This window comes from Agelaius phoeniceus, chromosome 4 (assembly GCF_051311805.1).
Source record: "Agelaius phoeniceus isolate bAgePho1 chromosome 4, bAgePho1.hap1, whole genome shotgun sequence".
NCBI classification, from domain to species: domain Eukaryota; kingdom Metazoa; phylum Chordata; class Aves; order Passeriformes; family Icteridae; genus Agelaius; species Agelaius phoeniceus.
This window is the reverse complement of record NC_135268.1, coordinates 73,024,798-73,163,269: the sequence shown is the minus strand read 5'-3', so window position 1 is coordinate 73,163,269 and position 138,472 is coordinate 73,024,798. Positions and strand designations below refer to the sequence as shown.

Here is a 138,472-nt window from a genome sequence, read left to right as displayed (position 1 = left end):
CAAAAGCCCTCCACCACTGGCACAGCTCCCAAATCCAAGAGCCCCCTGACACTGGCACAACTCCCAAATCCAATAATCCCCCGGGACTGGCACAGCTCCCAAACCCGATATCCCACAGCTCCCAAATCCATGGATCCCCCAGGCCTGGCACAGCCCCACACTGGCAGCCCCCGGTGGGGTCTGGTGCTGTTTCCCGGGGGGTGGCACAGCCAGGGGGGCACCGTGGGCCGTGGGGGCACCGGGGGCCGTGGGCACGTCCCTGCTGACTCAGCACCCGCTGGCACAGCCGGGAGGGGCCGAGGGCACTTTCCCACACTGCTGGGGCACAAGGTCGGGCATTGACCCCGAGTGGTCACCAGGGGCCAGCCCCGCCCTGTGCCACCAGTGCCACCAGTGCCACCAGGCCGGGTGTCTTTACTGCAGGGGGCAGAGGTTGGATCTGGATCGGCCTCTACATCCCCAGAGCCGTGGTGCCCAGCCGAGAATTCCTTTGGGAATTTTCTCTGGCAGAGCCCTCTCCTGCCTTTGGGGGCGTCTCCCACCATCGCAGCTGGATCCAGCCCCGATGTCCAACCTGGCCTTGGGCACTGCCAGGGATCCAGGGGCAGCCCCAGCAAATCTGGGAATTCCAGCCCAGGCAGGAATTCCTTGCCAAGATCCCAGCCCAATCTCCCCTTTCCCAGTGGGAGCCATTCCCTGGCTCCTGTCCCTGCAGGCCTTGTCCCCAGCCCCTCTCCAGCTCTCCTGGAGCCCCTTTAGAGGCACTCTGAGGATTCCCTGGATTTTCCCTTCTCCAGAGGAGCATTCCCAGCTCTCCCAGAGCTCAGGTGCTCCCAGCCCTTGGAGCATTCAGCATTCCGAGGACAGCCAGGATCCCTTTTGGTGGCCCAGGAGGACAAAGCCCATCACTCCCAACATCCCCCTTTCCTTTTCCAGTTTATCCTGGAGCCACATGGTCCGGGATATTCCTGGATCAGTTGGGATCAGTTTTCCTGGCCGTGTCCCCCCAGTTCCTGTTGCAATCCCAACCCCTTCCCAGCAGGGTGAGGGCAGAGCTGCCCTTGCTTCCCTCCAAGACACAACAAAAACATTCCCGAGCTACCAGCACAAATCCCAAACCGTTCCCACAGGGAACAACACCAGCCCTGCCCCAGTCCCACCAGCAGGACCCTAAACCCAGAGGCCTCAGAGCGCTCCAAACCCACCCTGGCCCCAAAAACACGGAATTAGGGAAAAGCTGCCGCAGCGGTCGCCACTTCCCAAAATCAGAGCAGGGACTCTGAAGAGGGAAGTTCTGCGGTCTGGGGCTCCTCGCCCTCCTCCCACAGCCGATAAAGGGACGTCCCTGAGCGCAGGGACAGGCGGTTTCCCGATGCCACCGCTCCGGAGGTGGCACTGCCAGAGCCACCACCGCTTCCAGGTAACGCCGCGGTTCTCCAGGGATGGGGAAGGATGGGAATTCTGGAGACAGGGATGAGGGGTGGGGGTGGCTCCAGGAGGATCCCTTTGGGATGAGCCTGTTCCGTCTCCTGCCAGGAGCCAGGGAGGTGGTCAGAACTCCAGGAATCAGATCCAGGCTTGGAGGGGGTCACATCCATCCCTTATCCCAAGGAATGGTGTCCCACCACCCTGTGGTCCCTGTTTCTCTGGTTTTTTGGGATGTGATGGAGCTGAAGGGTCCCACACTGGGAATGTCCCCTCCCCGTGCTCATTCCTTTGCCAAAAAGTGACTTTTGAACTGCAGGGATAGATGGGAGACTGGGAAAAAATTCCTCCCTCTGAGGGTGGGAAGGTTCTGGAATGGAATTCCCAGATTTGCTGTGGCTGCCCCATTCCTGGAAGTGTCCAAGGCCAGGTTGGACAGGGTTTGGAGCCACCTGGGACAGCAGGAAATGTCCCTGCCCATGGAAATGAAACAAGATTTCATTTCCATCCCAACCCATTCCTTAAATCCCGTTTAGGGACACCAGGGACACCTTCCCCACCCCAGGTCTCCCCTAAAGCGTTTTCCTAGAAATCTTTCCAACCCTTGGAATTCCAAGCAGCAGAGCCCCACCAGGGGCCACTGACCTCCCTGGGTGCCCCATCCCGAGGGATCCCCCAGGGGCCCTCAGGAATCGAAACCGGGAGAAACCCAGCAGAAGAAACGAAACTTGGCACCAGCACCAGTTGGGGGCTGGATCCCGGCTCTTCCTTCCTCTTCCGGGATGAATCCCGTGACAATTTGTGGCCTCACATCGTCCCCCCCCCTCCAAGCATCGACACCCAGGGGCCATCCCAGCCATTCTCTGTGCTCATAGTCTGGAAAAAAATCCCATGCAAAGCTCTCCAGAGCAGGAAATCCAGCCCGAAATCCAAGGAGCGGCGAGGAAATTGGATACAGATGTGGGAAAAGGAGGTATCGGAGAAGGAGGCAATGGTGGAGAGGGAAAGGCCGGAGAGGGGGGCTGGGAGAGGCCTCGTTCCTCAGGGAGAGACCCAGGAGAGCTCAGAGGAGGATCGGAGCTCGCAGCAATCCGACCGCTGATTTCCGGGATATTGGGAAAAAGTTCAGGGTGAAATTATTCTGGTTTGTCACAGAACGATGAGGGGCGAAGCGGAAAGGAATGTCAGGAGTTCGTCTGGAGCTGCAAAAATGTTTTAAATAATTCTCTGTTTATTTTTTGTATTCATCTTCTTTTTCTTGGTTTCTTTTTCTCCTTCTTTTTCTTTGTTTCTTTTTCTTCTTCTTCTTCTTCTCTTTCTTCTTCTTTTTCTTCTTCATTTTCTTCTCCTTCTTCTTTTTCTTTGTTTCTTTTTCTTCTTCTTCTTTTTCTTCTTCTTTTCCTTCTTCTTTTTCTTCTTCTTCTTCTTCTTTTTCTTCTTCTTCTTCTTCTTCTTCTTCTTCTTCTTCTTCTTCTTCTTTTTGTTCCTCTTTTCCTCTTTTCTTTTTTATTCCATTATTCATTTTTTCTTTATTTTTCTTTTTCTTTCCCTTTTTCCTTTTTCTTTAGTCTTCCTTCCTTCCTTCCTTCCTTCCTTCCTTCCTTCCTTCCTTCCTTCCTTCCTTCCTTCCTTCCTTCCTTCCTTCCTTCCTTCCTTCCTTCCTTCCTTCCTTCCTTCCTTCCTTCCTTCCTTCCTTCCTTCCTTCCTTCCTTCCTTCCTTCCTTCCTTCCTTCCTTCCTTCCTTTCCTTCCCTCCCTTCCCTCCCTTCCCCTTTTCCCTTCCCTCCTGTTAAGGACTGTCCTGATTCCAGCGGGATTTATCCCACAGGGATCCATCCCCATCATTCCAAGGTCCTCAGCCACCTCCTGTTGTCCCCAGGGTCCCCTGTGCTGGTGTGACACCGTGTCCCCCATGTCCCCTGGCAGTGCCACCATGCGCCTGCCCCGCTGCCTCGTGCTCCTGGCCAGCCTCGTCCCGCCAGGTATGGGGACGGTGACACCCTTGGGATTGTCCCCTGCGGGACTGGAGGCCGGCATTGGCCCCAGTGGGTGGGAGCAGGAGCCAGGCAGGAATCTGGGGGATCCCAAGGCTGTTCCTGGGGGGATTGGCCATGATCCCACACCCCTGATGGGCGGGGATGGGGTGACAAGGGGACAGCCAGGCCATGGGAGCAAGGACAAGGCGCCAGGGTGAGGAAATAAATTTGGGACCCCAGGATGTCTCTTTCCCCTTTTTCTTCATCATTTAGACCCAAAAGATCCAGCTTTTCCTGCATATCTCCCCCTCCTCCACCCCAAAACCTCCTTTTGCGGGGGTTTATCCCAAATCCTGCCCCATCAAGCACAGGTGACGTGTCCCCAGCGTGTCCTGGGGGAAGTGGGGACACTTCTGGCTCCCTAATCCCGATTTTCCCTGGCACAGCCCTCGGCTCCTGGGGGGTCTCCTACCCCGAGTCCCTGCAGGCCAGCGGGGGCTCCTGCCTGGTTGTGCCCTGCACCTTCAGCTACCCCGCGGATGTGACAGCGGGGGCCGGCATCGTGGCCATCTGGTACAAGGACTACGACGGCCAGCGGACGGTTGTGTTCCACTCCGCCGCCCCCCAGGATGTGGATCCCCGTTTTGGGGGTCGTGCCCAGCTCCTGGGGGACCCCATGGCCCGGAATTGCACCCTGTTGCTGCGGGGGGTGACACCGGGGGACAGTGGCCTCTACAGGTTCCGCTTCGAGATCCTCGACGGCGACCGCTGGTCAGCGTCGCGGGATGTGACCCTGAGAGTTTCGGGTGGGTAAAACGCCGAAATTCCCCAAAAATTCCCTTCTTGCTCCATTCCATGAGGTCATCCCGCCCTCTGCTCTCCACACCAGATGACCTGGAGCTTCCCAGTGTCACCAGCAGCGGGGAGCAGACCGAGGGACAGAGGTCCACCTTGGAGTGCTCCACGCCCTACTTCTGTCCCGGGGGTGACACCGCCCTGCGCTGGGAGGGCTACGACCCCCAGGTGTCTGAGGTGTCCAGCCACATCCAGCTGGACACCAGCGGGGTCAGCCACCGGGTGACCCTGACCAGCTCCTTCACCTGGAAGGACCATTCCAAGAAGCTGCTCTGCGTGGTTTCCGACGGACCCAAGAGGGCGAGCACGGAGGTGGTACTGCGGGTCAGGCGTACGTGCGGTGGGGACAGGGGACACCTCTGTCACGGCCACCACTGCCACGTCCCCCTCCCGCCACTCCCTCCTTCCCTGCAGCCTTTTCCTCCAGCTTCTCCCTCCCTTTCCTGCTGGCTGGCCACATCTGTCCCTTAGGTGCCACCTCCCGTCACGCACCTCCCCGGGGTGGTGACAGCGCCCTGTGCCCACCGTGTCCCTCTGTGTCCCCCGCAGACGCCCCCAAGGACACGCAGGTGTCGCTGAGCCCTTCCTCGGGGAACATCGGCGTGGGTGACACGGTGACCCTGAGCTGTGAGGTTGGCAGCAGCCACCCCCCGGTCTCGGGGTACCACTGGTACAAGGACGGGGTGGCCGTGGGCACCGAGCGGGTGCTGGCCCTGCCGGGCGTGCGCCGTGAGGACCACGGGCAGTACCACTGCGAGGCCCAGAACGCCCTGGGCACCGGGGTGTCACCCCCTGTCACCCTCCGCGTGTTCTGTAAGTGCCAAGGGAGCTCTGCCGGGGTGGGAAATCCTGAGTGTCCCACACTGGGGTGGCACAGACTGGGAGGGAGGTGGCCGGTGCTGCTGGAGGTCTGGGAATTGGGGCGTCTGTGCAGGAGGAGGGTGGTGGCCCAGTTGTGCCACACCTGTGTCCCATCTCTTGGTGATCCCAGAAAACAGGGAGGGATTTCCAGCCCAGGACAGGGAGCAGAGCTGGGAAGGGGTTGGGAGCTTGTGGAGATCCAGAGCTGTGGTGGGAAGGGGCCTTAGGAATCATTCCCACCCCTGCCATGGGCTGGGGCACTTCCCGCCATCCCAGGTGGATCCAGGCCGTGTCCAGCCTGGCCTGGGGCACTTCCAGGGATCCAGGAGCAGCCACAGCTTCTCTGGGAATTCCGTCCCCACAGGAAGGGAAGAGTCTCCTCCTCCCACCAGATCCCTCATCACAGACAAATCCCATCCTTCCCTGCCTGAGCTGGAATCCCACAGGGATCATCTCCCCTCATCTCCCCCCAGATGGGTCCCTGTGCTCCTCCCAAAACCCCCCTGATCCCACCCTGAGAGGTGCAAGACCCTTCCCCACCCACCATGAGCTTGGCCCTCGGGGCTTTGCTCTAAAGCCAGGTGTCCCCAGCTGGTGGCAGGGGACAAACCCAAACGTCCCCCAGCTCTGTTGTTGGGGCTTCCATCGTCTCCCAGGCTCTGGAACAGGGGATTTGGGATGGGGGATCTGTTTTCCTGTCCCCGGGGCCATCCTGAACGTGTCCCTTCTCCCTCAGCCGCAGAGATCTCGGCCAGCCCCGCAGCCGAGGTGCTCGAGGGGACGGCCACCACCTTGTCCTGCGATGTCCCCGGGCGGGAGGGACACCCCGAGGAGCTGACCTACACCTGGTTCAAGAACAGTGCCTGGCTCAAGGAGGGCCCGGCCCACACCCTCCTCTTCCCCGCGGTGGCCGCCGGTGACGCCGGCTACTACTCCTGCCAAGTGACCAACAGCCAGGGCAGTGACACGGCCCAGGCCATCAGCCTCAGCGTCACATGTGAGTGCCACCAGCTCCTGCCACATGGGGCTGTGCGAACCCCGCAAAATCCAGGAAATCCCCCCCCGAAAAATTCATGGCAAAGCCTCTTCCAGAGCGCCCCCAAGGGTAGATAAAAGGGGTCAGCCCTGCTGGTTGAATTTTATGGGAATACAACAAATTTTGGCTGTGAGGCAGGTGTGAAGGTGACATTAAGTGGCATTTGGGACGTGTCCATGGCAGCATCCCCCACTAATCCCCTCCATTCCGTAAGATCTGGGGAGGTTTCTCGTGGAGAATCCAGCGGGATAAGAACAGCTCAGGAGGTTTTCAAGGGGAAAACAACCCAGCCGTGGGTTGGTTGTGACCATTTTGGAGGTAAATCTGACCTGGTGACACACAGGACAAGCAGATTGTGACATCCAAGTTGGGTAGGGGGACGTTTCTCACCCCAAGGCCAGGCTGGATGGAGCTTGGAGCCACCTGGGCTATGTCCCCGCCCATGGGACCGACCAGCTGGGATTTAATGTCCCCTCCAACTCAAGCCAGTTTTTGGATTTTTCCCTGCGACCACACCACCAAGGACATCCCAACCTCAGCATCCTCTCCCATCCCACAGATCCACCCCGAATTCCCACCCTCACGCTCTTCCAGGAGACCCAGGGTGGCCGGCTGGTCATCGTCCGCTGCACCGTGGACAGCCACCCTCCGGCCACCCTGGCCATCGACCACGATGGCGCCGTGCTGGCCACCAGCGGGGCACAGGTGACCCTGGGCCAGCGGCTCGGTGTCACCGCCTCCCGCAATTCCCTGCGGCTGGAAATCCGGGATGCAGGACCCCGGGACAGCGGGAAGTACGGCTGCACCGCCAGCAATGTCCATGGCAACGCCAGTGCCACCAAGGTCCTGGTGGCCCGCGGTGAGTCCCCGGGTGACGCGGCCACTCCTGGGTTTGGGGAGATGGTGAACCCCCAAAACTGGGGGGGACGTGCAGTTTACAGAGTTTGGGGGACCCCTGTGGTGGCGCTGGGGGACATCGGTGTCCTGGGGGCTGTGTGGGGTCAGAGCTGCTTTTGGAGAGGGAGAGGCTCCTGGGTTTTATTTCAGAAAATGCCAAAAATCGGTAAATTTATCCAAATTTTTCTGCCCCATCCAATCCCACCAGTCACTGTCCCCTGAACCCCGAGTCTAGATAATTTGGGGTGACAGAGGCAGCAGGAGAGAAAAGTCCCCCCAAATCCATGTCCAAGAAGAACATCATTTAGGATCCCAAAAAACCCCGAAAGAGACCTCAAGGCCCAATTCCAGAGAAACCAAACCCGGATTTGGGTGTCCCAGTGGGGAGCTGGAAGTCGGACAAGGCCCAACCAGTGGGAAAAGGGGACAGAGACTGTCCTGGGAAAAAGTCACCTGGATGAACCCGGCACTTGGAAAAAGCAGGAAAGGGTCAGGAAAGGCCCCATTGGCCTGTGCAGTGTCCCCAGGGAATGTCACCCCCCAAAGAGCCACGGTGAGGGAGGGCACTCAGGGAAGCCCAACAGGGAATTGTAGCTGGATGGATCCACGGGCTGGATTTCCCTCCTTCCCTGAAATCCCTCTCCCACCCCTCCTCCAGCTGCTGGGCTCCGGATCCAGCCCTCGGCCGAGGTGACGGAGGGGACCGCGGTCACCCTGACCTGCGTGGGGACAGGGGACACGGAGGAGGAGCCGCTCTACACCTGGTACAGGAACGGCCGGAGGCTCCAGGAGAGCTCATTCCCCACCTTGGAATTCCCATCCGTCCGCGGGGACGACGCCGGCGCCTTCCAGTGCCAGGTCCGGAGCAGGAACAGCAGCGACACGTCGGAGACCGTCCCGCTCCGAGTGCTCTGTGAGCGTCCCGTGGGAATTCCAAAGGGTCCTGGGGCTGGGCTGGGGGTGGTCCCACCCTGAGGTTTCCCCCATCCCCACCAGCCACGGCCAAGGAGCTCTCGGGGCAGGAATGTGGGGAAGATGAAAAATTCCCTTTGGCGGGTAAATCTGGGGGTTCTGGGGAGGAGGAATTTGGAGCATTCCCACCTTCCCAAGAATTTTAATGATTGAAGAACCACGAATGGTTTGGGCTTAGGGGCCCTCAAAACCCATCTCGTTCTGACCCCTCTGCCATGGGCACGGGCACCTCCCACTAGAACAGGTCCAGCCTGGATTCAAGAGTTTCCCAGGCAGCACTGGGAGCATCAATCCCTTGGATTCTGAGGGTTTTCCCAATGGATCCAGTGGTGCTTTGTCCCTGGATTGGGTTGGAAGGGACCTCAAAGCCATTCTTATTCCAACCCCTCTCCCCTTGGCAGGGACACCTCCACCGTCCCACATTATTCCAAACCCCATCCAGCCTGGATGATCAGGCGGTGCTGGAAGCATCCATCCCTTGGATTCTGGGAGTTTTCCCGACCTCACAGATCTGTTTTCCCCCACAGACCCCCCGAGGCAGCCGGTGCTGAGCTCGTTCCTGCAGAGCCAGGGCGGGCACCTGGGCATCATCCAGTGCTCTGTGGAGAGCGACCCCGAGTCCAACCTCACCCTCCGCAGAGGGGACGATGCCATCGCCTGCACCCAGGGCTGCCCCCAAGCCACCAGTCCCAGGGTCCACGTCACCAGGTCCTACAACAGCCTGAAGGTGGAAATCCGGGATGTGGTGGTGGAGGATGAGGGGATTTATGTGTGCCAGGCTGGGAATTCCCAAGGAAGAGCCAGCGCCAAGGTGGATTTCAAGGCTGACAGTGAGTGGGGACAGGGGACAGGGGACAGGGGACAGGGGACAGGGGACAGGGGACAGGATTGTGGCATCTGGGGATGTTCTGAGGGAGGGGAGCGTGGGAAGGGAATGCTGGGGAAGGAGGCAAGATCAGGAGATGGTGGCAGGAGAAGCAGAAATGTCACATGGAAATGCCACATGTCCATGAAATCCAGGCATGGAAACGCCACATGGAAACGTCCCATGGAAATGTCACATGTCCATGAAATCCAGACATGGAAATGTCGCATAGAAATGTCATGTGTCCATGAAATCCAGCCATGGAAACACCACATGGAAATGTCACATGGAAATGTCACATTTCCATGAAATCCAGGCATGGAAATGTCACATGGAAATGCCACGTGTCCACGAAATCCAGACATGGAAATGCCACATGGAAATGCCACATATCCACAAAATCCAGACATGGAAATGTCACATCTCCATGAAATACAGATACGGAAATGTCGCATGGAAATGTCACCTGTCCATGAGATCCAGACATGGAAATGTCACATGGAAATGCCATGTGTCCATAAAATCCAGACATGGAAATATCACATGGAAATGTCACATGTCCATGAAATCCAGATATGGAAACACCACATGGAAATGTCGCAAGGAAATGTCACATGTCCGTAAAATTTAGACATGGAAATGTCACATGGAAATGCCATGTGGAAATGTCACATGTCCATGAAATCCAGGCATGGAAATGTCACATGTCCATGAAATCCGGACATGGAAACACCACATGGAAATGCCACATATCCATGAAATCCAGACATGGAAATGTCACATGTCCATGAAATCCAGATATGGAAACACCACATGGAAATGTCGCATGGAAATGCCACGTGTCCACGAAATCCAGACATGGAAATGCCACATATCCACAAAATCCGGACATGGAAATGTCACCTGTCCATGAGATCCAGACATGGAAATGTCATATGGAAATGCCATGTGTCCATAAAATCCAGACATGGAAATATCACATGGAAATGTCACATGTCCATGAAATCCAGATATGGAAACACCACATGGAAATGTCGCAAGGAAATGTCACATGTCCATGAAATCCAGGCATGGAAATGCCACATGAAAATGCCACATATCCACAAAATCCAGACATGGAAACACCACATGGAAATGTCACATGTCCATGAAATCCAGACATGGTGGCTCTCCCATGACATTCCAGCCCCTGGTGGGGATTCCCTGGCTCTGTGTGACAGGAACACGGAGCAAAACACAAGGGATGTCCCTGGGCTGGTGGCACTGCCAGGCTCAGAGCTGTCCCCACCATGGCACTGTGGGATCAGTTGGAATTTGCCCTCTGGGGTAGCCACGCTGTCCCTTGGTGGCTTTGGGGGGTTGTCACCCCACTGTTGACACCAGACCCCGTTTCCTCCTGCCCACAGCTGCCAATGTCACCGTGTCCCCGTCCCCCCACGTGCTGGAGGGTGACAATGCCACCCTCACCTGCCACCTGAGCAGCGGCTCCACAGCTGTGCCCAACATCACCTGGTACCACAACGGGCAGCAGATCTCCACGGGCTCGGCCACCTCGCTGGTGCTGCAGCCGGTGCTCAGCAGGGACGCCGGGCTCTACCGGTGCCAGGCCAGCACCGCGGGCGGCAGCCGGAGCTCTCCCGACGTCCTCCTGGATGTGCTGTGTGCGTCCCTTTCCTGTTCTCTTTCCTTTCTCTTCCCCTTCTCCCCTTTTTCCTTCCTCTTTCAATTTCCCCTTTGCCCTTCCCCCTTCCCTTCCCCTTCTTCCCTTCTCCCCTTTTTCCTTTCCCTTTCTCTTTCAATTTCCCCGTTCCCCTTCCCCTTCTTCCCTTCTCCCCTTTTTCCTTTCCCTTTCTCTTTCAATTTCCCCATGGGAATGACCTCATGTCTGTGCTTCCCATTCTCTTCTCCTTTTCCTTTCAATTTCCCCTTTTTCCTTTTCCTTTCCCTTTTCTCTTCCCTCTTCCCTTTTCCTTTTTCCCTTTTCCCCTTTCCCCTCTCCCCTTCCCCCTTCCCCCTTCCCCCTTTCCCCTTTTCCCTTTCCCCTTTCCCCTTTCTCCTTTTCCCTTCCCCCTTTACCCTTTCCCTTTTCCCCTTTCCCATTTCCCCTTTTCCCTTTCCCCTTTCCCCTTTCCCCTTTCCCCTTTCCCCTTTCCCCTTTCCCTTCCCCTCCCCTCCCACCCTTTCCCAGAACCCCAGAGCAGTGACCCCTCCCCAGGACTCCTCTCCTGATGTGATTCCCAGCCTCTCATCCCATTCCCCCCGGCAGATCCCCCTCGGGACCCTCTCCTGACGGCTTTCCTGGAGGCCGAGCAGGGCTCCCTGGCCATCTTCCAGTGCTCCGTGGCCAGCAACCCCCCGGCCCAGCTGGCCCTGCTCCGTGACCAGGAGCTGGTGGCCACCAGCACCAGTGGGAGCAGCCCGCGGGTCACCGTCTCCGCTGTCCCCAACTCACTGCGGGTGGAGATCCGGGAGGTGACACCAGCAGATGATGGCAGCTACCGGTGCACGGCCACCAACGCGCACGGCTCCGTGGAGCGACGGCTCTACCTGCGCGTGCAAGGTGGGGAGCCGGGGATTTGGGGCTCGGAGTGGCTCATCCCATGGGAGTGACCATGGGTCTGTGCTCCCAGTGCCACCAGATCCCTCCCAGTGCCACCAGATCCCACCCAGGGATTGGAGCGACCCATCCCATGGGAATGACCTCCGGTCTGTGCTTCCAGTGCCACCAGATTCCTCCCAGGGATTGGAGCAGTCCATCCCGTGGGAATGACCTCATGTTTGTGCTCCCAGTGCCACCAGATCCCTCCCAGTGCCACCAAATCCCTCCCAGGGATTGGAGCAGTCCATCCCATGGGAATGACCGCATGTCTGTGCTCCCAGTGCCACCAGATCCCTCCCAGTGCCACCAGATCCCTCCCAGGGATTGGAGCAGTCCATCTCATGGGAGTGACCTCCAGTCTGCACTCCCAGTGCCACCAGATCCCACCCAGGGATCAGAGGGGTCCAACCCATGGGAATGACCTCCGGTCTGTGCTCCCAGTGCCACCAGATCCCTCCCAGTGCCACCAGATCCCTCCCAGGCATCAGAGGGGTCCATCCCATGGGAATGACTTCATGTCTGCCCTCCTAATGCCACCAGATCCCTGCCAGCGCCACCAGACCCCCCCCCCAGTGCCACCCCCTGCCCGTATTCCACCACCTCAGCCCTGGGCATCTCCAGGAGGTGTTGGGGACACCCTAAGGGGACAGCGAGCACCAATATCACATGGGAGCTGTCCAAAATCCTTGGACAGAGTGGGAATATCGCGCCCCACAGGTTATGGAAGTGATGAGGGGGACACTGGCAGTGCCGAGCTCTGCCCTGTCCCCTCTGAGCTGGCACTGTCCCCGCTCCAGCCACCCGAGTCCTGATCTCACCGTCCTCGGAGGTGCTGGAAGGTGACAACGTGTCCCTGCTGTGCCAGGTGGCCGGAGAGCCACCGGGTGACACCGTCTACTCCTGGTACAAGGACAGCAAGTGGCTGCAGGAAGGTCCTGACAGTGTCCTCGTGCTGTCCCGTGTCACCAGCGCTGCCACTGGGCTCTACCACTGCCGGGCCCAGGGCTCTGCAGGGACCAGCGTGTCCCCTGCTGTCACCCTGAGCGTCTGCTGTGAGTGGGACCCGCCAGGGGACTGAGGGGACGGGATGGGATGGGATGGGATGGGATGGGATGGGATGGGATGGATGGATGGATGGATGGATGGATGGATGATGGATGGATGGATGGATGATGGATGGATGGATGGATGGATGGATGATGGATGGATGGATGATGGATGGATGGATGGATGGATGGATGGATGGATGGATGGATGGATGGATGAGGGATGGATGGATGGATGATGGATGGATGGATGGATGATGGATGGATGATGGATGGATGGATGGATGATGGATGGATGGATGGATGGATGGATGATGGATGGATGGATGATGGATGGATGGATGGATGGATGGATGGATGGATGGATGGATGGATGGATGGATGAGGGATGGATGGATGGATGATGGAGGATGGATGGATGGATGGATGATGGATGGATGGATGGATGGATGGATGGATGGATGGATGGATGATGGATGGATGATGGATGGATGGATGGATGGATGGATGGATGGATGGATGATGGATGAGGGATGGATGGATGGATGATGGAGGATGGATGGATGGATGGATGGATGGATGGATGGATGGATGGATGGATGATGGATGGATGATGGATGGATGGATGGATGGATGGATGGATGGATGGATGGATGGATGGATGGATGATGGATGGATGATGGATGATGGATGGATGGATGGATGGAACAGAATTGGGATGGAAGGAATTGGGATGATTTGGGATGACATGGAATTGGGATGAAATGGGGTGGGATAAAATGAGATGGGGAGGAAATGCAATGGGATGGAATGGATGGAGTGGGAAGGAAGTGGGATGGGATGGATAGGATTGAACTGGTATGAGACAGGATGAGAGAAAATTGGGATGGGATGGGATGGGATGGGATGGGATGGGATGGGATGGGATGGGATGGGATGGGATGGGATGGCGCTATTGGGATGGGATGATACCACTGGAACAATGCCATTGGGATGGTGCCACCAGGATGGCATCACTGGAATGGTGCTGGGATGGGATGCTGCCAAGGGGATGGCACCAATGGGATGGCACTGATGGGACACTGGCACTGATGGGACACTGGCACTGATGACCCTGCTGGGCGCTGGCACCTCGCTGTGTCCCGGGGGTCCCTGGGTGCATCCTCAGGTCTCTCCCACCCTCCGGGCAGACCCCCCGCGGGCGCCGGTGCTCAGCACCTTCCTGGAGCCCCCGTGGGGCCGGCGCGGGATCCTGGAGTGCTCCGTGGACAGCTCCCCGCCGGCACAGCTGGCCCTCTTCAAGGACGGGGCCCTGGTGGCCTCCACAGCGCTGTCACCGCCTGTCCCCCAACCACGGCTCGGTGTCACCTCAGCCACCAACGTGCTGCGTGTCCGCGTCCACCCCGTGCTGCTGCAGGACGAGGGCGAGTACCGGTGTGTGGCCACCAACGCCCACGGCAACGCCAGCGCCAGCGGGAACTTCTCCGGAGGCGGTGAGTCACTGGGAATGGGATGGGATCCATGGGATGGGATCCATGGGATGGGATCCATGGGATGGCACAGGATCCATGGGATGGGATCCATAGAATGGGATGGGATGGGATGGGATGGGATGGGATGGGATGGGATGGGATGGGATGGGGTCAATGGGATGTGACAGGATCCATGGGATGGGATGGGATCCATGGGATGGGATGGGATCCATGGGATGGGAATGGGATGGGGTCAATGGGATGGGATGGGATCCATAGGATGGGATGGGATCCATGGGATGGGATCCATAGAATGGGATGGGATGGGATGGGATGGGATCCATGGGATGGCATCCATTGGATGGCACAGGATCCATGGGATGGGATGGGGTGGAATGGGGTGGGATCCATGGGATGGGATGGGATGGGATCCATGGAATGGGATGGAATGGGATGGGATGGGATCCATGGGACGGGATGGGATCCATGGAATGGGATGGAATGGGATGGGATGGGATCCATGGGACGGGATGGGATCCATGGAATGGGAATGGGTATGGGAATGGGAATGGGAAAGGGATGAAGAGCTGCAGGCAGCAGATGGAATGATGGGATTGGGGTTATGGTGATGAGGTGAAGGGATGGGAATGGGGGTGGGAGTGTGGAGAGCAGCTGGAATAGGATGGAGAGGATGAAAATGGAAAAAAAAAAATTGGGAAAATCCATGTTTATGGGGATGGAGGTATTCCCAGAGAGCTGCAGGTGTCCCAGGCATGTGGCAAAGGGACAGGGCTCTGCTTGGATGTGATTCCAAGGGCTGGCTTTGCTGTGTCCATCCATGGCACTGCCCCGCTGCCATCACCCCAGGAATCATGGAATCATGGAATCATGGAACCATGGAATGGTTTGGGTTGGGAGAGACCTTAAATCCCATCAATCCCACCCCTGCCATGGACAGGAACACCTTCCACTATCCCAGGCTGCTCCAAGCCCTGTCCAACCTGACCTTGCACACTTCCAGGGATGGAGCATCCCAAACAAATCCATGGGAACACCACGGGAATCGTGTCACCTGTGGGTTGTGGTGGCCATTCCCTCTCTTTACTGCCCTGCAACTCCCTAATTTTTCCCACTCTGGAAAGTGAGGGACCACCACTTTTTCCTGGGAAGTGAGGGGTCACCACTTTTTCCTGGAAAGTGAGGGATCCCCACTTTTTTCCTGCAAATTGAGGGATCACCATTTTTTCCTGGAAATTGAGGGATCCCCACTTTTTCCTGGAAGTGAGGGACCACCATTTTTTCCTGGAAATTGAGGGATCACCACTTTTTCCTGGAAAGTGAGGGATCCCCACTTTTTCCTGGAAATTGAGGATCGCCATTTTTCCTCCCCTCCCGTGCAGCCGCCCGGGTCTGGATCTGGCCGTCCCCAGACGTGCGGGAAGGGGACAGTGCCACCCTCACCTGTGCGGTGGCAGGAGGGGACCGGGACGTGCTGAGCTACACCTGGTACCGGAACCAGGTGTGGCTGGGCACCGGCTCTTCCCAAAACCTCACCTTCCCTGGAGTCACCGCCTCCGACGCCGGCTCCTACCACTGCTCCGTATGGACCCCAGCCCGGAACCACAGTGCCACCCCTGCCACCCTCAACGTCCTCTGTAAGTCCCCAAGGGCACCTTCGTGTCACTTGGTGTCACCCCTTCCCATGGCTGGAGAGATGGGGCAGTAAGGCCTGGTTTAATTCAGGGGGATTAATTAATTAGGGGGGGCTCAAAAAATGTATTCCAGAGGATAATTAAGCCAAGATTTATACCCCAGACCTGCCCAGAGACCCCAAAACCTTCTCCAAGTTTCCTTGTGCTCCGCACCAAACCCAGCAGGAAAATCTTTGGCTTTAATGCTGGATTTAGGACTTTTTTTTTATCCCTAACTGGGAAAATTAAAACCAGATTTTGCTTAAAAAAAAAAAAAATAGGGCAAGAATGTTGTTGCAAGTCAGAACGTGAGAAATTTTTTTCCCCTTTTTTTATGAGAAAAAGATGGCGTTAATTTATAAATCTTCCTGATGAGTGTGGGACGGAAGCTCTGGAGCATGGGGAATCCCTGGCATGAAGTGTTGGAGCAGCAGGAAAAGCTGAGGGAGCTGGGAAGGGGCTCAGCCTGGAGAAAAGGGGGATCAGGGGCCATGGGAAATGGATTTGTAGAAAACTTTTAAGGTTTGACAGAAGGGTTGGATAAATGGGGACCTTGTGGCTCTGCACAACTCAACAGAAGGGGACAGCCAGGGCCGGGGGGTCAGGAACAGGGACAGGACAAAGGGACACGGCCTAAAGCGGTGCCAGGCGAGGTTTTGGTCGGATATTGGGAATTTTGGTTGGATATTGGGAATTTTGGTTGGATATTGGAAATGTTGGTTGGATATTGGGAATTTTGGTTGGATATTGGGAATTTTGGTTGGGTTTTCCTCCTGGAAAGCGCAGCGGTGGAGCTCCATCCTTGGGATGCGGCACCTGGGGACGCGCCCAGCGGTGGCCTGGGACAGCGCTGGGGGGGGACACTTGGGCTCGATGAGCTCAGAGGTCTTTCCCAACCCAACCAATTCCACGATTATCCCGTTCTCCACGTTCTTCCCGCCCCGCAGACCCCCCCAGGAACCTGCGGCTGCAATCCTTCATGGAGAGCAGCCAGGGGACGGCCACCATCCTGCTGTGCGCCGTGGACAGCCACCCCCCGGCCCAGCTCACCCTGCTCAGGGGGGGACGCCCGGTGGCCTCCAGCCCCCCCAGAGGAGGTGACAGCCCCCGGCCCAGCACCCGCGTGTCCCCCTCTCCCAACGCGCTGCGCTTGGAATTCCGGGAAGCCTCCGAGGAGGATGAGGGTGAATACGAGTGCCAGGCACAGAATGCCCTCGGTGACACCCGCGCGTCCCTCACGCTCCGGGTGCAAGGTGAGGAGGGGGACAAGGGCTTGGGGACACTGCCGGCCGGGGGGGGGCGTTGAAGGGTGCTGGATTTGGGGTACCCAATTTTGGAGGAGCTGGAGGTTGGGGACACCAATTTGGGGCTGAAGGCTTCGAAGGGAAAAGGTGACCAAAACCCGCTCCCCGCAGCCACCAGGGTGCTGGTGCGACCCTCGGCCGAGGTGGCGGAGGGGACAGAGGTGACCCTGACGTGCCAGGCCCCTCAGGCGCAGCCGGGGACCCTCTACACGTGGTTCAAGAACGGGCGGTGGGTGACAGAGGGACCCGAGCCCTCGCTGGCGCTCCGCGGCCACCGCTCCGACGCGGGGCTCTACGGCTGCCGGGCGGGCCGGGGGCGCCGCGCCCCGCCCGTGGCCCTCGCCGTGCTCTGTGAGTGGGGGGCGACACCTCCGGGAGGGCGGGAGGGGACAGCAGGACGCGCCACCCCCGCGGGGACATCGCTGCCCGGTCTTGTGTCGCCACCCCGCGACACGCGGCGACAGCGCAGCCCCCGCTCGGGGGTGGCCTCCTCGTCGCCCGGCGGGGCGCGGGGGGGACACGCAGCGCTGTCCTTGTCGCCGCAGATGCCCCGCAGGAGCCCAGCTTTGTGGCGCTGGTGGAGCCCCGCGGGGGGCGGCAGGCGGTGCTGCTGTGCTCGGCCGACGGTGTCCCCCCGCCGGACATCGCCGTGAGCAGGGGACAGGGCCACCCGCCCCTGGCCACCAGCCTCGGGCCCTCTGACCCCCGCTTCGAGGTGCGGGCCACCCCCACGTCGCTGCGGGTGCGGATGGCGGGGCTGGAGCCGGGCGACGCGGGGCTCTACCTGTGCTCGGCCACCAACAGCCGCGGCTCGGCCACCGCGTCCCTGCGGCTGCAGGTGCCAGGTGAGGCGTCCCCGAGTGGCCAAGGAGCGGGGTTGTCCCCGTGGGAGCTCGCCGGGCATTCCTGGAGCCCCCCAATGTCGCTCCTCAGGGGTCACGCTGACGGTGGAGCCCTCGCAGGAAGTGCCCGAGGGCACCAAGGCCACCATGAGCTGCTCGGCCACCGCCTGGGGGGACAAAGGTGTCAACTACACGTGGTACCGCGACGGGAGGTGGCTTTGGGAGGGACCGTCCGGCTCCTTCGTCCTCAGCCCCGTGTCCAGCGCCGACGCCGGCTCCTACCAGTGCCAGGCCAGCGGGACATGGGGCACGGCCACCTCCGTCCCCCTCAGCCTCAGTGTCCTCTGTGAGTGTCCCCAGCGCCACCAGGCACAACACAGCCAGGTGTCCCCAGCCCCTGGCACCTGTGTCACCTCCGCAAGGGCAAGGGGAGTTTCCTCCTCTTCCTCTTCCTGTCCTGCTCCAAAATCCTTTGGGGATTTTAGGGGTTTTTTTTTAGGTAGATTTGGGACCAAAAAGCTCCAGAGCTGAGGAATTTTCTGGTTGGGTGTGGAATGAGGGGCTGGGGAACGTGGGAAGCCACCAGGGCAGGGATGGATGGGGTGGGGATGATCCAGGATGGAGAAGGGATGAGTCAGGAAGCTCTTGGTGACCTGGGGAAGGGGATTTTGGGGGATTTTTTAGGATTGGTCCTTCAGAAGTTGGATTTGGAGCCAAAAAGCTCCAACCTGAGGGGTTCTCCAGCTGGAGGTGGGAGCAGAGGGTGAGGCGATGATCCAGGCTGGAGGAGGGATGCGTTAGGAAGCTTTTGGGAAAGGGATTTGGGGTTTTTATTTTAGAATTGCCCCACAAAAATCAGATTTGGAGCCCAGAAGCTCCAAGTCAGGAAGATTCTCCAGCTTTGGGGTGGCAAGACAGAGACTGGAGAGGGTTTGAATCCCCCAGCACCGGGATGAGCGGCATGGGACAGACCCAGGGCCACTTTAAAGCCCTTTTGGACAGCCAGGCCAGGCTGTCCCACCCCGTGTCCCCAGTGCCACCCCCGCTGTCCCCTCACAGACCCCCCTCGGGCCGTCTCGGTGAGCACCTTCCTGGAGAACCAGAACGGACACGGGGCCATCGTGCTGTGCACGGCCCAGAGCCACCCGCCCTCCTCGCTGGCCCTGCTGCACCACGGCCACCTCCTGGCCACCAGCCTGTCCCCCGCTGCCACCCCAGGGGTGCGGGCCACCCCCTCGCACAACGCCCTGCGCGTGGAGCTGGTGGCCCTGGGGACAGGGGCTGGGGGACGCTACATCTGCGTGGCCACCAACGCCCTGGGCAACGCCACGGCCAGCGCTGACTTCGATGTCCACAGTGAGTGGGGACGGAGGAATCCCAAAAAAGTCCCAGGAATTGGGACATGGGATGAAGTCAAATGGCAAAATGTGAGGGTGGCATTTGTGGTTGTGTTGGGGGCATCTGTCCCTGGTAGGGTGGCCTTTAGGACAGGGGACAGTGGCGCTCTGGGCAACGCCATGGCCAGCGCTGACTTCGATGTCCACAGTGAGTGGGGATGGAGGAAATCCAAAAAAAATCCCAGGAATTGGGACATGGGATGAAGTCAAATGGCAAAATGTGAGGGTGGCACTTGTGGCTGTGTTGGGGACATCTTCTGTCCCTGGTAGGGTGGCCTTGGGGACAGGGGACAGTGGCGCTCTGGGCAACACCATGGCCAGCGCTGACTTTGATGTCCACAGTGAGTGGGGACAGAGGAAATCCCAAAAAAATCCCAGGAATTGGGACATGGGATGAAGTCAAATGGCAAAATGTGAGGGTGTCACTTGTGGCTGTGTTGGGGACATCTGTCCCTGGTAGGGTGGCCTTGGGGACAGGGGACAGTGGCAGCCAGAAGCAGCAATTGTCCCCTGTGTGACTTGTCACCTGTGACTTCCCCCCATGTGTGTCCTCACCCCAAATGCTGCCTGTCCCCCATTTTGTCACCCCTCAGTGTCCCCTTCACCCCTTTTGGGGCACCCAAGGTCCGGGGGGTCCCTGCTGGCACTGTCCCCATCTCTGTCCCCAGCTCTGAGCCACCTGAGGACCTTCCGTGTCCTGTCCGGGCTGCTCGTGGCCATCGTGGCCATCGCCACCGTGGCCCTGCTGGCCCTGAAGGTGTGGCCCAGGTGACGTCCTGGATGGGGCGGGGTGGGGGGACAGGGACACCTGGGATGGGGGGACAGGGACACCTGAGATGGTGGGACAGGGACCCTGGCATGGTGACAAGGCCCTGGGCGTGGTGGCACAGTGACCCTGGAGTGGTGACAAGGCCCTGGGGGCGGTGGGACAGTGACCCTGGCACAGTGACAATGACCCCAGGGTGGGACAGGGACCCTGGCATGGTGACAAGGCCCCTGGGGTGGTGGGACAATGATCCTGGAGTGGTGACAAGGCCCCTGAGATGGTGGGACAGTGACCCTGGCACAGTGACAAGGACCCCGGGGTGGTGGGACAGTGACCCTGGCACAGTGACAATGACCCCAGGGTGAGACAGTGACCATGGCATGGTGACAAGGCCCTGGGGGCGGTGGGACAGTGACCCTGGCACGGTGACAAGGACCCCAGGGTGGTGGCAGCTCCCTGTGCTCCCTGGCAGGATCAGGAAGTTCCGGAGCTGGTCCCGTGCCGAGGACACCCTGGAGCTGAGGAGCAAACAGGACCTGCCACAGGTGGGGACATCACTGGGGACAGCCCCGGGGACATCACTGGGACAGCGCTGGGGTCCCCTGAGCTCTCGGGGGCTCCTATCCAGGAATCCCCAGTGTGGGAATGGGACGTGGATCTGGGATCAGGCCCAGCCTGGTGGCTCCGTGGTGCCACCACAGCCGTGGCTGTCACTGTCACAGGGACAGGAGGGACAGAGCCAAAATGCCCGTGCCAGCCTCATTCCAGAGGGGCTCCACAGCACAGAGGGGTGGCAACCCCTCCCAGGATGTCCCCTGTCCCCATGGAGTGACCCCAACCATGGGCAGAGTGTCCCCAGCCATGGACAGGGTGTCCCCAGACACAAACAGGATGTCCCCAGACAAGGACAGGGTGTCCCCAGACGTGGGCAGAGTGTCCCCGGCCCAGGACAGGGTGTCCCCAACCATGGACAGTGTGTCCCCAAACATCAGCAGTGTCCTGAGCCAAGGACAGAGTGTCCCCAGAAAAGGACAGGGTGTCCCTAGACAAGGACAGGGTGTCCCCAACCATGGGCAGGGTGTCCCCAGACAAGGACAAGGTGTCCCCAGGCACTCCCAACCTTTTCCAGATGGACAGAGCATCCTGACCCGGTGGCTCTCGGACCCCAGGCCAGCTGTGGCCGCTGGAATTTCCCCATCCTGGCTGGACCCAGGGACTCCCCCGGGGATCCCCCGGCCGCATTCCAGCCCCTCGTCCCTTGCCCATGGATCCTTGTCACCACCAGGTGACACCTCCGGGCTGGGAAACCCCGGGACAAGAATAAAACCCAACCTCCCGGTGCTGGGAACGTCCTGTTTGTCACCACCTGTCCCTTTTCCCTGCCATCCATCCCGGTGGCCCCTTGGAGAGGGGGGGACACTGCGGTCCCCAAGCCACCCGTGTCCCCTCAGTGCCCGGGATGAGGGGACCTGGGCATGGGGACTCTGCTTGCTGGTGGCAGCGGGGCCGTGTCCCCTCCGGCCGTGTCCCCTCCGGCCGTGTCCCCGCTGCCGTTAGAGGTCACTGTGTGGCCACCTCGCCACCAGACCTGGCCTCGGCCGCGGGGATGGGGCTTTGGGATTGGAGCTGGAGCTTCCCGGGAAAGGGGGGATTTGGGATCGGGGGGGATTTGGGATCGGGGGCTCCCGTGGGTGTTCAATCCCCCCCTCTGTGCCCGTTCTGCTGCCAGAGCAGGTGCTGGGCTGTCCCCATCCCTGTCACTGCTCTTGTCCCTGTCTGTGTCCCCATCCCTGTCCCCAGTCCTGCTCCCGTGCCAGCCCTGGTCCCTGTCCCCATTCCTATTTCCAGTCCCATCCCTGTCCCCATCCCTGTCACTGCTCTTGTCCCTGTCTGTGTCCCCATCCCTGTCCCCATTTCTCTGTCCCCATCCATGTCACCACCCCTGTCCCTGTCCCCATCTCCAGTCCCATCTCTGTCCCCATTGCTGTCCCCACCCGTGTCCCCATCCTTGTCCCCATCCCTGTCCCCTCTTCTCTCATTATCCCCATCTATGTCCCCACCCCGTGTCCCCACCCCTGTCCCCGTCCCTGTCTCCATCCCTGTCCCCAGCCCCATCCCTGTCCCCACCTCTGTCCCCATCCCCGTCCCCATCTCTGTCCCCATCCCCGTCCCCATCTCTGTCCCCATCCCTGTCCCCTGCCCAGGGCCAGCAGGGCGGTGGCAGGGTCACGGGCAGGGTGGCAGTGCGGTGACAGCTCTCTGGCGGGGTGGTGACAGCGCGGAGGCGACAGGGCGGTGGCACCACCCCTCCTCCCCGCGGTCCCCGCGGGCATCGAGGGGCAGCGGGGTCAAACTTTGTCACCTGCGCCCGGCTGGTGACAGAGGTGACCCGGCCGCTCCCGCCCTCGGGCTGGCGCTCACCTTTCCGAGCACCCTCGGCTCCAGCGCCAGCGTCCCAGTGCCACCACCCCCAGCGCCACCGTCCCAGTGCCACCACCCCCATTGCCACCCCCCCAGTGCCACCCCCCCAGTGCCACCCCCCCAGTGCCACCACCCCCAGCGCCAGCGTCCCAGTGCCACCACCCCCAGCGCCACCGTCCCAGTGCCACCCCCCCAGTGCCACCCCCCCAGTGCCACCCCCCCAGTGCCACCGCCCCGTGTCCTCCTTGGCCACCTGCGCCCGCCTCCTCCTCCTCCTCCTCCTCCTCCCACTTTCCCGGCCCGGAGCTCGGGAATTCCAGCCTGGATTCCCCGTGGAGCGGGATCAGGATCGGGATTGGGATCGGGGTCGGGAGTGGGATCGGGATCAAGATCAGGAGCGGGGTCGGGATGGGGATGGGGAGCGGGAGCAGGGTTGGGATCAAGATCAGGAGTGGGATTGGGGTCGGGATTGGTAGTGGGATTGGGATTGGGAGTGGAATGGGGAGCAGGAGCAGGATTGGAATCAGGAGTGGGAGTGGGAGTGGGATTGGGATTGGGATTGGATCGGGATCGGGAGCAGGATCGGGATAGGGAGCGGGATTGGGATTGGGATTGGGGAGTAGGAGTGGGATTGGAATCAGGATTGGGATTGGGATTGGGATTGGGATTGGGATTGGGATTGGGATTGGGATTGGGGTCGAGATCAGGAGCAGAATGGGGACCAGGAGTGGGATCGGGATCGGGATCGGGATCGGGATCAGGATCAGCTCCCTGAGCCCGCAGCGGGAGCGGGAAGGGATCCCGGCTGTTCCCAGCAGGGCAGGGAGGGATCCCGGGCTTTGGGGGGCAGGGAGGGGCTTTGGGGGTGACCCCAGCGGCTCTGGGGTCTCCATCCGGCCCGGAGCCACGGGGACAGAGGAGCTGGGAAAGGCGGGGAGCAGCTGGCAACGGGATTGGGGTGCCCGGAGGGTTTAACCCGTGCCAGGCTCCCTTAACCGTGCCAGCCCTGCAGGAATCACGGTGCCAGGCTGCTCTAACCCGTGCCAGGCTGCTGTAACCTGTGCCAGCCCTGCAAGAATTTGGGTGCCTGGCTCCCTTAACCTGTGCCAGGCTGCTCTAACCCATGCCAGCCCTGCAGGAGTCATGGTGCCAGGCTGCTCTAACCCGTGCCAGGCTGCTCTAACCCGTGCCAGCACTGCAGGAATTGTGGTGCCCGGCTCCCTTAATCCATGCCAACCCTGCAGGAATCGCGGTGCCAGGCTGCTCTAACCCGTGCCAAGCCGCTCTAACCCGTGCCAGGCTGTGCTAACCCGTGCCAGGCTGTTCTAACCCGTGCCAGGCCACTCTAATCCGTGCCAGGCCACTCTAACCCGTGCCAGGCTGCTCTAACCCATGCCAGGCCGCTCTAACCCGTACCTGGCTGCTCTAACCCGTGCCAGCGCTGCAGGAACTGGGGTGCCAGGCTGCTCTACCCATGCCAAGGCCACTTTAACCCGTGCCAGGCTGCTCTAACCCGTGCCAGTCTGCTCTAACCCATGCCAAGCTGCTCTAACCCGTGCCAGGCTGCTCTGACCCATGCCAGGCCACTGTAACCCGTGCCAGCGCTGCAGGAACTGGGGTGCCAGGCCGCTCTAACCCGTGCCAGTCTGCTCTAATCCGTGCCAGGCTGCTCTAACCCGTGCCAGGCTGCTCTAACCCATGCCAGCCTCCCTTAACCCATGCCAGCGCTGCAGGAATCGCGGTGCCAGCCTCCCTTAACCCGTGCCAGCCTCCCTTAACCCGTGCCAGCCTCCCTTAACCCGTGCCGGCGCTGCAGGAATCTCGGTGCCAGCCTCCCTTAACCTGTGCCAGCGCTGCAGGAATCGCGGTGCCAGCCTCCCTTAACCCGTGCCAGCGTCCCTTAACCCGTGCCAGCCTCCCTTAACCCGTGCCGGCGCTGCAGAAATCGCGGTGCCAGGCTGCTGTAACCCGTGCCAGCCTCCCTTAACCCGTGCCAGCCTCCCTTAACCCATGCCAGCGCTGCAGGAATCGCGGTGCCAGGCTGCTGTAACCCGTGCCAGCCTCCCTTAACCCGTGCCAGCCTCCCTTAGCCCGTGCCAGCCTCCCTTAACCCGTGCCAGCGCTGCAGGAATCGCGGTGCCAGCCTCCCTTAACCCGTGCCAGCCTCCCTTAGCCCGTGCCGGCGCTGCAGCAGCTCCCGTGCGCCGGGCGCGGTGCCCGCGGTGCCCTCGGGCTCTCTCTGAGCTCCCCCCGTGCCCCCGCCCTGCCTGCCTGGCACGTTGAGCCAAATCCTCCCGTCACGTGGGGCCGGGCCGGGCGGAACGGGGCCAGGTCGGGAGGTGAACGGGAGGTCACGGATTTGCCACCGGGCCCGGGAACGTGCGCGGCGCCTCCCGGTGCAGAGAGCGGGGCCCGGATTTGCTGCCCGCCCCTAATCCTGGCCCGCAGGAGGAGGAGACAGCAGGGGACAGGAGGGGACAGGAGGGGATGGGGGATCCTGGTGGGGTTGGGGACAGGAGGGGACAGCGGGGCTGGTGTCTCCTGGTGGGGTTGGGGACAGGAGGGGACAGAGGGGCTGGTGGCTCCTGGTGGGGTTGTCACCACGCTGGAGGGGTGGGAGGTGTTGGTTGGGATGGCTGTATGTGGTGGTGCCATGGAGGGTGACAACCGTGTGAGCGGTGTCACATTGTTCCCATGCAGGGTGACACCCTGTGAATGGTGTCACCGTGTCCCCACGCAGGGGTGACACCCTTGAAAGCCTTGTTTTGGTGTCCCCATGCAGGTGTGACCCACTCTGAGCGGTGTCACAGTGTCCCCATGCAGGGTGACACCCTTGAAAGCCTTGTTTTGGTGTCCCCATGCAGGTGTGACCCACTTTGAGGGGTGTCACAGTGTCCCCATGCAGGGTGACACCCTTGAAAGCCTTGTTTTGGTGTCCCCATGCACGGTGACATCCCTGTGAATGGTGTCACAGTGTCCCCATGCGGGTGTGACCCACTTTGAGCAATGTCACATTGTCCCCATATAAGTGTGACCCCTGTGAGCAGTGTCACACTGTCCCCACACAGGTGTGACCCCTGTGAGCAGTGTCACAGTGTCCCCATGCAGGTATGACCCACTTTGAGCAGTGTCACATTGTCCCCATGAAGATGTCACCCCTGTGAGCAGTGTCACACTGTTCCCATGCAGGTGTGACCCACTTTGAGCAGTGTCACATTGTCCCCATGCAGGTGTCACCCCTGTGAGCAGTGTCACATTGTCCCCATGCAGGTGTCACCCCTGTGAGCGGTGTCACATTGTCCCCACCCCGATGTGACACCCGTGTCCCTCCCTGGGCGGATGTGGGAACTCTCTGGGGACATCCTGGGACAAACCCATTGTCCCCTTTAGGATCCCCCCAGGATTCCCAGGACTCCCCCTGCCACCACAGCCCCCCACAGCCGTGTCCCCAGCCGTGTCCCCAAGCCACACCCTCCAAATCCATCCCGCCCGTCCCTTGTCACCCGTGGCCTGGGGACAGCACAGCTTGGTGGCCCTGTGGGGACACCGTGCGGGGACATCCCCCCTTCTCTGCCACCCCTCTGTGGGTGACAGTGACAGCGGTGACAGGACAGGCCACCACCTCCCTGTCCCCTTGTCACACGTGGCTGCTCCTCGTGGTCCCCTCCTGCCGGGGGGTGTCCCCAGTGGGGTCGGGGTGTCCCTGTCAGGGTGTCCCCAGTGGGGTCGGAGTGTCCCCAGTGGGGTCGGGGTGTCCCCAGTGGGGTCAGGATGTCCACAATAGGGTCGGGGTGTCCCCAGTGGGGTCGGGGTGTCCACAATAGGGTCGGGGTGTCCCCAGTGGGGTCGGGGTGTCCCCAGTGGGGTCAGGGTGTCCCCAGTGGGGTCGGGGTGTCCCTGTCGGGGTGTCCCCAATGGGATCGGAGTGTCCCCAGTGGGGTCAGGATGTCCACAATAGGGTCGGGGTGTCCCCAGTGGGGTCGGGGTGTCCCCAGTGGGGTCGGGGTGTCCACAATGGGGTCGGGGTGTCCCCAGTGGGGTCGGGGTGTCCACAATAGGGTCGGGGTGTCCCCAGTGGGGTCGGGGTGTCCCCAGTGGGGTCAGGGTGTCCCCAGTGGGGTCGGGGTGTCAACAATAGGGTCGGGGTGTCCCCAGTGGGGTCGGGGTGTCCCCAGTGGGGTCAGGATGTCCACAATGGGGTCGGGGTGTCCACAATAGGGTCGGGATGTCCCTGTCACCCACTCCAGACCCGCCCCTGCCATGGGAACCGGGAGGAATTCGTGGCTCTGTCCCCTCCTCCCTTCTCTGCCCAGGGTCACCCCAAAACCCAATTTGGGAAGCGAGGGGGGGGGGTCCCCCATGGTTTTGCCCCCCCAAATCTGCTGTGTGCCTCAGTTTACCCCTCGGTTTATCCTCTCCTTTGGCGTCGCTGCTCTTGGGGACCCTGGTGTCACCCCCGCCATGGGAGGGGACACGGGGAGGACAAGGGGGCGGGGGGGGGGGCCAAGGGACCGGAGAGGGATTCCTGGAGCTGGGATCCCTGAGGGAGATCGGGAGGGAGAGGGGATCCCGGGAATTGGGGGGTGCTGGGGGGGGATCCCAGGAGCTGGATCCCGGGTTTAGGATCCCAGGAGCAGGATCCCGGGTTTAGGATGCCAGGTTTAGGATCCCAGGTTTAGGATGCCAGGTTTAGGATCCCAGGAGCTGAATCCCAGATTTAGAATGCCAGGTTTAGGATCCCACGTTTAGGATCCCTGGATCCCAGGTTTAGGATCCCAGGAGCAGGATCCCAGGTTTAGGATCCCAGGAATGGAACCCCAGGTTTAGGACCCCAGGTTTAGGATCCCAGGAGCAGTACCCGAGGTTTAGGATCCCTAGTTTAGGTCCCCAGGTTTAGGATCCCGAGTTTAGGATCCCAGGAGGTGAATTCCAGGTTTGGGATGCCAGGTTTAGGATGCCAGGTTTAGGATCCCGGGTTTAGGATCCCGGGTTTAGGATCCCAGGTTTAGGATCTCAGCTTTAGGATCCCAGGAGCTGGATCCGATGAGCAGGAGTGCCAGGAAAGGAAATTCCAGGAACGGGATCGCAGGATTGGGATGCCAGAGGAGATCCCAGGAGCGGGATCCCAGGAACAGGGATGGCTGAGGGGGAGACCCCAGGTTTAGGATCCCGGGATCAGGACCACACGGACGGGGACACCACAGGAGGCGATCCAGGAGCGGGATCCCAGGTTTAGGATCCCCGGGTTTAGGATCCCACGTTTAGGATCCCACGTTTAGGATCCCCGGTTTAGGATCCAACGTTTAGGATCCCCGGTTTAGGATCCAACGTTTAGGATCCCGGGTTTAGGGTCCCCGGTTTAGGATCCCGGGTTGAGGATCCCGGGTTTAGGATCCGGGTTCAGGGTCCCCGGTTTAGGATGCCGGTTTAGGATCCCACGTTTAGGATCCCACGTTTAGGATCCCCGGTTTAGGATCCAACGTTTAGGATCCCGTGTTTAGGGTCCCCGGTTTAGCATCCCGGGTTTAGGATCCCGGGTTTAGGGTCCCCGGTTTAGGATCCCGGGTTCAGGATCCCACGTTTAGGATCCCACGTTTAGGATCCCGGCTTTAGGATCCCACGTTTAGGATCCGGGTTTAGGATCCTGGCTTTAGGATCCCGGTTTAGGATCCCGGTTTAGGATCCCGGTTTAGGATCGGGGCTGCCCGGCCCCGCCGCCCCGCACACGGAGCTGTCGCCGCGGCCCCGCGCTCGTTCGGGGTGGGCACAGCCCGGGTGGCAGCGCTGGCCGGGTGCCCCCGGTGCGGGCGGGCTCGGCCACGGGCTCGGTGTCGGGGCAGGGGCTCCCGGGGGGGCTGCGGGACCGGGGCCCCCCGATTTCGTTTAATTCCTTTTAATTTCGTTTAATTCCTTTTTACCAGAGCGGGCGCGGCGGGGCCGGGCCGGGAGGAGCGCGCCCACCCTCGGGCGACCTTGGCGGGGTTGGGGACAGCCAGGCCCGGGGCTGGGGTGTCCCCAAGGCCTGGGGGGGTGTCCCCAACCCTCCCGCACCGGGGACACCGCGGACTCCCCGGGCGCGGCCGCTCCGGTAACGAAACCGGCGCTGCCCGAGCTCAGCGCGGGCCCGACGGGGCTGGGGACACGCGGGGATGTCCCCGAGGGTGGCCTCGGGGCAGCCACCCCGTGACAAAAGGCACCTACGGGACCCCGCGGGGTGGGGACACTGCCCGGGTGACCCCGCACGGTCACACGGCGCCACTCGCACCCAGCCGCGTGTGAGCGCGGCTGTGGCCACCCTGGTGTCCCCAAACCCGCCACCCCGGCGACAGGAGGGGTGGCCGGTCACGCTCTGCCCACGTGGCTGCCCCGTGGGCCGTGTGGCCGTGTCCACTCACACCAGCCGGACACCGCCCCACGGCACCCGTGGCCATTGCCCTGTGTCCCCTCGTGTCCCCGCACAGTCCCGATTGTCCCCTCACCTTTACCCGTGTCCCCGCACCGTCTCTGTTTGTCACGCAGTGTCCCCTCCCCTCGTGTCCCCTCACAGCCCTCTGGGTTTTTGCCTGATGTCCCCTCACAGTCCCCTCGGTGTCCCCTCACAGTGTCCCCGTTGTCCCCTCACAGTCCCTGGGTTTTTTGCCCGGTTCCCCGTGTCCCCTCACAGCTCCCGGTGTCCCCACGCAATTCCCGGTGTCCCCACGCAATTCCCGTGTCCCTACACAGCTCCCGGTGTCCCCTCACAGCTCCGGGTGTCCCCGCACAATTCCCGGTGTCCCCACACAATTCCTCGTGTCCCCACACAATTCCCGTGTCCCCGCACAATTCCCGGTGTCCCCACACAATTCCCGGTGTCCCCACACAATTCCCGTGTCCCCTCACAGCTCCCGGTGTCCCCACAAGGTTCCCCATGTCCCCACACAGTTCCCAGTGTCCCCACACAATTCCCGTGTCCTCGCACAATTCCCGTGTCCCCACGCAATTCCCGTGTCCCCACACAATTCCCGGGGTCCCCACACAATTCCCCGTGTCCCCGCACAATTCTCGTGTCCCCAGACAGCTCCCGGTGTCCCCGCACAATTCCCGGTGTCCCCACACAATCCTCGTGTCCCCTCACGGTCCCCCCGTGTTCCTGCCTTGTCCCTCGTGTTTTCGTGCCCCGCGTGTCCCCACGCGGTCCCCTCGTATCCGTGCCCAGCCCCACACAGTCCCTCTGTGTCCCCAGACAGTTCTGGGGTGTCCCCATACAGCTCCCGGTGTCCCCACACCGTCCCCCCGTGCTTTTCACGGCTCCCCCACAGCCCTGAACTCCTCCCCGTGTCCCCTCACAGCCCCCCCGTGTCCCCACGCTGTCCCTTTGTGTCCCTGCACAGTCCCCCTGCGTCCCTTCAGGGTCCCCCCGTGTCCCCACAAAATTCCCCCAGTGTTTTCTCACAGTCCCCGATGTCCCCTCACGGTCTCCCCGTGTCCCTGCACATTCCCCCCGTGTCCCCTCACAGTCCCGTGTCCCCTCAGTGTCCCCAGGCCTTTTCACATTCCCCCCATGTCCCTTCACAGTCCCGTGTCCCCTCAATGTCCCCCCGTGTCCCCACGCAATCCCCACGTGTCCCCTCAGTGTCCCCCCGCGTTTTCACAGTTCCCGGTGTCCCCTCAAAGTCCCCGGTGTCTCCCCACAGTTCCCGTGTCCCCTCAGTGTCCCCTCGTGTTTTCACAGTCCCCGATGTCCCCTCCCCTGCACATTCTCCCCGTGTGTGTCCCTGCACATTCCCCCCGTGTCCCCTCACAGTCCCGGGTCCCCCCGTGTCCCCACGTGTCCCCACGTGTCCCCTCAGTGTCCCCCCGCGTTTTCACAGTCCCCCCATGTCCCCTCACAGTCCCCGATGTCCCCTCACGGTTTCCTCGTGTCCCCTCACAGTCCCCGATGTCCCCTCACGGTCCCCCCGTTCCCTGCACATTCTCCCCGTGTCCCTTCTCAGCCCCGCGTCCCCTCAGTGTCCCCCCGTGTCCCCACGCAATCCCCATGTGTTCCCTCAGTGTCCCCCCGCGTTTTCACAGTCCCTCCCGTGTCCCCTCACAGTCCCCGATGTCCCCTCACGGTTTCCTCGTGTCCCCTCACGGTCCCCCCTTGTCCCTGCACATTCCCCCCGTGTCCCTTCTCAGCCCCGCGTCCCCTCAGTGTCCCCCCGTGTTTTCACACTCCCCGGGTGTCCCCACGCTGTCCCCACGCTGTCCCCACGTTGTCCCCGCGGTGTCCCCGCTCCCGCCGAGGCCCCGCACGGTTCCCGGCCTCCGCCGCTCTCTCCCGGCCCAGCCCGGCCCCGGGGGTCCCTCGGCGGGGTCCCCACCGGGAGCTGTCCCCGGGGCAGCCGTTCCTTGGCGGGGACAAGCAGAAATGTCCCCCCCCTCGACTCCCGGTGCCCTCCGAGCCCGGGACCCACCGGGAGCGGCCGGTCCGGTACCGGGGGAAGCCCTGGCTCCGCTCCCGCACCCTCCCCGCAGCCAGGCCCGGGGCCGAGCCGAGCTCACCGAGCCTGGCCTTACCTCCATCTCCGGGGCACCGGGTGGTGCGGATCCGGCTCTAAACCGGGAAAATCGAGGAATTCCGCGGGGTTTTTTCGCTCCCGGAGCGGCGAGAAGCGGAGGATGCGGCGGGGCGGGCCCGGGGGCTCGGCGGGAACGGGGATGCACCGGGAGAGCGCGGCCGCTCCCACCCCGGGCAGGGCTTGGCTGGGCTGGGTGTGCTCGGCAGCGAGAAAAAACGGGAATATCGATAATAAAATCACCGATAAATGGTGCTGATAAGGACTAATTATGGTGTTAATAGGACTAATAATAGGAATTGCAACGGCACTAATAATAGCAAGGCTAATAGTGACACTAATACCGCTAATATTAACGCTAATTAAAACAACAACAACAGCGCTAAACCCGCCCCGAAAACAACAACAATCATGCAGCAAAAAATGGGATTTTTAAATTAGGGTTATTTTTGTAATATTGTTGTTTTTTGAGGATCGGGAGCCCGCGGATTTCCTCGCTTCCCCTTCCCGGCAGCTCGCCCTCGGTATTTTCCCCTTTTCCCCGTTTCCCCTTCTCCCGAAGCAAATCCCTTCTCGTTATTATTCACGTTAATCGTGGGGATAACGGGGAAAAACCAAATCAAAACAAGCAAAACAAAAAAACCAAAAAACAACAGCAGGAAAGGAGCGGGAGCCGTGAGGAGGCGGCGGGGGCTGAGCGGGCACCGGCGGCTTAGCGGGCACCGGGGCGGCTTCTCCGCCGCTCGTTCCGCGGCCTCAGCCGCCGCTCGGGGCCGGGGCTCGGCGAAAGGAGGAATTTTCGTTCCAGCGGCTCCCGGGCGATCGCCGCCCTCCGTCTTCCCGGTGGGACCGGCCCGCAGCCTTTCCCCGCGGCCCCGAGGGGCTGAGGCCGCAGGGCGGGCTGGGTGTGGGGTAATTTTCCTCGTTTTCGTTAAAAATCGTTGGTTAATGGCGCAGCCACCACCGGGCCCGGTGGCGGGGCACGGCGGAGCCCGGCTGTCCGGTTGTCCGGCTGTCCGGCTGTCCGGCTGTCCGGCCCCGGCCTGCCGCAGCCCCGGGAGTGGAGAAGCGGGAACGGGGAACCGGGAACGGGGAGCCGGGAATCGTTTCCGACCGCCAGCACCTTCCCCGGAGCGGCGGCTCCGTCCCCGCTCGCCCCTCCGGGCCCCGCAGAACCGGGGCTGCGGCCCGGGACCACCGGCCTTGAGCAGGGCCCGTCCCCTGCGCTCTCCCCGCTCGGCCCTTTTCGTTCGCTTTATTTCCTTCCCCTTTTCGCCCTTTTGATTTCTTTCCTTTTACTTTCCTTATCCCTGCAGGTTTAGTTCGCCTTTTAATTTTATTTTTTTCCTTTCGAATTTTCTTGGTTTTCCTGCTGTTTTCCCCGCGCTGTTCCGGTTATTTCAGGGACGGGCCCAGGCCGCGGCAGGCTCGGACATCCAGCGGCCGCTGCAGCCCAAGGCCTTGAACTCCCGGTGCCCTCCAGAGCCCGAACCGGGCACCTCCCGCCTCTACCGGGCTCTATCCGGTGCTCGGGCCCTACCCAGACCCCTGCGGGCTCCCCAGCCCGGGGCGGTGCCCGGTACCGGGCCGTGGGTGCGACGGAACGCAGGGGCTGCGAAATCTCGGGGTTGCTTGTGTTTAAACTTTTAATTTATTTATTTTCAATCCGCCGCCGTTAGAACCGTTCCGATCCGAGGCGGTACCGGGGAGGGGGGCGGCCGCCCCGGGGAAGCACCGCGGCCGCCGCCGCCGCTTTTTCCGCCCGGTTTTGCCCCGTCGCGGCCACAGCGGCGGAACGGAGCCCCTCGAGGCGGGGGAGACCCCCGGGACACCCCCGCACAAACCGGGTCCGGCACTCCCAGCTGGAAACCGGGAGCCGCCCCGCTCGGTGCCGGTGCCGGTGCCGGTGCCGGTGTCGGTGCCGGTGCTCGGGAGCGGCTGTGCCGGATCAGGGAATTTCGGGGCTCCCTCGCTGCCCCATCCCGGGGCGGCAGCGCGGTAACCCCGGGAGCAGCGGGGACTCTCCGGTAGCTGCGGGGCAGCGCGGGGAAACGGAACCGGAGCCCCCCGTCCCCCGCCCGGCCCGGGGAGGGGCAGCGCCCGCCGGGGCCGAGGGATTTCTTTATTCGTTGCCGCCTCTGCCCGAGCTGGGCGGGGGTCCCCAGGGTGAGCCCCCCCGAGAAGGAACCGGGAACCGGAGCCGCCGCCGCTGTCGGAGCCGGGCAGCGGCCGCCGAGGGGGCTCTTTGTTTACCAATCGGTGTCACGGAACGGGAGGGCAGGAAATTGCGTCTGTACCGAGCCGTTAATTTAAAATCGGCTCTTTCCTCGCCCCCCGCTCGCCCCCAGCCGCTCCCCGGCGCGGAGGGGGCTCGGCCGCCCGCTCCCCGCTGCCGGCTGCGGCGGCGGCGGCCGCCGGGGGATGCGCAGCGGAGCGCGGCGGCGGGGGAGGGCCGGGCCGGAGGAATAAGGACCCGGCTTCTTCGCCGGTCCCACCCCCGGCCGCTTCCTCCGCAGCTCCCTCCCCTCGGCCTCCCTCTCCCCTCCCGCCCCCCGCACCCCTCCCTCCCCACCACCCCCCTAAAATCATCGCCCCCAATCTCCCGGTATTGATTTCCCCCGCACGCGAATCCCAAGCGCGGCGCGGCGAGCCCTGGCACCGCCGGCGGCTCTCCCGTCGCCCGCTCCCGCCGGTACCGGCACCGACACCGGGACCCGCACCGGTACCGGCGCTCCATGGAAGGGCAGCGGCGGCGGCCGGAGCGCCTGAAGTTTGCCCGGAGCGAGGTGCTGCGGGAGGTGGAGCTGGGGAGGGGGCGCTGGGGGGGCTCGGCCGCCTGTCAAAGTTTGAAACTCCTTCTCCCCCCCAGCCTCGCACCCTCTCGGGACGCCCCGACGGGTCCCCCCCATTCCCGGTACCACCCCCGGCCGGCGGGGCGGGGAGCGGCGGGGGGGGGTGCGCGCTTTAAATGCCGGGCCCCCGGTTGGGAGAGGGCGACAGGCGACAGGCGACGGCCCCCGGCGGTCCCCGGCCATGGGGGTGAGCGGGGGCGCGGAGCCCCGGGGGGGCCGGGGAGGGGCGGGGAGGGGAAGGGGTCTGCGGAGGGTGGGGGGGGCGGGGGGGCTCCCTCCCATCCCCCCCGCCCAGCCTTGCCTCCTCTCTCCCTCTCCCCGTGTCTCTCTCTGCCTCCTGATGTTTGATCCCGCCGCGGCGCCCGCAGGGATGAGCGATGGAGGGGCCGAGCCCGGCGGGAGCCCCGTGCTGCTGGCCGAGCCCGCGGCCACCGGGAGGGCCCGGGAGAAGCTGCCGACCCGGGCGGAGCTGGAGAGCGCCCTGCGCGCCGGCGGCGGCGGCGGCGGCGGCGGCAGCGGCGGAGCCGCCGGCGGCTTCAAGGACATCCCGGGAACGTCGGCGGTCAGCCCCGGCTCCTCCAAGCAGTGCGCCCCGGACACCGAGAGCCCGTCGGGGACCGGCGAGGCGGATTACTGCCGCCGCATCCTGGTGCGAGGTACGGGCGCGCTCCCCGCTCCCGTCCCCGCTCCCCGCTTCCCCCGCCCCCGGGATTCCCGCTGCGGGCACGGGGCATCCCCGGCACCGCTTCCAGCGCATCCCGGGCGCTTCCCGGCTGCGACCTCCGGCCTCCCGGCCCCGCCGCTCCTGCCCCGGCTCCGCTGAGCGCGGCACGGACCGGGCCCGCTGCCCCAGCCCCGGCTCCGCCGGCAGCGGGCTCGGAGCGGGGCCGTGCCCAGCGGGGACGGCCGGGAGGGCTCCGGGGGAACGGCCCCGGGGTCACGGAGCCGCCGGGCCGGCGGAGCCCCGCGGGGGACGCGCGGGTGGCGGGAGAGGGGGGACAGCATCGGCTCGGCGTTGGGAGCGATGTCGCAGGAGAAAAGCGTCACGGAGCGGCGGCGGGCGACGGGGGGGTTATTTTTTTTTTTTCTTTCCCCTTTATAAAATCACCGGCTCGGCCCCGGCTGCGGCTCGGCGCTCCCGCATCCCGCACCCCGCATCCCGCCGCCCGCGCGCAGTCCCCGCCGGCCCGGGACTCGCCAGGACCACTTCTGGCTTGTGGCGAACCCCGAGAAGTTTGGGGCGCCCTGGCGCGGCTGTCGCAGGCGGGCGGGTCCCGAGCGCTCCGCGGCCCCGGGATCCCGGGGATGCTCCGCGTCCCCGCCGCTCCTCCGCCGCTGCCGGAGCCCGGAGCGGCTCGGAGGCCGCTCGGCGATCAGGGCCGAGGCCTCCCGGTGCCCAGCGCAGCGCTGGGGCAGGGAGCGGAGCGGCGGCCGTGACCTCCGTCCTCTTTGCCGGGGACCGGAGCCGGGTCCCTGTCCCGTCATTATCCCGGGCTCGGGCATCACCCAAGCCTCTCTCCCGGTTGTCGCGATAGGCGCCCTTCGCCGACAGCTCGGTTATCCCAGTCCCGAACCGGGGACAGCGGCCGAGCAGCGGGCAGGGCTCGGCCACGAGCCCCGGGGTCCCGCCCGTGCTGTCCCTGCGTCCCCGGGGGTCGCCGAGCGGGGCTGCCGCGGGTCCCGCCGGGGTCAGGCTGGGGTCAGGCCTCTCCTCCGCCAGTTCCAGCCCCACCGAGGCCGCCCCGACGGTGCCGGCACCGGGAGAGGGGCGAGGGTCGGTGCCCAAGGCCGGGGCCGGGTCTCGGCTCCCGCCGACCCCGGGGACCCTCACCGGGAGCGCCCGGTTTCACCATCTTGCTGCAGCCGCCACGGTGCGGACAAAATGGTGGCGGGGAGAAAACGCCGCAAATCACCGGGGCCTGAGCCGAAATGAAGCGGGGGGAACGTGGCGGGGCCACCCGGACTGCGGGGACACGGAGCCGCCGGTCCCCACCCGGTCCCGCAGCCAGGCAGGGCCGGGCCCGAGCAGCGGCTGGGCCCGGGCAGAGCCTCCCGGTGGGGTTCGTGCGAAGCGGGACGTTAAAATGCTCATTTTTATGTTTTAAAAGGATTCTTTTTTAATATTTTGAGTTTCGCTCTCACTGCCTGCCCAGGGAAAGGGGCCCCGCCAGCCCCGGCCTCGGTGGGAAGCGGAGGCCGCGGAGCTGCCGCCAGCCCCGGTGCAGCCTCGGTGCAGCCTCGGTGCAGCCTCGGTGTAGCCCCGGTGCAGCCTCGGTGCAGCCTCGGTGTAGCCCCGGTACAGCCACGGTGCAGCCTCGGTGCAGCCCCGATGCAGCCCCGGTGCAGCCTCGGTGCAGCTCCGGTGCAGCCCCGGTGCTCGCCCGCGGTGCTTTCGGTGAAGTCGGGGGGTCCTGGTGACCCCTTCACACCGACGGGGTCCTCTCGGGGTCTCGGTGATGATCCCGCGGTACCGGGGATGGTCCGTGCGGGACGGAGCCTCCCGGTCACCTCCCGGTCACCTCCCGGCCGTCCCCGTCTCGCCGGGGGTGGCTCCCGGGGATAAACGGGACAAGGAGGGACCTGGCCACCCCGGGGCCGGGGCCGGTCCCGGTGTCACCGGGGCCACTGCAGCCCCACGGGGCTGGGGACACATCCCGGGATGCTCCCCCGTGTCCCCTCCCGGGGCTGGCCCAGTGCTGGGCCCAGTGGCCGCAGAGCACGTGGAGGGACCGCAGTGGCGTTTGGTGCCACCACGGCCACCCCGTGGCACTGAGGGGGTGGCAGGGCGGGTGTGTGCCCCTGGTGTTGGTCCTGGCAGCTGTGTTGGTGCGGGAACCCAGATGGGCACAGGGTGTCCCTGTGCCAGCGTGGGGTGTCCCTGTGCCAGTGTGGGGTGTCCCTGTGCCAGTGTGAGGTGTCCCTGTGCCAGTGTGGGGTGTCCCTGTGCCAGCGTGGGGTGTCCTGTGCCAGCGTGGGGTGTCCCTGTGCCAGTGTGGGGTGTCCTGTGCCAGCGTGAGGTGTCCCTGTGCCAGCGTGGGGTGTCCCTGTGCCAGGGTGAGGTGTCCCCATGGATTTGGGTGCCCTCTGCTCTTTTGGGAGATTTCAATCCCAGTTGTGTCCCGGCTCCAGAGCCACCAGGAGTGCCCTGGTCCCCAAGAGCAGGATGTGTCACCAGCGAGGCCCAAGGCTCTGGAACCCCTCAGGCAGGAGCTGGGAATTTTTGGGGCTCCAGAAAAGGCTCTCAGGAGGGCATTCCAAAGGCTGGAATGGGGGGATGGTCTGAGCACCCCAAAACCTCCACTGGGGAAGGTCAGTGGGGTGGGACGAGGGGTTTGGTGTCCCCCGTGCCGAGCTGGCACTGCGGCCGTGCCCTTTTCCCTGCCATCCCTCCGGAGCTGCTCCAGCTGCCAGGGAATAACAATAAATAATGCCCGAGCTGGAGCCGAGGCCGCAGCTGCGGCCCCAGATCCGGCATTCCCCGGCATTCCCGGCTGTTGTTGTGCCGGGGCCGTGGCGTGGGCACGGACGTGGGCATGGATGTGGGCACGGGAGTGCGGACGTGGCCTGGGCATCGTCACCACCACGGCGCTTCCCACACAAAATGGTTCCCGGCTCTGATCCCGCTGGAAAAGCCGCTGATCCGCCGACAGCCCCTTTCCTTCCCGGCAGCTCCACTCCAGCCCGTGGGGTTTGGGGTGTGGGTCAGGCGTCACCACCCCGTGTGCCACCCTGGGTGTCCCCAAGCCCTCGGGACTCCTCCGGTGCCGCATTCCGGGGTGGCGCCTCAGCCGTGTCCCGCAGCTCCACAGTGGGAGCGTGGCTCCGGGATTGGGGTCCCTTTCCCAAATCGGTGTTTGGTCCCCATTCCCCCATTCCCATCCCAGTGCCGGATCCGCCGCCCTCATCCCAGCTCCTCTGTCCTCATCCTGGCTCTGCTGATCCTATGGAAGCACCGCCATTCCAATCCCGGTGCCACCGTTCCCATCCCAGTGCCACCATTCCCATTCCAGTGACACCGCTCCCATCCCAGCGCCGCCATTTCAACCCCGATGCCACCGTTCCCATCCCAGCGCTGCTATTCCAATCCTGGTGCCACCATTCCCATCCCAGTGCCACCATTCCCATCCCAGTGCTGCTATTCCAATCTCAGTGCCACCGCTCCCATCCCAGCGCCGCCATTCCAATCCCGGTGCTGCCATTCCAATCCCGGTGTCACCATTCCCATCCCAGTGCCACCGTTCCCATCCCAGTGCCACCATTCCCATTCCAGTGCCACCGCTCCCATCCCAGCGCCGCCATTCCAATCCCGGTGCCACCCTTCCCATACCAGTGCTTCTATTCCAATCCCGGTGCCACTGCTGCCATCCCAGTGCCACCATTCCAGTCCCAGTGCCAACATTGCAATCCCAGCACCACCATTCTGATCCCAGTGCCACCACTCCCATCCCAGTGCCACCATTCCAATACCAGTGCCACCACTCCCATCCCAGTGCCACCATTCCCGTCCCAGTGCCACCACTCCCATCCCAGTGCCACCATTCCCATCCCAGTGCCACCACTCCTATCCCAGTGCCCTCATTCTGATCCCAGTGCCACCATTCCCATCCCAGCACCACCATTCCCATCCCGGTGCCACAATTCCCATCTCTGCCATCCCCACCCCATCTCCATCACCCCATTCCCAGCTTTTCCTCGCTGTTTTCCTCCTTCCTACCCCAGGAATTTTGTAACCCCTTCATGCCCGACTCAGCCAGATGGAGGGAGAGCCATTGACCTCAAACCAGGATCCCTCTGGAATTGGGATCCAGCATCCCAAAATCAGGGCTTGGAGCGACTTCCTGGCTGGATTTTAACCCTCTGGAAAAGCCCCTGTGAGCTCTGCAGGGAGGGCTCACCCAAACCCAGTTGGGATTTGGGATCTGGGAAGATCCCAGTGGGCGATTCCCGAGGCTCATTTTAATTCCTGGGAGCTGGGACAGGATTCCTGTGGATTTTTTTTTGGTGGAGTTTGTCCTTTCCTGGTGGGAAGTGAAGCCACGGGGGCTCCTCTGGAATGGCCACGAGCCACTTCCCACACCCAAACCCTCAAAGTTTTCTTTCCCTGGATATTCCCAACTTCATAAAATCCACAGCCGGGAGCAGCTCAGTGCCCACGGCACTTCCCAAACTTTTTCTTTAATAGGAAACCGCCCCAAAACGGGAGCTGAGCTTTCCAAGGAAATATTCCTGCAGTGAGGATAATTCTGGAGAGATGGGAATTGTAATAGAGAGGAATTTTTTCCAGTATTCCCAAGGAAGGACAGAAATCAAAAATTATATAATAAATTACAGGAAAAATATCTTTAATTCAAATTCTTCCTTGGCATAAATCTCCTGTTTGCTTCTGGCTTTCCAAATTATTATTCCCAGGATTAAGCACTCCATTTTCCCCCAAAAAAATATTATGGCTTCTATTTATGTCTTTTAAAAACCCCTAATTCACGGAAATTTGTCACCTTTCCCTGGATATTTATAAACTCTCAGCATTTGGGGCTGGAAGGAAGAACCAAGCCACAATTTAGCTCCAGATTGTGGGAATTCCATGGATAATCTACATCCAGCCACTCTTTAATTCCATTTATTTTCCATTTCCCCCCAGTTTTTGGATTTTTGGACCGATTCCTTCAGTTTTGCTTTTTTTTCTCTGGACCAATTCCTTCCATTTTGTTTTTGTCCCTGATGGTTCTCCCTGTCAAAAATTATATTAAAAATTATATTAAAATTACAGAAAAAATAATCTTTAATTTAAATTCTTCCTTGGCATAAATCTCCTGTTTGCTCCTGGCTTTCCTATTACTCACAGGATGAAACGCTCCATTTTCCCAACGCTTGTTAACTGCATTTTTTAATTTTTGGACTCATTCCTTCACTTTATTTTCTCCTTGACGCTTCTCCCGGTGAAAAATTATATAAAAATTACAGAAAAAAGTCTTTAATTCAAATCCTTCCTTGGCATTAATCTCCTGTTTACTCCTGGCTTTCCTAACTATTATTCCCAGGATGAAACACTCCATTTTCCCAACAATTGTTAACCACATTTTTGGACGTTTGGACTGATTCTTTCACTTATTTTTTTCCCTGACAGATATCTCCCCATCAAAAATTAAATAAAAATTACATTTAAAAAATCCTTAATTCGAATCCTTCCTTGGCATCAATGTCCTGTTTGCTCCACACTTTCCAAACTATTATTCCCAGGATTAAACACTCTATTTTTTCCCAACACTTGTTAACCACATTTTTTGATTTTTGGACAGATTCCTTCACTTATTTTTTTCCCTGATGGATCTCCCCATCAAAAATTAAATAAAAATTACATTTAAAAAATAATCAAATGATCTTTAATTTGAGTTCTTCCTTGGCATCAATCTCCTTTTTGCTCCTGGCTTTGCAATTTATTATTCCCAGGATGAAATGCTGCATTTTCCCAACTCCCGTTGACCGCACTTTTGGATTTTTGGATGGATTTCTTCACTTTTTTTGGGTTTGTTTTTTTTTTTTTTTCCTGACCGTTTTTCCCTGTTTTCCTCCCAGATGCCAAAGGGACGATCCGTGAGATCGTGCTGCCCAAGGGGCTGGACCTGGACCGGCCCAAGCGGACGCGGACGTCCTTCACGGCGGAGCAGCTCTACCGCCTGGAGCTGGAGTTCCAGCGCTGCCAGTACGTGGTGGGCCGGGAAAGGACGGAGTTAGCGCGGCAGCTCAACCTCTCCGAGACACAGGTGAGACCCGCGGGGGCTCCTCGGGGCTGGGGACATCGCGGTGGCCGTGTCCCCGTGCCGGTGGCCGTGTCCCCGAGCCGTCAGATGCGCAGAGCGAGGCGGCGATGGAATGCGCGCGGCGTTCCCGGCGATGGTTTTCCTCCATCGCGTCCTTGGAACGGTTGGGATAGGGTTGGGAACAGCCCTGAGGGGTCTGTGGGGACACCCCCAAGCTGGTGGTGTCTCCCCTCAAATGTCCAGCAAAGGGTCAAGGAGAGGTTGGACCCAAAGTTGGATGAGTTTTGAGGTTGCTCCCAACCCAACCCATTCCATGTTCCCGGGAAAAGTGGGAAGAGGAAGGAGCAGGGGGTGGCAGCCGTGACCTGAGGTGGGATATGGTGGGGATTGGGGTCTATGGGGGCTGCTCCCACTTTTCCAGCACCCCAATCCCAGCAATCCAGGAATTAGCCCTGGGTCTCTTCTCCATCGCCTTCCGTGGATGATGGGAAGGGATTTTCCTGGTTTTCCTGTGCTGGGGAGAGCTGGGAGAATGAGTGGGGTGAGCTCTGAGGTTGGTGCCTCTGATGGGTCGTGCTGGTTTTGGCTTAGAAATGTATTATTAAATAGTAATCAGAATTAATTAAATAATATTAATAATGGTGTTTATGTAATAATAATAGAATGTAATAGAATAATTATGAATATTCTGCCTTGTCCACCCCATTCCTGCCAAGTCTGGCAATGGCATTTGTACAGGAAATAATTCCAATTTTTCCAACCCTTTTTATGGAACAAACCCATCCCAGCCATGGGCAGCCAGGCCCTGGCTCTGAGGGGTGGCACTGGGGGGAATCCTGCTGCTGGGTGAGCGGGAAATCGGCACTCCGGGATTTTTTTGGAGGGTAGAATAGGGGGATTTTGGTGTGGAGGAGGATTTGGGGTGGGATTTGGCTGTGCTGTGGTCGGGAGAAAAGTGGCCTTGTGTTCCCTGTTCCCGAGGTCCCAGTGTCACCTCTGTGGAGCCAGGAGGGTCACAGGTGACCAACCGTGTCACACACAGGAGCAGCTTTGTCCCCCTGGTGAGAGGTTCCTTTTCCTGGGATTCCTCTTCCTGGGATTCCTCTTCCTGGGGTTCCTCTTCCTGGGGTTCCTCTTCCTGGGATTTCTCTTCCCAAGGTCCCAGTGTCACCTCCATGGTGCCAGGAGGGTCACGGGTGGCCTTGGCTTTGTCACACTGCAGGAACAGTTTTGTCCCCTGGTGAGGGGTTCCTTTCCCTGGATCCCTTTTCCTGGGGTTCCTCTTCCTGGGATTTCTCTTCCCGAGGTCCCAATGTCACCTCCATGGTGCCAGGAGAGTCACGGGTGGCCTTGGCCGTGTCACTCTGTGGGAACAGCTTTGTCCCCCTGATGAGGGGTCCCTTTGCCCAGTGTCCTTCTTCCTGAGGTCCCTCTTCCTGGGAACTCTCTTCCTGGGGTTCCTCTTCCCAGGGTTTCTCTTCCCGAGGTCCCAATGTCACCTCCATGGAGCTGGGAATGACATGGATGGGGTTGGCAGTGTCACAGCTTTGTCCCCCTGGTGAGGGGTTCCCTTTCCCTGGAATTCCTCTTCTTGGGGTTCCTCTTCCCAGGGTTTCTCTTCCCGAGGTCCCAGTGTCACCTCCACGGAGCCAGGAGGGTCACGGGTGGCCTTGGCCGTGTCACTCTGTGGGAACAGCTTTGTCCCCAACACAGGCAGCCCCTGATGGGTCCCTATTCTTGGGGTCAGTCCCTTTTCCTGTAATCCCTCTTCCCAGGGCTCATTTTGCCAGGATTTCTCTTCCCGAGGTCCCAGTGTCACTCCCATGGAGCTGGCACTGTCACAGGTGGCCTTGGCCGTGTCACACAGCAGGGACAGCTTTGTCCCGTGGTGAGGGGTCCCTTCCTCAAGGTCCCTCTTGCCACTGTCCCAGTGTCCCCTCCACAGATCCGTGGGGAGGGAATTGTGCAAAGCGGGAGCAGAGGATTCCAGGGAGCTGGAGCTGCACAGCAATTCCCTTTTCCCAGGATTCCTCCTCCTGGGGTCCCGGTGTCACCTCCACAGAGCCGGGAGACACAGGTGACAAGGGACAACCTGAGTGTCCTTGGCATGGGATCCCCCTTTCCGAATCTCCCTTCCCACATCCCATTTCCCAAATGCCCCTTCCTAAATCCCTCTTCACAAATTCCCCTTCCCACATCCCCCTTCCCAAATCGCTCTTCGCAGGATCCCCCTTCCCAAATCCCATTTCCCAAATCCCTCTTCCCAAATCCCCTTTCCTAAATCCCTCTTCACAAATTCCCCTTCCCACATCCCCCTTCCCAGGATCCCACTTCCCAAATCCCCCTTCCTAAATCTCCCTTCCCCAGTCCCTCTTCCCAAATTCCTCTTCCCAAATCCCCCTTCCTAAATTGCTCTTCCCAGGATCCCACTTCCCAAATCCCACTTCCCAAATTCCTCTTCCCAAATCCCAAATCTCCCTTCCCCAATCCCCCTTCCCACATCCCCCTTTTCAAATCCCCCTTCCCCAATCCCCCTTCCCTAATCCCCTTCACACATCCCACTTCCCAGAATCCTTCTTCCCAAATTCCTCTTCCCAAATCCCAAATTCCTAATCTCCCTTCCCCAGTCCCACTTCCCAAATCCATCTTCCCAAATCCCCCTTCCCAGCATCCTTCTTTCCGAATCTCCCCTCCCAAATCCCCCTTCCCAAATTGCTCTTCCCAGGATCTCCCTTCCCAAATCCCCCAAATTCCTCTTCCCACATTCCCCTTCCCAAATCCCCCCTCCCAAATCCCCCTTTCCCAAATCCCCCTTTCCCAAATCCCCCTTTCCCGAATCCCCCCTTTCCCAAATCCCCCTTCCCAATTCCCCCTTCCCAAATCCCCCTTTTCAAATCCCCCTTCCCAATTCCCCCTTCCCAAATCCCCCTTTCCCGAATCCCCCCTTCCCAAATCCCCCTTCCCAGGCTCTCTCCGTGGTCAGCGTTTGTCCCCTGGGCACGGAGGATGTGCCCAGCAGGGTGCCAGGGCTAGGAGGTCACAGCCTTTCCTTAGGGATGAAATTCCCATCTTTTCTCTGGAGCCCGGCTGCTGCCTCCATCTCTGGGTGAGAAAATTCCCACCCCGTGGGCCGGGCGCTGTCGCTTCTGCTCTGCTCTCCCCCTTCCCTCCTTCATCCCTGTCTCCTTAAATTCCTTTCCCTGCTTTTCACACCATTTTTCCTTCCCTGCAGCCAATTCCCAGTTTCCAGAACCTTCTTGGCTCCCCAGTTCTTCCCAGCCACCCAGAATTCCCAAATTCCTCCCCTTCCTCTCTCTAGCGATGGTTCCACACTCGGGCGTCTCCCTTTTCCTCATTCCTGGTTTTTCACGGCCAGGATGTTTTCCTCGGGGATTCCAAGAGCTTTAAACCGAGTTTTCCGAGCCCCCTTTGGGTCTGGAAGGTGCTGATCCCACCTGGATGTGACCTGGAGAGGGAAAAGTCACGGCCAGCCCCTCCTGTCCCCACCCAGCTCCTCCAAACTGGGATAAATCCGACTTTTGCAGCAATCCCAGGATTTTGGCTGCTTCTGGTGATTCATTCCCAGAGCAGCTCCCAGAATTTTAGGGAATTTTGGGTGTGAATCCCAATCAACAGCATCTCCTGGCTCTCTATTATATTTTTGGGACAGGGGACAAATCCTTTCCAGCCCCTCCTTGGGCTGGATTTTAATTCCAAGACGAATTCTTGCAATTAAATCTTAAATTCCGAGGAAGCTGCTCCTGACTTTTCCATGTGGATGTGACGGGAACCCTGAAGGAAAGGGAAGGGGCCACCAGGGTTGGGATTTGTTTTTTGTGCCTGTGGATGTTTGGGAAGGGAGGGGGAAGGATGATTCATCCCGGCGAGGAGGGAATGTGACGAGATGGGAAGAGACGCGGTGTGATCGCAGCTGGAATGCTGCAGCATTCCTGGGAGCGGGGCCGGGATCTTGCAGAAATCCTGCTGGAAATGGGGTTAAAAAGGGGGATTTAGGGTCTGGTTTTACTCTCCTGGCAGCTGTTTGGGAGAGTTGGAGGGAGGATGGGTTGGGGAGAGCGGGATTTGGGATTTTTTTTTGGCTCTGAGTGGTGCTCCAGGAATGGGGGATCGGGCTGGGAGAGAGGGAATCGCTGGGAGGAGAGGAGGGAGAGAGGGATCATCCAAAAAATATGGGAATCATCCAGGAGTGAGGGTGGGATCACTCAGAAATGATGGGATCACCCAGAAATGATGGGAATCAGCCAGAAATTATGGGAATCACCTGGATATGAGGATGGGATCACCAAGAAATGATGGGAATCAGCGAGAAAAGATGGGAATCATCCAGGAGTGAGGGTGGGATCACCCAGGGAGAGCAGGGATCACCCAGGAGAAATGGGAATCTCCGGGAAGTGAGGGTGGGATCATCCAGACAGAGCTGGGATTGCTAAAGGGAGAGGAAAAATCACTCAGGGAAGAGGGAGATCACTCAGAAAAGATGGGAATCATCCAGGAGTGAGGATGGCATCACCCAGAAATGATGGGAATCACCCAGAAATTATGGGAATCACCCAGGAGTGAGGATGGGATCACCCAGAAATGATGGGAATCACCCAGGAATTGAGGGTGGGATGACCCAGAAAAGATGGGAATCACCTGGAAGTGCGGGTGGGATCATCCAAGGAAAGTAGGGATCACCCAGGGAAGAGGGGGATAACCCAGAAATTATGGGAATCACCTGGAAGTGAGGATGGCATCATCCATACAAAATGGGAATCACCCAGAAATTATGGGAATCACCCAGGACTGAGGCTGGGATGACCCAGAAATTATGGGAATCCCCTGGAAGTGAGGGTGGGATCACCCAGGGGAGAGGAGGGAATTTCAGAGCCAAAGTTCCTTCCACCCATCCAGGGAATTCCTTTTCTCTCACGGGATCCACGTCCCCACTCCACCTCCCAGTGCTTTTCCTAATTAATCCACAGATATAATTAATGTTCAATGAGTTTAATTAACCTGGGGAATGTTTCCATGGGGGAATATTTCCATGGAGATGCCGGGGAGAGCTCTGAGGTCCTTGGGATTAGCTGGGAAGTGGCAGGAGCATCCCAAACCCATCCCAAATCCCCAGGGCAGTTCATATCCACGGATCCGGCTTTTTATGGGAAAACCCACCAGAATCCTGAAGGGAAAAGTGTCCCTTTCCAGTGTCATTATGGGATGGAAAATCCCAGGTGGAGGAGGCAAAAAGGGGACAGTGGAGGGGGTGGAATTCCCATAAATCCCTCGTGGGATGGGATGGGATGGGAATTGGGATTGATGGAACAGAATTGGGATGGGAAGGAATTGGGATGCAATGGGGATGGGGTGGGATTAAATGAGATGGGGAGGAAATGCAATGGGATGGGATGGAATGGGATGGGAATTGGGATGGGATGGGAATTGGGATGGGATGGGAATTGGGATGGGATGGGATTTGCTCTCAGGGTCTGGAGTTGCCAGGCTCAGGTTCAAGTGACCCCGGTGTTTTCCAGCCCTTTTTAGGGCCAGGACAGGGAAGTGACACTCGGGATGAGGGACAGTCCCAAGCTGTGCCAGGGGAGGTTTAGGTTGGATTTTTGGGAAAATTCCTACATGGAAAGGGTTTTCCAGCGGGGCAGGGGTGGATCCCCATTCCTGGGGGGATGCACCAGCCCTGTGGATGTGGCACTTGGGGACATGCTGGTGGCCTTGGCAGTGCTGGGAGGACTGGCTGAATTCAGGAGTCTCCAATGTTTTTTCCAACCTAATTGATCCCATAATTCCATGATTTCTGCCTGCCTGGCTGCTGGAAATCCATGGGATTCTCCAGGTGTCCCCACGGGCTCCATCCAGACCTTCTTGGGGACAGCTCCTGGGCCACCCTACCACTCCATCACTGCCCATGGCCCCACAGCCCCCAGAGCATCCCGGGATTCCCAGCATGGAGAAGAACATCTGGGAAAGCCGAGGAAGGCCGGGAAGGTCTATTTATAGCCCAGCAATTAAGAGGAGGCCGTTAAAAATTAATCACCTCGGCTCGTTAACGGCTCCCGGTCCCCGCAGGGACGGAACGAGGGGACAAGGGCTGGGGCTGGCACAGGTTTTCCTCTCCTGGGGAAAAAAAAAAAAGAAAAGCAGGAAAGATGAGGTTGGGAAGAGCTGGGAGCCCCAAAACCCCATAATTCCCAATTCCCTCTGGACTGGGACACGGTGGAAGGGACAGGACCCACACCAGGTGATTTTGGAACCTTCCATGGGCAGGGTTGGAATCTTGGCAAGGAATTCCTGGCTGGGCTGGAATTCCCAGATTTGCTGGGGCTGCCCCTGGATCCCTGGCAGTGCCCAAGGCCAGGCTGGATCCACCTGGGACAGTGGGAGGTGTCCCTGTCCTTGGAAGAAAAGTTTTAAGATCCTTCCCAACCCAAACTAGTTGGGAATTCTGGGATTCAGGGATTCTTTCCGGAGGGGCCTCCATCCCCCCCCCCCTCCATCTTTCCATCCCTCCATCCCTCTCTCCATCCCTTCTGCCCAAGGTTTTTCGGGATGGGACGAACTCTCCCACCCTGTTTTCCTGGAGCACTTCCCTGACTCACTTCCAGGAGGGATCTGGGCTGTTCCAGAGGGATCTGGGAACAGCATCCTACAGCCGCCAAATCCTTGGGAATAGGTGCCAACAGGCAACATCAGCCTGAACCATCCCACATTTAACGGGATCAGGTCACACCAGGATGCTGAAAGCACCCGGAAAAGAGGAAGATCCTAAATCCTGCTACCCACCGGAGATTCCCGGGATTTGGGCACCTCCAGCAGGTGCTGGATCCCATTCCCACACCCCAGCCTGCGTCTGAGCTCGTTCCTGGAGCCAGCCCAGCTCACGTGGCCGCGCTAATCCCGGCCCCTCCTGGCAGTGGGGCCGTGGGGGGGACAACAAAGCCGGGCCTGAGCAGGGAGGCCGCGGTGGCGGGGCCAGGCTGGCACAGCCCCCGAGATTCCCGAATTCCAAAAAATCGGGATCCCAAAATCCCAGCTGGGGGGGATGAATTGGGGATTTTTGGGGAGTGTTCCTAAAAAGGGGAGCGGGAAATTGGGGTGTGCGCTGGGATAGAGGAGTTGGATGTTTGGATTTCCCAAAATATCCAGGTATACTTCCAGGATTGTCCAAACACGGAGTGAAATGATTGATGGGGGAAAAAATAGGGAATAACTCACTGAGATTTGTATACTTAAGGATTTACAAAATCCCTCCTCCCCAAAAAATAAATCCTGGGATTTCAGAATTTCTGATGGAAAGTTTTGGTTCCTGATGAAGCCGGACTGGGTGTTCCCAGAGCAATCCCAGCATCCTCCAAGTGGATGTAATTGAAATGTTTTCCTGAAAAAACGGTGGGATTTGGGTTTGGTGATGGTTTTCATGAGTTGATCCTGATGCTGGGGCTGGAATTCCCACCCACGGGTTCCATCCAGACCCTTGGGATTTCATGGAGAGTGGTGTCCCCACCCATCCCAGCACTTCCCAAAACCCCAAAAATGGAGGAATTCCCCTCCAGCTTCGCGAGCATCTCCAAATTTTCCATTTCCAAAGGGCGCCAGAGCGCCCGCGAGATTCCCTGGCCGCAATACCCAGAATTCCCAATATCCAAATATTCCCAAGCCAGGACTATCCAGAATTTTGGAGCAGGAGCTGGACACAGGCCTGGCTGCTGGCTGGAATTTGGGATCAGCGGTGGGAAAGGAGCTGTGCTGGGAAAGGGGTTCCCAGATGAGGGTCAGGGACAATTCCCACCGCACTGGTGGCTGGAAGCGCATTCCCAAGGGAGCGGCGGAGGGTTTGGAATGGTTGGCGCAGCGGGATGAGCTGGAATGGCAGCCGAGGGATGAATCCATCCACTCGGAACAGGGAGAGGCGGGAGGGTCACGGAGCCGCCGTTACGAAACCCGCGGGTCCGGGCAGCGATCCTGACGGATTGCACAACGCCGGGATCCGGGATCCGAGCCCCAGTGGGGCTGGAAAGAGGAGAATGAGGAGGAAAAGCAGGAAAAGGGGGAAGGGGAGGAGGAGGAGGAGGAGGAGGAGGAGGAGGAGGAAGGTGGCGCAGGATGATGGCGGAGTGCAGGCTCCCAATGAGCGTCAGCTGCCGGCGGTCGGGAGCTAATCCCGGCCAATTCCCGCTCGGCAGCCAGGAATAGCGCGGGATGGAGGAGCCGGGGGCCACACGTGTGCCAGGAGTGCGTGACGGAGCCGGGGTCAGCGCCGGGGCAGGGCCGCCCAAAACAAACACCGCTAAAAACCCCAAACACGGCCCCGGCCCCGCAGCCGCGCAGCAGGGAACAGGATTGTCCTGTTGGGTGCATAAATGCTGGGAGAAGGTGCTCCGGTGTTTTTTGGGAATGTGGGAGAGCCGGAGTGGGCGGTGTTGATATTCCCAGGATCTGCCTGGGCGGGGTTGTGATCCCAGTCAGGAGCGATTCCCACCATGGCTTGGCCCCAGTGCAGCGGGAAGCAGCGGATGAGGATGGAAAACGGGAGCTGTAATGAGAGGAGGAAAATTCCAGTTCCATCCGTGCGGTGCTTCGGGATGCTGGGATGGATGGATGGATGGATGGATGGATGGATGGATGGATGGATGGATGGATGGATGGACAGGTGGACAATGGATGGGGTCAGCGCCGGGGCAGGGCCGCCCAAAACAAACACCGCTAAAAACCCCAAACACGGCCCCAGCCCCAGAGCCCTGCAGCGGGGTCAGGATTGTCCTGTTGGGTGCATAAATGCTGGGAGAAGGTGCTCCGGTGTTTTTTGGGAATGTGGGAGAGCCAGAGTGAGCGGTGTTGATATTCCCAGGATCTGCCTGGGCGGGGTTGTGATCCCAGTCAGGAGCGATTCCCACCATGGCTCGGCCCCAGTGCAGCGGGAAGCAGCGGATGAGGATGGAAAACGGGAGCTGTAAATGAGAGAAGGAAAATTCCAGTTCCATCCGTGCAGTGCTTCGGGATGCTGGGATGGATGGATGGATGGATGGATGGATGGATGGATGGATGGATGGATGGATGGACGGATGGATGGATTATACATGGATGGGCAGTTCCTGGACTGAAAACGTGCGCAAATCCCCGGATCACTGAGATCCGTGGAATGATGAGCTCCCATCCTTTGCCTTCCCAGATAAGGGGTTTCCATCGGGATTCCCTTCTTGGGAATAATTCCTTTTGTGGCTCAGAGGCATCTGGGGAAGGGCAGGGATGGGAACAGCAGCCCCGCATCTCCAGAGAAGGAATCCCGGGATTCAGCGCTATCCGAGATCACGGCACAGGATTCCAGGGATCCAACCCCTCATGGGCTCCATTCCGGGGATTCCAGGGATCCAACCCTTTGTGGGCTCCATCCCGGGGATTCCAGGGATCCAACCCTTTGTGGGCTCCATCCCGGGGATTCCAGGGATCCAGCCCCTCATGGGCTCCATCCCGGGGATTCCAGGGATCCAACCCTTTGTGGGCTCCATCCCGGGGATTCCAGGGATCCAACCCTTTGTGGGCTCCATCCCAGGGATTCCAGGGATCCAACCCCTCATGGGCTCCATCCCAGGGATTCCAGGGATCCAACCCTTTGTGGGCTCCATCCCGGGGATTCCAGGGATCCAACCCCTCATGGGCTCCATCCCAGGGATTCCAGGGATCCAGCGCTTTGTGGGCTCCATCCCAGTGCCAACAGCCGTGGAAAACCAGGATGGAGCCGACGTTGCAGGTTCCAGATGATTCCGTAGGCTCCGGATAACGCCGTGTTCCCGTTTTATTCCTGTCTTCGCGCGCCTCTCCCCGCACCCTGCTGGGGATCTGGGAATTGGGATTCCGGGACCAGAACTCCCCAGAGCACTGGGCTGCAGCGTTCCAAGCACGGTGACATTTGGGATGACATTCCAGGTGCCAGGAGCAGGGGAGGGGACACAGCCCTGCCTTCCTGGGGTCAGAGGGATGAATCCCCAGGGAAAGGATCTGCGGGAGGAGGAGAAATCCGGGGGGATCTCAGGGACTCATTCGGTTGTGGAACAGGGAGTGGGAAATGAAAATAAAATAAAAAATATATAAAATATTACAAAGCGAAATAGGAAATAAAATAAAAATAATAAATATTATAAAATAAAAAATAAAATAAAATAAAATAAAATTAGGATATAACATTATAAAATAAAAATAATAAATAAATAAAATATAGTCAAATAAAATGTAAACTAAAATACAAAATATAAAATAATATAAAAGAATATAAAGTAATATAAAATAATATAAAATATAAAATATAAAATATAAAATATAAAATATAAAATATAAAATATAGAATATAATGAAAGCAAATTGGCTCAGGGAGAAGGAATAGAATGGAATAAAAGATGGGAAAATAAAATGGAGTACAATAAAGCAAAATAAAATACAGTAGGAGAAAACAAAATAAGAGAATTCTAAAAATTTGGTAGAAGACAAAGGAGTGAAATAATAAAATTAAATAAAATTAAATTATATTTTTTAAAAATCAATTTAAACATTAAAATAAAATAAAACAAAATTAAAATAATAAAATAATAAAAAATAAAATAAAATAATAAAATAATTATATAATTATATAATTTAAAAAATAAAATAATAAAAAAATAAGGAAAACCATCAATATCACAATATATAAACATATAATCTAAAATATAATGTAATACATCATATAAAATATATAATACATTATAATTACATTAACTACATTATATACTATATATGTACATATGTATTATGTAGTCTATATTAGTTAGCTATATTCTATAGGTGTATATTAATAGTAGCCATTACTATAGTTATTAATTAATATAAAATATCTCCATTATAGAATATTTAATATACAACATAAAATAAAAGCAATAAAAATATAAAGATGTCATTCAATCTAATATAGAAAACATAAAGATGCTATTAAATATAATAGAAAACAATAATTATGTATTTATATACACTAAAATAATGTGTATATATATAATTTTTATATCTTCAATATCCCATTATTATATTTCCCAAATAAAAATGTTACATTATTTCACTTATTTATTATTTAATATAAATGTTGAATTAGTAGTATTTAATATTTTACTCAATTTCAGAGCTCCCCTTTCCCAGTGCTTTGGGGTCTCTGTGCTGTGATTCCTTTCTCTCATATTCCCATTTCCTTGGTGGACTGGGGAGCTGGGAATGTTCCCCTGGAGAAGGGAAAATTCCAGGGAATGCTCAGAGTGCCTGCAGGGGCTCCAGGAGAGCTGGAGAGGGACTGGGGACAAGGCCTGCAGGGACAGGAGCCAGGGAATGGCTCCCACTGGGAAAGGGGAGATTGGGCTGGGATCTTGGCAAGGAATTCCTGCCTGGGCTGGAATTCCCAGGGAATTTCCAGGAATTCCCAACCCCTGGATCCCTGGCAGTGCCCAAGGCCAGGTTGGATGGATTTGGATTCACCTGGGGCAGTTGGATTTTGGAGCAGCCCCTGGTTTGGGGTTCAGGGATGGGGTTGGAGTTCCAAACCTGATCCATGGGCTCATCATGCCCATCCTCAAGGATTAAATCCCACTGAGGGATTTTCCTGAATTCCTGCTCCTCCTGAATTGCTGGATGGGGAACATTTGGAGAGGAGAGTTCTGGGAATGTCCATCCTGTCCGGGTTCATCTGGATCTTTGTTAAGGTGGCACTAATCAGATGGGTTTGGGGCACCTGGCTCCTCTTTGGCCCCACCACTGCGGGTTTGGGATCTGCAATTCCCAGGATTCGGCTGCTCCAGGGGATGGGACAATTCTGTGTCAGGTCACTGTGTCTGGGGACGTGGGACTGTTCCCAAAACCATCCCAGTGGTCAGCATGGAGTGACCAGTGGGGTCACAGTGACACAGTGACACAGCCCTGGGGTCACTGGGATGGGGACACCAGCCCTGGGAACAGGGGATGTTCCCAAACCATCCCAGTGGTCAGCAAGGAGTGACCAGGGGGGTCACAGTGACACAGTGACACAGCCCTGGGGTCAGTGACATGGGGACACAGCCCTGGGGTCAGTGGGACAGGGACTCAGATGGTTTTGGGGTCAGTGGGATGGGGACACCAGCCCTGGGGACCCAGCTTTGTTCCCAAAACCACCCCAGTGGTCAGCAAGGAGTGACCAATGGGGTCAGTGGCACGGTGACACAGCTCTGGGGTCAGTGGACAGGGACACCACTCTGGGGTCACTGGGATGGGGACACCACTCTGGGGTCAGTGGGATGGGGACCCAGCCCTGGGGACCCAGCTCTGTTCCCAAAACCACCCCAGTGGTCAGCAAGGAGTGACCAATGGGGTCACTGGGATGGGGACACGGCTCTGGGGTCAGTGACACGGGGACACAGCCCTGGGGTCAGTGACACGGGGACCCGATCCCTGGGGTCAGTGACACGGTGACACAGCTCTGGGGTCAGTGACACGGGGACCCCATCCCTGGGCACCCGGCCGTGCCCGGTGGCAGTGAGTGTCTCCATGTCCCCGTGCGGGTGTCGCGGATGTCCCCGCGGGGAGCGGCGGGCCGGCAGCGCCCGGTGGTGGCGGGAGGCGATGTCCCCGCGGTGTCCCCGCGATGTCCCCCGGTTCCCGCCCTGGGGCTCCTTTGTGCCGCGTCACCGCGGGCCCGGCGTGTCCCCAAGGAGCCGCCGGTGACACCGGCAGGAGCCCGGCACCGCCGGCCCCGCGGCTCGGGGTCCCTCCCGCTCGTCGCCGCCGCGCTCTAACCCGAGTGTCTTCCCACCCGTGTGTCCTTCCCTCACCCCGTGTCCGTCTGTCCGTCCCTGCCGCCTCTCTCTGTCTCTCTCTCTGCCTCTCCTGCCCCTCTGCTCTGCCAGGGAGGGAGGGAGGGAGGGAGGGAGGGAGGCAGGGGGAGTTTAGGGGGGTCTGCGGTGGGCAGGGGCGGGTTTGGGGTGCGGGGACCCCGCGGGGCTCAGCCTGGATTCCCTCCTGACCTGTGCGAGTGTCCCCGGCTGGGTCTGTCCCCAGCAATCCAGGGCCACCAGAAGCCACCCTGTCCCCTCAGGTGTCACCCGGCGCCCCGGCCGTGGGAGGGTTTGCAGTCGGGGACGGGAATTTGGGAATTTGAGGAGGATCCAGCCTGTCCCTGTCAGCATTCCCGGGAAAAGCAGCGCAGGGAGAGCCGAGCACGGCACAGGGCGGGTCAGGCACCAGCTCCGGGCTCCTTCCCCAGGCTCCCGTCCCTGGGCTCCCATCCCTGAGCTCTTGTCCCGAGTCCCATCTCTATGAACCCATTCCTGGGGTTTCATTCCTGGGGTCTCATCCCTGGGGTTCCATTCCTGGGGTGCCATCTATGGGCTCCCATCCCTGAGCTCCTGTCCCGAGTCCCATCTCTATGAAGCCATTCCTGAGGTCCCATCCCTGAGCTCCTGTCCCAAGTCCCATCCCTGGGGTCCCATTCCAGGGACAGGAACCTGGGATCCATGGGGTCCCATTCCTGGGGTCCCATCCTTGGGATACCATCCCTGAGATCCCATTCCTGGGGTCCCATTCCTGAGGTTCCATTCCTGGGGTCCCATCCCCAGGCTCCCAATCCTGGGCTTCTGTTCCAATTCCCATTCCTGAGGTCCCATCCCTGTGATCCCATCCTTGGGATTCCATCCCTGGGATCCCATTCCTGGGCTCCTGTCCCGAGTCCCATCCCTGGGATCCCGTTCCTGAGGTTCCATCCTTGGGGTTCCATCCCTGGGATCCCAGCCCCGTGTTCCTGTCCCGAGTCCCATCCCTGGGGTGCTGTTCCTGGGATCCCATTCCTAGGGTCGCATCCCTGGGATCCCATTCTTGGGATTCCATTCCTGGGGTGCCATCCCTGGGGTCCCATTCCAGGGGTCCCATTCCAGGGGTCACATCCATGGGGACCCATCCCCAGGCTCCCAATCCTGGGCTTCTGTTCCTGAGGTTCCATCCTTGGGGTTCCATCCCTGGGATCCCATTCCTGGGCTCCTGTCCCGAGTCCCATTCCTGGGGAGCCATTCTTGGGGTCCAGTTGCATCCCGAGTTGCATCCCTGTGATCCCGTTCCTAGGGTTCCATCCCTGGGATCCCATCCCTGGGCTCCTGTCCCAAGTCCCATTCCTGGGGAGCCATTCCTGGGGCCCAGTCCCGAGTTGCATCCCTGTGATCGCATCCCTGGGATCCCATCCCGATTCCTGTCCCAGGTCCCATCCCTGGGGTCCAGTCCCGAGTTGCATCCCTGTGATCCCGTTCCTGGGGTTCCATCCCTGGGATCCCATCCCTGGGCTCCTGTCCCAAGTCCCATTCCCGGGGTGCCGTTCCTGGGGTCCAGTCCCGATTCCCATCCCGGAGCTCTCATTCCCGGGGTGCCCCCCTCGGGCTCGGGCCCCGCAGGAATTCTCCCTCTCGCCGGCAGCGGCCGGATCCCGGGCGGGCGGGTCTCGCTTGGCCGTTTATTCTAATCCATCTCTCTCTCTCTCTCGTACCTCTCGCTCTCTCCTGGCTCTCGCCTCTCTCTCCCCGGCCCCCCCCGCGCTCTCTTTCCGTCCGTGCCCTCCCGCCCCCCCTTTCCCCACCCCAAACCCCGCCTGTCCCCAGGTCAAGGTGTGGTTCCAGAACCGCCGCACGAAGCAGAAGAAGGACCAGAGCAGGGACTCTGAGAAACGCTCCTCCAGCACCTCCGAGTCCTTCGCCACCTGCAACATCCTGCGGCTGCTGGAGCAGGGCCGCCTCCTGTCCGTGCCGGCCCCGCCGAGCCTCCTGTCCCCCCCTCCCAACCCTGTCCCTGTCGCCAGCCCCGCGGCCAGCCTGGCCCCGCCTGTCCCCGCGTCCCCTCCGGGGCTGGGCGGTGGCAGCGGCAGCCCCCCGGCCCCGCCGCCTTTCGGCCTGCACGTCCCTTCCCTCGCCGCTTCCTCCTCCTCCTCATCCTCCTCCTCGTCCTCGTTGTCGCCGTCGCCGCGGCTGCCGGGGAGGCCGCTGTGTTTCGGGGGGCCGCTGCTGGGCAGCCTGCACGATCTGCCCGCCCCGTACCCGCCCGGAGCATCCGCGTTCGAGCCTTACACGCGGCTGGAGAGGAAGGACAATTCTATACCCAGCAAGAAGCCGAGCCCTTAAAAAAGAACCCCCCCAAAAAAAACCAAAAACCCAAAAAACCCCCAGTATCAAAAAGTGTCACCTCCCCCCCGCCACACCAAGCCCAGATCGTCCCCCCACCCCAAACTGGGAATTCCCGCTGGGAATGGGCGCCCCCGGGAATGGCGGCTCCTCCCCGGGCCGGTGGAGGCGCGGATGTGGCCAGGGTTGAGCCGGTGACACTCCGAGGTGTCGCTGTCGCCAAAGCCCCGCTCCAGGTATCGGCGGGAGGGGACGGGAGCAGCGGGCGGTGGCGCTGGGACACCCTGGGGTGTCTCCTCCGGGGGGACAAAAGGGACAGCGCGAGGTGGCTTCGGGCTCTGTCCCCGTGCCTCAGTTTCCCCGCCTGCACCGGGGAGGGGGCTTTGTCCTCCGATGTCCCGGGCGATGTCCCCAGTTGTCGCCGTGCTGGGAACAAGCGGCTGCCGCCACCCCGGGGACACCCGCGGGGCCCCAACCCCTGCCTGTCCCTTTTTGGGACCGTCCCCACAGGGATCCCCCCGAGGGGCCGCGGGTCCCTGTCCCGCCCCGCCGGGTGACAGCTGGGGACAGCGGTGACAGCGGTGGCATCTGCCGCGCTGGGGCGGGCAGCAGCGCCCCCAGACCCACCCTGGGGTGGCACCGCAGTGACCCCGTGCCGACACTGGCACCTGCCACACCCGCCTTGTCACCTGCCACAGCCAGGGGCCCTTCCCGGCTCCCAGGGGGTGACAGTGGCTTCCTGCGGGGCCACTCGGGCTGAGGGTGGGGTTTGGGACCAGGGGGACTTTGCATGAGGTGGCCCTTGGGGACAGGAGCAGCTGCTGGGGGGGGGGTGAGTGTCACCTTGGTGGGACACCCTGGGGTGGCGTCACCGTGTCCGGGTGTCCTGCAGTGTCACCAGCCTGCCAGGACACCCTGGGGTGGCATCACCAGGTACCCACGGTGTCACCACCCTGCCAGGACACCCTGGGGTGACATTGTCAGGTACCCCACGGTGTCACCAGCCTGCCAGGACACCCTGGGGTGGCATTGCCAGGTACCCCATGGTGTCACCACCCTGCCAGGACACCCTGGGGTGGCATTGCCAGGTACCCACGGTGTCACCACCCTGCCAGGACACGCTGGGGTGGCATTGCCAGGTACCCACGGTGTCACCACCCTGCCAGGACACCCTGGGGTGGCATTGCCAGGTACCCACGGTGTCACCACCCTGCCAGGACACCCTGGGGTGTCACCACCCCTCAGTGCCACCCCCCCCACCCCGCAGGGACGCGGCTGTGACAGCCCCAGGGGGACACCCCGAGCCCCCTCCCCACACCCAGGCCCTGCCCCGGGGGCTCCCCCCACACCCCCAAACCCGCTGCTGTTGATTAATTAATCAATCAATCAATTAATTAACAATGATCATTAACACTGAGCATCCCCCCCGCCATCCCAGGGCTGCTGCTCCCTACGGGGCCACATTCCCCGGGGCCCCGAATTCCCAGGATTTTGCAGGGAAATATTTAAAATAAAAGATTTTATGAGAAACTTTGGGTCATTTTTTTAATTTCCCCCCGTTTTTAGGGAATTGTTATTTATTGCTCCGCTCCCTTTGGAGCCTTTCAAGGGGACGGCTCGGGCGGGGAAACTGAGGCAGGGACAGGTGACAAGGGACAATCCTGCCTGTCCCCCTGTCCTTTAATTATGGCACAATTTGCTTGGAATTGCTCCAACGATATTTGGGGTCATTCCCTAATCCTTTAATTTATGTCGATCCCGCCTCTTCCCGATCCAGGTGGAGCCAGGACAGGGAAGTGGCCGCGTCCCCACCCCTGGAATTCTGTCCCCAACCCCCCCGCACCCCGGGCCTCGCTTGGATTTTGCTTTTCCCTTTTCCCAGCCCCACTCCAAGGGGATTTAGGGATTTTCCAGCCCGGAAAATTCCCGGGCTCACCGGGAGCGATCGGGTGGAGAAGGGAACCCCAGACCCCTCAACCTCCGCGGCCGGAGGGGATTCGGGGACATTTCGGGCAAAACAAAGCCCGGGCTGGATTTGGGAATGCTTGGGAATATCCTTGGGGTTTTCCTGCCTGCTTTGGTTCCGCGGGAATCCCGGCGCTGCCCCTTTTGCCCGTTTGACCCCAAAAATCCCCAGATCCCATCCAAAGCTTTTCCAAAGCTCCTTTCGCCAAAGCGAAGCTGTCGCGGGGGTCGGGGACAGCTTGGGGACACCCCCAGTTTGTCCCACTCGGTGCCAGGGGCTCCTCCAGACTGGCATGACCGGAAAACCAACAACTGGATGTCAAATTTTAAGGAAAAATGGGGGGTTTTTTAATGGTTTCTAATGTTAATAAAAGTCACGTCCTGCCTCCCTCCGCCTCCTCCTCATCCTCCCCCGCTCCGGGTGTCATTGGCCCCGTGGGTGTCATCACCGGGTGACATTTCTAAGGCCACCATTGCCCTCTCTGCTGTGTCCTCAGAGCCCCCGAGGAGCCGTGCACCCCTTGCTCCCTATCCTTATTCCTTATCCCAGTCCCTTGTCCCTATTTTTCCTATTTTCCTATTTTTTAATCCCGTTTTTCCTTATCCTTTATCGCTACCCCAATTCCCTTCCCTTATCACTATCCCTTAATGCTATTCTTATTCCTTAATGCTATTCTTATTCCTTATCCCTATCCCAACCCCTTATCCCTGCCCCAACCCCTCATCCCTATCCCGATCCCTATCCCTTATCTACATCCCTATCCCTTATCCCGGTCCCTTTCCCAATCCCATTCCCTATCCCTATCCCAATCCCTATCCCTTATCTACATCTCTATCCCTTATTCCTGTCCCTTTCCCTATTCCATTCCTTAGTCTCTATCCTTTATCCCTAACTCGATCCCATTCCCTTACCCCTATCCCTATCCTTATCCCTATCCCTTTTCCCATTTCTATCCCCTATCCTTGTCCCTCTCCCTCTCCTTTTCCCTCTCCCGAGCCTTTATCCTTTATCCCATTCCCTATCTCGTATCCCTTATCCCTGCTGAGGAGCGGGAATATCCCAATTCCTCTCCCTATCCCTATCCCTATCCCTTATCCCTTATCCCTATCCCTATCCCTTTTCCTATCCCTTATCCCTATCCCTATCCCTATCCCTCTCCCTATCCCTATCCCTATCCCTATCCCTTTTCCTATCCCTATCCCTATCCCTATCCCTTATCCCTATCCCTATCCCTATCCCTATCCCTATCCCTATCCCTATCCCTTTTCCTATCCCTTTTCCTATCCCTATCCCTATCCCTATCCCTATCCCTTTTCCTATCCCTTATCCCTATCCCTATCCCTTATCCCTATCCCTATCCCTATCCCTTTTCCTATCCCTTATCCCTATCCCTATCCCTTATCCCTATCACTTATCTACATCCCTATCCCTATCTCTATCCCTATCCCATTCCCTATCCCTATCCCTATCCCTATCCCTATCCCTATCCCTATCCCTGTCCCTGTCCCTGTCCCTGTCCCTGTCCCTATCCCTATCCTTATCCCTATCCCTATTCTTATCCCTTATCTCTATTCCCTGCCCCATCCCTTATCCCTATCCTCATTTCTTACCCCTGCCCCTCATCCCCCTATTCATCCCCCTATTCTTTATCCCTCCCCCTCTCCCTATCCCTATTCCCATCCCTATCCCTTATCCCTGTTCCACTCCCTATCTCATACCCCTTATCCCTATCCCTGCCCCCATCTCTATCCCTTATCCCACTCCCGTTCCCATTCCCATTCCCATTCCCATTCCCATTCCCGTTCCCATTCCCGTTCCCATTCCCATTCCCGTTCCCGTTCCCGTTCCCATTCCCATTCCCATTCCCGTTCCCATTCTCATTCCCATTCCCTGCCCCCATCCCGGCTCCCGCGGTCCCGCCCCCGGCCGCTCCCTCCCGCTGTTTACAGCCAACACGGTGCCACCTGTGTCTCCGGTGCCACCTGTGTCGCCGGTGTCACCTGTGTCTCAGGTGTCACCTTTGCTGTCGGTGTCACCTTTGCCGCCGGTGTCGCGGGCGGGGCCGGGCCGGGGCTACAAAACCCGCGGCGCTGCCGTGTCCTGCCCGGCGGGACCGGGACCGTGACGGCGACAAGGACAGGGACAGGGACAGGGAAAGGGCCATGGCCGCCACCAAGGTGACAGCAGCGGCGACAGAGCTGGCGGCCGCCCGCGAGCACGGGCTGGCCGTGACCCGCGACTTCCACAGCAACCCCCGGCTGAGTGAGTGGGGGACACCTCGGGGACACCTCGGGGACACCGGGGGGACACCGGTGGGGAGCCCCGGGGAGGAGAAGGACATCACTCTGTCCCCGAGCAGTGGTGGCAGGGACCAGGGGGTGACACCGGGCAGGAGTGCGTGGGTGACACTGGAGCAGGTACAGGGACAGGCGGGTGGCACTGCGGCAGGCAGGGGTGACAGGGACAGGCGGGTGGCACTGGGGCAGGCAGGGGTGACAGGGATGGGTGAGTGACACCGGGTTAGAAAGGGACAGAAGGGTGTCACTGAGACAGGCAGGGGTGACAGGGATGGGTGGGTGGCACTGGGACAGGCAGGGGTGACAGGGATGGGTGGGTGACACCGGGTTAGAAAGGGACAGAGGGGTGGCACTGGGACAGGCAGGGGTGACAGGGACGGGCGGGTGACACTGGGACCGGCAGGGATGGCAGGGATGGATGGGCAGGTGACACTGGCTCAGGAGGGGACAGCTGGGTGGCACTGCGACAGGCAGGGTGGCACAGGGGCCACGTGTGTCTCTCGGGGGGACAGGGGGACACTGTGGGGCTGCGGGGGTGTCCCCTCCTGGGCACCGCATCCACAAGGACCGGAGAAAGTGTCCCCACCCTGGGGACACCTGTGACGCGCCGCGGTGACAACCGGAGCGCCCTTCCCGCTGTGTCCCCATCCCACGGCGACATCGGGACACCTGGCACCGTGCCAGCGCCACTCGGGTCTGGGCGATCCCCCCTGTCACCTTGTCCCCAAGCCCCCCCTGTCACCAAGGGCGTCCCTTGTGACCTTGGTGCCTTCGCTGCTGCCGGGGCCCTTCGGAAGCCACCTCGCTGCGATGTCCCCAACCGGGTGGCTCCGGTCCCTCCCGAGCCGAGCTGGCCCTGCCCGGCCACCCGCCGTGTTTGCTGTCAACAGCGGCCACCCGCGGGTGTCTCCTGCCCGTGTCGCCTGGCCGAGCGCCAGCCCTTGGCTCGGGTGTCACCCGCGTGTCCCTTTGCCAGGAAAAAACCGCCCCAGTTTCTTCCCGCTGCTCGCGTTTGTCCCCTCGGGGGACGCGCTTGTCCCCTCCCTGTGCCCAGCCCGGCACCGCCACCCAGGCGGGGACAAAGTCCTGTCCCCGGTGTGTCCCTGTCACCCAGGTGGGCAGCTGGGACAGGCGGGTCCCAAAATGTTCTGGGATGTGACAGCGGAGGTGGCAGGAAGGACAGAGGGGGGTGGCACAGATGGCGGGGGGGGACCTGGCGGTGACATTCGGAGGGGTGGTGACATCCCTGAATATGGGGCAGGGGCAGCGTGGGGCTGTGGGCGCCTGAGCTCAAGGGGGTGCGGGGTTCCCCCAGTTCGGGGTCCCAGTTTGGAGTCCCAGTTCTGGGTCCCAATTCTGGGTCCCAGTTTGGGGTCCCAGTTTATGTTCCTGGTTTAGGGTCCCGGTTTAGGGTCCCAGTTTGGGGTCCCAGCTTGAGGTCCCAGTTTGGGGTCCCATTTTGGGATCCCAGTTTAGGGTCCTGGTTTGGAGTCCTAGCTTGCCATCCCAGCTTGGGGTCCCAGTTTGGGGTCCCAGTGTGGCACTGGGAACAGGGCTGGTGTTGCTGTCCCCAGCTACAGCCCAGTGCCTGGAACTGGGAGAACTGGGATGGGCAGGGATGGATGGATGATGGATGGATGGATGGATGGATGATGGATGGATGGATGGATGGATGGATGATGGATGGATGGATGGATGGATGGATGGATGATGGATGATGGATGGATGGATGGATGATGGATGGATGGATGGATGGATGGATGGATGGATGGATGGATGGATGGATGGATGATGGATGGATGGATGGATGATGGATGGATGGATGATGGATGGATGGATGGATGGATGATGGATGGATGGATGGATGGATGGATGGATGATGGATGATGGATGGATGGATGGATGATGGATGGATGGATGGATGGATGGATGGATCCATGGTTGGATGGATGGATGGATGGATGGATCCATGGTTGGATGGATGATGGATGGATGGATCCATGGTTGGACGGACAGATGGACAGAGCAGGAGGCAGCACACCCAATTTGTGCCCCGCAGCCGCAGCCCAGCAGTGATTTTGGTGGGACGCTGCCACATCCCAGCTGTCCCCACCATCCCTGACACCTCTCCTGCTCCAGGCACGGTGTGGTCCCTTTGGGATCTGTCCCTGGTGCCGTTTGGGACACGGGCAGGAGCAGAGGAGGATCCAGGGACACTCCCAGCCCTGGGCCACCCTGTCCTGGGGGGCTGTGACCCCACTGCCCCACAACAACCCCCACCCTTCATATCCCACATCCTTTAGGATCCCTCCCCTCTCCCCCTCTCCTCCCTCTCTGATTTTCTTTCCACCAGCAAAACCCACAGCGAGACACGATTGAATTTCCCTCTCTTTTTTTTCCTCTTTTTTTTTTTTCCCCTTTTTTTTTCTTTTTTTTTTTTTTTTTTTTCCCTCGCTGGCTTCACGCTTGGCTGGGGCCGCCTTTTCTGGGGCTGCCCCCACATGACAGTGCAGGTGTGTCTGGGAACCCGCGGCCGCCGGGCCCTAATTAGTGGCATAGAGTGTGACCCCCCGCCGGGCTTTTCACGGCCCCTGCCAGCCCCGGGCCAGCCCCGCGGGGTTGACAGCGCGGCACAAAGTGACACATGGCACAATGGGCAGGTCCGGGAGGCGACCAGGGCCGGCCGGGATTGGGGGAAGCGGTCACTTAGGGATTGTCGGAAAAGTCCCAGGGTGGGCTCGGGGCTGAGAGGGACTGGGAGGAGGAGTTGGAGGAGGAAACGGAGGAGTGGTGGGTTTGTGGGGTGGGTTCTGGAAATCGGGCATTCCTGGGGGCGTAAAGTCCCGGATTTTGGGTTGGGAGGGAGTTTAAATCCCACCCAGTGCCACCCTCAGGGACACCTCCCACTGTCCCAGGTGCTCCCGGCCCTGTCCCCTGGACACTGCCAGGGATGGGGGATGCACCCAGCCCCATCCAGAGCCTGTGCCCGGCAGCCTCTGCCCCTCCCTGCCCCTGCCAGGGGTGCCAGGGGTGCCAGGGGTGGGGTCCCCCCTCTGTGCCCTGGGGGACACCGGGGACCCTCCCTGTGCCCCAGGGGGGCTCAGGACCAGCTCTGGAGCTGCTGGGGCAGCCCTGCACCCACAGCTTTGCTCTGGGACTGAGCACCTGGGGCATTTGGGGGCTGTTGATCCCTCCTGCTTCCCATCTCTGCTCCAGGTGTCCCCATCCCTGCCCAGCTCTGGAATTTGGGGCAGGGGTTGAGCATCACTCACCCCACACCCAGCCCAGAGGATGAGGTGACAAAAAAGGGGAATGGCTTCCCACTGGAAAAGGGGAGATTTGGGTGGGATTTTGGGAAGGAATTCCTGGCTGGGATGGCATTCCCAGATTTGCTGTGGCTGCCCCTGAATCCTTGGAAGCGCCCAAGGCCAGGCTGGATGGACTCGGATCCACCTGAGCTGGCGGAACGGGACAGCCCTTAAGCTCCATTCCCCGACCCCAGGCTCCCCATCGGAGGTGGCAGCGAGCCCCCGGCGCACTTTGCAGCCGAGCCCTACGTGCCGGGGGGCCGGGAGGGGCGGCGGGGGCTGCGGAGGGCAGGGCGGGCGAGCGGGAGCAATTAGCGGCGGGTGGAGCCGGCTCGGGTCCCCTTTGTCACCGGGGGCCGCGGTCCCCCCCGCGCGGGCAGCAGTGCGTGAGTGTCAGCGCTGACGGAGATCGCATGTGACAGCAGCTGTGAATTTGGGGCTGGGGGTGTGGAAAGGCCAGGTTGAAAGACTTTGCTGCCCCCTCGGCCCCTCGCCCCCCGCCCCCCGGCCGTGCCCCCGGCCGGCGGCCACGGCCCACCCAGCCCGCGGCTGCTGCGGCTGCGGCTTCATTATCGCTGCTGGGGCTTTCCGGTGCTCCCCCTGCGCTTCTCGGCCCTCCTCCTCCTCTTCTTGCTCTTCCTCTCCTTCTGTTCCTTCTCCTCTTCTTGTTCTTCTCTCCTCTTCCTCCTCCTTCTCTTCTTCTTCTTCTTCTTCTTCTTCTTCTTCCTCTTCTTCTTCTTCTTCTTCTTCTTCTTCTTCTTCTTCTTCTTCTTCTTCTTCTTCTTCTTCTTCTTCTTCTTCTTCTTCTTCTTCTTCTCCTCCTCCTCCTTCTCTTCCTTCTTCCTTCTCCTCTTCTTGTTCTTCTTTTCGTCCTCCTCCTCTTCCTCCTCTTCTTCCTCTTCCTCTTCCTCCTCTTCTTCTTGTTATTCTCCTTCTCCTCCTCCTCTTCTCTTTCTCCTCCTCCTCTTCTTCTTCTCCTACTCCTCCCTGTCCTCATCCTCTTCTTCTTCTTTTCCTCCTCCTCTTCTTCTTCATCCTTTCCTTTCTCCTCTTTCTTCTCCTCCTCTTCTTCCTCGTCCTTCCCTTCCTCCTCCTCTTTTTTCTTCTTCTTCTTCTCTTTCTCATCCTTCTTCACATCTTCCACCTCTTCCTCCTCCCACATCTTCTTCGTCTTTTTCTCCTCTTCCTCCACTTCTTCTTCTCTTTCATGTCCTTCTCCTTCTCCTCCTCTTCCTCTTCTTCCTCTTCTTTTTCTTCTTCATCTTCCCCTTCTTCCTCTTCTCCTGTGCCTTCTCTTCTTCTTCTTCTTCTTCTTCTTCTTCTTCTTCTTCTTCTTCTTCTTCTTCTTCTCTTTCTCATCCTTCTTCCTCTCTTCCACCTCTTCCTCCTCCCACGTCTTCTTCTTCTATTTCTCCTCTTCCTCCTCGTTCTTCTTCTTTTCCTTCTTTTCAATTTTCTCCTCCTCCTCCTCGTCTCTCCCCACGCCGATCCCTTCCCAGGCTGTCCCGCGGCGTTGCTGTCGTCATTTCCCACTCTGTCCTGACAGAACATTCCAGAGCCTGGCAGGGATGAGGGGCTGGAATGACCCCTGGAATGTCCAAGGCCAGGCTGGACACCGGGCTTGGAGCAGCCTGGGGTGGTGGGAGGGGTCCCTGGATGGAACCGGGTGGGATTTGAGGCCCCTCCCAACCCAAACCAGTCCAGGATTCCTGGATGTCCAGAGGTCCCTGCCCATGGATGGATGGATGGATGGATGGATGGATGGATGGATGGATGATGGATGGATGATGGATGGATGATGGATGGATGGATGATGGATGGATGGATGATGGATGGATGGATGGATGGATGATGGATGGATGGATGGATGGATGGATGGATGGATGGATGGATGGATGGATGGATGATGGATGGATGATGGATGGATGGATGGATGATGGATGGATGGATGATGGATGATGGATGATGGATGGATGATGGATGGATGATGGATGGATGGATGGATGGATGGATGGATGGATGGATGGATGGATGGATGGATGGATGATGGATGGATGATGGATGGATGGATGATGGATGGATGGATGGATGATGGATGGATGATGGATGGATGATGGATGGATGGATGGATGATGGATGGATGGATGGATGGATGGATGGATGGATGATGGATGATGGATGGATGATGGATGGATGGATGGATGATGGATGGATGGATGATGGATGGATGGATGGATGATGGATGGATGGATGGATGGATGATGGATGGATGGATGGATGGATGGATGGATGGATGGATGGATGATGGATGGATGGATGGATGATGGATGATGGATGGATGGATGGATGGAAGGATGATGGATGGATGGGACAATGGATGATGGATGGACAGACGGATGGACAGATGGATGGATTAAGGACGGATTTCCATACCACCCAAGAGCTCAGCCAATGATCCGATGTCACCCCCGGTGACACCAGCGCCGCCAGAGGCTCCCACATTCCCGGTGGGAAGAGCCATCCCGGTGGGGCCAGAGGGCAGCCAGGAACGTCCCCAAGGGGGTGGCAGCCACCGGGACCTCACTGGTCACCCCCGTGGCAGGACAAGTGACACTCCCAGTGTCCCTGTGCCACGGTGGTGGCTTTGGGGCTGCTGGAAATAAAAATCCCAGAAACTCCAGCCGGGGGAAGGGAAGCAGGAACGGGAATAAAAGGCCGGATGGTCACTTTGGGAATAAAGGGGACAAAAGGCGGGGAGGGGGCTCCCAGTGTGCCGGCCCCTCCGGAGCCTGAATGGGCGAGCAGCAGGAGCCGGCCCTAATTGGGGAAGGGCAGAGAAGGCTAATTAGCTAATTAGCTCCTGCTGTGGGGCTGGGAGCACCTCGTGGGGCTCAGCAAGGCCAAGGGCGGGAGGAGCTGGGATGGGGCACAAATCCAACTGGAGGGGAAAGGATTGGGGGCAGCCCTGGGAGAAGATGGAGTTGGGAAAGGTGGGAATTCCATCCCTGTGCTCTGTATCCCACCTGCAGAGCTGCTCCAGCTCCTGGATCCCAAATTCAAGAGAGTGTGGAGCTGCTGGAGCAAATCCAGAGCAGATTCCAGAGCTGTTTCCAGGGCTGGAGCCCTTCTGCTCTGGAGCCAGGCTGGGAGAGCTGGGAATGCTCCCCTGGAGAAGGGAAAAATCCAGGGAATCCTCAGAGTCCCTGCAGGGGTTGCAGGAGAGCTGCAGAGGGGCTGGGGACAAGGCCTGCAGGGACAGGAGCCAGGGAATGGCTCCCACTGGGAAAGGGGAGATTGGCCTGGGATCTTGGCAAGGAATTCCTGCCTGGGCTGGAATTCCCAATTTGCTGGGGCTGCCCCTGGATCCCTGGCAGTGCCCAAGGCCAGGTTGGACACTGGGGTCTGGTCCACCTGGGACAGTGGAAGGTGCCAGAGGTGGAAATCCTGGGCTTTAAGGAATTCCCAACCCAAACCAGTCTGGAATTCCATGATCCCATTGCTGGGATATCCGGGATCGCTGGCACTGCCCTGGCTGAGGGCAGGGGACACCGAGGGTCCCGTTGTGCCCCCGGGGTGACCCCACAGTGCCCCGTGGGGCTGTGCCTGGGGGCTGGGCTGTGGCCGTGAGCTCCCTGGGGCTGTCCCCGCCGGGGGACAATGCCACCGTCAGCACGGGGACATCAGGGACCCCCGTCCCCGCGGGACGCCCCGCAGCTGGCCCGGCCTCTCCGATCCTATTAGGATCAGGTGGGAATGCCGGAGCCCGGTGTGGGAGCGGGGGCAGGGCATGAAAGGGCCCGGCGGGGTCAGCGGGGCCGGGGCAGCGCTCGGGGCTTTGACACTTCCTGCGAGGATCAAGGCGCGGCTTAGAGCCGGATCAGCTCCCCCGCACCTGCGCCCGCCGGGGGCCGATCCCAAACCCCGGAGATCCCAAACCCCGGCACTCCCGGGAGCCCATCCCAAACCCCGGAGATCCCAAACCCCGGCACTCCCGGGAGCCCATCCCAAACACCGGCATTCCCGAGAGCCCATCCCAAACCCCGGAGATCCCAAACCCCGGCACTCCCGGGAGCCCTTCCCAAACCCCGGAGATCCCAAACACCGGCATTCCCGAGAGCCCATCCCAAACCCCGGAGATCCCAAACCCCGGCACTCCCGAGAGCCGATCCCAAAGCCCGGAGATCCCAAATCCCGGTGTTCCCGAGAGCCGATCCCAAAGCCCGGCATTCTCAGGAGCCGATCTCAAACCCCATCGTTCCCGGGAATTGATCCTAAACCCGGTGTTCCCGGGAGCCGATCCCACTCCCGGCATTCCCGGGAACTGATCCTAAACGTGGTACTCCTGGGAGCTGATCCCAGTCCCCGGCACTCCCAGGTGCTGATCCTAAACCCGGCGTTCCCCAGAGCTGATCCCAATCCTGGCGTTCCCCGGAGCTGATCCCAATCCTGGCAGTCCCTGGAGCCGATCACAATCCTGACACTCCTGGGATCCAATCCCAATCCCAGAGCTGATCCCAAATCTGGCACTTCCGGGAGCAGATCCCAGTCCCAGGGTTCCCGGGAGCAGATCCCAGTCCCGCCGTTCCCAGGATCCCATCCCTATCCCAGAATCCCCGGGATCCGATCACAATCCCGGAATTTCCCAGGATCCCATCTCAGTCCTGGGATCCCATTCCAACCCTGGCATTCCCGGGGATCCCATCCCAATCCCGAAATTCCCTGGATCTGTTGCCTCTCCCTGTGTTCCTGCCCAGTTTCACCCCTGTTTGTCACCCTTGTCCCCTGTCCGCCTTTGTCACCGCCTGTCCCGGGGTTGTCCCCGTGGGGTCACACCCTCCTTTCCCCACCCCAATGTCACCCCCGTGGTGTCCCCAGGGCCACCAGGATCCCCCCAGCGCCGAGGGGACTTTGGGAAGTGTCCCCACATCCCACAGGGCCAGTCAGGATCCTCGGGCAAGGCGTGACTGGGAGGGGACAAGGGGACACTTCCCTGCTGGCCCTGCTGGCATTCCCAGCGGTGACATCCCCGCCGGGCACTTGGGGACACCTCCGGAAGGTGACACAACCCCCGAGTACCGTGTCACCACTGAGTGACATTTCCTGCAGGACAGAGCGTCCAGTGGGGCCACCGCCGGTCACTCGGGGTGTCACCGGCACAGGGAAAGGGACACAGAGAGGGACAGGACGTGGGGGTGGCACTGCCCGGGTGGCCCCGTGGCCCTGGGCACTGACGGTGTCCCCTCCCCCAGCCTACAGGACAGTGTGCGGTGTCAACGGGCCCCTGGTGGTGCTGGACAACGTCAAGGTAGGGCCCTGGGGTGACATGGGGACAGCTTGGCGGTGGCACCTGCGACTGCCTGGGGACCCCCGTGCTGAGGGTGCAATGGGGGGAGTGTGTCCCCTGTCACCTGTCCCCAGTCCCCTGTCACCTGTCCCCTGGGCTGTCCCCTGTCCCCTCTTCATCTCTTGTCCCCTGGGCTGTCCCCTTTCCCTGGGCCATCTCTCCTGTCCCTTGTCCCCTTGGCTGTCCCCTGGGCTGTCCCCTCCTCTCCGGGGTCCGAGCTCCCTCCTCTGGACGCGCTCGGCAGCAGAGCCCTGTCCCCGCCTGCACGCACGGGTGGCGTGTCCCCGTGTCCCCGTGTCCCCATGTCCCAGTGTCCCCGTGTCCCCGTGTCCCCATGTCCCGGTGACCCCGTGTCCCCATGTCCCGGTGTCCCAGTGTCCCCATGTCCCCTTGCGGTTGGTGTGTGCGCCGACACGAGGGACACGGGGGACACTGGGGACATTCCGTGGGACGTGTGTGCGCTCAGTCCGGGCACCTTGTCCCCCGTGTCCCCCGTGTCCCTGCCCGAGCTCAGCCCGTGTCCCCTGTGTCCTTGTGCCCTGTCCCCGTGTCCCTGACCAAGCTCTGGCTCCTGTCCCTGTGTCCTGTGCACCTGCCTGAGTTCTGTCCCCTGTCCCCCTGCCCAGCTCTGTCCTCTGTCCCTCGTCACCTGTCCCCCATCCCTGTCCCTTTTCCCAGCTCTGTCCCTTGTTCCCTGTCCCTTGTCCCCCATCTCCTGTCCCCTTTTCCCAGCTCTGTCCCCTGTCCCTTGTCCCCTGTCCCCCAACCCCTGTCCCCTTCCCCAGCTCCATCCCTTGTCCCCTGTCCCTTGTGCCCTTTCCCAGCTCTGTTCCTCGTCCCCCATCCCCTGTCCCCTTTCCCAGCTCTGTCCCCTGTCCCTTGTCCCCTGTCCCCCAACCCCTGTCCCCTTCCCCAGCTCCATCCCTTGTCCCCTGCTGTCCCTTGTCCCCTGTCCCTTGTGCCCTTTCCCAGCTCTGTTCCTCGTCCCCCATCCCCTGTCCCCTTCCCCAGCTCTGTCCCCTGTCCCTTGTCCCCTGTCCCTTGTCCCCTGTCCCCTTCCCCAGCTCCATCCCTTGTCCCCTGCTGTCCCTTGTCCCCTGTCCCTTGTGCCCTTTCCCAGCTCTGTTCCTCATCCCCCATCCCCTGTCCCCTTCCCCAGCTCTGTCCCTTGTCCCCCGTCCCAGCCCCATCTCCCGCAGGGACCCTTCTCTGAGCGGGGCCACTCCACAACCGCCGTGTCCCCTCGCTGTCACCCTCCCTGTCCCTTGTCCCGCTCTCCTGGCTGGGCTGAGGCCACCCGGGTGACACCCAGAGGGTTTTGTCACCCGGCGTCGCATTTCCACGGCCCCTGTAATTTATTAATTAATCAGCTCAATCAAAGGAGGAGGAGGAGGAGGAGAGCCCTGAGCGTGCTGGGCAGCAGCGACATCGGCCATTGTCCCCGGAGCAGGACGTGTCCCCTCTACACAAACGTCCCCTCCGCGTGCCCCGCAGTGTCCCCATGAGTGCCACTCGTGCCTCATGGGGACACCTCTGCCTTGGAGGCGGTGGCAGCCTGGTGGTGGCAGCCTGGTGGTGGCAGCCTGGTGGCTCTGGCTGTGGCAGCGTTTGCTGTCACCTCCTCGGGAGTGGAAAATCCCCTCGACATCGGGGAAACTGAGGCACGGAGCGGTGCCACAGCCCAGGGGCCGCTCCGGGATGGGACAGTGACAGGCACAGGCAGCGCCACCTCCTGCCACCTCTTTGCCACCCGGTGTCCCCTCCCGCTCAAGAGTTTGGTGGCTTCAGGACCAAAGGAAGGGAAACTGAGGCAGCACCAGCGGAGCAGGCGGGGCTGGGGTGACAGGGGCGGGCTGAGGGGACAGAGGGGACACCGCCACCCCGTTTGCCAGTGTCGCTGTCCCCACAGTTCGCCCAGTACGCCGAGATCGTGAACTTCACCCTGCCCAACGGCACCACCCGCAGCGGGCAGGTGCTGGAGGTGATGGGAGCCAAGGCCATCGTGCAGGTGAGCGCGGGGACACGGCGACACCGCGGGGACACGGCGACACCGCGGGGACACGGCGACAGCGCCGCACTGCGACAGGCGGGGGCCACGCGGGCCAGGGCTCTGTCTCTGTCCCGGGTCTCTGTCCTTGTCTCGGGTCCCTGTCCCGGAGCTTTGTCCCGGGGTTCTGTCCCTGTCCCGAGTCCCTGTCCCAAGGCTCTGTCCCTGTCCCGGGTCGCTGTCCCGGGTCCCTATCCCAGAACTCTGTTCCTGTCCCGGGTCCCTGTCCCGGGCTCTGTCCCTGTCCCGGGTCCCTGTCCCAGAGCTCCGTCCCTGTCCCGGGCTCTGTCCTGGGTCCCTGTCCCGGAGCTCTGTCCCTGTCCCGGGTCCCTGTCCCAAGGCTCTGTCCCTGTCCCAGGGCTCTGTCCCGTGGCTCTGTCCCCCTCCAGTGGTGGCTGTCGGGCTCGTGTCCCTGTGCTCTTTAGAGGCGGGACCGATGTTCTGGGATGGCCAGGAATGTCCTGGGATGGGCAATGTCCTAGGACTGGTGACAGTGTCCTTGGACAGATAGCGGGGTCCTGTGATGGACAGTGTCCTGGGACAAATGTCCTGGGACAGGGGACAGTGTCCAGGGGTGTCCAGGGGTGTCATTGGATGGCCAGGGGTGTCCTGGGACAGGGGACAGTGTCCTTGGATGGCCAGGGGTGTCCTGGGACAGGGGACAGCGTCCAGGGGTGTCCTTGGATGGCCAGGGGTGTCCTGGGACAGGCCGTGTCCCCTCCCTCACCCCACAACCCCACACTGACCCCCCCTCCATCCCAGGACTGCGCTGTCACCACCCCCTAAAGCCACCAACCCTGGGACAGCCCGGCCATTGTCCCCAAAGCCACCAGCACTGGGACCGCAGTGGCTGCTGGGCTGTCCCCAAAGCCACCAGACCTGGGACACCAGTGGCCATCGGGGTGTCCCCAAAGCCACCAGACCTGGGACAGCGAGGCCATTGTCCCCAAAGCCACCAGCCCTGAGACAGCAGGGACCACCGGGATGTCCCCAGTGCCACCAGCCCTGGCTGGGGTGTCCCCAAAGCCACCAGACCTGGGACACCAGCAGCCACTGGGGTGTCCCCAAAGCCACCAGCCCTGGGACAGCGAAGCCATTGTCCCAAAGCCACCAGACCTGACTGGGATGTCCCCAAAGCCACCAGACCTGGCTGGGGTGTCCCAAAAGCCACAAACCCTGGGACAGCAGAGACCACCGGGGTGTCCCCAAAGCCACCAGCCCCGGGACAGCAGGGACCATCGGGGTGTCCCCAAAGCCACCAGCCCCGGGACAGCGTTGGTTCCCGGGTGTCCCCAGAGCCACCAGCCCCGGGACAGCGTTGGTTCCCGGGTGTCCCCAAAGCCACCAGCCCCGGGACAGCGTTGGTTCCCGGGTGACCCCAGAGCCACCAGCCCCGGGACAGCGTTGGTTCCTGGGTGTCCCCAATGCCACCAGCCCCGGGACAGCGTTGGTTCCCGGGTGTCCCCAGAGCCGCGAGCCCCGGGGCTGTTTGGGGTCAAACCCCCCCTGATTAGCCCGGATCCCCCCCAGGTGGCCCCGCGGGGCTCGGCTCGGGGGGGCCGCGCAGCTGCCCCAAAATCGCGGCTCTGATGCCACCTGCGCCTCGGGGATGCCCTTTTAATCCTATTAGGGAGTCAGGCTCGGGCAGGGGGAAAAAAAGGGAGGAAAAAGGGATAAAAGGAAGGGGGAAAAAAGAGAGAAAAGGGGATTTTTGCAGCCTCAGCGTTGTTGGGGGTGACCCGCAGCCACCTGGGGGGCTCCGAGTGTCACCTGTCACCGTCCCCGGCTCCCCCTGCTCCCAGGGGCCACCCGGCTCTAATTAAAGCGGCGAGCCGGGGGTTAATTAACGCAAATGATGCCAAATATTATCCGGATCAAAAAGGCTTTTCCCGCGGGTGCGGCATTCGCCGCCCACCCCAAAAAAATCCCCCCAAAGCCCCTCAAGAAGGGGTTTTTAACCCCAAACTTTGTCCCCTCTTTTATGTCCCTTCCCGGGGAGGGTTGGGGTGAGCGCGGGTCACATCACGCCCCCCAAAGCCTTAATTAATCCTGGTTAATTGCCCTCGGCGGACACCCCGCAGGTGTTTGAGGGCACATCGGGCATCGATGCCAAGGCGACAACGTGCGAGTTCACGGGGGACATCCTGCGCACGCCGGTGTCCGAGGACATGCTGGGTGAGCGCGGGCACGGCTGGCACCGAAATCCGGGGGGGTTCGGGGCTTTGGGGTTCAGCTCCGGGGCCGAGAACGTCCCTGGGTCACCTCCGAGCTGTGACAGCCACCTAGGACAGGCCGGGACCCGTCCCCATGTCCCCATGTCCCCATGTCCCCATCACCCTGTCCCCGCGTCCTCTGTGCGCGGTGATCCCGCCTGGGATGGGGGGGAAAGGAGGCCAGGTGAGGGCACCGGGTTCCTGAAAGTGTCACCTCGTCCCTGGGGGTGTCACCCCACCCCTGGAAGTGTCACCCCACCGCTGGAAGTGTCTCCCTCTCCCAGTGTCACTGGGTCCCTGGCGGTGTCACCCCATCCCTGAAAACATCACCCTGTCCCTGGCGGTGCCACCGCATCCTTGGAGGTGTCACCCCGTCCCTGGAGGTGTCACCCCATCCCTGAAAGTGTCACCGCATGCCTGGCAGTGTCACCCCATCCCTATAAGTGTCACCCCATCCCTGAAAGCGTCCTTCTGTCCCTGGAGGTGCCACCCTGTCCCTGGCGGTGTCACTGCATCCCTGGAGGCGTCATCCCGTCCCTATAAGTGTCACCCTACCCCCGGAGGTGTCACCCGATCCCTGAAAGCATCACCCCGTCCCTGGCGGTGCCACCGCATCCTTGGAGGTGTGCCCCCATCTCTGCAAGTGTCACCCTGTCCCTGGCGGTGTCACCCCACCCCCGGCGGGTCACTTCATCCCTGAAAGCGTCATTCTGTCCCTGGAGGTGTCACCCCGTCCCTGGCAGTGTCACCCTATCCCTGGCATCCCTGCTAGTGTCACCCGATCCCTGAAAGCATCACCCCGTCCCTGGCGGTGTCACCGCATCCCTGAGAGTGTCGCCCCACCCCTGGCGGTGTCACCGCGTCCCTGGCGGTGTCCCAGCCCGGGCTGGCCAGCGTCTGAATCCACCTGGCACAGTGGAACGTGTCCCCATGTCCCCATGGCAGGGAGGTGACATCGACGCCATTTAAGGTCCCTTCCCCCCCAAAACCACTCTGGGATCCAGCTCTGAGCCCCCCCCGTCCCCTCATGTCCCCCGAGCCCCCCAGACCCCGCCGGGGTCACTCGGGGTCGGGCCGGGGGGTGGCCCTGTCCCTGCGCTGTCCCCTCACCCACGGGGGCCGCGTGTCCGCCGCGATCCCGTCCCGCTCCCGCAAAGGGCAGGGGGCGGTGTCACCTCCCCCCCCGTCCCGGTGTCGCCCCCCTGCCGCTCTCGGTGTCCCCCGGGAGTCGCCGCTGCCGTGGCCGCTGACCTTTCGTGCTCGGCGCTCGGCGCTGCCATCACCCTGATGCGCTGTGACACCGCCGCCGTGTCCCCGCACCGCCACCGCGTCCCGTGGGGCACAGGGGGGGCGGGGAGGGGACGGCAGCCACCGAGGCGAGGTCAGGGAACCGTGGCTTTGTGGCGATCGATGCCACCGCGGCTCCGAGACGGTCGATGAGGCTGAGAGGGAGCGGTGAGGCCGCGTCCCCTCCCTGGGGATGGTTTGGGGGGGGTTGGTGTCACCCCACTGAGCTGGGGACTGCAAGAGTGACTGGGGACATGGGGACACGGGGACAGAGTGATGGGGGTAATGGGGGTGATGGGGACATGGGGACAGGGTGATGGGGTGATGGGGACATGGGGACACAGGGACAGAGTGATGGGGGTGATGGGGACTGAGAGAGGGGAGTGACTGGGGACGTGGGGACACAGGGACAGGGTGATGGGGACATGGGGACATGGGGACAGAATGATGGGGACACAGGAATAGGGTGATGGGGATGTGGGGACACAGGGACAGAGTGATGGGGGTGATGGGGACACGGGGACAGGGTGATGGGGACATGGGGACACGGGGAAAGGGTGATAGGGGTGATGGGGACAGGGGGACACAGGAACAGCGTGATGGGAACATGGGGACACAGGGATGGGGGTGATGGGGACATGGGGACAGAATGATGGGGACACAGGAATAGGGTGATGGGGATGTGGGGACACAGTGATGGGGGTGATGGGGACATAGGGACAGGATGATGGGGACATGGGGACACAGGGACAGGGTATGGGGACATGGGGACAGAATGATGGGGACACAGGAATAGGGTGATGGGGATGTGGGGACACAGTGATGGGGGTGATGGGGACATAGGGACACAGGGACAGGATGATGGGGATGTGGGGACACAGTGATGGGGGTGATGGGGACATAGGGACACAGGGACAGGATGATGGGGATGTGGGGACACAGTGACAGGGTGATGGGGACATGGGGACACAGGGGCAGAGTGATGGGGGTGACTGGGGGCATGGGGTCATGGAAAGGATGCTGGGGACAAGGTCCTGTCCCCTGTGCCTTTATGGGGGTCTCAGGGTCATCCCCCTGCCTGGGAACACAAGGGGGAGGTGATGGAGGTGGCTGCGGGCATGGGGACACAGGGCTATGGGGGTGGCTGGGGACGTGGGGGGGGACATGGGGATCTTGTCCTCATGTGCCAGCACCTTCCTCCTGCCACAGGAGCTGCGGTGTCACCCAGCCCGCAGGTGACACTTCCTGCCCCACTGCCCCCCGGTGCCTGTGTCCCCTCTGGGGTGGGAGGCACATCCCGGGATCAGGTTGGGGACCATGTCCCAGGGCCATGGGACCAGCAGGTGCCACCCCCAGCTGGTGGCCTCAGGAGGGACAGTCCCCGTGTCCCCACAGGCCGCGTGTTCAACGGCTCCGCCAAACCCATCGACAGCGGCCCCCCGGTGATGGCCGAGGACTTCCTGGACATCAACGGTGACAGCAATGAGGGAATGCGGGAGGGGCTTGGGATGGGCTGGAACCGGGGGTGACAGCGTGGCCTGATGGTGTCACCGTGCCCTGTGGTGTCACCACATCCCTGCATCCATACATGGATCCATCCATCATCCATCCATCATCCATCCATCATCCATCCATCCATCATCCATCCATCATCCATCCATCCATCCATCATCCATCCATCATCCATCCATCATCCATCCATCCATCCATCCATCATCCATCCATCCATCATCCATCCATCCATCATCCATCCATCCATCATCCATCATCCATCCATCATCCATCCATCCATCCATCATCCATCCATCATCCATCATCCATCCATCCATCATCCATCCATCCATCCATCATCCATCCATCATCCATCCATCATCCATCCATCCATCATCCATCCATCCATCCATCCATCCATCCATCCATCATCCATCCATCCATCCATCCATCCATCCATCCATCATCCATCCATCATCCATCCATCCATCATCCATCCATCCATCCATCATCCATCATCCATCCATCCATCATCCATCCATCCATCCATCCATCCATCCATCCATCCATCCATCATCCATCCATCCATCATCCATCCATCCATCCATCCATCCATCATCCATCATCCATCCATCATCCATCATCCATCCATCATCCATCCATCATCCATCCATCCATCATCCATCCATCATCCATCCATCATCCATCCATCATCCATCCATCCATCCATCCATCCATCATCCATCCATCATCCATCCATCCATCCATCATCCATCCATCATCCATCCATCATCCATCCATCCATCCATCCATCCATCCATCATCCATCCATCCATCCATCCATCCATCCATCCATCATCCATCCATCCATCCATCCATCCATCCATCCATCATCCATCCATCATCCATCCATCCATCCATCCATCATCCATCCATCCATCCATCCATCCATCCATCATCCATCCATCATCCATCCATCATCCATCATCCATCCATCCATCCATCCATCCATCCATCCATCCATCATCCATCCATCCATCCATCCATCCATCCATCCATCATCCATCCATCCATCATCCATCCATCCATCCATCCATCCATCCATCATCCATCATCCATCCATCATCCATCATCCATCCATCATCCATCCATCCATCATCCATCATCCATCCATCCATCCATCATCCATCCATCCATCCATCCATCCATCCATCCATCATCCATCCATCCATCCATCCATCATCCATCCATCCATCATCCATCCCTCCATCCCCACCGCAGTGCTCCAGGAGGGTGTCCAGGCACTGGGATGGTTCCTGTCCCCCCCCAGAGTGCCTCCCTGCTCATCTCCAGAACTTCCTTCCCAATTTTCACCACCAACCAGGGCCATCCCTGCATCCTCCTCCCCCCCATCCCTGGAAGTATCCAAGGCCAGGCTGGACAGGGCTTGGAGCACCCCAGGATGGTGGGAATTGTCTCTGGGTGGGACTGGATGTGTTCAAGGCCCCACCCAACCCCTCCATTCCATGATCCAGGCCAGCCCATCAACCCCCACGGGCGGATCTATCCCGAGGAGATGATCCAGACCGGGATCTCTCCCATCGACGTCATGAACAGCATCGCCCGCGGACAGAAAATTCCCATCTTCTCTGCCGCCGGGCTGCCCCACAACGAGGTGGGATTGTGGGAGGAGGAAGATGGAGGGGTTGGGAAGGTCGAATTCCTGCTCCTGGAGTCGGGAAGCTGCCGTCAGCTCGTGCCTCAGTTTCCCTGTTGGCACAGCAATCCCTGTGCACTGTGCGGGAGGATCTGGGCTGGTTTAGGGCCCCTAAATCCAGGGATTGGGGAGCTCCAGACCCTTGTCATGTCCCCACGAGTGTGGGATGGAGTAGGAGGGATTGGAAATTCCAGAGGGGGATAGGATTGGGATTGGGACTGGGATTGGGTGAGATGGGGTGGGATGGGACGGGCTGGGATCCATGGGGTGGAATGGGATGGCATGGCATGGGATCCTTGGCATAGGATTGGGATTGGGATTGGGATGGGATCCATGGGATGGGATTGGGATAGGATCCATAGGGTGGGGTGGGATGTGATGGGAAGCATCCCTGACCAGTCAGAAGTGACCACGGGCAAGGCAGGGCACAGCAAGAGGGGGACACCCTGCTGGCCCCCGACCTGTGGGGCCATACCCCAGTCCCACGGGGGCCGTGGCCGCTCCGGGGTGTCCCTGCTGCCACCCCTGTCTCTGTCCCCTCCCGCAGATCGCAGCTCAGATCTGCCGCCAGGCCGGGCTGGTGAAGAAATCCAAGGATGTGGTGGATTTCCACGAGGACAACTTTGCCATTGTCTTCGCGGCCATGGGGGTGAGTCAGGACATCCCAGGTGACCCCAGAACCACCCTGTCCCTGTGTCCCCATGTCCCCACCCCCTGACCGCGTGTCCCGCAGGTGAACATGGAGACCGCGCGGTTCTTCAAGTCGGACTTTGAGCAGAACGGCTCCATGGAGAACGTCTGCCTCTTCCTCAACCTGGCCAACGACCCCACGTGAGGCACAGCCCTGCCTCCTCCTCCTCTTCCTCTCCTTCTCCCTCCTCCTCCTCTTTTTTCTCCCTTCCTCCCTCCCTTCCTTCCTCCCTTCCTCCCTTCCTTCCTCCCTCTCTCCCTCCCTCCCTTCCTTCCTTCCCTCTTCCCTCTCTCCCTTCCTTCCCTGGCACCCCAAACCTGCCCAGTGGGGGCTAATTAGCCAATTGTGCTAATTGGGGGTGTCCCACAGGATCGAGAGGATCATCACGCCGCGGCTGGCGCTGACCACGGCCGAGTTCCTGGCGTACCAGTGCGAGAAGCACGTGCTGGTCATCCTGACCGACATGAGCTCCTACGCCGAGGCCCTCAGAGAGGTCAGTGCAGGGTGGCCGCGGGGTCTGGGGGGCCCAGGGTGACAAGGACAACCCAGGGTTCTTGGGGTACCTGGGGGGCCCAGGGTGACAAGGACAGCTGGAGGTGTTTGGGGTTCTTGGGAGGTTTGGGGTGCTCAGGGTGACAAGGACAACCCAGGGTCCTTGGGGTGTTTGAGGCACCCAGGGTGACAAGGACAGCTGGGGGTGACAGGGTCTTCGGGGTACCTGGGGTGCTCAGGGTGACAAGGACAGCTGGAGGTGTTTGGGGTTCTTGGGGTGTTTGAGGTGCTCAGGGTGACAAGGGCAGCCCAGGGTTCTTGGGAGATTTGGGGTGCTCAGGCTGACAAGGACAGAAGGAGGTTACGGGGTCCTTGGAGAGTTTGGGGTGCTCAGGGTGACAAGGACATCTGGGGTTCCCAGGGTCCTTGGGGTGCTCAGGGTGACAAGGACAGCTGGGGGTGACAGGGTCCTTGGGGAGTTTGGGGTGACAAGGACAGCCCTGGATCCTTGGGGATTTGGGGTGCTCAGGGTGACAAGGACAGCTGGGGGTATTTGGGGTTCTTGGGAGGTTTGGGGAGCTCAGAATGACAAGGACAGCCCAGAGTTTTTGGGGTGTTTGGGGTGCTCAGCGTGACAAGGACATCTGGGGTTCCCAGGGTCCTTGGGGGGCTCAGGGTGACAAGGACAGCTGGGAGTGACAGGGTCTTTGGGGAGTTTGGGGTGACAAGAACAGCCTGGGGTCCTTGGGGAGTTTGGGGTGCTCAGGGTGACAAGGACAGCTGGGGGTATTTGGGGTGCTCAGGGTGACAAGGACAGCTGGAGGTGCTTGGGGTTCTTGGGAGGTTTGGGATGCTCAGAATGACAGAGCCCAGAGTTTTTGGGGTGTCCGGGGTGCTTGGGGTGCTCAGGATTCTCAGCACACCTGGGGTTTCCACGGTTCTTGGGGTGTTTGGGGTACCTGGGGTGCTCAGGGTGACAAGCACATCTGGGTTTCCCATGGGTTTTGGGGTGTTTGGAGGTTTTGAGGTCTCTGAGGTGTTTGGGGCACCCAGCACACCTGGGGTTTTTGGGGTGTCTGGGGTGCTCAGAATTCCCAGCACACCCGGATCTCCCAAGCTTCTTCAGTTTTTTGGGGCGTTTGGGGCACCCAGCACACCTGGGATTTTTGGGGTTGCCTGGGCTGCTCAGGACACTCATGTCCCTCGCGCCTCCCGTGGTTTTTGGGGTGTTTGGGATGCTCTGACCCCCCCAACCCCGCAGGTGTCAGCAGCCAGGGAGGAGGTGCCGGGCCGCCGCGGCTTCCCCGGCTACATGTACACGGACCTGGCCACCATCTACGAGCGCGCCGGGCGCGTGGAGGGCAGGAACGGCTCCATCACCCAGATCCCCATCCTCACCATGCCCAACGACGGTCAGCGGGACACGGAGGGGCCGGGAACACCGGGAGGGGCGGGAACACCGTGGGAGATCGGGATGTCCCCACTCCGGGGAATCGCAGGGTTGGGAAATCCCAAATTGTGCTGGTTTTACTCGGTTTTGGGAGCTCCTGGGGTGGTGAGGCTGCTGGGGTGATTTAGGGTCTGAGAGTTCCCCATGTCCCCAGCAACCCTTCAACATCTGCTGTTTGGGGTCCTTGGCTTCAAGATAAGAGGGTGACACCAAAACCCCCCCATGCCATCCCAACCACCCCATCCCCTCCCATTTGGGGTCACTCCAGGACAATGGGGTGACACCAAAACCCTCCCATTTGGAGTTCCCAGCTCCAGGACAAGGAGGTGACACTGAGACCCCTCTCTGCCATCCAAGCCACCCCATCCCCTCCCATTTGGGGTCACTCCAGGACAAGAGGGTGACACCAAAACCCTCCCATTTGGGGTCCCAAACTCCAGAACAATGGGGTGACACTGAGACCCCTCTGTGCCACCCCAACCACCCCCATCCCCTCCCATTTGGGGTCCCAGCTCCAGGACAAGGAGGTGACACCAAACCCCCCTGTATTGACCTCAGTGGGGTCTGTGCTGCCCCGGTGACCCCACAGATGTCACACAGCGTTGTCCCATGCCCAGCTGAGCTGCCAGCCCTGCTCTGGGGTCTCACAGCCCCTCTGTCCCCCCACCCCAGACATCACCCACCCCATCCCCGACCTGACCGGCTTCATCACTGAGGGCCAGATCTACGTGGACCGGCAGCTCCACAACCGCCAGGTTCGTTCCCAAACCCCTCCTCACCTCCAGGGATGGATCCAGGAGGGATCCAGGGATGGATCCAGCGCCCACTGGGGCTGGAAACCACCCGGGAACGCCGGGGGTAGGGGTGGGGTCCCCCAGGGCTGGCTGGACACTGGGGTCACTCCCACCCTACAGATTTACCCCCCCATCAACGTTCTGCCGTCCCTGTCCCGGCTGATGAAATCGGCCATCGGAGAGGGAATGACCAGGAAGGACCACGGGGACGTGTCCAACCAGCTGGTGAGGGCCTGGGGACACTCAGGGTGGGGCGTTTGTCACTTCAGGGCCCTCCTGTCCCCCTGCTTGGGAGGCTCAGGTGAGGCCCCACCCGTGGAGCTGCTCCCAGATCCCAAATTCAGGAGGGTTTGGAGCTGCTGGAGCAATTCCAGAGGAGGAGCTGCTCTGGAGCCAGGCTGGGAGAGCTGGGAATGTTCTCTTGGAAAAGGGAAGAGCTCAGAGCCCCAGGAATGGCCACAGGATTCCAGAGGAGAGCTCTGATTTTGGGATGATTCAGGATTGCATCCCACTGAGCTCCACAGGGTGTCCTAAATCCCAGATCTTCAGCTGCCTTTATTGGGATGGGGGGAGAATCCAGGGAAACACACAGGAATGCTGGGAATGCCCCAAATCCCTGGGAATGTTCAAGGCCAGGATGGATGGATGGATGGATGGATGGATGGATGGATGGATGGATGGATGGATGGATGGATGATGGATGGATGGATGATGGTTGGATGGAACAGAATTGGGATGGGAGGAATTGGGATGATTTGGGATGAGATGGAATTGGGATGAAACGGGGTGGGATAAAATGAGAAGGGAAGGAAATGCGATGGGATGGGATGGGATGGGATGGGATGGGATGGGATGGGATGGGATGGGATGGGATGGGATGGGATGGGATGGGATGGGATGGGATGGGATGGGAGGGTTGCTTCTCTGTCATGGAGGGACAGGACACAGAAGCAACCCCGGGTAGGGGAAGGTGTCCCTAAACATGGAATGGGGGTGGAATGGGATGGGATTTAAGGTCCTTCCAACTCAAACTATCCCAGAGTTCTGGAGCCAGGCTGGGAGAGCTGGGAATGCTCCCCTGGAGAAGGGAAAATTCCAGGGAATGCTCAGAGTGCCTGCAGGGGCTCCAGGAGAGCTGCAGAGGGGCTGGGGACAAGGCCTGCAGGGACAGGAGCCAGGGAATGGCTCCCACTGGGAAAGGGGAGATTGGGCTGGGATCTTGGCAAGGAATTCCTGCCTGGGCTGGAATTCCCAGATTTGCTGGGGCTGCCCCTGGATCCCTGGCAGTGCCCAAGGCCAGGTTGGGATGGATCTTTGAACCACTGGGATGGTGGGAGGTGTCCCTTGGTGTCCCCGGCCGGGCTGTGGGGTCCGTGCCCATCCCAATCCCTCGGTGGAATCCCTGGATCCCGCAGTACGCCTGCTACGCCATCGGGAAGGACGTGCAGGCCATGAAGGCCGTGGTGGGCGAGGAGGCCCTGTCCGCCGACGACCTCCTGTACCTGGAGTTCCTGCACAAGTTCGAGAAGCACTTCATCTCCCAGGGTGAGCCTCCAGCCCTAAACCGGGCATCTGGGACCCGGGAGAGCCCCTGCAGCAGCCCCAGATCCTCCACCCCGCTCGTCCCGGCAGGTCCCTACGAGAACCGGAGCATTTTCGAGTCGCTGGACATTGGCTGGCAGCTCCTGCGCATCTTCCCCAAGCAGCTCCTCAAGCGCATCCCCGAGAACATCCTGGCGGAGTTCTACCCCCGCGAGGCCAAGGCGCCCGAGCAGGGCACGGCCCTGTGACCCCAGACCCACACAAATCCCCCTTTTCCTGCAATCGGATCCCCCTTCCCTAAAATCTTTGGCAAAAAAATTTGTTATTATTGGTGAATAAACAACCGTGGTCACCAAACCTTTCCGTGCTCCAATGTTTCCTTCCATGGCCATGGAATTCCCACCCTGGGAATGCCTGGAGTGGCAGCTCCTGACCTCACCGCGAGCTGCAGCTCCCCAAAACCCCATAATTCTGTGTTTTAGGGGAAAAACTCCCCTTTCCTACAGTTGGATCCCCCTTCCTAAAATCGGCAAAAATCTCTTTGTTTTATTGGTGAATAAACAACCGTGGTCACCAAACCCTTCTGTTCTCCAACATTTCCTTTCCATGAGCAATGGAATTCCTGCCCTGGGAACCCCTGGGAACCCCTGGAGCGGCAGTTCCTGACCCTAACCCGAACAGCAGCTCCCCAAAACCCCATAATTCTGTATTTTAGAGGAAAACTCCCCTTTCCTACAGTTGGATCCCCCTTCCTACAATCAGGGAAAAATATCTTTTCTTTTATTGGTGAATAAACAACCGTGGTCACCAAACCCTTCTGTTCTCCAACATTTCCTTTCCATGGCCATGGAATTCCCGCCCTGGGAACCCCTGGAGTGGCAGTTCCTGACCCCCCTCTGAACTGCAGCTCCCCAAAACCCCATAATTCTGTGTTTCAGGGGAAAACTCGTCATGGAAAACCCCAACATCCTGCTGTGGGTTTCACTTCCCCCACGTTGGGATCGGGGCCTCTCGGGAGGAGGGAGGGGAGAGGGAGGGGAGGGGAGAGGGAGGGGAGGGTGGTTTCACTTCCCTGTCAGGGAACGAGGAGGCAGCGCCGGGGAAAGGGAGGCACCCCCAAATCTCGGGGGTTTGGGGACCCCCAGGCATGGCTTGGATTGGGGACGGAGTCGGGGGACACCTCACGGGTAAGGGGGAACCTTGTGGGGGATTTTGGGGGATCACCAGTGGGGTTTGGGGGCTGGGATTTGGGGTTTGGAGGGATTTTCCCTCCTCAAGATTCAGAGATTTTTGGGGGGTCACCAGTTGCATTTGGGGGCTGGGATTTGGGGGCTGGGGGGGATTTTCCCTCCACAAAATTGGGGATTTTTGGGGATCACCAGTGGGGTTAGGGGGCTGGGATTTGGGTTCTGGGGGCGATTTTCCCTCCTCAGGAATGGGGATTTGGGGGGAATCACCAGTGGGGTTTGGGGTCTGGGGGGGATTTTCCCTCCTCAGGAATGGGGATTTGGGGGGAATCACCAGTGGGATTTGGGGTCTGGGGGTGATTTTCCCTCCTCAGGATTGGGGGATTGGCTGGGGAGAGGGTCCTGTCCTGGGAAAAAGGGTTGGGATTTGGATTCCCGAGCGTGTTCACAACTGGATCAGGGATTGTGGGACCGGTCCAGGGGGAGCCGGGGACCCTGGGGACAAGGGATGTCCCCAGTGCCACATGGGGGACCCCAGGGCTGTGTCCCAGTGTGCAGAGGGGACACTCAGGGGTGCCAGGGACCGTCCTGTCCCCCACTGTCACCCCTGGTGTCACCACAGCCATCCTGGAGTCCGGGAGCAGCGAGGAGGAGGAGGAGGAAGAGGCAGCTCTTGGACAGGTATCACTTCCAGGCTCGTTTTCCATTGGATTTCCCCTTCCTGATCCCATAAATCAGGGGGATGAAGGGGGGGTGCCCTGTGTCCGGATTTTGGGGGTAACACAGGCACAGCATCCCTGGCACTGAGGGTGTCCAGGTGGCTCAGGGCTCGCCAATGGAATGCCAATGGAATTCCAATGGAATACCCTGCCAGTGCCAATGGAATGCCAATGGAATACTCTGACTGTGCCAATGGAATTCCAATGGAATACCCTGCCAGTGCCAATGGAATTCCAATGGAATACCCTGCCAGTGCCAGGCCAGTGGAATTCCATGCCAGTGGAATGCCATGCCAATGGAATTCTGTGCCAAAAGCGGTGCCAGTGCCAAACAATGGAATGCCGTGCCAATGGAATCCCATCCCAAGGGCATTATCCCAAGGGCCATCCCATCCCATCCCATCCCAATGGAATTCCACCCCAAGGGCCACTCCATCCCAACAGAATCCCATCCCGAGGGCCATTCAGTGCCATGACAATGCCACGTTGTGCCAACACGGTGACATTTGTCACGGCCGTGCCAAGGGAACTCCGTGCCGATGGAATTCCATGCCAACCCAGAGCCTCATTCCCGTTTTTCCCACCATAGCACCTGCCCCTGGATCCAATGCCAGATGACACCGAGACTCGGCTGGCCCAGCTGGAGCAAGGTGAGCCCTGTCCATTCCTGGTGTCCCATCCCGATGTCCCATCCCAATGTCCCATCCCCGTGTCCCATCCCAATGTCCCATCCCAATGTCCCATCCCCGTGTCCCATCCCCGTGTCCCACCCCCATGTCCCATCCCCATGTCCCATCCCCATGTCCCATCCCCAGTGTCCCATCCCCAATGTCCCATCCCCATGTCCCATCCCCGTGTCCCATCCCAATGCCCCATCCCCAGTGTCCCATCCCCGTGTCCCATCCCAATGTCCCATCCCCAGTGTCCCATCCCCAGTGTCCCATCCCCGTGTCCCATCCCAGTGTCCCATCCCAATGTCCCATCCCCGTGTCCCATCCCATTGTCCATCCCCAGTGTCCCATCCCAATGTCCCATCCCAGTGTCCCATCCCCATGTGCCATCCCAATGTCCCATCCCCATTGTCCCATCCCATTGTCCCATCCCCGTGTCCCCATTGTCCCTGGCACCCCCCTGGGGTAAATCCCCACCCCGGCTCGGTGCCAGCCCCACCCCTGGGTGCCCTGGCTGGGCTCTGGGCACACTGGTGGCACCTGATCCCCGATGTCACCACCGGTGTCACCCTCAGCGTCACAGGCGCTGCTGGCCGAGCTGGCGGCGCTGGACACCGAGGTGGAGCTGGAGCAGCAGAGCCGGCAGCGAGCCCAGGCCTTCAGTGCCCAGGTGGGGATGGGGACAGGTCCCCAAAACTGTCCCTTCATGGGGATAAAGGTGCTGGGGCAGCCTCGGGGCATGCCCGGCTCGAGGGCCATGGGGGAAACCCCAGTTCTGGGATTCTGGAATTCTGGTGGAGCAGGAGAACGCGCAGCTGGAGAGGATCGGCCTGGCCAGGAGCCCCAGAGGGACCCCTGAGGTGACCCCAGAGGAGGTGACACCCACAGGGGTGGCCCTGGAAGAGTCACCCACCCCTGCCCAGCTCCCAGGTGAGCCTGAGGTGTCCCATCCCATGGATCCCATCCCATCCCATCCCATGGATCCTGTCCCATCCCATCCCATCCCATCCCGTCCCATCCCATCCCATCCCATCCCATGGATCCCATCCCATGGATCCCATCCCATCCCATCCCATTGAATTTCCTCCCCATCTCATTTTATCCCATCCCATGGATCCTATCCCATGGATCCCATCCCATCCCATCCCATGGATCACATCCCATGGATCCCATCCCATCCCATTCCATCCCATTGCATTTCCTCCCCATCTCATTTTATCCCACCCCATTTCATCCCAATTCCATCTCATCCCAAATCATACCAATTCCTTCCCATCCCAATTCTGTTCCATCCATCCATCCATCCATCCATCCATGATATCCTATCCCGTCCCAAATCATCCCAATCCCATTCCAATCCCAATCCCATCCCAATCCCAATCCCATCCCATCCCATCCCATCCCAATCCCATCCTAACCCACCCCAAATTATCCCAATTCCATCCCACCCCATCCCAATCCCATCCCAATCCCAATCCCATCCCAATCCCATCCATCCCATCCCAATCTCATCCCATCCCATCCCATCCCATCCCATCCCATCCCACCCCACCCCATCCCTGCCCCGCTGTCCCCTCCCAATGTCCCCACATCCCAGACTGTCCCCACACCGAGTTTTGGGGCCGTTCCCAAGCCCCGTTTTGGGTCAAACCAAGCGAAAGCGACACCGAAATCCAACCGCGGTCGCCGACACCGCTCGCGCTTCCCCTTTCCCATCCTCTTTTCCCAAGGTGCCGCTTCCGGTTCTTGGCAGCCTCTGGGGACCGCATGGGGACACCCCCAATGCCCTGGTCCCACCCCAGGATGATCCCTGGGGGGTGTTTGGGGTGTCCCAGGGGCGCCACCCCGCTGTCACACCTCATTCCCGCTGGATCCCCTTGCAGAGCAGATTCCAGTCGGGATATTGGGGACACAGCTGGGATGGGGTGACCAGGGGGCTCCGCTCCGGGAGGGCTGCGCTGCCCTTTCCATCCCTTTTTTCCCTCTTTTCCACTCTTTTTCTCCCCCTTTTCCCACCCCTCAATTCCCCCTTTCCCAACCTTTTTCCCCCTCATTTGCAGCTCCTCATTCCCCATTTCTCACTCCTCAATTCCCCCTTTCCCAATCTTTTCCTCCCCATTACCCACTTTTTATCTCCCTTTCCCACTCCTCATTCTGACCCCCATTTTCCCCCTTTCCCCTTTTCACCCCCTTTTTTCCCCTTTTTTCCCCCTTTCACACCTCTCATTCCCTCCCTTTCCCACCCTTTCCCCTTTCCCTCATTCCCACCCCAATTTCCCACCCTTCAATTCCCCTTTTCCCAATCTTTCCTCCCCCATTTCCCACTTTTTCTTCCCCTTTTCCACTCCTCATTCCCCCCATTTCCCACTCCTTTTTCGTCCTTTCCCCCCTTTTTCCCCTTCCCCCTTTTCCCCCTTTTTCCCCCTTTTTCCCCCTTTTTCCCCCTTTTTCCCCCTTTTTCCCCCCTTTTCCCCCCTTTTTCCCCCCTTTTCCCCCTTTTTCCCCTTTCCCACCCCTCAATTTCCCCATTTCCCCCTTTCCCCCCCATTTTTCCCCTTTTCCCCATTTCCCACCCCTCATTCCCACTTTTCCCCCAGCTCCACAGGAAGATCTCTCCCAGCTCCTGGAACAGCACCGGGACCTCCAGGCACAGCTGCAGCACCTGCACACCCAGGTACCCCAAAACCACCCACACCCCCCTTTCCCTTTTTGGGATTTTGGAGATTTTTGGGATTAAGCCCCACCCCCAATGTCCCAGGGCTCAGGGTGGGATTTTTCACGGATTTTTCGTGGATTTTTCTTTAATTTCTCGCTGATTTCTCACAGATTTTTTGCAGATTTTTTATGGATTTTCTCCCAGATTTTTGCAGATTTTTTGTGGATTTTTCATGGATTTTTTCACTGATTTTCTCCCATATTTTTCATAGATTTTTTTGCTAATTTTTTCACAAAATTTTTGTGGATTTCTCCTGGATTTTCTCACGGATTTTCTTCTGGATTTTTCACGAATCTTCACAGATTTGTCCCAGATTTTCTCCCGGATTTTCTCCCAGATTTTTCACCGAGTTCTTGGGGATTGCCACAGATTTTCTCCTAGATTTCTCCTGGATTTCTCCCTGATTATTCACAGATTCTTCATGACGTTTTCACAGATTTTTTTTGAGGATCTGTCCCAGATTTTTCTCCCGGATTTTCTCCCAGATATTTTTCGCGGATTTTTGCGGATTTGTCATGAATTTTTCACTTATTTTGTCCCAGATTTTCTCCCAGATTTTTCACGGATTTGTCATGGATTTTTCACTTATTTTCTCCCAGATGTTTCACGGGTTTGTCATGGATTTTTCACTGATTTTCTCCCAGATTTTCTCCCAGATTTTTCACGGGTTTGTCATGGATTTTTCACTTATTTTCTCCCAGATTTTTCACGGATTTGTCATGGATTTTTCACTGATTTTCTCCCAGATTTTCTCCCAGATTTTTCACGGATTTGTCATGGATTTTTCACTTATTTTCTCCCAGATTTTTCACGAATTTGTCATGGATTTCTCACTTATTTTGTCCCAGATTTTCTCCCAGATTTTTCACGGATTTGTCATGGATTTTTCACTGATTTTCTCCCGGATTTCCTCCCGGATATTTCCCAGATTTCTCACGTATTTTCCTGTATTTTCCCGGCACAGCTGGAGCTGGAGCGGGAGGAGCAGCAGCGCCTGCGGGCAGCCCTGGCCGCCAGCCAGAGGGCACTGAGGTCCTTCAAGAGAGGTCAGCAGGGTCCCCATGTCCCCTCCAGTGCCACCGGTGCCACCCCAAACCAACGGCTGGCAGCTGCCCGTGGTGGCATCACCTTCATTTCCCCCTTTTCCCCCTCCTTTTTGCCTCCTTTTTCTCCCTTTTTTCCCCCTTTTTCTCCTTTTTCCCCATCTTTTCCCCACCCTTCTTCCCTCCCTATCCCACCCCTATTTTCCACCCTTTTCCCCCATTTTCCCATCATTTTTCACCTCCTTTCCCACCCTTTTCCCCCCTTTCCCTCCACCTCATTTCCTTTTCATTTCCCACCCTTTTCCCTCCCGTTTCTCAAACCTTTCCCCACTCTTTTCTTCCACTTTCCCCCCTTTTCCTCCCCATTTTCAATTCTTTCTCTGCTCTTCCCCCCACTTTTTTTTCCCCTTTTCCCACCCCTCATTCCCCCTTTTCCCACCCCATTTCCCACCCCTCATTTCCTCTCTTTCCCACCTTTCCCTCCACCCTTTTCCCACCCTTTTCCTCCCATTTCCCAAACTTTTCCCACCCTTTTCTCCCCTTACCATGTGTCATTTTCCCCCTTTTCCCACCCTTTCTTAACCTTTTTCCCCTTCCTTTCCTGCCTTTTCTTCCCCCATTTCCCACCCCTTTTTCCCATCCTTTTTCCCACCCTTTTCCCTCCCATTTCTCAAACCTTCCCCACTCTTTTCTTCCACTTTCCCCCCTTTTCCTCCCCCATTTTCCACTCTTTCTCTGCCCTTCCCCCCCCTTTTTTTTCCCATTTCCCTCCCCTCATTCCCCCTTTTCCCACCCCATTTCCCACCCCTCATTTCCTCTTTCCCACTTTTTCCTCCCCTATTTCCCACCTTTCCTCCCCCCTTTTGCCACCCTTTTCCCCCCATTTCCCAAACTTTTCCCACCCTTTTTTAACCTTTTCCCCCTCCTTTCCTGCCTTTCCTTCCCCCATTTCCCACTCTTTTTCCACCCCTTTTTCCCCCATTTCCCACCCCTCATTTCCCCCTTTTCCCACCTTTCCCTCCCATATTTCCTACATTTTTCCGACCCTTTTCCCCCCATTTCCCACCCCTTTTTCCTATCCTTTTTCCCACCCTTTTCCCTCCCATTTCTCAAACCTTACCCACATTTTTCTTCCACTTTCCCTCCTTTCCTCCCCTATTTTCCACCTTTTTCCTGCCCTTCCCCCCCTTTTTTTCCCCTTTTCCCACCCCTCATTTCCTCTTTCCCACTTTTTCCTCCCTTATTTCCCATCTTTCCCTCTCCCCTTTTCCCACCCTTTTCTCCCCATTTCCCAAACTTCTCCCACCCTTTTCCCCCCTTATCACGCCTCATTTTCCCCTTTTCCCACCCTTTTTTAACCTTTTCCCTCTCCTTTCCTTCCCCCATTTCCCACCCCTCATTTCCCCCCTTTCCCACCTTTCCCTTCCCCCTTTTCCTACACTTTTCCAACCCTTTTTCCCCCATTTCCCACCCCTTTTTCCCATCCTTTTTCCCACCCTTTTCCCTCCCATTTCCCAAATCTTTCCCACCCTTTCCCACCCCGCTGTCCCCGCAGTGTCCCAGATTGTCACCCAGGATTACTGCCAGGCCCTGGAGCAGCTGGAGCTGGAGCAGGACCTGCGCTGCCACGCCGAGGCCTTCGCCCACCAGGTGCCACCAAGGCCTTGGGGACACCGCTGGGGGTGGCACGGAGGTGGCAGTGGGGTCACCCATCCCGAGGGAATGGGGTGATCCCGAGGGAATGGGACGATCCCAGGATTCTCCCGCTGTGGTTTCCTGGGATGGAGCCACCCAGTCCCTCCAGAAGGTGACACCAAGGTGACACTGAGAGGTTGGGGACACTGCTGAGGGTGGCACAGAGGGGACAACGGGGTGTCCCAGCACATCCCTGGCACCCATCCCGAGGGAACGGGGTGATCCCAAGGGAATGGGATGATCCCAGGATTCTCCCAGTGTGGTTTCCAGGGATGGAGCCGGGCGGGATTCACTGCCAGGCCCTCCAGAGGGTGACACCGAGGTGACAGGGAGGTGACAGGGAGGTGACACCGCGGTGACACCCGCGCTCGCAGATGCTGGTCCAGCAGAAGGAGGCGAAGCGCCAGAGCTCCATCCTGCTGAGGAGCGCCGCGCCCGATTCCCAAATCCTGGAAGCGTTCCAGGAACTGGAAAAACTCAGCCGGGAGCTGGAGGAGACGCGGCAGGAACGGCGCCAGCGGGTGAGGGAATGTCCCCAAGCTTGGGGACATCACGGGGAGGGGACAGCGGGGTCCAGGTCCCACCCCTCCATTCCCATTATTCCATGGAGTGCTGCTTTTCCATAGATTTCCCTCCATGGATTTCCCTCCATGGATTTCTTTCCACGGATCTCCCACCACAGATTTCCCACCATGGACTTCCCTCCATGGATTTTCATCCATGGATCTCCTTCCATGCATTTCCCACCATGGATTTCCGTCTATGGATTTCCCTTTCTCTATGCATTTCCCACCATGGATTTCCCTCCATGGATTTCCCATCATGGATTTCTTTCCATGGATTTCTATCCATGGATCTCCTTCCATGGATTTCCCTCCACGGTTTTCCCACCATGGATCTTCCATGGATTTCCCACCATGGATTTCCCTCCATGGATTTTCTTCCATGGATTTCACACCACAGATTTCCACCACAGATTTCTTTCCATGGATTTCTATCCATGCATTTCCCACTATGGAGTTCCCTCCATGGATTTCCCACCATGGATTTCTATCCCTGGATTTTCTCCCATGGATTTCCCTCCATGGATCTCCTTCCATGGATTTCCCTCCATGGATTTCCCATCATGCATTTCCCTCCATGGATTTCCCATCACAGATTTCCCTCCTTGGATTTGCCACCATGGATTTCTTTCCATGGATTTCCCTCCATGCATTTCCCATCATGCATTTCCCACCATGGATTTCTTTCCATGGATTTCCCTCCATGCATTTCCCACCATGGATTTCCCTCCATGCATTTCCCTCCATGGATTTCCCTCCATGGATTTCCTTCCACGGATTTCCCAAGCTGTCCATGGAACCCCATCCCACAGCGAGGGCAGATTTGCCCTTAAACCCGCCGGGAGTTTTTCCCCGAATCCCCGATTTTAGGGTCGGGGAAGCGTCGCCGTCCTTGGGGTTTTCCCAGATCCCGGAATTCCCGCATTCCCACAGGAGGAGGAGCTGGAGCAGGAGCGGGAGGAGCTGCAGCGGGCGCGGGAAGCGCTGGAGGAGGAGCGGGAGGAGAAGCGGGAGCTGAGGGAGAGGCTGGAAGGGCTGGAGAAGGAAGGTGGGAATTTCCACGTGGAATTCCAGAGGGATTCCAGAAAATTCCAAAGAATTCCAGGGGGGATTCCAGAGGATTCCAGGGGGATTTTAGAGGATTCCAGGGAAAAAATCCAGGGGGATTCCAGAAGATTCCAGATGGATTCCAAAGAATTCCAGAGGGATTTTAGAGGATTTCAGCAAGAATTCCAGATTATTCCAGGGGGATTTTAGAGGATTCCAGTGGGATTCTAGAAGATTCTGAGGGATGATTCCAGATTGTTCCAGAGGGGATCCCAGGAGAATTCCAGAAGATTCCGAGGGGATCCCAGATGGATTCAAAAGAATCCCAGAAGGTTCCAGAAGATTCCATAGGGGATTCCAAAGGGATTCCAGAAGATTCCAGGGGGGATTTCAGAGGATTCCAGGGGAATTCCAGGGAGGATTCCAAAGGGATTCCAGAAGATTCCGGGGGGATTCCAGAAAATTCCAGAGAAATTCCAGGGGGATCCCAGGGGGATTTTAGAGGGTTCCAGGGGGGATTCCAGACAATTCCAGAGGGATCCCCAATCCCGATCCTGCCTCATTCCAGTGGGGTCCCTCCGGGAGCAGCTGGCGCAGCAGCCGCCACCCCAGAGCCACCCCGAGGTGCCACCGCCGCCACCGCTGCCACCGCCCGCTGCCACCACCGTCCCCGCCGAGTAGGTGACACATCCCAGCGGCTTCTCCCGGCCAGCATTCCGGAATGTTCCTGGAAAACCGCTGTCCCCACCCCGTCCCAAGAGGGGAGGGGATGGGGTGACAGACGTGTCACCTCCTGTCCCCTTCGGTGTCACCTCCTGTCCCCCCCGCAGCCCCCTGGCCACCCTCAGGCAGAGGAAGGTGCGGAAAAACCTGGAGCAAAGTGAGTCCTGAGGGGTGGGGACATCGGGAATGTCACCAGAGTGTCACCAGGCTGGGGGTGGGGACATCAGGAGTGTCACCAGGGTGGGGATATCGGGAGTGTCCCCAAAGTGTTACCGGGATGGGGGGGGGGGGTGGGTGACATCAGGAGTGTCCCCAAAGTGTCACAGGGACAGGGGGCACTCCAGGGGTCCCCCAGCTCCATTGGGGGTGATCTGGGGACAGGGTGGCACTGCCAGGGGAGGTGACAGCTCCACCCTCAGTGTGACCCGAGCGGTGTCCCCAGCACGGGGGGAGGTGACACACGGTGCCACCCTGGCAGGTGACTCGGGGACCGAGGACATCCGTGCCAGGGCCGTGCAGGAGATGCTGGAGCGGATCCGCACCGGGATCGTCCTGCGGCCGGCCAGGGCCAGGCCACCCCCGTGCCAGGTGACAATGGGGACAACGGGGCTGGCAGGCCTGGCACTCCCGGGGTCAGGAATTCCCAGGATTGAGCCATTCCTGATTTCCCAGCAGGACTCTACAGCCAGCAAGAGGAGGAGCGCAGCGCTGGAGCTGCAGGGGATCCTGGTGGGCAGCGCTGTCCCCTTGGTGTCCCCTCAGTGTCCCCTTGGTGTCCCCTCGGTGTCCCCACACTGTCCCCATGCTGCCCCCTCAGTGTCCCTTTGGTGTACCCTTGGTACCCCATGGTGTCCCCATGATGTCTCCATGATGTCTCCATGATGTTCCCCTTGATGTCCTTTTGATGTCCCCACACTGTCCCCTCAATGTCCCCATCATGCCCCCATGGTGTCCCCCTAGTGTCCCCTTGCCATCCCTGTGGCATCCTCTTGGTGTCCCCATGATGTCCCCTTTGTGTCCCCTCGCTGTCCCCCTGGTGTCCCTTTGATGTCCCCATGGTGTCCCCATGGTGTTGCCATGGAGTTGACATGCTGTCCTTGCAGTGTCCCCATTCTGTCCCTGTGGTGTCCCCTTTGTGTCCCTTTGGTGGCCCTTGATGTCCCCTCAGTGCCCCCTTGATGTCCTCTTGGTGTCCCTGTGGTGTCTCTTTGGTGTCCCCATGCTGCCCCCATTATGTCCCCGCGGTGTCCCTTGCTGTCCCCCTGGTGCCCCTTTAGATGTCCCCTTTGTACACCCACAGTGCTGCCCAACCGTCCCCTCAATGTCCCCTTGCTGTCCCCACGGTGTCCCCTCAATATCCCTCCCCCTGATGTCCCCTCGCTGTCCCCTTGCTGTCCCCATGGTGTCCCCTCGATATCCCTCCCCCTGATGTCCCCTCGCTGTCCCCTCAATGTCCCCTTGCTGTCCCCACGGTGTCCCCTTTAGATGTCCCCTTTGTACACCCATGGTGTTGCCATGCTGTCCCTGCAGTGTCCCCGTGGTGTCCCCTCCATGTCCCCTTGACATCCGTCCCACTGATGTCCCTTTGATGTCCCCTTGGTATCTATCCCTCCCCTTGATGTCCCCGTGGCGTCCCCTCAATGTCCCCCTCGGTGTCCCCTCAATGTCCCCTTGAGACCCCTCCTGATATCCCCTCGACGTCCCCCTCGATGTCCCCTTTGTGTCCCCCTCGCTGTCCCCGTGGTGTCCCCCCGGTGACCCCGTGTGTCTCAGGGTGCCCTGCGGAGGCCGAGCCGGAGGCGCAGCCGGCAGAGCCGGGATCGGGAGCTGGGATCGGCCCTGGAGCTGGGATCCATCCTGGAGCGGCGCCGCCGGGCCCTGGACGCTGCCACGGGGGATTCCATGGGCACCGATTCCATGGGCACCAATTCCATGGGAAACCAGTCCATGGGCACCAATTCCATGGGCACCAATTCCATGGGAAACCAGTCCATGGGCACCAATTCCATGGGCACCAATTCCATGGGCACCAATTCCATGGAGAATTCCATGGGAAACCAGTCCATGGGAAACCAGTCCACAGGGAATTCCATGGGCACCAATTCCATGGGAAACCAGTCCATGGGAAAACAGTCCACAGGGAATTCCATGGGCACCAATTCCATGAGGAATTCCATGGGCACCAATGCCATGAGGAATCATTCCACGGGCACCAATTCCATGGGAAGCCAGTCCAAGGGCACCAGTTCCATGGGCACGAATTCCATGAGCAACAATTCCTTGGGGAACTCCAAGGGCACCAATTTCATGAGGAATTCCACGGGCACCAATTCCGTGGGAAACCGTTCCAAGGGCACCAATTCCATGGGGAATTCCATGGGAAACCATTCCAAGGGCACCAATTCCACGGGGAATTCCATGGCCACCAATTCCATGGGGAATTCCATGGGCGCCAATTCCATGGGAGACCAGTCCATGGGCACCAATTCCATGGGCACCAATTCCATGGGCACCAGTTCCATGGGGAATTCCATGGGAAACCATTCCATGGAGAACCATTCCATGGGCACCAATTCCATGGGAAACCATTCCAAGAGCACCAATTCCATGGGTACCAGTTCCATGGGCACCAATTCCATGGGGAATTCCATGGGCACCAGTTCCATGGGCACCAGTTCCATGGGGAATTCCATGGGCACCAATTCCATGGGCACCAATTCCATGGGGAATTCCATGGGCACCAATTCCATGGGAGACCAGTCCATGGGCACCAATTCCAAGGGCATGAATTCCATGGGCACCAATTCCATGGGGAATTCCATGGCCACCAATTCCATGTTCACCAATTCCATGGGCACCAGTTCCATGGGCACCAATTCCATGGGCACCAGTTCCATGGGCACCAGTTCCATGGGGAATTCCATGTTCACCAATTCCATGTTCACCAATTCCACGGGCACCAATTCCATGTTCACCAATTCCATGTTCACCAATTCCATGGGCACCAATTCCACGGGGAATTCCATGGGCCCCAGTTCCACGGGCACCATCTCCACGGGGAATCCCACGGGAGCGCAGGAGCGCGGCAGCGCCGGGAAGGAGGCGGACGCAGCAGGTGCGGAGCTGGGGATGTCCCCAGGGAGGGCGCGGAGGTGACACCGGCAGCTGCCACCCCCCGTCCCCTCCTGTCCCCGCTGCCATCCCTGTCACGGCTTTTCCCAGGAAACCGCGACAAGGACCAGGACCAGGATCAGGATCAGGACCAGGACCAGGACCAGGACACGGCCGCTGTCCCCTTCCGGCCCCGGGGCCTTGGTGGCCTCCCCAGGACGCGTCCCCGGCCCCGCTGGGCTTGGGACAGCGGGGACAAGGCCTAGGAGCCACTTCCCGGCAATCCCCGCCCTCCTTTCCCGGGATTTTCCACCCTCATTTTCCGGGATTTTCCCACCAGCGATTCCCAGAGTCTTGCATCCTTTTAGCCCAAGATTTTTCACCCGCCTTTCCCAGGATTTCCCGCCCTTCTTTTCTGCATTTCCGGTCCTCCGTTCCCAAGATTTTCCTGCCTCCTTTCCAGGCCTTCCCACCCTTATTTCCCAGGATTTCCCATCCTCATTTCCTGGGATTTTCCACGCTCCTTTCCCAAGATTTTCCGCCCTCCTTTCCATGGACTTCCTGACATCCATTCCCAGGATATTCCCAGCATTTTCCACTCTCGATTCCCAGAATTTCCAACCCCCCTTTTTCCCAGGATTTTCCACTCATTTTTCCCAAGATTTTCCACCCTCATTTCCCAGGATTTCCCACCCTCCATTCCCAGAATTTTCCAGAGTTTTTTCCCGGGATTTCCCGCCCTCCTTTCCAGGATTTTCCCACCCTTTTTTCCCACCATTTTTCACCCTCAATTCCCAGAATTTTCCTGGCTCCACTCCCAAGATTTTCCACCCTCATTTCCAAGGATTTCCCACTCATTTTTCCCAAGATTTTCCACCCTCATTTCCCAGGATTTTCCCACCCTCCATTCCCAGGATTTCCTGCCCTCATTTCCCGGGATTTCCCACCCCTTTTCCCCAAGATTTTTTCAGGATTTTCCACCCTCCTTTCCAGGATTTCCCGCCCACCTTTCCTGGGATTTTCCACCCTTTTTTCCCACCATTTTTCACCCTCAATTCCCAGAATATTCCTGGCTCTATTCCCAAGATTTTCCACCCTCCTTTCCAAGATTTTTCACCCTCATTTCCCGGGATTTTCCACTCATTTTTCCCAAGATTTTCCACCCTCATTTCCCAGGATTTCCCACCCTCCATTCCCAGAATTTTCCACCATTTTTTCCTGGGATTTCCCACCCTCCTTTCCAGGATTTTCCCACCCTTTTTTCCCACCATTTTTCACCCTCAATTCCCAGAATTTTCCTGGCCCCACTCCCAAAATTTCCCACCCTCCTTTCCTGGGATTTTCCACCCTTTTTTCCCAAGATTCTTCCAGGATTTCCTGCCCTCATTTCCCAGAATTTCCTGCCCTCATTTCCCGGGATTTCCCACCCCTTTTCCCCAAGATTTTTTCAGGATTTTCCACCCTCCTTTCCAGGGTTTCCCGCCCACCTTTCCTGGGATTTTCCACCCTTTTTTCCCACCATTTTTCACCCTCAATTCCCAGTATATTCCTGGCTCTATTCCCAAGATTTTCCACCCTCCTTTCCAAGATTTTTCACCCTCATTTCCCAGGATTTCCCACCCTCCATTCCCAGAGTTTTCCACCATTTTTTCCTGGGATTTCCCGCCCTCCTTTCCAGGATTTTCCCACTCTTTTTTCCCACCGTTTTTCACCCTCAATTCCCAGAATTTTCCTGGCTCCATTCCCAAGATTTTCCACCCTCATTTCCCGGGATTTTCCACTCATTTTATCCCAAGATTTTCCACACTCATTTCCCAGGATTTTCCCACCCTCCATTCCCAGGATTTTCCTGCCTCCTTTCCCAGGAATTTCCACCTCTTTTTCCCCAAAATTTCCCACCCTCCTTTCCTGGGATTTTCCACCCTTTTTTCCCAAGATTCTTCCAGGATTTCCCATCCTCATTTCCAAGGATTTCCCACCCTTTTCCCCAAGATTTTCCTGCCTCCTTTCCAGGATTTCCCATCCTCATTTCCCAGGATTTCCTGCCCTCATTTCCCGGGATTTCCCACTCCTTTTCCCCAAGATTTTTTCAGGATTTTCCACCCTCCTTTCCAGGGTTTCCCGCCCTCCTTTCCCAGGATTTTCCACACTTTTTTCCTACCATTTTTCACCCTCAATTCCCAAAATTTCCCACCCTCCTCTCCCAGGATTTCCCACCCTCCTTTCCAGGATTTCCAACCCTTATATCCTGAATTTTCCCGCCTCATTTCCCAGGATTTCCCACTCCCAATTCCCGAGATTTTCCACCCTAATTTCCAAGGATTTCCCGCCCTTTTTCCCCAAGATTTTCCTGCCTCCTTTCCAGGACTTCCCATCCTCAATTCCCAAGATTTCCCATCCTTTTATCCCAAGATTTTCCAGCCTCCTTTCTCAAGACTTTTCCAGGATTTTCCCCCCTCAATTCCCAGAATTTTCCTGGCTCTATTCCCAAGATTATCCCGGGATTTCCCACCTTTAATCCCAGGATTTCCCACCTTTAATCCCAGGATTTCCCTTCTTCCATTTCCAGAATTTCCCATCCTTTGATCCCAAGATTTTCCAGCCTCCTTTCTCAAGATTTTTCCAGGATTTTCCCCCCTCAATTCCCAGAATTTTCCTGGCTCCATTCCCAAGATTTTCCCGGGATTTCCCACCTTTAATCCCAGGATTTCCCTTCTTCCATTCCCAGAATTTCCCATCCTCCTGGGAACCCCTGGAAAAACGGGATCCCCTGGAATTCCACACTGCTTTCCCTTGGGAATGACCCAAACCCCACCCACCCCATGGAATTCCATCCCACCCTCCAAATTCCCCCAAAATTCGGGAATTCCTTCCCCAAAACCCCCCAGAACCTCTGGCAGCTCCTCCTTTCCTATTTTTTCTATTTTTCCAAATAAAATCCTTTATTTCCCTTGGATTTGGAACCACCTGGAATTATTCCAAAGCTCCTTTCCCAGGAATCCCAAATCCTCCATTCCCCGCAGGAATTCCCTTGGATTTGGGGTTTTTTTTCCCAGTTTTTTTCCCCTCCTCCTCCAGCTGGAACCCAAAGATTTAAGGCTGGGAGGGATTTTTTCCCAAATTTCCCTGAATTCCTGCTCCTTTTCCTGGAGGAAAACTGGGAATGAGAGGCCCAAAAAAAAAAACCTGGAAAAGGGAAATTCCTGATGGAAAAGAAGCAAGAAATTTTCCCGGCTTTTTCCCAAATCCTGGAACTTTCCTGGAGGTTTTCCCCTGATTTTTCCAAATCCTGGAGTTTTTCCAGATTTTTCTCCAATTCCCGGAACTTTCCCGGAGTTTTTTCACAGATTTTCCCAAATCCTGGAGCTTTTTCCCAGATTTCTCCAATTCCTGGAACTTTCCTGAAGTTTTTCCCCACATTTTTCCAAATCCTGGAGTTTTTTTTTCCAGATTTTTCCCAATCCTAGAACTTTCCTGGACGTTTTTTCCTTGATTTTTCCAAATCCTGGAGCTCTTTCCACAATTCTCCAATTCCTGGAACTTTCCTGGAGCTTTTTCATGGAATTTTCTAAATCCTGGAGTTTTTTCACAGATTTTTCCCAAATCCTGGAGATTTTTCCCAGATTTCTCCAAATCCTGGATCTTTCCTGGAGCTTCTTCCTGGATTTTCCCAATTCCTGGAATTTTCCTGCACTTTTTTCCCAGATTTTCCCAAATCCTGGAACTTTCCTGGAGTTTTCCCCAGATTTCTCCAAATCCTGGAGCTTTATCCTGGATTTCTCCAATTCCAGGAACTTTCCTGGAGTTTTTTCCCTGATTTTTCCAAATCCTGGAAATTTCCTGCAGTTTTTTCCTGGATTTCTTCAAATCCTGGAGTTTTTCCCTGATTTCTCCCAAATCCTGGAGATTTTTCCCCGATTTTTCCAAATCCAGCTTTTTTTTTGGGCTCTCCCTGCTGCTTCCAGGGAAATTCCAGAGCCTGGGATTTTCCTTTTCCTGCCCTTTCCAGATCCAGGAAAATCCACAATCCCACAGGATGGGGGATGGGATCTGAATCCATGAATTTCCCCCAAAATCCTGGAATTCCTGGGGCAAAATTCCATCCAAATCCCACAACCTGGCCTTGGACACTTCCACGGACCTGGAAAAATCCCAATCCCAATAAAAACCCTCAAAACCCCAAGGAAAATCCAGGATTTTTCCACTTTATTCATAAATTTCTCTCATTCTCGGTGTTTCTGGGAATGTTTTTTCCCAAATTTCCAGGGGTTTCATCCCAAATTTCCTTTTCCTGCTTAAATATTTATGGAATTCCACGATTTCCCTAAAATCTGCTTCAGCTCCTGGAAATCCAGGCTGGAAAAATATGGAAAAACACCTAGAAAAATTCCCAGGAATTTGGGATTCAAAGGAATCAGGAATTCCTGATTTTCCTCATTCCCATCCTGGAATTTTCCAGCAAAACCAGAGGGGAAAAAAAAAACCAAAAAAAAACAACAAAAAAATCCCAATCCAAGAAGTCTCAGAGCAAAATTCCATCTTTTCCAAAGGAATTTTTTTGGGGAATTCCTCAAAAAATCTTCTGGATCAGGAATTCCCAAGCCTGGCTGGGGTGGGAATGGAAAATTCCGGAAAAAAAACAGGAATTTTCTGATGGGAAAGAAGAAATTTGCAGCTCTCCTTGGAGGATTTTCACCCTTCGGAAAAGGAGGAAGGAAAAATCTGGGAATTCTCAACATTCCCCCTCGTCTGCAGGATCAGAAAAATCCGGAATTCTGGGAATTCCCTGGAAAACCGAGATTCCCATGGAAAATCCCTGCCCATCAACTCCTTCCCAAGGCTTTGCTGGAGGGAAAAATGGGAATTTTCAGGATTTAAACCACCCAAATCCTGATTTTTTGGGGGGATCATTCCTTCTGGAAAAGCGGGATGAAGGGACAGCCTGGAATCCTCTGGATTTATCCCGATTTTTCCCATAGATTTTTTTTTTAATTCATGGCTCTGTGGAACCCTCAGGAAAATCCAGAAGCAGCTCCAAAAAACAAAAACCCCACAGGGAACTGGGAAATTCCCAAAATTCCCAAGATTCTCCATGAAAACATTCCCAAGGAATCAGCAGGAAAAACCCCCAAGCGTGGTCGGCACCTCCAGGAGTGTCCAAGTCTCTGAATTCCCAAAGAATTCCCAGATAAGGGGCAAAATTTGGGATATTCCGGCTGGGGATCTTCTGGATATTCCCAAATATTCCCAAATATTCCCGGATTTCAGTAAATTTTCTGCCTGCTGGGCAGGATGGCTTCCTTGATGAAGGAGAAAATCAGGAGAATCCCAGAGCGTTTCCCTCTTTTCCCCTTGGTGAAATAATTGGAGACGACGTCGTCTGCGGAAAAACGGGGAGCGGGATCAGGATTCCAGAGGGGGATTTCGGGAGATTTTGGGATTTTTGGGACTGGGATGGAATTTCCAAAGAAGTTGTGGCTGCTCCTGGATCCCACTGGGAATGTGGGATTGGAGTTTTGGGGTTATCAGGGATCCCAGATTTATGGGGTACTCAGGAAATCCCAATTCCATCGAATTCTCGGAGCTTTCGGGGCGCCCAGAGATCCCAAATTTCTGGGATTCTCCAAAGGTTCAGGAATCCCAAATTTTTGGGATTCTTTGAGCCTTCGGGACCCCTGATTTCTGGGATATTTTGAGCCCTTGGTGACCCTCAAGAATCCCAAATTTTTGGGATATTCTGAGCCTTTAGGAAGCCCCAGGGATCCCAAATTTCTGGGACATTTTGGGGCACCCAAGGATCCCAAATTTCTGGGGTTTTTTGAGCCTTTGAGACCCCCAATTTCTGGGATATTCTGATCCTTGGTGACCCCTAAAAATCCCAAATTTTTGGGATATTGAGCCCACAGGAAGCCTCAGGAATCCCAGATTTCTAGGATTCTCCGAGATTTTAGGGACTCCCAGTGATCCCAATTTTTTGGGACATTCAGAGAACTGGGGGCACCCAGGAATCCCAAAATTTCTGGGGTTTTTTGAGCCTTTGGGACCCCCAATTTCTGGAATATTCTGCACCCTTGGTGACCCCTAAAAATCCCAAATTTTTGGGATATTGAGCCCACAGGAAGCCCCAGGAATCCCAAATTTTTGGGATTCTCTGAAGCCCTGTGGAGCACCCAAGGATCCCAAATTTCTGGGGTTCTTTGAGCCTTTGGGACCCCCAATTTCTGGGATATTCTGAGCCCCTGGGGACCCCAAAAATCCCAAATTTTTGGGATATTCTGAGCCTTTAGGAAGCCCCAGGGATCCCAAATTTCTGGGGCATTTTGGGGCACCCAAGGATCCCAAATTTCTGGGGTTTTTTGAGCCTTTGAGACCCCCAATTTCTGGGATATTCTGATCCTTGGTGACCCCTAAAAATCCCAAATTTTTGGGATATTGAGCCCACAGGAAGCCTCAGGAATCCCAAATTTCTGGGATTCTCCGAGATTTTAGGGACTCCCAGTGATCCCAAATTTCTGGGACATTCAGAGAACTGGGGGCACCCAGGAATCCCAAAATTTCTGGGGTTTTTTGAGCCTTTGAGACCCCCAATTTCTGGAATATTCTGCACCCTTGGTGACCCCTAAAAATCCCAAATTTTTGGGATATTGAGCCCACAGGAAGCCCCAGGAATCCCAAATTTCTGGGGTTCTTTGAGCCTTTGGGACCCCAAATTTCTGGGATATTCTGAGCTCCTGGGGACCTCAAAAATCCCAAAATTTTGGAATATTCTGAGCCTTTAGGAAGCCTCAGGAATCCCAAATTTCTGGGATTCTCCAAAGGTTCAGGAATCCCAAATTTTTGGGATTCTTTGAGCCTTCGGGACCCCCGATTTCTGGGATGTTTTGAGCCCTTGGGGACCCCAAAAATCCCAAATTTTTGGGATATTCTGAGCCTTTAGGAAGCCCCAGGGATCCCAAATTTCTGGGACATTTTGGGGCACCCAAGGATCCCAAATTTCTGGGGTTTTTTGAGCCTTTAGGACCCCCAAATTTCTGGGATATTCTGATCCTTGGTGACCCCTAAAAATCCCAAATTTTTGGGATATTGAGCCCACAGGAAGCCTCAGGAATCCCAAATTTCTGGGATTCTCCGAGATTTTAGGGACTCCCAGTGATCCCAATTTTTTGGGACATTCAGAGAACTGGGGGCACCCAGGAATCCCAAAATTTTTGGGGTTTTTTGAGCCTTTGGGACACCCAATTTCTGGGATATTCTGATCCTTGGTGACCCCTAAAAATCCCAAATTTTTGGGATATTGAGCCCACAGGAAGCCCCAGGAATCCCAAATTTTTGGGATTCTCTGAAGCCCTGTGGAGCACCCAAGGATCCCAAATTTATGGGGTTCTTTGAGCCTTTGGGACCCCAAATTTCTGGGATATTCTGAGCCCCTGGGAACCTCAAAAATCCCAAAATTTTGGAATATTCTGAGCCTTTAGGAAGCCTCAGGAATCCCAAATTTCTGGGATTCTCCGAGATTTTAGGGACTCCCAGTGATCCCAATTTTTTGGGACATTTGGAGAATTTGGGGCACCCAGGAATCCCAAAATTCCTGAGGTTCTTTGAGCCTTTGGGACCTCCAAATTTCTGGGATATTCTGATCCTTGGTGACCCCTAAAAATCCCAAATTTTTGGGATATTCTGAGCCTTTAGGAAGCCCCAGGGATCCCAAATTTCTGGGACATTTTGGGGCACCCAAGGATCCCAAATTTCTGGGGTTTTTTGAGCCTTTGGGACCCCCAAATTTCTGGGATATTCTGATCCTTGGTGACCCCTAAAAATCCCAAATTTTTGGCATATTGAGCCCACAGGAAGCCCCAGGAATCCCAAATTTTTGGGATTCTCTGAAGCCCTGTGGAGCACCCAAGGATCCCAAATTTCTGGGGTTCTTTGAGCCTTTGGGACCCCCAATTTCTGGGATATTCTGAGCCCCTGGTGACCCCTAAAATCCAAAAATTTGGGCATATTGAGCCCACAGGAAGCCCCAGGAATCCCAAATTTCTGGGATTCTCCGAGATTTCAGGGACCCTCAGGGATCCCAAATTTTTGGGACATTTGGAGAATTTGGGGCACCCAGGAATCCCAAAATTTCTGGGGTTCTTTGAGCCTTTGGGACCCCAAATTTCTGGGATATTCTGATCCTTGGTGACCCCTAAAAATCCCAAATTTTTGGGATATTCTGAGCCTTTAGGAAGCCTCAGGAATCCCATATTTCTGAGATTCTCCGAGATTTTAGGGACTCCCAGTGATCCCAATTTTTTGGGACATTCAGAGAACTGGGGGCACCCAGGAATCCCAAAATTTCTGGGGTTTTTTGAGCCTTTGGGACCCCCAATTTCTGGAATATTCTGCACCCTTGGTGACCCCTAAAAATCCAAAAATTTTGGCATATTGAGCCCACAGGAAGCCCCAGGAATCCCAAATTTCTGGGATTCTCTGAAGCCCTGTGGAGCACCCAAGGATCCCAAATTTCTGGGGTTCTTTGAGCCTTTGGGACCCCAAATTTCTGGGATATTCTGAGCCCCTGGTGACCCCTAAAATCCAAAAATTTGGGCATATTGAGCCCACAGGAAGCCCCAGGAATCCCAAATTTCTGGGATTCTCCGAGATTTCAAGGACCCTCAGGGATCCCAAATTTTTGGGACATTTGGAGAATTTGGGGCACCCAAGGATCCCAAATTTCTGGGGTTCTTTGAGCCTTTGAGACCCCCAATTTCTGGGATATTCTGCTCCTTGGTGACCCCTAAAAATCCCAAATTTTTGGGATATTGAGCCCACAGGAAGCCCCAGGAATCCCAAATTTTTGGGATTCTCTGAAGCCCTGTGGAGCACCCAAGGATCCCAAATTTCTGGGGTTCTTTGAGCCTTTGGGACCCCAAATTTCTGGGATATTCTGAGCCCCTGGGGACCTCAAAAATCCCAAAATTTTGGAATATTCTGAGCCTTTAGGAAGCATCAGGAATCCCAAATTTCTGGGATTCTCCAAAGGTTCAGGAATCCCAAATTTTTGGGATTCTTTGAGCCTTCGGGACCCCTGATTTCTGGGACGTTTTGAGCCCTTGGGGACCCCAAAAATCCCAAATTTTTGGGATATTCTGAGCCTTTAGGAAGCCCCAGGGATCCCAAATTTCTGGGACATTTTGGGGCACCCAAGGATCCCAAATTTCTGGGGTTTTTTGAGCCTTTGAGACCCCCAATTTCTGGGATATTCTGATCCTTGGTGACCCCAAAAATCCCAAATTTTTGGGATATTGAGCCCACAGGAAGCCTCAGGAATCCCAAATTTTCGGGATTCTCTGAGATTTTAGGGACTCCCAGTGATCCCAATTTTTTGGGACATTCAGAGAACTGGGGGCACCCAGGAATCCCAAAATTTTTGGGGTTTTTTGAGCCTTTGGGACCCCCAATTTCTGGGATATTCTGAGCTCTTGGGGATTCCAAAAATCCCAAATTTCTGGGATTCTCTGAGGCCTTGGCACTCCCAGTCCTTGGGATTCTCCAAGGATTCAGGGACCCCAAATTTCTGGGATTCTCCAAGGGTTCAGAGGCACCCAAGGATCCCAAATTTCTGGGACATTCCAAGCCCTTGATGACCCCCAAAAATCCCAAATTTCTGGGATTCTCTGAGGCCTTGGCACTCCCAATCCTTGGGATTCTCCAAAGGTTTAGGGACCACCAAAAATCCCCAAATTTTCAGGACATTCTGAGCGGGATCAGAACTGGACGAGATCGAAATCCTTTCCCACCCAACCCCATTCCCGACCCCATTCCTGACCCCATTCCCGACCCCATTCCCGACCCTGTTCCCACCTCCAGGCTGCACCATGGAGTTCAGGATGTTCAATCCTTGGGATTCCCCAAGGGCTCAGGGATCCCCCCAAAATCCCAAATTTCCACAACATTCTGACCCTTGGTGACCCTCAAGAATCCCAAATTTTTGGGACATTCTGAGCCCTCGGGAAGCCCCAAGGATCCCAAATTTCTGGGACATTCAGGGACTTTGGGGGCACTCAAAGATCCCAAATTTTTGAGATCATTTTGAGCCTCTGGGACCCCAAATTTCCAGGACATTCTGAGCCCTTGGGAACCCCAAAATCCCAAATTTCCAGGACGTTCTGAGCAGGATCGGAACTGGACAAACTCAAAATCCTTTCCCAACCATTCCCACCCCAATCCCATTCCCAACCCCATTCCCAACCCCATTCCCAACCCCATTCCCAACCCCATTCCCGACCCCATTCCCGACCCCGTTCCCACCTCCGGGCTGCACCGTGGAGTTCAGGATGTTCAATCCTTGGGATTCCCCAAGGGCTCAGGGATCCCCCCAAAATCCCAAATTTCCACAACATTCTGACCCTCAAGAATCCCAAATTTTTGGGACATTCTGAGCCCTCAGGAAGCCCCAAGGATCCCAAATCTCTGGGAACATTCACAGACTTTGGGGGCACTCAAAGATCCCAAATTTTTGAGATCATTTTGAGCCTCTGGGACCCCAAATTTCCAGGACATTCTGAGCCCTTGGGAACCCCAAAAATCCCAAATTTCTGGGACGTTCTGAGCAGGATCGGAACTGGACGAGCTCAAAATCCTTTCCCGCCCATTCCCATTCCCAACCCCATTCCCATTCCCATTCCCGACCCCATTCCCAACCCCATTCCCAAGCCCATCCCAATCCCATTCCCGACCCCGTTCCCACCTCTGGGCTGCACCATGGAGTTCAATCCTTGGGATTCCCTAAGGGCTCAGGGATGCCTCCAAAATCCCAAATTTCTGGGACATTCTGTACCCTTGGGAACCCCAAAAATCCCAAATTTCTGGGACGTTCTGAGCAGGCTCAAGGACCCCAAATTTCTGGGATTCTCTGAGGCCTCAAGGAGCCCCAAAAATCCCAAATTTCCTCGACATTGTCACCCTTGATGCCCCCAAAATCCCAAATTTCCAGGACGTTCTGAGCAGGATCGAAACCGGACAAACTCAAAATCCTTTCCCACCCATTCCTATTCCCAATCCCATTCCCATTCCCAACCCCATTCCCAACCCTATTCACAATCCCATTCCCAACCCCATTCCCAACCCCATTCCCAATCCCATTCCCGACCCCGTTCCCACCTCCGGGCTGCACCGTGGAGTTCAGGACGTTCAATCCTTGGGATTCCCCAAGGGCTCAGGGATCCCCCCAAAATCCCAAATTTCCACAACATTCTGACCCTTGGTGACCCTCAAGAATCCCAAATTTTTGGGACATTCTGAGCCCTCGGGAAGCCCCAAGGATCCCAAATCTCTGGGAACATTCAGGGACTTTGGGGGCACTCCAAGATCCCAAATTTTTGAGATCATTTTGAGCCTCTGGGACCCCAAATTTCCAGGACATTCTGAGCCCTTGGGAACCCCAAAATCCCAAATTTCCGGGACGTTCTGAGCAGGATCGGAACCGGACAAACTCAAAATCCTTTCCCAACCATTCCCAACCCCAACCCCATTCCCAACCCCATTCCCAACCCCATTCCCAACCCCATTCCCAAGCCCATCCCATTCCCATTCCCGACCCCGTTCCCACCTCTGGGCTGCACCGTGGAGTTCAATCCTTGGGATTCCCTAAGGGCTCAGGGATGCCTCCAAAATCCCAAATTTCTGGGACATTCTGTACCCTTGGCAAGCCCCAGGAATCCCAAATTCCGGGATTCTCTGAAGGCTCGAGGACCCCAAATTTCTGGGATTCTCCGAGGCCTCAAGGAGCCCCAAAAATCCCAAATTTCCTCGACATTGTCACCCTTGATGCCCCCAAAATCCCAAATTTCCAGGAGGTTCTGAGCAGGATCGAAACCGGACAAACTCAAAATCCTTTCCCATTCCCAATCCCATTCCCAATCCCATTCCCAACCCCATTCCCAAGCCCATCCCAATCCCATTCCCGGCCCCGTTCCCACCTCCGGGCTGCACCATGGAGTTCAATCCTTGGGATTCTCCAAGGCCTCAAGGAGCCCCAAAAATCCCAAATTTCTGGGACGTTCTGAGCAGGCTCAAAGACCCCAAATTTCTGGGATTCTCCAAGGCCTCAAGGAGCCCCAAAAATCCCAAATTTCCTCAACATTGTCACCCTTGATGCCCCCAAAATCCCAAATTTCCAGGAGGTTCTGAGCAGGATCGAAACCGGACAAACTCAAAATCCTTTCCCACCCATTCCCATTCCCAACCCCATTCCCAAGCCCATTCCTAACCCCATCCCAATCCCATTCCTGACCCCGTTCCCACCTCCGGGCTGCACCATGGAGTTCAGGATGTTCAATCCTTGGGATTCCCCAAGGGCTCAGGGATCCCCCCAAAATCCCAAATTTCCACAACATTCTGACCCTTGGTGACCCTCAAGAATCCCAAATTTTTGGGACATTCTGAGCCCTCGGGAAGCCCCAAGGATCCCAAATCTCTGGGAACATTCACAGACTTTGGGGGCACTCCAAGATCCCAAATTTTTGAGATCATTTTGAGCCTCTGGGACCCCAAATTTCCAGGACATTCTGAGCCCTTGGGAACCCCAAAATCCCAAATTTCCGGGACGTTCTGAGCAGGATCGGAACCGGACAAACTCAAAATCCTTTCCCAACCATTCCCAACCCCAACCCCATTCCCAACCCCATTCCCAACCCCATTCCCAACCCCATTCCCAAGCCCATCCCATTCCCATTCCCGACCCCGTTCCCACCTCTGGGCTGCACCGTGGAGTTCAATCCTTGGGATTCCCTAAGGGCTCAGGGATGCCTCCAAAATCCCAAATTTCTGGGACATTCTGTACCCTTGGCAAGCCCCAGGAATCCCAAATTCCGGGATTCTCTGAAGGCTCGAGGACCCCAAATTTCTGGGATTCTCCGAGGCCTCAAGGAGCCCCAAAAATCCCAAATTTCCTCGACATTGTCACCCTTGATGCCCCCAAAATCCCAAATTTCCAGGAGGTTCTGAGCAGGATCGAAACCGGACAAACTCAAAATCCTTTCCCATTCCCAATCCCATTCCCAATCCCATTCCCAACCCCATTCCCAAGCCCATCCCAATCCCATTCCCGGCCCCGTTCCCACCTCCGGGCTGCACCATGGAGTTCAATCCTTGGGATTCTCCAAGGCCTCAAGGAGCCCCAAAAATCCCAAATTTCTGGGACGTTCTGAGCAGGCTCAAAGACCCCAAATTTCTGGGATTCTCCAAGGCCTCAAGGAGCCCCAAAAATCCCAAATTTCCTCAACATTGTCACCCTTGATGCCCCCAAAATCCCAAATTTCCAGGAGGTTCTGAGCAGGATCGAAACCGGACAAACTCAAAATCCTTTCCCACCCATTCCCATTCCCAACCCCATTCCCAAGCCCATTCCTAACCCCATCCCAATCCCATTCCTGACCCCGTTCCCACCTCCGGGCTGCACCATGGAGTTCAGGATGTTCAATCCTTGGGATTCCCCAAGGGCTCAGGGATCCCCCCAAAATCCCAAATTTCCACAACATTCTGACCCTCAAGAATCCCAAATTTTTGGGACATTCTGAGCCCTCGGGAAGCCCCAAGGATCCCACATTTCTGGGAACATTCACAGACTTTGGGGGCACTCCAAGATCCCAAATTTTTGAGATCATTTGGAGCCTCTGGGACTCCAAATTTCCAGGACATTCTGAGCCCTTGGGAACCCCAAAAATCCCAAATTTCCGGGACGTTCTGAGCAGGATCGGAACTGGATGAGCTCAAAATCCTTTCCCGCCCATTCCCACCCCAATCCCATTCCCAAGCCCATTCCCAACCCCATTCCCAATCCCATTCCCAATCCCATTCCCAACCCCATTCCCAACCCCATTCCCAACCCCATCCCAACCCCATTCCCAATCCTATTCCCAACCCCATTCCCGACCCCGTTCCCACCTCCGGGCTGCACTGAGGAGTTCAATCCTTGGGATTCTCTAAGGCCTCAAGGACCTCCAAAAATCCCAAATTTCTGTACCCTTGGCAAGCCCCAGGAATCCCAAATTCTGGGATTCTCTGAAGGCTCGAGGACCCCAAATTTCTGGGATTCTCCGAGGCCTTAAGGAGCCCCAAAAATCCCAAATTTCCTCGACATTGTCACCCTTGATGCCCCCAAAATCCCAAATTTCCAGGACGTTCTGAGCAGGATCGAAACCGGGCAAACTCAAAATCCTTTCCCATTCCCATTCCCATTCCCATTCCCATTCCCATTCCCATTCCCATTCCCAACCCCATTCCCAACCCCATTCCCAACCCCATTCCCAACCCCATTCCCAATCCCATTCCCACCTCCGGGCTGCACCGTTGAGGGCAGGACGTTCTCCCCGGCCGACAGCGACACGAAGAAGGCGAAGGGAATCAACCACAGGCAGAAGGTGAAATAAGCCAGGACCTGCAGAATTCCCAAAATTCCAACCAGAATTCCCAAAATTCCAAGCCAAAAACCCCAAAAATTCCAACCCCAAAACGCCAAGAATTCCTAAGGAAAAGCGTCCATTTCACCCCTTTTTTTGTGGAGGAAAAGTTTCCTTGAGTTGTTCCCAAATTTTTTGCTCTTCCTCGAAAGAAGCCAGAATTCCCAAAATTCCAACCCAGAATTCCTGAGATTCCAACCCAGAATTCCAGCTCTGAAATCCCAAAATTTCAGCCTGGAAACCCCAAAATTCCAACCCCAAAAATTCCTGTGGAAAATTTCCAGCCAGGACCTGCACAATTCCCTAAAATTCCAGCTCGGAAATCCCAAAAATTCCAACCCCAAAACCCCAAAATTCCAAGAATTCCTATGGAAAATTTCCAATCTCAGCCCTTTTCTTGTGGGGGAAAAGTTTCCTCAAGGTGTTCCCAAAAATTTTGGCTGTTCCTGGTTTTCCCTTGAACCAAGCCAGAATTCCCAGAATTCCAACCCAGAATTCCCAAGATTCCAGCTGGAAATCCCGGAATTCCAGCTCTGAAATCCCAAAATTCCAGCTCGGAAACCCCAAAATTCCAACCCCAAAAATTCCTGTGGAAAATTTCCAGCCAGGACCTGCACAATTCCCTAAAATTCCAGCTCGGAAATCCCAAAATTCCAGCTCAGAAATCCCAAAGTTCCAACCCCAAAACCCCAAAATTCCAAGAATTCCTATGGAAAATTTCCAATCTCAGCCCTTTTCTTATGGGGGAAAAGTTTCCTCGAGGTGTTCCCAAAAATTTTTTGCTCTTCCTTGAACTAAGCCAGAATTCCCAGAATTCCAACCCAGAATTCCCAAAATTCCAACCCAGAATTCCTGAAATTCCAACCCAGAATTCCCAAGATTCCAGCTGGAAATCCCGGAATTCCAGCTCTGAAATCCCAAAATTCCAGCTCGGAAACCCCAAAATTCCAATCCCAAAAATTCCTGTGGAAAATTTCCAGCCAGGACCTGCACAATTCCCTAAAATTCCAGCTTGGAAATCCCAAAATTCCAACCCCAAAAGCCCAAAATTCCAAGAATTCCTATGGAAAATTTCCAATCTCATCCATTTTTTTTGTGGGATAAAAAAGTTCCCTTGAGGTTTTCCCAATTATTTTGCTCTTCCTGGTTTTGAATTCCCAGATTTTAATTAAGATTTTAATTCATTCAATGAAATCCATATGGAAAAATTGAATTTAATTCATTTTCAAAATCCAAAAAGTTCAAGGAAAAATTGGATTTTCCTTGGTTTTTATGGAATTTTGGCCTCTTGGGATTTTTGTCATGGAATTCCCAATGGGAAAAGATTTGGGGTTGAATGGGAAAAAAAATGGAATTTCAATGATTTCTTTCCTATTTTTCCTAAAATTTCTCATATTTCCTAAAATTTTTCACATTTTTGGGATGAACATTCCACATTCCTGGAATTTCCTGGGAAAACCCCAAACCTGAAACTGCCAGGGAATTCCAGAACCTCAAGAAACCCCCCCAAAAAAATTGGAAAAAATTTAAAAAATCAATTTTATTTTGAAGAAATTCAAAGCTACCAACCCAAAAATTGGGATTTTTCCAATGGGGAAAATGGGGAAAAATCCCAGAATTTTTGGGATCTTACCTCGGAGAAAAGATAAAATTCCTCAGCAAAATATTGGAATGCCAGGTAGTGATTGACCACCACCAGAACTGCAGGAAAAACCAGGAAAAACAACGGGATCAGAACATTCCAGAGGGAAAATCCCAAATTTTGGAGCCTTCCCATTCCCCCCAGGCCAATCCCAAAACCTGGAATTCTGGCCAGGCCCCAAATGTTTGGGAATTTTGAGGTGGGGGTGAAAATTGGGGGGATTTGGGGGATTTTTTTGGGGTTTGGGGTGCTCAAGGATCCCAAAATTTGGGATCCCAAATCTCAAAAAATTCCTTCAAAATTGCCCCAAAAATTCATCAAAATTCCCCCCAAAATTCCCAAAAAATCCCCAAAATTCACCCCAAATATCCCTAAAAATCTCCCCCAAATATTCCCATAGAATTCCCCAAAAAGCCCCCCAAAAATTCCCATAGAATCCCCATAAATCCTCCAAAATTCCCCCAAAAATTCCCAAAAAATCCTCAAAAGTTCCCCCAAAATATCCCTAAAAATCTCCCCCAAATATTCCCATAGAATTCCCCAAAAAGCCCCCCAAAAATTCCCATAGAATCCCCATAAATCCCCCAAAATTCCCCCAAAAATCTCTCCAAAAACCCCTCCCAAAATTGCCAAGAATTCCCAAAAAAAATCTGAAAAAATCCCTAAAATCCCCCCAAAATTCTTGCAAAAATTCCCCCCTAAATTCTTGCAAAAATTCATAAGGATCTGCAAAAAAAATCCTAATAAATCCCTGAAAATAATTTAAAAAATCCTAAAAAAAATCCTCAAAAAATCCCCAAAACTTTAAAAAAAATCCAAAAAAATCCCCAATAATTCCCTCAAAATTCCTCAAAAAATCCTGAAAAAATCCTCAAAAATGCCCAAAAAATGCCCAAAAAATCCCCGAAAAATCCCCAAAAAAATCCTCAAAAAATCCCCAAAAATTAAAAAAAAAATCCCCAAAAAATCCTCAATAATTACCTCAAAACCCCTCAAAAATCCTGGAAAAATCCCAAAAATCCTCACAAAAATCCTCACAAAATCCAAATAAATCCTAAAAAAATCTCCCCAAAATGCCTCAAAAATTCCCAGAAATCTCCTAAAATATCCCCCAAAATACCCCAGAAAATCCAAAACAATCCCTGAAAAATATCCCAAAAAATCCTTTAAAAATCCCTAAAAAATTATTTTAAATCTCAAAAAAAATTCCTCCAAAACTCCCAAAAAAATCCCTTAAAAATCCCCAAAATTTCCCCAAAGAAATCCAAAAAATTCCCTAAAAAGTCCCTAAAAAAATCCCCAAAAATTCCCAAAATATTCTTGAAAATTCCCAGAAAAATCCCTATTAAGTCCCCCAAAACATCCCAAAAATTCTTCCAAAAATTAAAAAAAATCCCCAATAATTCCCTCAAAATTCCTCAAGAAATCCCCCAAAAATCCTCAAAAATTCCCCAAAAAATCCCCATTAATTCCCTCAAGAAATCCCCCAAAAAATCCTCCAAAAATCCCCAATAATTCCCTCCAAATTATTGAAAACGTTCTAAAAAATCCCCAAAAAATCCCCAATAATTCCCTCAAAATTCTTGAAAAAAATATTTTAAAAAATCCCCCAAAATGCCCCAAAATTTCCCCAAAATGACTGAAAAATTCCCAAAAAATCCCCAAATAAAACCAAAAAAATCCCAAAAAAATTCCTTAAAAATCCCCAAAAATTCCCAAAATATTCTCAAAAACTCCCAGAAAAATCCCCATTAATTTCCTCAAAATTCCTCAAAAAATCCCCAATAGTTCCCTCAAAATTCTTGAAAAAATCCTGAAAAATCCCCAAAAATTGCCCAAAAAATCCCCAATAATTCCCTCAAAATTCTTTAAAAAAAACTGAAAAATTCCGTAAAAAATCCTCAATAATTCCCTCAAAATTCTTCAAAAAATCCCCAAAAAAATCCCAAAAATCTTCAAAAATTCCCCAAAAAATCCCCAATAATTCCCTCAAAATTCTTTTAAAAATCCCCCAAAAGTCCCAAAAATCCTCAAAAATTCCCCAAAAAATCCCCATTAATTCCCTCAAGAAATCCCCCAAAAAAATCCTCCAAAAATCCCCAATCATTCCCTCAAAATTCTTGAAAAAGTTCTAAAAAAAATCCCAAAAATCCTCAAAAATTCCCAAAAAAAAATCCTCAAAAATTCCCTCAAAATTCTTGAAAAAAAAATCTTAAAAAAAACTTCCAAAAATCCTCAAAAATTCCCAAAAAATCCCCAATAATTCCCTCAAAATTCCTCAAAAATTCCAAAAAAAATCCGCAATAATTCCCTCAAAATTCATCAAGAAATCCCCCCAAAAATCCCCAAAAATTCCCCAATAATTCCCTCAAAATTCCTCAAAACTTCCCCAAAAAATCCCCAATAATTCCCTCAAAATTCCTCAAAAAATCCTCAAAAATAATCCCAAAAGTCCTCAAAAATTCCCTCAAAATTCTTGAAAAAATCCTCAAAAATCCCTGAAAAATCAAAAAAAATCCTCAAAAATCCTGAAAAAATCCCAAAAAAATCCTAAAAAAATCCCAAAAATCCTCAAAAATTCCCCAATAATTCCCTCAAAATTCCTCAAGAAATCCCCAAAAAATGCTCAAAAATCCCCCAAGAAATCCCCATTAATTCCCTCAAAAATTCCTCAAAAAATCCTGAAAAAGTCCTCAAAAATCCCCAATAATTCCCTCAAAATTCCTCAAAAAATCCCAAAAATCCTCAAAAATTACCCCAAAAAATCCTCAATAATTCGCTCAACATTCTTGAAAAAATCCCCAAAAAATCCTGAAAAATGCCCAAAAAAATCCCAAAAACCCTCAAAAAATCCCCAATAATTCCCTCAAAATTCTTGAAAAAATGCTGAAAAAATCCTGAAAAATGCCCGAAAAATGCCCGAAAAATCCCCAAAAAATCCTGAAAAAAATCCTCAAAAAATCCCCAAAAAATCCCAAAAAAATCCCCAAAAAATCCCCAATATTTCCCTCAAAATTCCTCAAAAAATCCTCTAAAATCCCCAAAAAATCCACAATAATTCCCTCAAAATTCCTCAAAGAATCCCCAATAATTCCCTCAAAATTCCTCAAGAAATCCCTCAAAATTCTTGAAAAAATCTGCAAAAAAATCCCAAAAATCCTCAAAAATTCCCCAAAAAATCCCCAATAATTCCCTCAAAATTCCTCAAAAAATCCCCAAAAAAGTACCAAAAATCCTCAAAAATTCCCCAAAAAATTCCCAATAATTCCCTCAAAATTCTTGAAAAAATGCTGAAAAAATCCTCAAAAATGCCCGAAAAATGCCCGAAAAATGCCCGAAAAATGCCCGAAAAATCCCAAAAAAAATCCCAAAAAAAGCCCCAAACCCCTAAAATCCCAAAATTGTGTCTGACCACAGGAGAGGAGGAAGTTGGAGGAGGTGAGGACGATGCAGGGGAAGCTCTGCAGCAGCCCCAGGTACACGAGGTTGCTGAAGAGCCCCGTGGCCACCAGGAACCCCAAAGTTCTGGAACCTTCTGAGCACTGAAAGAACCCCAAAATTCCCTCAAAAATTCCCTCAAAATTCCTCAAGAAAAACCCAAAAAAATCATCAAAAAATTCCTCAAAAATTCCCTCAGAATTGTTCAAAAAATCCTCAAAAATGCCCGAAAAATGCCCAAAAAATGCCCGAAAAATCCCAAAAAAATCCCCAAAAAATCCCAAAAAAATCCCCAAACCCCTAAAATCCCAAAATTGTGCCTGACCACAGGAGAGGAGGAAGTTGGAGGAGGTGAGGACGATGCAGGGGAAGCTCTGCAGCAGCCCCAGGTACACGAGGTTGCTGAAGAGCCCCGTGGCCACCAGGAACCCCAAAGTTCTGGAACATTCCCAGCCTTTTGGGGCACTGAAAGAATCCCAAAATTCCCTCAAAAATTCCCCAATAATCCCCTCAAAAAATCCTGAAAAAATCATCAAAAAATTCCTCAAAAATTCCCTCAGAATTCTTCAAAAAATGCTGAAAAAATCCTCAAAAATGCCCAAAAAATCGCCGAAAAATGCCCGAAAAGTGCCCGAAAAATCCCAAAAAAATCCCAAAAAAAGCCCCAAACCCCTAAAATCCCAAAATTGTGCCTGACCACAGGAGAGGAGGAAGTTGGAGGAGGTGAGGACGATGCAGGGGAAGCTCTGCAGCAGCCCCAGGTACACGAGGTTGCTGAGGAGCCCCGTGGCCACCAGGAACCCCAAAGTTCTGGAACATTCCCAGCCTTTTGGGGCACTGAAAGAATCCCAAAATTCCCTTAAAAATTCCCCAATAATCCCCTCAAAAAATCCTGAAAAAATCCTCAAAAAATTCCTCAAAAATTCCCTCAGAATTGTTCAAAAAATGCTGAAAAAATCCTCAAAAATGCCCGAAAAATGGCCGAAAAATGCCCGAAAAAATCCCAAAAAAATCCCAAAAAAATCCCAAAACCCTAAAATCCCAAAATTGTGCCTGACCACAGGAGAGGAGGAAGTTGGAGGAGGTGAGGACGATGCAGGGGAAGCTCTGCAGCAGCCCCAGGTACACGAGGTTGCTGAGGAGCCCCGTGGCCACCAGGAACCCCAAAGTTCTGGAACATTCTGAGCACTGAAAGAATCCCAAAATTCCCTCAAAAATTCCCTCAAAATTCCTCAAAAAAAACCCAAAAAAATCATCAAAAAATTCCCAAAAAATTCCCTCAGAATTGTTCAAAAAATGCTGAAAAAATCCTCAAAAATGCCCGAAAAGTGCCCGAAAAGTGCCCGAAAAATCCCAAAAAAATCCCAAAAAATCCCAAAACCCTAAAATCCCAAAATTGTGTCTGACCACAGGAGAGGAGGAAGTTGGAGGAGGTGAGGACGATGCAGGGGAAGCTCTGCAGCAGCCCCAGGTACACGAGGTTGCTGAAGAGCCCCGTGGCCACCAGGAACCCCAAAGTTCTGGAACATTCCCAGCCTTTTGGGGCACTGAAAGAACCCCAAAATTCCCTCAAAAATTCCCCAATAATCCCCTCAAAAAATCCTGAAAAAATCATCAAAAAATTCCTCAAAAATTCCCTCAGAATTGTTCAAAAAATGCTGAAAAAATCCTCAAAAATGCCCAAAAAATCCCCGAAAATTCACCGAAAAATGCCCGAAAAATCTCCCAAAAAATCCCAAAAAAATCCCAAAAAAATCCCCAAACCCCTAAAATCCCAAAATTGTGCCTGACCACAGGAGAGGAGGAAGTTGGAGGAGGTGAGGACGATGCAGGGGAAGCTCTGCAGCAGCCCCAGGTACACGAGGTTGCTGAGGAGCCCCGTGGCCACCAGGAACCCCAAAGTTCTGGAACATTCCCAGCCTTTTGGGGCACTGAAAGAACCCTAAAATTCCCTCAAAAATTCCCTCAAAATTCCTCAAAAAAACCCCAAAAAAATCATCAAAAAATTCCTCAAAAATTCCCTCAGAATTGTTCAAAAAATGCTGAAAAAATCCTCAAAAATGCCCAAAAAATGCCCGAAAAATGCCCGAAAAATGCCCGAAAAATCCCCAAAAAATCCCAAAAAAATCCCAAAAAATTCCCCAAACCCCTAAAATCCCAAAATTGTGCCTGACCACAGGAGAGGAGGAAGTTGGAGGAGGTGAGGACGATGCAGGGGAAGCTCTGCAGCAGCCCCAGGTACACGAGGTTGCTGAAGAGCCCCGTGGCCACCAGGAACCCCAAAGTTCTGGAACATTCCCAGCCTTTTGGGGCAATGAAAGAATCCCAAAATTCCCTCAAAAATTCCCCAATAATCCCCTCAAAAATCCTGAAAAACTCATCAAAAAATTCCTCAAAAATTCCCTCAGAATTGTTCAAAAAATGCTGAAAAAATCGTCAAAAATGGCCGAAAAATGCCCGAAAAATGCCCGAAAAATGCCCGAAAAAATCCCAAAAAAATCCCAAAAATTCCCCAAACCCCTAAAATCCCAAAATTGTGCCTGACCACAGGAGAGGAGGAAGTTGGAGGAGGTGAGGACGATGCAGGGGAAGCTCTGCAGCAGCCCCAGGTACACGAGGTTGCTGAAGAGCCCCGTGGCCACCAGGAACCCCAAAGTTCTGGAACCTTCCCAGCCTTTTGGGGCACTGAAAGAATCCCAAAATTCCCTCAAAAATTCCCCGATAATCCCCTCAAAAAATCCTGAAAAAATCATCAAAAAATTCCTCAAAAATTCCCTCAGAATTGTTCCAAAAATGCTGAAAAAATCCTCAAAAATGCCCAAAAAATGCCCAAAAAATGGCCGAAAAATGCCCGAAAAATCCCAAAAAAATCCCAAAAAAATCCCCAAACCCCTAAAATCCCAAAATTGTGCCTGACCACAGGAGAGGAGGAAGTTGGAGGAGGTGAGGACGATGCAGGGGAAGCTCTGCAGCAGCCCCAGGTACACGAGGTTGCTGAAGAGCCCCGTGGCCACCAGGAAGGCCGGGAAGTGCTCGAACAGGAAGAGCCCCAGGTGCACGGCAGAGGAGAACTGGGAATAATGGAAAGAATGGGATTAGGGGGGAAAATATGGGAAATAATGGGGTTGGGGGGGAAATGGGGGAAAAATGGGGGGAAAATGGGGGGAAAATGGGGAAAAATGGGGAGAAATGGGGAAAAATGGGGAAAAAATGAGAAGAAACGGGGGGAAATGGGGAAGAATGGGAAGTAAAAAGAGGGAAATAATGGGAGAAAATGGGGGGAAAAATGGGGGGATGCAGGAAAACAGGGAAAAAACAAGGAGAAATGGGGAAAAAATGGGAAAAAATAGGGAAATAATGGAAAAAATATGGGGGAAAAGGTAAAATGGGAAAAAAACAGGGGAAAAATAGGGAAAAAACGGGGGAAAATGAGAAAAAATGGGGAAAAAAGATGGGGAAATGGGAAAAAAAAGATGGAGGAAATGGGGGAAAAACTGGGAGAAATAGGAAAAAAATGGGGAAAAATGATAAAAATGGGGGGAAAAATGGGGAAGAATGGAAAGTAAAAAGAGGGGGAAAAGGGGAGAAAATGGGGGAAAACAGGGAGAAAAAATGGGGGGAAATACAGAAAACAGGGAAAAAAACCAGGGAGAAATGGGGAAAAAATGGGAAAAAATAGGGAAATAATGGAATAAATATGGGGGAAAATGGAGGGAAAATGGAGGGAAAAGGTAAAATGGGAAAGAACGGGGGAAATGAGAAAAATGGGAAAAAATATGGGGAAAATAGGAAAAAATGAGGAAAAAATGGGAAAAATGGAGAAGAATGCAAAATAAAAAGAGGGAAATAATGGGAGAAAATGGGGGAAAATGGGGGGGGAAATGCAGAAAAACAGGGAGAAATGGGGAAAATAGGGAAAAAATAGGGAAATAATGGAAAAAATATGGGGGAAAATGGAGGGAAAATGTAAAATGGGAAAATAGGGAAAAAATGGGGGAAAATGAGAAAAAAGGAAAAAAAAGATGGGGAAAATGGGAAAAAATGAGAAAAAATGGGGAAAAATGGGGAAGAATGGAAAATAAAAAGAGGGAAATAATGGGGGGAAATGGGGAGAAAATGGGGAGAAAAAATGGGGGGGGAAATGCAGAAAAACAGGGAAAAATGGGGAAAAATGGGGGAAAATAGGGAAATAATGGAAAAAATATGGGGGAAAATGGAGGGAAAATGTAAAATGGGAAAAATAGGGAAAAATAGGGAAAAACAGGGTAAATGAGAAAAAGGGGAAAAAGAGGGAAAAATAGGGAAAAAAGATGGGGAAATGGGGAAAAAATGGGGAAAAATAGGGAAATAATGAGGAAAAAGGGGAGAAAATGGGGAGAAAACAGGGAGAAAAAAATGGGGGGAAATGCAGAAAAACAGGGAAAAAACAGGGAGAAATGGGGAAAAAATGGAGGAAAAAATGGGAAAAAAGGGAAAAAATGGAAAAAATATGGGGGGAAATGGAGGGAAAAGGTAAAATGGGAAAAATAGGGAAAAATAGGGAAAAATGGGGGAAAATGAGAAAAATAGGAAAAAAAAGAGGAAAATAATGGGAAAAAAGATGGAGGAAATGGGGAAAAAATGGGGAGAAATGGGAAAAATAAGAAAAAACGGGGGAAAATGGGGAAAATGGAAAATAAAAAGAGGGAAATAATGGGGGAAAATGGGGGGAAATGGGGAGAAAAAATGGGGGGAAATGCAGGGAAAAATGGGGAGAAATTGGGAAAAAATGGAGGAAAAAATGGGAAAAAAGGGAAATAATGGAAAAAATATGGGGGAAATGGAGGGAAAAGGTAAAATGGGAAAAAAAACAGGGGAAAAATAGGAAAAAATGGGGAAAAAAGAGGAAAAAATGGAAAAAAAGATGGGGAAATGGGGAAAAATGGGGAAAAATGGGGAGAAATAGGAAAAAATGGGAAAAAATGGGGAAAATGGGGAAGAATGGAAAATAAAAAGAGGGAAATAATGGGGGGAAATGGGGGAAAAACAGGGAGAAAAAATGGGGGGAAAAGCAGAAAAACAGGGAGAAATGGGGAAAAAATGGGGAAAAATAGGGAAATAATGGAATAAAATATGGGGGAAAATGGAGGGAAAAGGTAAAATGGGGAAAATAGGGAAAAATAGGGAAAAAATGGGGGAAATGAGAAAAAGGGGAAAAAAAAGATGGGGAAAATAGGAAAAATTAGAAAAAATGGGGAAAAATGGGGAAAAATGGGGAAGAATGGAGAATAAAAAGAGGGAAATAATGGGAGAAAATGGGGGGAAATGCAGAAAAATGGGAAAAAATGGGGAAAAATAGGGGAATAATGGAATAAAATATGGGGGAAAATGGAGGGAAAAGGTAAAATGGGAAAAATAGGAAAAAATAGGGAAAAACAGGGTAAATGAGAAAAAGGGAAAAAAGAGGGAAATAATGGGAAAAAAGATGGGGAAATGGGGAAAAATGGGGAAAAAATGGGGAGAAATAGGAAAAAAATGGGAAAAAATGGGGAAAATGGGGAAGAATGGAAAATAAAAAGTGGGAAATAATGGGAGAAAATGGGGGGAAATGCAGAAAAACAGGGAAAAATAGGGAGAAATTGGGAAAAAATGGAGGAAAAAATGGGAAAAAAGGGAAAAAATGGAAAAAATATGGGGGGAAATGGAGGGAAAAGGTAAAATGGGAAAAAATGGGAAAAATAGGGAAAAAAACATGGGAAAATGAGAAAAATAGGAAAAAAAAGAGGAAAATAATGGGAAAAAAGATGGGGAAATGGGGGAAATTTGGGAGAAATAGGAAAAAATGGGAAAAATGAGAAAAAAAGGGGCAAAAAACAGGGAAGAATGGAAAATAAAATGGGGGGAAGGGGAGAAAATGGGGGAAAACAGGGAGAAAAAATGGGGGGGAAATGCAGAAAACCAGGGAGAAATGGGGGGAAAATGGGGAAAAATAGGGAAATAATGGAATAAATATGGGGGAAAATGGAGGGAAAAGGTAAAATGGGAAAAAACAGGGGAAAATAGGGAAAAAAACAGAAAAATAGTAGGGGGAAATGGGGAAAAAAAAAAAGAGGGAAATAATGGGGAAAATTATGGGGAAATGAGGGAAATGGGGGAAAATTGGGAGAAATGAGAAAAAATGGGAAAAAATGAGGAAAAAATGGGGAAGAATGGAAAATAAAAAGAGGGGGAGAAGGGGAAAATGGGGGAAAAAACGGGAGAAAAAAAGGGGGAAAATACAGAAAAACAGGGGAAAAATGGGGGAGAAATTGGAAAAAAATGGAGGAAAAAATGGGGAAAAAGGGAAATAATGGAAAAAATATGGGGGGAAATGGAGGGAAAAGGTAAAATGGGAAAAATAGGGAAAAAATGGGGCAAAATGAGAAAAATGGGAAAAAAAAAGATATGGGGAAATTGGGAAAAATGAAGGAATTACCAGGAAATATGGGGGGGGAAAGAGAAAAAAAGGGTGGGAAATGGGAAAAAATCAGGAAAACCAAGGCAAAAAGCAGGGAAATGGAAAAATGGGAAATAAAGGGAGAAAAATGGGGGAAAAAAAGGGGAAAATGGGAAAAAACAGCAGAAAAATGGGATTTGGGGATTTGGGGTGTCTGGGGTTTGGGGTTTCCAGGATTTGGGGTATCCAGGATTTGGGGTTTTGGGAATTTGGTGTTTCTGGGATTTAGTGTTTCTGGGATTTAGGGTTTCTCAGGGATTTGGGGTTTCTGGGATTTGGGGTTTCGGGGATTTGGGGTTTCCAGGATTTGTGATTTCCAGGGCATTTGGGATTTGGGGTTTCCCAGGGATTTGGGGTTTCTGAGATTTGGGGATTCCAGGGGATTTGGGGTTTCCCAGGGATTTGAGTTTTCCCAGAGATGTGGGATTTCCTGGTTTTGGGGTTTCCGGGATTTGGGGTTTCTGGGATTTGGGGTTTCTGAGATTTGGGGTTCTGGCATTTGGGGTTTCTGGGATTTGGGGTTTCCCAGTGATTTGGGGTTTCTGGGGTTTGGGGTTTTGGGGATTTGGGGTTTCGGAGATTTGGGATTTCCCGGGGATTTCTGGGATTTGGGGTTTCTGGGATTTGGGATTTCTTGGTGTGGGGGTTTCTGGGATTTGGGGTTTCTGGGGTTTGGATTTCCCAGGGATTTGGGGTCTCCGGGATTTGGGGTTTCCAGGATTTGGGGTTTCAGGGATTTGGGGTTTTCCAGGGATTTGGGGTTTCTGGCATTTGGGGTTTCTGGGGTTTCTGGGATTTGGGGTTTCTGAGGTTTGGGGTATTTGGGGTTTGGGGTATTTGGGGTGTCTGGGATTTGGGGTTTCTGAGGTTTGGGGTATTTGGGGTTTGCGGTATTTGGGGTTTCTGGGATTTGGGGTTTCTCAGGGATTTGCGGTTTCCAGGATTTGGGGTTTCTGAGGTTTGGGGTTTCTGAGGTTTGGGGTATTTGGGGTTTGGGGTATTTGGGGTTTCTGGGGTTTGGGGTATTTGGGTTTGGGGTTTCTGGGGTTTGGGGTATTTGGGGTGTCTGTGATTTGGGGTTTGGGGTATTTGGGGTTTCTGGGGTTTGGGGTATTTGGGGTTTGCGGTATTTGGGGTATTTGGGGTATTTGGGGTATTTGGGGTATTTGAGGTTTGGGGTATTTGGGTTTGGGGTTTCTGGGGTTTGGGGTATTTGGGGTGTCTGGGATTTGGGGTTTCTGGGATTTGGGGTATTTGGGGTATTTGGGGTTTGGGGTATTTGGGGTTTGGGGTATTTGGGGTTTGGGGTATTTGGGGTATTTGGGGTATTTGGGGTTTGGGGTATTTGGGGTATTTGGGGTTTGGGGTATTTGGGGTATTTGGGGTATTTGGGGTTTGGGGTATTTGGGGTTTGGGGTATTTGGGGGTTGGGGTATTTGGGGTATTTGGGGTATTTGGGGTATTTGGGATTTGGGGTATTTGGGGTATTTGGGGTATTTGGGGTATTTGGGGTTTGGGGTATTTGGGGTATTTGGGGTTTGGGGTATTTGGGGTATTTGGGGTATTTGGGGTATTTGGGGTATTTGGGATTTGGGGTATTTGGGGTATTTGGGGTATTTGGGGTATTTGGGGTTTGCGGTATTTGGTGTTTGGGGTATTTGGGGTATTTGGGGTATTTGGGGTATTTGGGGTATTTGGGGTATTTGGGGTATTTGGGGTTTGGGGTATTTGGGGTATTTGGGGTATTTGGGGTATTTGGTGTTTGGGGTATTTGGGGTATTTGGGGTATTTGGGGTATTTATTTGGGGTATTTATTTGGGGTATTTATTTGGGGTATTTATTTGGGGTATTTGGGGTGCAGGACTCACCCAGATCATGGATTTGATGATCCTCCTGGTGGCCACCGTGTACTCCTCGATCAGCTCTGCCAGGTAATAGAGCCCGGCCGCTGTGGGGACAGCGCGGGGACACCGATGGCACCGATGGCACCTCGGGGGTGGCACCGGCCCACGGCGCTTTTGGGGACACCCAGGGGGCCCCAAATTCTGGGCTGTGGGAGCCCAAAGGTCAGGGAGAGCCAGGGAGCCCAAATCTTGGGGACACTCTGAGGCCTTGGGGACACCAAGAGACTCCCAGGCTTGGGGACATCCTGAGGCCTTGGGGACACCCAGGGACCCCAGATCTTGGGGACACTCTGAGGGCTTGGGGACATTGAGGGATCCCAAATCTCAGGGACCTTCTGAGGGTTTGGGGACACCAAGGGACTCAGAGTCCTGGGGACATCCTGAGGCCTTGGGGACATCCTGAGGCCTTGGGGACACCAAGAGACTCCCAGGCTTGGGGACATCCTGAGGGCTTGGGGACACCCAGGGACCCCAAATCCTTTGGACATTGAGGGCCTGGGGACAGCCACAGACCCCAAATCTTGGGGACACTCTGAGGCCTTGGGGACACCCAGGGACCCGAAATCTCAGGGACAATTTAAGAGCTTGGGGACACCCAGAGATCCCAAATTTTGGGGACATTTTGAGGGCTTGGGGACACCCAGGGACCCCAAATCTCAGGGACAATTTAAGAGCTTGGGGACACCCAGAGATCCCAAATTTTGGGGACATTTTGAGGGCTTGGGGACACCTCCAGACCCTGTGGTGATTTAAGGGTTTGGGGACAGCCAGGGGCCCTCATTGTTGGGGACACTCCGAGGGCTCTGGGACACCAGGAATCCCCAAACTTGGGGACATCCTGAAGACTTGGGGACACCCAGGGACCCCCAATCTTGGGGACACTCTGAGGGCTCAGGGACACCCAGAGACCACAATCCCTGGGACAATTTAAGGGCTTGGGGACACCCAGGGACCTTCAGTCCTGGGGACGTCCTGAGAGCTCGAGGACACCCAGGGACCCCAAATCTTGGGGACACTCTGAGGGTCTGGGGACACCCAGGGACCCCAAATCTGGGGGACACTCTGAGAGTTTGGGGACACACAGAGACCCCAAATATTGGGGACACTCTGAGGGTTTGGGGACACACAGAGACCCCAAATATTAGGGACACTCTGAGAGCTCAGGGACACTCAAAGATCCCAAATCTCAGGGACAATTTAAGAGCTTGGGGACACCTTGGGACCTCCAATCTTGGGACACTCTGAGGGTTTGGGGACACCCAGGTACCCCAAATCTCAGGGACATCCTGAGGGTTTGGGGACAGACAGGGATCCCAAATCTTGGGGACACTCAGAGCCCTCAGGGACACCCAGAGACCCCAAATCCCTGGCACAATTTAAGGGCTTGGGGACATCCTGGGACCCTCAATGCTGGGGACACTCTGAGGGCTTGGGGACAGCCACAGACCCCAAATGTTGGGAACACTCAGAGGGCTTGGGGACACTGAGGGATCCCAAATCTCAGGGACCTTCTGAGGGTTTGGGGACACCAAGGGACTCAGAGTCCTGGGGACATCCTGAGGCCTTGGGGACACCCAGGGACCCCAAATCCCTGGGACAATTTAAGGGCTTGGGGACAACAAGAGGCTCCCAGGCTTGGGGACACGTCATGGGCTTGGGGACACACAGAATGTTGGGGACGTCCTGAGGACTCGGGGACACCCAGGGACCCCCAATGTTGGGGACACTCTGAGGCCTTGAGGACACCAAAGGATCCCAAATCTTTGTGACTTTCTGAGGGCTTGGGGACACCCAGGGACCCCAAATCTTGGGGACACTTTGAGGCCTTGGGGACACCCAGAGACTCCCAGGCTTGGAGATATCCTGAAGATTCGGGGACATCCAGGGACCCCAAATGTTGGGGACACTCTGAGAGCTCGGGGACACTCAAGGATCCCAAATCTCAGGGACAATTTAAGGGCTTGGGGACACCCTGGGATCTCCAGTCTTGGGGACATCCTGAGAGCCTGGGGACACCCTGAGACCCGCAGTATTGGGGACACTCTGAGGGTTTGGGGACACACAGAGACCCCAAATCTCAGGGACTTTCTGAGGGTTTGGGGACACCCAGGGATCTCAAATCCTGGGGACACTCTGAGAGCTCAGGGACATTCAAGGATCCCAAATCTCAGGGACAATTTAAGGGCTTGGGGACACCCCGGGATCTCCAGTTTGGGGACACTCTGAGGGCTTGGGGACACTCAGGGACCCCAAATCCCTGGCACAAATTAAGGGCGTGGGGACACCCTGGGACCCTCAATCTTGGGGACATCCTGAGAGCTCGGGGACACTCAGGGACTCCCAATGCTGGGGACACTCTGAGGGCTTGGGGACACCAAAGGATCCCAAATCTTTGGGACTTTCTGAGGGCTTGGGGACACCCTGAGACCCGCAGTACTGGGGACACTCAGGGTGTCCTCAGGGTGTCCTCAAGCCCTTAAATTGTCCCCAAATCCCTGGGACAATTTAAGGGCTTGAGGACACTCTGAGACCCGCAATGTTGGGGACACTCTGAGGCTTTGGGGACACTCAGGGACTGCAAATCCTGGGGACACTCTGAGGGTTTGGGGACACTCAGGGACCCCAAATCCCTGGCACAATTTAAGGGCATGGGGACACCCTGGGACCCTCAATTTTGGGGACATCCTGAGAGCTCGGGGACACCCAGACACCCCAAATCTTGGGACACTCTCAGGGCTTGGGGACACCCAGGGACCCCAAATCCCTGGCACAATTTAAGGGTTTGGGAACACCCTGGGACCCTCAGTCTTGGGGACACTCTGAGGGCTTGGGGACACTTAGAAACTCCAAATCTCAGGGACATCCTGAGGGCTTGGGGACACCCAGGGATCCCAAATCCTTGGGACACTCAGAGCCCTCAGGGACATCCAGAGACCCCAAATCCCTGGCACAATTTAAGGGCTTGAGGACACCCTGAGACCCACAATGTTGGGGACACTCTGAGGCGTTGGGGACACACAGAGACCTCAAATCTTGGGAACACTCTGAGGGCTTGGGGACACTGAGGGATCCCAAATCTCAGGGACCTTCTGAGGGCTTGGGGACACCCAGGGATCCCAAATCTTGGGGACACTCTGAGAGCTCAGGGACACCCAGGGATCCCAAACCCCTGGCACAATTTAAGGGCTTGGGGACACCCTGGGACCCTCAATGCTGGGGACACTCTGAGGGCTTGGGGACACTGAGGGATCCCAAATCTCAGGGACCTTCTGAGGGTTTGGGGACACCAAGGGACTCAGAGTCCTGGGGACATCCTGAGGCCTTGGGGACACCAAGGGACGCAAATCCCTGGGACACTCTGGGGGCTTGGGGACAACAAGAGGCTCCCAGGCTTGGGGACACGTCATGGGCTTGGGGACACACAGAATGTTGGGGACGTCCTGAGGACTCGGGGACACCCAGGGACCCCCAATGTTGGGGACACTCTGAGCGCTTGAGGACACCAAAGGATCCCAGATCTCAGGGACTTTCTGAGTGCTTGGGGACACCAAAGGATCCCAAGTCTTTGGGACTTTCTGAGGGCTTGGGGACACCCAGGGATCCCAAATCTTGGGGACATCCTGAGAGCTCGGGGACACCCAGGGACTCCCAATTCTGGGGACACTCTGAGGGCTTGGGGACACCAAAGGATCCCAAATCTTTGGGACTTTCTGAGGGCTTGGGGACACCCTGAGACCCGCAGTACTGGGGACACTCTGAGGGTTTGGGGACACTCAAAGATCCCAAATCTCAGGGACAATTTAAGGCCTTGGGGACACCCTGGGATCTCCAGTTTGGGGACACTCTGAGAGCTCAGGGACACTCAAGGATCCCAAATCTCAGGGACAATTTAAGGCCTTGGGGACACCCTGGGATCTCCAGTTTGGGGACACTCCGAGGGTTTGGGGACACCCAGGTACCCCAAATCCCTGGCACAATTTAAGGGCATGGGGACACCCTGGGACCCTCAATTTTGGGGACATCCTGAGAGCTCGGGCACACCCAGACACCCCAAATCCCTGGCACAATTTAAGGGTTTGGGAACACCCTGGGACCCTCCGTCTTGGGGACACTCTGAGGGCTTGGGGACACTTAGAAACTCCAAATCTCAGGGACATCCTGAGGGCTTGGGGACACCCAGGGATCCCAAATCCTTGGGACACTCAGAGCTCTCAGGGACATCCAGAGACCCCAAATCCCTGGGACAATTTAAGGGCTTGAGGACACCCTGAGACCCGCAATGTTGGGGACACTCTGAGGGTTTGGGGACACACAGAGACCTCAAATCTCAGGGACTTTCTGAGGGTTTGGGGACACCCAGAGACCTTCAGTCCCTGCAGAAATTTAAGGGTCTGGGGACAGCCAGGGACCCTCAGTGTTGGGGACACTCTGAGGGCTCAGGGACACCCAGAGATCCCAATCCTTGGGGATACTCGGAGAGCTCAGGGACATTCAGGGATCCCAAATCTCAGGGACAATTTAAGGCCTTGGGGACACCCAGAGACCCTCAATCTTGGGGACACTCTGAGAACTCAGGGACACCCAAGGATCCCAAATCTCAGGGACTTTCCGAGAGCTTGGGGACACTCAAGGACCCTCAAATCTCAGGGCCACTCTAAGCCCTTTTGGGACACCCAGGGAGCTCCAGTCTCGGGGACACTCTGAGGCTTTGGGGACACGCAGGGAGCTCAAATCTCGAGGACACTCCGAACCCTTGCTGTCCCCGGGCCACCCCCGGGGTTCTCCCCCCTCCCCTCAGCCCTTCCGGCCCCTCCCCCTCCCGTCCCCTCCCCCGCCATATCGCGACACGGCCGGAACGGGCCCGATCCCTTCGCGCAGCCCCCGGGGCGCTCTCACCGATGGCCAAGGTGACAAAGGCCACCTGCACGAGCAGGGACAGCCAGCTGAGCACGTACATGAACCACATGGCGGGGCCGGGCCGCTCCCGGGGCCGCTGCTCCCGGTGCCGCTCCCGGGGCCGGTCCCGCTCCGCGCCCGCCGCCGGAACCAACGAGAGGCGGCACCGGAACCAACGAGACGTGAGGGGGAGAGCGGCAGAGCGCCCCCTGCAGGCCTGGAGGACTCGCGCGGCCTAAGGGGACACGGCGACCCCAAAATGTGCGGGGGGACCCCAAAAGTGTAAAGGATGACCTGGAAAAGGGATCCTAAAATGTGCAGGGAACCCAAAATGCACAGGGACCCCAAAACATGGGAGGGACCCCAAAATGTGCGGGGGGGGACCCCAAAAGGGTGCGGGGAGATGAGAAGGGGGAGAAAAGGCTCCTCAAAATCTGCAGGAGGAAGGAAATGGATGGAACCCCACAAATTGTTAGGGAAAGCCCTAAATGTATACGGACCTCAAAATGTGCGGGGACCCCAAAAGTGTGAAGGAAAAGCCGGAAAAGGGATCCTAAAATGTACAGGGACCCCAAAATGTACAGGGAACCCAAAACATGGGAGGGACCCCGAAACACGGGAGGGACCCCAAAATGTGCAGGGACCCCAAAATATGGGTAAGGACCCCAAAATGTGCAGGGACCTCCAAAGTGTGAAGGAAAACCTGAAAAAGGGACCCCAAAATGTGCAGGGACCCCAAAAGTGTGAAGGAAAAGCTGGCAAAGGGACAATAAAATGTACAGGGACCCCAAAATGTACAGGGACCCCAAAATAGGGGGAGGGACCCCAAAATATGCAGGGACCCCCAAAGTGTGAAGGAAACCCCGAAAAGGGGACCCCAAAATGTGCAGGGACCCCAAAACACGGGAGGGACCCCAAAAGGGTGCGGAGAGACCCCAAAAGACGAGGAGGGCTCCGAAAGTGTGCAGGGACCCCAAAATATGGCAGAGACCCCAAAACACGGCAGAAACCCCTGATCTGTACAGGGACCCACCCCAAAACTGTGCAGGGACCCCAAAAATCTACAGGGACCTCCTAAACTGTGAAGGAAACCCCAAAACACGCAGGGACCCCAAAATGTACACGGACCCCAAAACACGGCAGGGACCCCGATCTGTAGGGGACCCCAAAAGGACGGGGACTCTAAAAGGTGCGAGGACCCCCAAAACCCCACAGGGACCCCAAAACGCAGAGGGACCCCCAAAAGTGTGTAGGGACCCCAAAAAACTCACTGGGCCGGACTGGGAGGGGTTTGGGGTGCTCTGGGGTTTTTTTGGGGTCTCGTTTTGGGGTTCTGGAGGGCTCCTTTTGGGGTCCAGGGCGGTTTCATTTTGGGGTCTCGTTTTGGGGTCCTGGGGGGTTCATTTTGGGGTCCGGGTGTTCATTTTGGGGTCTCGTTTTAGGGGTGCTGGGTTTTATTTTGGGGTATTGGAGTGCTCATTTTGGGGTGCTCGTTGTAGGGTCCCGGGGGCTCCTTTTGGGGTGCTGGGGGCTCATTTTAGGGGTCCGGGGTTGTTTCATTTTGGGGTGTTCGTTTTAGGGTTCTGGATGTTGCACTTTGGGGTCCCGAGATCTTTTTAGGGCTTTTGGGGGATTCGTTTTGGGGCGCTCGGGGGTTCATTTTAGGGTTTCGTTTTGGGGTCCTGGAGGGCTCCTTTTGGGGTGCTGTGAGTTCATTTTGGGGTCCCGAGCTCATTTTAGGGGTACTCGTTCTGTGTTTTGGGATTTCGGGGTGCTCATTTAGGGGTGCTATGGGGTTCGTTTTGGGGTCTCTTTTTAGAGGTGCTGGGGGTTCATTTTGGGGTCCGGGGGGTTCGTTTTGGGGGTCTCGTTTTAAGATCCCAGAGGGCTCCTTTTGGGGTGATGCGGGTTCATTTTGGGGTCACGAGTTCATTTTAGGGCTTCTGAGGGGCTCATTTTGGGGTACCAGGAGTTCATTTTAGGGGTCCGGGGTTATTTCATTTTGGGGTGTTCATTTTAGGGTCCTGAGCTCATTTTAGGGCTTTTGGGGTTTCATTTTGGGGTGCTCGGGGGTTCATTTTAGGGTCTCGTTTTGGGGTCCTGGGGTCCATTTTAGGGGCCTGAGCTCATTTTAGGGGTGCTCGTTCTGTGTTTTGGGGTTTCGGGGTGCTCATTTAGGGGTGTTGTGGGGTTCGTTTTGAAGTCTCGTTTTTGGGGTTCTGGAGGTTCATTTTGGGGTCCGGGGGGTTCATTTTGGGGTTCTGGGCGTTCATTTTGGGGTCCCATGGGCTCAGTTTGGGCCTCTGGGGCCTAAAAAAAAGCAGTGCCAGCACCTCCAGCCCGCAGCACCCCGGAATTTTGGGGGAACCCCCAACTGAGGCACCCCCTGAACCCCCCCTTTGTGTGACAGAGGGGACAAAGCAGGGGACAAAGGGGGGGAGGTGACAAAGTGTCGCTCGGGCGGCGCTAACGCGGCCTGGCACGGGTGGCAGCGCTGAGCCGGGGGCGCCGTGACCGGGGCGTGACACAGAGGGGACACAGGGGGGACACAGAGGGGACACAGGGGGGACACAGAGGGGACACAGGGGGGACACAGAGGGGACACAGAGGGGACACAGGGAGGACACAGAGGTGACACAGAGGGGACACAGGGGGGACACAGAGGGGACACAGAGGTGACCGAAGGGTGACCCCATGAAGGGGCGGGGTGTGGGGGGGGTGTGAGGCCGAGCCCCTCAGGGCCCGGGAATGGCGCGGGCAGCGGGGAATGGGGGGGACAGGGATGGGGACAGGGACGGGGACAGGGACGGGGACGGGGACGGGACAGGAATGGGGACGGGGATGGGGACAGGGACGGGGATGGGGACAGGGACAGGGAGAACCTCCGGGTCCTCGCTCCCATCTCTGCGCTCCCTGGGAGGTACCGAGATCCTCCCGATTCCCCCCCCCCCCCCCCGATCATTCCCGATCCCTCACGAACCCCCCCCGATCCTTCCGAACCTTCCCGATCCCTCACGAATCCCCCCCGATCCTTCCGAACCTTCCCGATCCCTCCCGATCATTCCCGATCCCTCACGAACCCCCTCCAATCCTTCCGAACCTTTCCGATCCCTCCCGATCATTCCCGGTCCCTCACGAATCCCCCCCGATCCTTCCGAACCTTCCCGATCCCTCCCGATCCCCCCCGATCCCTCCCGATCTTCCCCGATCCCTCACGAACCCCCTCCAATCCTTCCGATCCCCCCCGATCATTCCCGATCCCTCCCGATCCCTCCCGATCATTCCCGATCCCTCCCGATCCCCCCCGATCCCTCCCGATCATTCCCGATCCCGCTTCCAGCCGCACCCCGGGCCCGGCAATCCGGGATAAATCCCCGGAACCCTTTGGGATGAGCGCGCCCCGCGTTTTGGGGCTCCCCCTCTCCCCCCCGCCTTTGTCCCCGTGTCCCCCCTGCCCGAATTTTCCCCCTTTTCCCCACAAATCCCCTTTTGAGGGCTCCAGGCACCCCAAAACCCCTGTGAAGCCCCCAAACACCCCAAACACCCCAAAACCGCGAGCACCCTGAGCACCCCAAAAACCTCGGAGAACACCCTCACGTGTCCTGAGCACCCCAAGCACCCCAAAACTCCAGGTGCGCCAAGCACCCCAGATACCCCAAAACTCCTGTGAATCCCTGGGCACCCCAAATACCCCAAAACCCCGAGCACCCCAAGTATCCCAAAATCTCGAACGCCCCAAATACCCCAAATACCCCGAGCACCCCAAACACCTCAAGCACCCCAAAACTCCTGTGAACCTCAGGTGTCCTGGGCATCCCAAAACCCCAAACACCCAAAAAATCACCCCAAGCACCCCAAAAACCCCCAAACCCCAAACACTGCAAATACCCCAAACACCCCAAAAAATCCGAGCTCCCCCAGCACCCCAAATGCCCCAAAAACCCCAAACACCCCAAACACCCCAAATACCCCACACAACCCAAACACCCCAAATAACCCAAACAGCCCCAAATACCCCAAATACACCAAAAATTCCAGGAACCCCAAATACCCCAAACACCCCAAAACCCCGAGCACCCCAAACACCCCAATAGGGCGCTCCTCATGCCCACCCCTCCCTGTCACCCCAAAATCCCCCATTAGGGCATTTAGGACCCTCAGAGCTGCGTGTGGGGTTATTTTTAGGGCCATTTTAAGGATCGTTTTTAGGGACGTTTTTAGGGCAATTTTTAGGGCAGTTTTTAGGATTGTTTTTAGGGTCATTTTTAGGATTATTTGTAGGGCAATTTTTAGGATTATTTGTAGGGCAGTTTTTAGGATTATTTGTAGGGCAGTTTTTAGGATTATTTTTAGGGCAGTTTTTAGGTTGCTTTTAGGGCTATTTTTAGAGCTATTTTTACAGCTTTTTTTTTTCCCCCCTTTTTTGTTTCTTTTTCTTTTGCAGGATATTTTTTTTTTCTCTTTTCCCATTTCCACTCCGCAACCAAAACCCCGTGAAGTTCCGGGCGGGCCCCGCCGGGAGCTGCCGGCGAATCCAGGCGTGAAAAATGTGCGAGAGGCGCCCCGGGAGCGCCGTTCCCTCCCCTTTTCCCGCTCCTGACGGGGCTGACGGGGCTCTCTGCCGCTCCCCCCTTCCCCTCGCACCCCACAGCTCCCCAGGGATCCGGGATGGGAGCTTCCAGAAGGTTCTCGGGGAGCGGTTTGGGTGTTTGGCACCCCCCAGAGCTTGGCTTGAACCCATGGATGGGGTTTGGGTTCCCCCAAATCCTTCTGGAGGGGGTTTTTCCCTAAATCCCAGAAATCCTCATGGATGGGGTTTTGTTTCCAAGGCCTACAAGTCCCCATGGATGGGAATTTGTCCCTGAACATCCCCATGGATGGGATTTGACTCCCAGTGCCCCCCACCTCCCCCTGTCTGATTTCCATCCTCATTCCCATCCCCATTCCCATTCCCATTCCAATCCCCATTTCCCACCCCCATTCCTCTTCCCATACCCCCATTCCCATTCCCCCATTCCCATTCTCATTCCCACTCCCCCATTCCTGTCCTCATCCCCATTCCCATCTCATTCCCATTCCAATTCCAGCTCCTGTTCCATCCCATCCCATTCCCATTCCTGTTCCCATTCCCTCATCCTCCTTCCCGTTCCTGTTCCCATCCCCATCCCCACTCCTGTTTCTCTTCCCATTCCCCCATCCCCATTCCTGTTCCCAATCCCATCCCAATTCAATCCCCATCCCCGTTCCCATTCCCCCGTTCCTGTTCCCATTCCCATTCCCAATCCATTGCCACCCCAATCCCATCCCTATTCCCATCCCCATTCCCTTTCCCATCCCCGTCCCCATCCCCAATCCTGTTCCTGTTCCCATTCCCCCAATCTCATCCCCATCCCCATTCCCCTTCTCATCCCCATTCCCACTCTCATCCCTGTTCCCATTCCCACATCCCAGTTCCCATCTCCTTTCCTGTTCCCATTCCCAATCCCATTCCCCCATCCCCATCTCCATTCCCATTCCCCCCTTCCGATTACCCCATTCCCATTTCCCCATTCCCATTCCCACGCTCATCCCTGTTCCCGTTCCCATCCCCATTCCCATCCTCATCCTCATTCCCCCATTCCCATTCCCGTCCCTATCCCCACTCCTGCTCCCAGTTCCTGTTCCCGTTCCCATCCTCATCCTTGTCCACATTCCCCCATCCCCATTCCCATTCTCATCCCCATTCCCTCATCCCTTTCCTGTTCCCATTACCCCATTCCCATTCCCACTCTCATCCCTGTTCCCATTCCCCATCCCCGCTCCCAGTTCCTGTTCCCATTCCCATCCCCATCCTTGTCCCCATTCCCATTCTCATCCCCATTCCCCCATCCCCATCCCCATTCCCATTACCCCTAACCCGTTCCCATCCTAATCCCTGTTCCCGCATTTCCATTCCCCCATCCCCAATCCCCTATTCCCCCACCCCGGTTCCCATTCCCATTCCCATTTCCATTCCCATTCCCCCGTTCCCATTCCCTTATCCCCATCCCCGTTCCCATTCCCTTATCCCCATTCCCGTTCCCATGACCCCATTGCCATCCCCGTTCCCCCATCCCGGTTCCCATTGCTCCATCCCGGTTCCCGGTTCCCGGTTCCCGTTCCCGCCCCGCTCCCCGCACGCCTGGCCGCGCTGCCCCGGGCTGACAGAGCCGCCCCCGCCCCGCTCCCCCCGCGCTGCCGCCGCCGCCGCCGCCGCCGTTCATCGGCTCCGTGTTGCGCCGCGGGTCGCGCTCCGGTCAGCCCTGCCTGATCCGGGCCCCGCTCCCCCCGGAGCGCCGCTCCCGCCGGCTGCCGTCAGCTCCGCTCAGCCTCCCGCGCTCCCCGAACCGTGAATGCACCGCGGCCGGGGACCGGGCCCGCTCCCGCTCCTGCGGCTGCTGCTCCCCGGGACCGGGACCGGGACCGGGACCGCTGCTGCGGCGGCTGCTCCCCCGAACCGGGACCGGGCCCGCTCCCGCTGCTGCGGCGGCTGCTCCCCCGAACCGGGACCGGGCCCGCTCCCGCTGCTGCGGCGGCTGCTCCCCCGAACCGGGACCGGGCCCGCTCCCGCTGCTGCGGCGGCTGCTCCCCCGAACCGGGACCGGGCCCGCTCCCGCTGCTGCGGCGGCTGCTCCCCCGAACCGGGACCGGGCCCGCTCCCGCTGCTGCGGCTGCTGCTCCCCCGAACCGTGACCGGGCCCGCTCCCGCTCCTGCGGCTGCTGCTCCCCGGGACCGGCTCTGCCTCCCCGGGACCGGGCCCGCTGTTCCCCGGGACTGGCCCCGCTCCTGCTGCTGCTGCTCCCCGGGACCGGGCCCGCTCCCGCTCCTGCTGCTGCTCCCCCGAACCGGGACCGGCCCCGCTGCTCCCCGGGACCGGCTCTGCCTCCCCGGGACCGGACCCGCTGCTCCCCGGGACTGGCCCCGCTCCTGCTGCTGCTCTGCCTCCCCGGAACCGGCTCTGCCTCCCCCGAACCAGCCCCGCTGCTCCCCGGGACCGGCCCCGCTGCTGCTGCTCCCCGGGACCGGCTCTGCCTCCCCGGGACCGGCGGGGGAGCAATTGGGAAAAGGGGGAGCGATGGGGAAAAGGGGAGCAATCGGGAAAAATGTGGGGAGAACTCGGGAATGATGAGGGAGCAGTCGGGAAAGGTGGGAAAATCAATCGAGAAAAGGGGGGGAGGGGATCAATCAGGAAAAGGGGGAAGATCAATCGGGAAAAGGGGGAGCAATCGGGAATGATGGGGGATCAATCAGGAAAAGTGGGAAGATCAATCGGGAAAAGGGGGGGGATCAATCAGGAAAAGGGAGAGCAATAGGGAATGATGGGGGATCAATCAGGAAAAGTGGGAAGATCAATCGGGAATGATGGGGGAGCAGACAGGAAAGGTGAGGGGATCAATCAGGAAAAGCAGGATTGATCAGGAAAAGGTGGGATCAATCAGGAAAGGTCGGGAGATCGATCAGGAAAAGGGGGGAAAATCAATCGGGAAAAGATGGGGGAGCAATTGGGAATGATGGGGATCAATTGGGAAAAGGGGGGGCAATCAAGGAGGATTGGGGGGATCAATAAGGGAACAATGGGGGGATCAATCAGGAAAAGGGGGAAAATCAATCGGGAGAAGGTGGGGGAGCAATCGGGAAATGGGGGATCCGTCAAGAAGGGGGAGGATCAATCAGGAAACGGGGTTCAATCAGAAAAGATGGGGGGATCGATCAGGAATGGGGGGATCGATCAGGAATGATGGGGTTCAGTTGGAAAAGGTGGGAAAATCAATCAGGAAAAGGGGGGGAGCAATTGGGAAAAGGGGGGGGAGCAATTGGGAAAGGTCAGGGCATCAATCAGGAAGGGGGGGGATCAATCAGGAAAATGGGGTGATCAGGAAGGATTGGGGGGATCGATCAGGAAGGACTGGGGGATCGATCAGGAAGGATTGGGGGGATCGATCAGGAAGGATTGGGGGGATCGATCAGGAAGGATTGGGGGATCGATCAGGAAGGATTGGGGGGATCGATCAGGAAGGATTGGGGGGATCGATCAGGAAGGATTGGGGGATCGATCAGGAAGGATTGGGGGGCACCCACCGCCCGCACCCCCAGGGGACCCCCGGGATGGGCACACGGCGTCCCCACGGACCCCAAACGGCAGAGGGGACACGGGGTGGCCTCGCCTCCCTCCGGGAGGGGTTTGGGGGCACCCCCGGATCTACTCCGGCCCCAGCACCCCCCGCGTGTCCCCAAAATGGTTTTGGGGTGACAAAAGGTGATGGGAGCAGATCCCCATCATGGGATGGTGCCATGGATTTGGGGTCTGGGAAAATCCGGGGTGACCCCTGGATTTGGGGTGCCCCCATCCCCTGCTCCATCGCCCTTGTGGGGTGCCCAGGACACCCCGCTTGTCCTCACCGGGGATTCAGGGGCCCCATTTCCCCCGGGTGGGATTTTGGGGACCCCTTCTCCCCTCAGTCCACGTTTGGGGTTCCATTTACCCTCAGCCGGGATTTGGGGGTCCTGGGGGAGGTTCAGGGGTCCCATCTCCCTTCAGCAGAGATTTGGGGGTCCCATGTCCTCCCTACCACAGCTTTGGGGTCCCCTGTCCCCTTGTCACGGCTTCAGGGCTCCCGTGTCCCCTCAGCCGGGTTTTGGGGACCTCTCTGCCCTCGGTGCTCCTGCTGGGGCTCCTGCCCAGCTCCTGGGGAGCACTGGAAGACTTCCAGTTCATCCCAACCCATCCCAGTCCATCCCAGTTCATCCCAGTCTGTCCCAGTCCATCCCAGTCCATCCCAGTTCATCGCAGTCTGTCCCAGTCCATCCCAGTTCATCCCAGTCCATCCCAGTCCATCCCAGTCCGTCCCAGTCCGTCCCAGTCCATCCCAGTTCATCCCAGTCCATCCCAGTCCATCCCAGTCCGTCCCAGTCCGTCCCAGTCCATCCCAGTCCATCCCAGTTCATCCCAGTCCGTCCCAGTCCATCCCAGTCCATCCCAGTCCATCCCAGTCTGGCCCAGTCCATCCCAGTCCATCCCAGTCCATTGCAGTCTGTCCCAGTTCATCTCAGTCTGTCCCAGTCTGGCCCAGTCCATCCCAGTTCATCCCAGTTCATCCCAGTCCATCCCAATCCGTCCCAGTCCGTCCCAGTGCAGCCCCGCGCGCTGCTGGGAGCGCTGTGGGGACAGCCCCGCCTGTCCCCGCCACCAGCCCGGGTGACACCGTGGCAGTGCCACCAGCCCGAGTGACACCGTGGCAGTGCCACCAGCCCGAGTGACATCGAGGCGGTGCCACCAGCCCGGGTGACACCGTGGCAGTGTCACCAGCCCGGGTGACACCAGGGCGGTGCCACCAGCCCGGGTGACATCGAGGCGGTGCCACCAGCCCGAGTGACACCGAGGCGGTGCCACCAGCCCGGGTGACACCGTGGCAGTGTCACCAGCCCGGGTGACGCCAGGGCGGTGCCACCAGCGTCCCCAGGTCGCTCCCCGGAGGGATTGTCTCATCGGGTGACCCCAAGGGACATTCCCGGCCGTGTCCCCTCCCCTCTCGCCCCCGCTCCCGTGGCACGCGCGGGGCGGTGACATCGCCGCGTGTCCCCGCGCGCGCGCTCCGCGGGCGGGTGGGGGAAACTGAGGCACGACGCGGGTGGGGGAGGGGCGGAGCCGCTCCGGGGGGATTCTCCGCCCCCTCCCCCCGCTCATTAATGATATCAATTAGCGATGGAGCGATCAGCTTTAACGAGCGGCGCCCCTCGGCTCCTGCCCTCTGCCCCCACCGGGGCCCGCGGCCCCATCGGCCCCGCCCCGACCCCTCCGGTGGGGATGGGCGCCCCT

General features: G+C 56.6%; 6 protein-coding genes across 9 annotated transcripts; 5 read left to right on the top strand and 1 right to left on the bottom strand.

The window, feature by feature from the left end:
* The first annotated feature begins 1,372 nt into the window (after positions 1-1,372).
* On the top strand, positions 1,373-21,266 carry SIGLEC1 (sialic acid binding Ig like lectin 1). The gene is made up of 22 exons (XM_054633467.2): positions 1,373-1,420; positions 3,304-3,406; positions 3,847-4,206; positions 4,290-4,586; positions 4,805-5,068; positions 5,853-6,113; positions 6,712-7,011; positions 7,708-7,962; positions 8,549-8,851; positions 10,293-10,547; positions 11,153-11,446; positions 12,283-12,537; positions 13,722-14,024; positions 15,404-15,658; positions 16,642-16,947; positions 17,110-17,349; positions 17,544-17,843; positions 17,932-18,186; positions 18,900-19,196; positions 19,906-20,005; positions 20,476-20,548; positions 21,133-21,266. Exons 1-22 carry the CDS (start codon positions 1,373-1,375, stop codon positions 21,148-21,150), a joined length of 5,142 nt encoding a protein of 1,713 aa, XP_054489442.2. The 3' UTR covers positions 21,151-21,266.
* Positions 21,267-33,273: 12,007 nt separating this feature from the next.
* Positions 33,274-57,246, top strand: VAX2 (ventral anterior homeobox 2). Of its 3 annotated transcripts, none has more exons than XM_077177912.1 (4): positions 33,274-34,000; positions 34,182-34,469; positions 40,387-40,513; positions 55,208-57,246. In XM_077177912.1, exons 1-4 carry the CDS (start codon positions 33,697-33,699, stop codon positions 55,911-55,913), a joined length of 1,425 nt encoding a protein of 474 aa, XP_077034027.1. In that variant the 5' UTR covers positions 33,274-33,696; the 3' UTR covers positions 55,914-57,246. The 3 variants fall into 3 exon arrangements, with proteins under 3 accessions (XP_077034027.1, XP_077034028.1, XP_054489587.2); XM_077177913.1 differs by having other exon boundaries at positions 33,275-34,000; positions 40,387-40,574; positions 55,208-55,818; XM_054633612.2 differs by lacking the exon at positions 33,274-34,000 and having other exon boundaries at positions 34,118-34,469; positions 40,387-40,574; positions 55,208-55,813.
* Positions 57,247-59,851: 2,605 nt separating this feature from the next.
* ATP6V1B1 (ATPase H+ transporting V1 subunit B1) lies at positions 59,852-82,610 on the top strand. The gene is made up of 14 exons (XM_054633870.2): positions 59,852-59,951; positions 68,544-68,599; positions 70,548-70,646; positions 72,767-72,860; positions 75,581-75,658; positions 77,212-77,351; positions 77,941-78,042; positions 78,127-78,224; positions 78,454-78,577; positions 79,838-79,988; positions 80,699-80,781; positions 80,941-81,045; positions 82,236-82,365; positions 82,453-82,610. Exons 1-14 carry the CDS (start codon positions 59,852-59,854, stop codon positions 82,608-82,610), a joined length of 1,518 nt encoding a protein of 505 aa, XP_054489845.2.
* An 815-nt stretch (positions 82,611-83,425) lies between these two features.
* On the top strand, positions 83,426-95,037 carry LOC129121016 (shootin-1-like). Its single transcript, XM_077176645.1, has 16 exons — positions 83,426-83,549; positions 84,172-84,230; positions 84,858-84,918; positions 85,515-85,609; positions 85,743-85,869; positions 87,537-87,613; positions 88,620-88,701; positions 90,254-90,348; positions 90,768-90,914; positions 91,890-92,004; positions 92,572-92,680; positions 92,834-92,883; positions 93,205-93,314; positions 93,402-93,455; positions 94,500-94,786; positions 95,022-95,037. The coding sequence occupies exons 1-16, from the start codon at positions 83,510-83,512 to the stop codon at positions 95,035-95,037; spliced, it is 1,524 nt and encodes a 507-aa protein (XP_077032760.1). The 5' UTR covers positions 83,426-83,509.
* Positions 95,038-96,389: 1,352 nt separating this feature from the next.
* LOC143693878 (uncharacterized) lies at positions 96,390-99,010 on the top strand. The gene is made up of 2 exons (XM_077176644.1): positions 96,390-97,471; positions 97,634-99,010. The coding sequence occupies exons 1-2, from the start codon at positions 96,390-96,392 to the stop codon at positions 98,421-98,423; spliced, it is 1,872 nt and encodes a 623-aa protein (XP_077032759.1). The 3' UTR covers positions 98,424-99,010.
* Positions 99,011-100,026: 1,016 nt separating this feature from the next.
* Positions 100,027-129,930, bottom strand: TEX261 (testis expressed 261). 2 transcript variants are annotated; one of them, XM_077177911.1, is made up of 6 exons: positions 128,637-129,930; positions 123,705-123,784; positions 118,279-118,432; positions 111,915-111,982; positions 110,157-110,259; positions 100,027-101,217 (listed from the first exon to the last, which is right to left on the bottom strand). In XM_077177911.1, exons 1-6 carry the CDS (start codon positions 128,704-128,706, stop codon positions 101,102-101,104), a joined length of 591 nt encoding a protein of 196 aa, XP_077034026.1. In that variant the 5' UTR covers positions 128,707-129,930; the 3' UTR covers positions 100,027-101,101. The 2 variants fall into 2 exon arrangements, with proteins under 2 accessions (XP_077034026.1, XP_077034025.1); XM_077177910.1 differs by lacking the exons at positions 100,027-101,217; positions 110,157-110,259; positions 111,915-111,982 and having other exon boundaries at positions 117,761-118,432; positions 128,637-128,870.
* Positions 129,931-138,472: the final 8,542 nt, after the last annotated feature.

Bases quoted from the DNA above. Each gene is read 5' to 3' on its own strand.
- SIGLEC1 (XM_054633467.2), top strand. From the start codon at position 1,373: ATGCCACCGCTCCGGAGGTGGCACTGCCAGAGCCACCACCGCTTCCAG. The intron at 3,407-3,846 runs GTATGGGGACGG...TCCCTGGCACAG, and splicing joins GGCCAGCCTCGTCCCGCCAG to CCCTCGGCTCCTGGGGGGTC. The intron at 11,447-12,282 runs GTGGGGAGCCGG...TCCCCGCTCCAG, and splicing joins GCTCTACCTGCGCGTGCAAG to CCACCCGAGTCCTGATCTCA.
- VAX2 (XM_077177912.1), top strand. From the start codon at position 33,697: ATGGAAGGGCAGCGGCGGCGGCCGGAGCGCCTGAAGTTTGCCCGGAGC. The intron at 34,001-34,181 runs GTGAGCGGGGGC...CGGCGCCCGCAG, and splicing joins GGCGGTCCCCGGCCATGGGG to GGATGAGCGATGGAGGGGCC. The intron at 40,514-55,207 runs GTACGTGGTGGG...GCCTGTCCCCAG, and splicing joins CTGGAGTTCCAGCGCTGCCA to GTCAAGGTGTGGTTCCAGAA.
- ATP6V1B1 (XM_054633870.2), top strand. From the start codon at position 59,852: ATGGCCGCCACCAAGGTGACAGCAGCGGCGACAGAGCTGGCGGCCGCC. The intron at 59,952-68,543 runs GTGAGTGGGGGA...CCCCTCCCCCAG, and splicing joins CCACAGCAACCCCCGGCTGA to CCTACAGGACAGTGTGCGGT. The intron at 70,647-72,766 runs GTGAGCGCGGGG...GACACCCCGCAG, and splicing joins GAGCCAAGGCCATCGTGCAG to GTGTTTGAGGGCACATCGGG.
- LOC129121016 (XM_077176645.1), top strand. From the start codon at position 83,510: ATGGCTTGGATTGGGGACGGAGTCGGGGGACACCTCACGG. The intron at 85,610-85,742 runs GTGGGGATGGGG...CTGGTGGAGCAG, and splicing joins CCCAGGCCTTCAGTGCCCAG to GAGAACGCGCAGCTGGAGAG. The intron at 93,315-93,401 runs GTGACAATGGGG...ATTTCCCAGCAG, and splicing joins CCAGGCCACCCCCGTGCCAG to GACTCTACAGCCAGCAAGAG.
- LOC143693878 (XM_077176644.1), top strand. From the start codon at position 96,390: ATGGACTTCCTGACATCCATTCCCAGGATATTCCCAGCATTTTCCACT. The intron at 97,472-97,633 runs GTTTTCCACCAT...TTTTATCCCAAG, and splicing joins TCCCACCCTCCATTCCCAGA to ATTTTCCACACTCATTTCCC.
- TEX261 (XM_077177910.1), bottom strand. From the start codon at position 128,706: ATGTGGTTCATGTACGTGCTCAGCTGGCTGTCCCTGCTCGTGCAGGTG. The intron at 123,785-128,636 runs GTGAGAGCGCCC...CTGTCCCCACAG, and splicing joins CTTTGTCACCTTGGCCATCG to CGGCCGGGCTCTATTACCTG. The intron at 118,433-123,704 runs GTGAGTCCTGCA...CATTATTCCCAG, and splicing joins TCATCAAATCCATGATCTGG to TTCTCCTCTGCCGTGCACCT.